Source organism: Mya arenaria, chromosome 13 (genome assembly GCF_026914265.1).
Source record: "Mya arenaria isolate MELC-2E11 chromosome 13, ASM2691426v1".
In the NCBI taxonomy this organism is placed as follows: domain Eukaryota; kingdom Metazoa; phylum Mollusca; class Bivalvia; order Myida; family Myidae; genus Mya; species Mya arenaria.
Window position 1 is genome coordinate 64,420,361 of NC_069134.1, and position 144,179 is coordinate 64,564,539.

General features: G+C 34.8%; 5 protein-coding genes and 1 long non-coding RNA gene across 6 annotated transcripts; 5 read left to right on the forward strand and 1 right to left on the reverse strand.

The window, feature by feature from the left end:
• Window positions 1-20,341: 20,341 nt before the first annotated feature.
• On the reverse strand, window positions 20,342-22,423 carry LOC128215463 (uncharacterized). Its single transcript, XM_052922147.1, has 3 exons — window positions 22,298-22,423; window positions 21,465-21,704; window positions 20,342-20,599 (listed from the first exon to the last, which is right to left on the reverse strand). The coding sequence occupies exons 1-3, from the start codon at window positions 22,421-22,423 to the stop codon at window positions 20,342-20,344; spliced, it is 624 nt and encodes a 207-aa protein (XP_052778107.1).
• A 1,727-nt stretch (window positions 22,424-24,150) lies between these two features.
• Window positions 24,151-111,097, forward strand: LOC128215465 (CUB and sushi domain-containing protein 1-like). Its single transcript, XM_052922148.1, has 3 exons — window positions 24,151-24,247; window positions 29,413-29,628; window positions 110,580-111,097. Exons 1-3 carry the CDS (start codon window positions 24,172-24,174, stop codon window positions 111,095-111,097), a joined length of 810 nt encoding a protein of 269 aa, XP_052778108.1. The 5' UTR covers window positions 24,151-24,171.
• LOC128213296 (sushi, von Willebrand factor type A, EGF and pentraxin domain-containing protein 1-like) lies at window positions 31,278-34,218 on the forward strand. Its single transcript, XM_052918899.1, has 2 exons — window positions 31,278-31,568; window positions 33,142-34,218. Exon 2 carries the CDS (start codon window positions 33,177-33,179, stop codon window positions 34,095-34,097), a length of 921 nt encoding a protein of 306 aa, XP_052774859.1. The 5' UTR covers window positions 31,278-31,568; window positions 33,142-33,176; the 3' UTR covers window positions 34,098-34,218.
• Window positions 48,678-56,949, forward strand: LOC128213297 (E-selectin-like). Its single transcript, XM_052918900.1, has 8 exons — window positions 48,678-48,900; window positions 51,439-51,655; window positions 52,371-52,604; window positions 53,487-54,381; window positions 54,621-54,803; window positions 55,425-55,530; window positions 55,756-55,868; window positions 56,637-56,949. Exons 4-8 carry the CDS (start codon window positions 53,997-53,999, stop codon window positions 56,669-56,671), a joined length of 822 nt encoding a protein of 273 aa, XP_052774860.1. The 5' UTR covers window positions 48,678-48,900; window positions 51,439-51,655; window positions 52,371-52,604; window positions 53,487-53,996; the 3' UTR covers window positions 56,672-56,949.
• LOC128213298 (uncharacterized) lies at window positions 72,942-75,464 on the forward strand. Its single transcript, XR_008257708.1, has 3 exons — window positions 72,942-73,057; window positions 74,603-74,709; window positions 75,336-75,464. It is a non-coding gene; the product is annotated as an uncharacterized LOC128213298 (long non-coding RNA).
• Window positions 111,098-134,376: 23,279 nt separating the features above from the next.
• Window positions 134,377-138,098, forward strand: LOC128215466 (receptor-type tyrosine-protein phosphatase alpha-like). The gene is made up of 7 exons (XM_052922149.1): window positions 134,377-134,499; window positions 134,825-134,924; window positions 135,039-135,109; window positions 135,417-135,548; window positions 136,350-136,420; window positions 137,630-137,765; window positions 138,021-138,098. The coding sequence occupies exons 1-7, from the start codon at window positions 134,377-134,379 to the stop codon at window positions 138,096-138,098; spliced, it is 711 nt and encodes a 236-aa protein (XP_052778109.1).
• The last annotated feature ends 6,081 nt before the right edge of the window (window positions 138,099-144,179 follow it).

Here is a 144,179-nt window from a genome sequence, read left to right on the forward strand (position 1 = left end):
TGGCGCGAATTTGCGCATACTTTGACGCGCTGGAACCCAGTGGCGAAATATCATCCCGCACACCCCGAGCGGTGCATCTTGAAGGGTTTAGCATCCCCTACATGGAAACTTTGGTATCAGCCTGGTCACGTGTAGGGATGCTGAGATATCATCGAGATTGCAACCCTATTTTAGTGGCATTTTATGCTGCATTTTAAGGGTATAAAATAACCTTATAGGCGAATAAAAAATGTGACGTAATGAGTCAGCGATGCGCCGACGTGCGCGTCACATAGGGTATGGAGAGACGTAAATTTTAATACAAAAACCAACCTCGTATCATTATTGGTTCCGAAGATATGTTCGAGATTAGCTCCCCCTTATTAGCTATAAGGAGCACGTTTTGTTTACGAAATGGCGCGAATTTGCGCATAATTTGACGCGATGGAACCCAGTGACGAAATATCATCCCGCACACCCCGAGGGGTGCATCTTAAAGGGTTTAGCGTCCTCTACATGGAAACATTGGTCCCAGCCTGGTCACGTGTAGGGATGCTGAGATATCATCGAGATTGCCAACCCCATTTTAGGGCATTTTTTTGCTGCATTTTAGCGTATAAAATAACTTTAAAGGCGAATAAAAAATGTGACGTAATGAGGTCAGCGATGCACCGACGTGCGCGTCACATAGGGTATGAAGAGATGTAAATTTCAATACCAAAACCAACCTCGTATCATTATTGGTTCCGAAGATATGTTCGAGATTAGCTCCCCCTTATTAGCTATATGGGAGCGCGTTTTGTTTACGAAATGGCGCGAATTTACGCATACTTTGACGCGCTGGAACTCAGTGACGAAATATCATCGTGCACACCCCGAGGGGTGCATCTTGAAGGATTTAGCGTCCCCTACATGGAAACATTGGTCCCAGCCTGGTCACGTGTAGGGATGCTGAGATATCATCGAGATATCCTATCCAATTTTAGGGCATTTTGTGCTGCATTTTAGCGTATAAAATAACTTCAAAGGCGAATAAAAAATGTGACGTAATGCCGTCAGCGATGCGCCGACGTGCGCGTCACATAGGGTATGGAGAGACGAAAATTTCAATACAAGAATCAACCTCGTATCATTATTGGTTCCGAAGATATGTTCGAGATTAGCTCCCCCTTATTAGCTATATGGGAGCGCGTTTTGTTTACGAAATGACGCGAATTTGCGCAAATTTGACGCGCTGGAAGCCAGTGACGAAATATCATCGCGCACAATCCTAGGGGTGCATCTTAAAGGGTTTAGCATCCCCTACATGGAAACATTGGTACCAGCCTGGTCACGTGTAGGGATGCTGAGATATCATCGAGATTGCAACCCCATTTTAGGGCATTGTTTGCTGCATTTTAGGGTATAAAATAAATTTATAGGCGAATAAAAATGTGACGTAATAACGGCAGCGATGCGCCGACCTGCGCGTCACATAGGGTATGGAGAGACGTAAATTTCAATACAAGAACCAACCTCGTATCATTATTGGTTCCGAAGATATGTTCGAGATTAGCTCCCCCTTATTAGCTATATGGGAGCTCGTTTTGTTTACAAAATGGCGCGAATTTACGCATACTTTGACGCGCTGGAACCCAGTGACGAAATATCATCCTACACACCACGAGGGGTGCATCTTGAAGGGTTTAGCATCCCCTACATGGAAACATTGGTCCCAGCCTGGTCACGTGTAGGGATGCTGAGATATCATCAAAATTGCCAACCCCATTTTAGGGCATTTTGTGCTGCATTTTAGGGTATAAAATAACTTTATAGGCGAATAAAAATGTGACGTAATGACATCAGCGATGCGCCGACGTGCCCCTCACATAGGTAATGGAGAAACCTAAATTTCAATACAAGAATCAACCTCGTATCATTATTGGTTCCGGAGATATAATCGAGATTAGCTCCCCCTTATTAGCTATATGGGAGCGCGTTTTGTTTACGAAATGGCGTGAATTTGCGCATACTTTGACGCGCTGGAACCCAGTGACGATATATCATCTCGCACACCCCGAGGGGTGCATCTTGAATGGTTTAGCGCCCCCTACATGGAAACATTGGTCCCAGCCTGGTCACGTGTAGGGATACTGAGAAATCATCGAGATTGTCGACCCCATTTTAGGGCATTTTGTGCTGCATTTTAGCGAATAAAATAACTTTATAGGCTAATACAAAATGTACCCTAATGAGGTCAGCGATGCGCCGACGCGCGCGTCACATAGGGTATGGAGAGACGTAAATTTCAATACAAGAACCAACCTCGTATCATTATTGGTTCCGAAGATATGTTCGAGATTAGCTCCCCCTTATTAGCTATATGGGAGCGCGTTTTGTTTACGAAATGGCGCGAATTGGCGCATATTTTGACGCGCTGGAACCCAGTGACGAAATATCATCCCGCACATTCCGAGGGGTGCATCTTGAAGATTTTAGCAACCCCTACATGGAAACATTGGTCCCAGCCTGGTCAAGTGTAGGGATGCTGAGATATCATCGAGATTGCCAACCCCGTTTTAGGGCATTTTGTGCTGCATTTTAGCGTATAAAATAAATTTATAGGCGAATAAAAATGTGACGTAATGACGTCAGCGATGCGCCGACGTGCGCGTCACATAGGGTATGGAGAGACGTAAATTTCAATACAACAACCAACCTCGTATCATTATTGGTTCCGAAGATATGTTCGAGATTAGCTCCCACTTATTAGCTATATGGGAGCACGTTTTGTTTACGAAATGGCGCGAATTTGCGCATACTTTGACGCGCTGGAACCAAGTGACGAAATATCATTACGCACACCCCGGGGCGCGCATCTTGAAGGGTTTAGCGTCTCCTACATTGAAACATTTGCCCCAGCTTGGTAACGTGTAGGGATGCTGAGATATCATCGAGATTGCCAACCCCATTTTAATGGCATTTTGTGCTGCATTTTAGGGTATAAAATAACCTTATAGGCGAATAAAAAATGTGACGTAATGAGGTCAGCGACGCGCCGATGCGCGCTTGACATAGGCAATGGAGAGACGTAAATTTCAATACAAGAACCAACCTCGTATCATTATTGGTTCCGAAGATATGTTCGAGATTAGCTCCCCCTTATTAGCTATATGGGAGCGCGTTTTGTTTACGAAATGGCGCGAATTTGCGCATACTTTGACGCGTTGGAACCCATTGACAAAATATCATCGCGCACACCACGAGAGGTGCATCATGAAGGATTTAGCGTGTCCTACATGGAAACATTGGTCCCAGCCTGGTCACGTGTAGGGATGCTGAGATATCATCGAAATTGCCAAGCCCACTTTAGGGCATTTTGTGCTGCATTTCAACGTATAAAATAACCTTATAGGCGAATAAAAAATGTGACGTAATGACGTCAGCGATGCGCCGACGTGCGCGTCACATAGGGTATGGAGAGACGTAATTTTCAATGCAAGAACTAACCTCGTATCATTATTGGTTCCGAAGATATGTTCGAGATTAGCTCCCCCTTATTAGCTATATGGGAGCGCGTTTTGTTTACGAAATGGCGGGAATTTGCACATACTTTGACGCGCTGGAACCCAGTGACGAAATATCATCCCGCACACACCGAGGGGTGCATCTTGAAGGATTTAGCGTCCCCTACATGGAAACATTGGTCCCAGCCTGGTCACGTGTAGGGATGCTGTGATATCATCGAGATTGCCAACCCCATTTTAGGGCATTTTGTGCTGCATTTTAGGGTATAAAATAAATTTAAAGGCGAATAAAAAATGTGACGTAATGAGGTCAGCGACGCGCCGATGCGCGAGTCACATAGGCAATGGAGAGACGTAAATTTCAATACAAGAATCAACCTCGTATCATTATTGGTTCCGAAGATATGTTCGAGATTAGCTCCCCCTTATTAGCTATATGGGAGCGCGTTTTGTTTACGAAATGGCGCGAATTTGCGCATACTTTGACGCGCTGGAACCCACTGACAAAATATCATCGCGCACACCACGAGGTGTGCATCTTGAAGGATTTAGCGTCTCCTACATGGAAACATTGGTCCCAGCCTGGTCACGTGTAGGGATGCTGAGATATCATCGAAATTGCCAACCCCACTTTAGGGCATTTTTTGCTGCATTTCAACGTATAAAATTACCTTATAGGCGAATAAAAAATGTGACGTAATGACGTCAGCGATGCGACGACGTGCGCGTCACATAGGGTATGGAGAGACGTAATTTTCAATGCAAGAACCAACCTCGTATCATTATTGGTTCCGAAGATATGTTCGAGATTATCTCCCCCTTATTAGCTTTATGGGAGCGCGTTTTGTTTACGAAATGGCGCGAATTTGCGCATACTTTGACGCGCTGGAACCAAGTGACGAAATATCATTACGCACACCCCGAGGCGCGCATCTTGAAGGGTTTAGCGTCTCCTACATCGAAACATTGGCCCCAGCTTGGTAACGTGTAGGGATGCTGAGATATCATCGAGATTGCCAACCCCATTTTAGGGTATTTTGTGCTGCATTTTAGCGTATCAAATGAATTTATAGGCCAATAAAAATGTGACGTAATGACGTCAGCGATGCGCCGACGTGCGCGTCACATAGGGTATGGAGAGACGTAAATTTCAATACAAGAACCAACCTCGTATCATTATTGGTTCCGAAGATATGTTCGAGATTAGCTCCCCCTTATTAGCTACATGGGAGCGCGTTTTGTTTACGAAATGGTGCGAATTTGCGCATACTTTGACGCGCTGGAACCCAGTAACGAAATATCATCCCGCACACCCGAGGGATGCATCTTGAAGGGTTTAGCGTCCCCTACATGGAAACATTGGTCCCAGCCTGGTCACGTGTAGGGATGCTGAGATATCATCGAGATTGCCAACCCCATTTTTGTGGCATTTTGTGCTGCATTTTAGGGTATAAAATAACCTTATAGGCGAATAAAAAATGTGACGTAATGACGTCAGCGATGCGACGACGTGCGCGTCACATAGGGTATGGAGAGGTGTAAATTTCAATACAAGAACCAACCTCGTATCATTATTGGTTCCGAAGATATGTTCGAGATTAGCTCCCCCTTATTAGCTATATGGGAGCGCGTTTTGTTTACAAAATGGTGCAAATTTGCGCATACTTTGACGCGCTGGAATCCAGTAACGAAATATAATCCCGCACACCCCGAGTTGTGCATCTTCAAGGGTTTAGCGTCCCTACATGAAAACATTGGTCCCAGCCTGGTCACATGTAGGGATGCTGAGATATCATCGAGATTGCCAAACAAATTTTAGGGTATTTTGTGCTGCATTTTAGCGTATCAAATGAATTTATAGGCCAATAAAAATGTGACGTAATGACGTCAGCGATGCGCCGACGTGCGCGTCACATAGGGTATGGAGAGACGTAAATTTCAATACAAGAACCAACCTCGTATCATTATTGGTTCCGAAGATATGTTCGAGATGAACTCCCCCTTATTAGCTATATGGGAGCGCGTTTTGTTTACGAAATGGCGCGAAATTGCGCATACTTTGACGCGCTGGAACCCAGTAACAAAATATCATCGCCCACTCCCCGAGGGGTGCATCTTGAAGGGTTTAGCGTCCCCTACATGGAAACATTGGTCCCAGCCTGGTCACGTGTAGGGATGCTGAGATATCATCGAGATTGCCAATCCCATTTTAGGGCATTTTGTGCTGCATTTTAGGGTATAAAATAACCTTATAGGCGAATAAAAAATGTGACGTAATGACGTCAGCGATGCGCCGACGTTCGCGTCACATAGGGTATGGAGAGACGTAAATTTTAATACAAGAACCAACCTAGTATCATTATTGGTTCCGAAGATATGTTCGAGATTAGCTCCCCCTTATTAGCTATATGGGAGCGCGTTTTGTTTACGAAATGGCGCGAATTGGCGCATATTTTGACGCGCTGGAACCCAGTAACGAAATATCATCCCGCACACCCCAAAGAGTGCATCTTGAAGGGTTTAGCATCCCCTACATGGAAACATTGGTCCCAGCCTGGTCTTGTTTAGGGATGCTGAGATATCATCGAGATTGCCAACCCCATTTTTGGGCATTTTGTGCTGCATTTTAGCGTAAAAAATAAATTTATAGGCGAATAAAAAATGTGACGTAATGACATCAGCGATGCGCCGATGCGCGTCACATAGGGTATGGAGAGACGTAAATTTCAATACAAGAACCAACCTCGTATCATTATTGGTTCCGAAGATATGTTCGAGATTAGCTCCCACTTATTAGCTATATGGGAGCACGTTTTGTTTACGAAATGGCGCGAATTTGCGCATACATTGACGCGCTGGAACCCAGTGACGAAATATCATTACGCACACCCCGAGGCGCGCATCTTGAAGGGTTTAGCGTCTCCTACATTGAAACATTGGCCCCAGCTTGATAACGTGTAGGGATGCTGAGATATCATCGAGATTGCCAACCCCATTTTAGGGTATTTTGTGCTGCATTTTAGGGTATAAAATGAATTTATAGGCGAATAAAAATGTGACGTAATGACGTCAGCGATGCGCCGATGTGCGTGTCACATAGGGTATGGAGAGACGTAAATTCCAATACAAGAACCAACCTCGTATCATTATTGGTTCCGAAGATATGTTCGAGATTAGCTCCCCCTTATTAGCTACATGGGAGCGCGTTTTGTTTACGAAATGGTGCGAATTTGCGCATACTTTGACGCGCTGGAACCCAGTAACGAAATATCATCCCGCACATCCGAGGGATGCATCTTGAAGGGTTTAGCGTCTCCTACATGGAAACATTGGTCCCAGCCTGGTCACGTGTAGGGATGCTGAGATATCATCAAGATTGCCAACCCCATTTTAATGGCATTTTGTGCTGCATTTTAGGGTATAAAATAACCTTATAGGCAAATAAAAAATGTGACGTAATGAGGTCAGCGACGCGCCGATGCGCGCTTGACATAGGCAATGGAGAGACGTAAATTTCAATACAAGAACCAACCTCGTATCATTATTGGTTCCGAAGATATGTTCGAGATTAGCTCCCCCTTATTAGCTATATGGGAGCGCGTTTTGTTTACGAAATGGCGCGAATTTGCGCATACTTTGACGCGTTGGAACCCATTGACAAAATATCATCGCGCACACCACGAGGGGTGCATCATGAAGGATTTAGCGTGTCCTACATGGAAACATTGGTCCCAGCCTGGTCAAGTGTAGGGATGCTGAGATATCATCGAAATTGCCAAGCCCACTTTAGGGCATTTTGTGCTGCATTTCAACGTATAAAATAACCTTATAGGCGAATAAAAAATGTGACGTAATGACGTCAGCGATGCGCCGACGTGCGCGTCACATAGGGTATGGAGAGACGTAATTTTCAATGCAAGAACTAACCTCGTATCATTATTGGTTCCGAAGATATGTTCGAGATTAGCTCCCCCTTATTAGCTATATGGGAGCGCGTTTTGTTTACGAAATGGCGGGAATTTGCACATACTTTGACGCGCTGGAACCCAGTGACGAAATATCATCCCGCACACACCGAGGGGTGCATCTTGAAGGATTTAGCGTCCCCTACATGGAAACATTGGTCCCAGCCTGGTCACGTGTAGGGATACTGTGATATCATCGAGATTGCCAACCCCATTTTAGGGCATTTTGTGCTGCATTTTAGGGTATAAAATAAATTTAAAGGCGAATAAAAAATGTGACGTAATGAGGTCAGCGACGCGCCGATGCGCGCGTCACATAGGCAATGGAGAGACGTAAATTTCAATACAAGAATCAACCTCGTATCATTATTGGTTCCGAAGATATGTTCGAGATTAGCTCCCCCTTATTAGCTATATGGGAGCGCGTTTTGTTTACGAAATGGCGCGAATTTGCGCATACTTTGACGCGCTGGAACCCACTGACAAAATATCATCGCGCACACCACGAGGGGTGCATCTTGAAGGATTTAGCGTCTCCTACATGGAAACATTGGTCCCAGCCTGGTCACGTGTAGGGATGCTGAGATATCATCGAAATTGCCAACCCCACTTTAGGGCATTTTTTGCTGCATTTCAACGTATAAAATTACCTTATAGGCGAATAAAAAATGTGACGTAATGACGTCAGCGATGCAACGACGTGCGCGTCACATAGGGTATGGAGAGACGTAATTTTCAATGCAAGAACCAACCTCGTATCATTATTGGTTCCGAAGATATGTTCGAGATTAGCTCCCCCTTATTAGCTTTATGGGAGCGCGTTTTGTTTACGAAATGGCGCGAATTTGCGCATACTTTGACGCGCTGGAACCAAGTGACGAAATATCATTACGCACACCCCGAGGCGCGCATCTTGAAGGGTTTAGCGTCTCCTACATTGAAACATTTGCCCCAGCTTGGTAACGTGTAGGGATGCTGAGATATCATCGAGATTGCCAACCCCATTTTAGGGTATTTTGTGCTGCATTTTAGCGTATCAAATGAATTTATAGGCCAATAAAAATGTGACGTAATGACGTCAGCGATGCGCCGACGTGCGCGTCACATAGGGTATGGAGAGACGTAAATTTCAATACAAGAACCAACCTCGTATCATTATTGGTTCCGAAGATATGTTCGAGATTAGCTCCCCCTTATTAGCTACATGGGAGCGCGTTTTGTTTACGAAATGGTGCGAATTTGCGCATACTTTGACGCGCTGGAACCCAGTAACGAAATATCATCCCGCACACCCGAGGAATGCATCTTGAAGGGTTTAGCGTCCCCTACATGGAAACATTGGTCCCAGCCTGGTCACGTGTAGGGATGCTGAGATATCATCGAGATTGCCAACCCCATTTTTGTGGCATTTTGTGTTGCATTTTAGGGTATAAAATAACCTTATAGGCGAATAAAAAATGCAACGTAATGAAGTCAGCGATGCGCCGACGTGCGCATCACATAGGGTATGGAGAGGTGTAAATTTCAATACAAGAACCAACCTCGTATCATTATTGGTTCCGAAGATATGTTCGAGATGAACTCCCCCTTATTAGCTATATGGGAGCGCGTTTTGTTTACGAAATGGCGCGAAATTGCGCATACTTTGACGCGCTGGAACCCAGTAACAAAATATCATCGCCCACTCCCCGAGGGGTGCATCTTGAAGGGTTTAGCATCCCCTACATGGAAACATTGGTCCCAGCCTGGTCACGTGTAGGGATGCTTAGATATCATCGAGATTGCCAATCCCATTTTAGGGCATTTTGTGCTGCATTTTAGGGTATAAAATAACCTTATAGGCGAATAAAAAATGTGACGTAATGACGTCAGCGATGCGCCGACGTTCGCGTCACATAGGGTATGGAGAGACGTAAATTTCAATACAAGAACCAACCTAGTATCATTATTGGTTCCGAAGATATGTTCGAGATTAGCTCCCCCTTATTAGCTATATGGGAGCGCGTTTTGTTTACGAAATGGCGCGAATTGGCGCATATTTTGACGCGCTGGAACCCAGTAACGAAATATCATCCCGCACACCCCAAAGAGTGCATCTTGAAGGGTTTAGCATCCCCTACATGGAAACATTGGTCCCAGCCTGGTCTTGTTTAGGGATGCTGAGATATCATCGAGATTGCCAACCCCATTTTTGGGCATTTTGTGCTGCATTTTAGCGTAAAAAATAAATTTATAGGCGAATAAAAAATGTGACGTAATGACATCAGCGATGCGCCGATGCGCGTCACATAGGGTATGGAGAGACGTAAATTTCAATACAAGAACCAACCTCGTATCATTATTGGTTCCGAAGATATGTTCGAGATTAGCTCCCACTTATTAGCTATATGGGAGCACGTTTTGTTTACGAAATGGCGCGAATTTGCGCATACATTGACGCGCTGGAACCCAGTGACGAAATATCATTACGCATCTTGAAGGGTTTAGCGTCTCCTACATTGAAACATTGGCCCCAGCTTGATAACGTGTAGGGATGCTGAGATATCATCGAGATTGCCAACCCCATTTTAGGGTATTTTGTGCTGCATTTTAGGGTATAAAATGAATTTATAGGCGAATAAAAATGTGACGTAATAACGTCAGCGATGCGCCGATGTGCGCGTCACATAGGGTATGGAGAGACGTAAATTCCAATACAAGAACCAACCTCGTATCATTATTGGTTCCGAAGATATGTTCGAGATTAGCTCCCCCTTATTAGCAACATGGGAGCGCGTTTTGTTTACGAAATGGTGCGAATTTGCGCATACTTTGACGCGCTGGAACCCAGTAACGAAATATCATCCCGCACATCCGAGGAATGCATCTTGAAGGGTTTAGCGTCTCCTACATGGAAACATTGGTCCCAGCCTGGTCACGTGTAGGGATGCTGAGATATCATCAAGATTGCCAACCCCATTTTAATGGCATTTTGTGCTGCATTTTAGGGTATAAAATAACCTTATAGGCGAATAAAAACTGTGACGTAATGAGGTCAGCGACGCGCCGATGCGCGCTTGACATAGGCAATGGAGAGACGTAAATTTCAATACAAGAACCAACCTCGTATCATTATTGGTTCCGAAGATATGTTCGAGATTAGCTCCCCCTTATTAGCTATATGGGAGCGCGTTTTGTTTACGAAATGGCGCGAATTTGCGCATACTTTGACGCGTTGGAACCCATTGACAAAATATCATCGCGCACACCACGAGGGGTGCATCATGAAGGATTTAGCGTGTCCTACATGGAAACATTGGTCCCAGCCTGGTCAAGTGTAGGGATGCTGAGATATCATCGAAATTGCCAACCCCACTTTAGGGCATTTTGTGCTGCATTTCAACGTATAAAATAACCTTATAGGCGAATAAAAAATGTGACGTAATGACGTCAGCGATGCGCCGACGTGCGCGTCACATAGGGTATGGAGAGACGTAATTTTCAATGCAAGAACTAACCTCGTATCATTATTGGTTCCGAAGATATGTTCGAGATTAGCTCCCCCTTATTAGCTATATGGGAGCGCGTTTTGTTTACGAAATGGCGCGAATTTGCACATACTTTGACGCGCTGGAACCCAGTGACGAAATATCTTCCCGCACACACCGAGGGGTGCATCTTGAAGGATTTAGCGTCCCCTACATGGAAACATTGGTCCCAGCCTGGTCACGTGTAGGGATGCTGTGATATCATCGAGATTGCCAACCCCATTTTAGGGCATTTTGTGCTGCATTTTAGGGTATAAAATAAATTTAAAGGCGAATAAAAAATGTGACGTAATGAGGTCAGCGACGCGCCGATGCGCGCGTCACATAGGCAATGGAGAGACGTAAATTTCAATACAAGAATCAACCTCGTTTCATTATTGGTTCCGAAGATATGTTCGAGATTAGCTCCCCCTTATTAGCTATATGGGAGCGCGTTTTGTTTACGAAATGGCGCGAATTTGCGCATACTTTGACGCGCTGGAACCCACTGACAAAATATCATCGCGCACACCACGAGGGGTGCATCTTGAAGGATTTAGCATCTCCTACATGGAAACATTAGTCCCAGCCTGGTCACGTGTAGGGATGCTGAGATATCATCGAAATTGCCAACCCCACTTTAGGGCATTTTTTGCTGCATTTCAACGTATAAAATTACCTTATAGGCGAATAAAAAATGTGACGTAATGACGTCAGCGATGCGACGACGTGCGCGTCACATAGGGTATGGAGAGACGTAATTTTCAATGCAAGAACCAACCTCGTATCATTATTGGTTCCGAAGATATGTTCGAGATTAGCTCCCCCTTATTAGCTATATGGGAGCGCGTTTTGTTTACGAAATGGCGCGAATTTGCGCATACTTTGACGCGCTGGAACCCAGTGACAAAATATCATACCGCACAACTCGAGGGTGCATCTTGAAAGGTTATGCGTCTCCTACATAGAATCATTAGTCCCAATTCTGGTCACGTGTAGTGATGCTGAGATATCATCAAAATTGCCAACCCCATTTTAGGGCATTTTGTGCTGCATTTTAGGGTATAAAATAACTTTATAGGCGAATAAAAATGTGACGTAATGACGTCAGCGATGCAGCGGTGCAGGGATGCTGAGATATCTTTGATATTAACTAACCCATTTGATGGGATTTTGGCGCCATTTGGAACGTAAACAAAACGCTTGCGCGCGAATTATACCGGTGACGCAAAATCGTCAGAGATGCACCGACGGACACGCCTTGTCCCTACAAGATAGTGTGACCTAAATCGGGAGACCTAAATTTCAAGACCGGTCCCAACCTGCTAGAGTTCTTGTATTCGGACATATCTTCGAGATAGAATCTCTGTTTGAGTGCGTTGAAAAGTACAAAAAGTCGCGAATATGGTGATACTTTGACGCGTAAGAAACCGGTGAACAAATATCATCCCATGCACCCTGATGAGTGCATCTTGTAGGGTTTAGGATCTCCTTAATGGCAAGACTGGTCCCTTTTTGAGTCGTTTTGCCCTTTAGGTAAGGCTAAGATCTTTAACATTGAAAGAATTGCTTGGCGAAAAAGGACTGAGATGACAGCATTATTGTGTGATTTTTCACAATACCATAGTAGTTTAAAAAAATAAGCATAGTAACTGAATATAATCCTCTCGCTTATAAAACTTTACATCTTTTTGTCACGGTTTCCGTGCGTGATGTTATGTACGTTTTCTTTCTTTGCATACACTATTTTTATTTGACAGAAGAAAACTTTTTGGAATTTTTATATCTGGGAACACTTCCATCACCGATTCCACTGCACTATTTCATGATGACTCAACCACAAGCAAGTGTCCAACAAAGTTCACAAGTGTGTAATGATAATATTAGAGAAACAAGAATGCTGCTGCAAGGTATAAGGATAGCAACACAAAACTATCTCAACCTATGTGAAGTGGAAATTTGTGCACGTAACTGTGCAATATTTACTGGAACACTCACATGCACTTGATTATTTTGTATTAGTTTTATATAAGTATGAATACAAGTACAATCATCAAACTTCAAACCTTCCGGTTCGATAGATGTATAAAATAATCACTTGATCGCTTTCAATTCATATTTACTTCGTTTAATTTCATAATAATTATAATCTTGTGTACGAAACTTTAAAACATAAATTATTTTCCTTCAGTTGTCTGTATGTCTGCCGATATAACAAATAGGGACACAGTTCCGTTGTCACCACCGTCGTCAGTTTTGCGCGTTAACTGTTCTTCGGTTATCAACCACAGCCTAAGTCAGTACAATACCAAGACAACGGAAGCTGGTTCATTTCGCCACAAGGTATTAGTGGTTGTCCGTGGCAAATTAACAATGGCTATCTTAAAGATTGTAAGATGTAAATTCCAAAAATATCAGCAGAACTATTAAAGAAAATGAATACTTAGAATTATATCTAATGATGCGTATGGGCTAAATGTAAACAGCAACATCTATTGTCGGAATGGAAAATGGAACGAAGATGCAAAATGCGAACCGATTGAATGTCCTTGTCTGGCAGAGAGATACAATGCTATTAACATTGAAATTACTACAATGAATCAGTGCACTGGGAGTGAACGTTATAGAACGAGGTTGCAAGTTCAATGCAAACCAGGGTTTATATCATCCACTACAACATGCCAAAGAGACAAACTTTTGAGCTATCATTGATTAAAATGTAAACCAGTTACTTGTAACGAGCCTCCAGAAATTCAATATGGGTTGTATACCATTACTGAACAGAGTCCATATCGTTTAAATACTTTTGTGACACTACAATGTAATATAAGATATCATCTTACAGGAAATGTGAATTCACTGACATGCGCGTCTGTCGGTAACAGAGCCAACCGTTGATGTGCCCGGAATTTTTGAACCAGCGCATATCAGACAAAACCTTTATAACACGAAATTAAATATAAAATTAAGCATTGGCTATACAATTTACACCGGACATTGTTTTCATTTATGCACATCTGAAGGAAACAAGTGTCGTTTTAATCCGTAGTGTGAGAAAGTGACATGTTCTATTAACATTGCCGTGAATAACAATGCATTTTATAGTCCTGTTGTAAACTACATTTATTTTGGCAATTCATTTCTGATTGATTACAATACTACATTATATCCAGTTTGTCATCATGCATTTGCATCTAAATCCGAATTAATTCTGACAAAGTGCAAGCCAGACGGACAGCTAAGTGACCATGAAACAATTTGCACAAAAAAGGCCTGTGTCGCAGTTAATCATTTGGAAGTCAATATAATGGTGTTATACAGTACAAGTCAGTAGACCTTTCCTCTAAGAGGAAACGAATATGGTTGAATATAACCAGTCATTATTTTATCATGTGAACGGTTTAACTTCCGTCAGCTATTCCAGCGATCGGCGATGGTTAATCATTCCCGCATTTCTGAAGATAAAGGAGAACAGGGAACAACTTGTATATGATTGAGATGTCTCACTCAACACCGAACATTCTTGTCAAGTGTCTTCCTTCACACACGTGGAATGCAGATTTGTTTCGTATTAGAACGCGAAAATATTTGATCTTTTATTTTCTACATACAGCCTCGCCCTCCCCTCCGTGAACTGCTGTTTTACTGGCCGTTCTAAGGCGGTTACCTAAACAAATAAGTGCATGGTCGAGATGATGGTAATACTTTTTATACATCTATTTTAACAAATCTTCATTTGAAGGAAATGGAAGGAACGCACAGATGACAAAGGTACACGGCATAAATCTGAACGGCTGAATTCAGTGGGAATTTTGAAATTGGCAACATTTGAAAAGCAGTTGAAACAGAAGGTGACAAAGGATTAATTTTTATTGAAATTATATATGAAATTGCGGGTGTAGTCCTCGACGGATAGATTTGGGTTGATACGTGTCGTCTGTTGATTTCGGTAACAATGTGTCTTGATATGCGACAAGTACAGCCCATTTCGAAAAATCGAACGACGACATGTTACTTTTCAACAAGATTAGTATTATTTAACAAATAAACTTCTATCCAAAAGGGCCGACGCAAGATATACTGGTTGATTTTCGGAGAATGGTTTGGCAACTAAGGAATGGCAAGTTGGTTATATGCTGACTTATCTTGAAGAGAACAAAAAGATTGGTGAACATATTGAAGTTTAATCTAGCCAATGGTAAAATTTAATATACGTGCATGTTTGCTACACATTAATTTAGTCATAATGTTAACAAAAAGAACTTACATATTTTGTCATAACATGCATATCTTCAACGAGAACACATAATGTAATCACTTTGAGGTTATTCATAACAAATTTAGGAAAAGTTATAACATAATGATGAGTACCAATTTGCACAAAAAGGGCCTGTGTCGCAGTTAATCATTTAGAAATCAACATATATGGATATACAGTACAGGTCAGTAGACCGGTCCTCGAAACCGGTCCGAGGAAACGAATATGGTTGAATATAACCAGTCATTATTTTATCATGTGTACGGTTTACCTTCCGTCAGCTATTCCAACGATCGACGATGGTTAATCAATCCTGCATTTCTGAAGATAAATGAGAATAGGGAACAACACCGAACATTTTTATCAAGTGTCTTCATTCACACACGTGAAATGCATTTTTTTCGTATAAGAACGAAAAAATTTGATCATTTATTTTTTATATATAGCCTCAGCAGGTACACGGCATAAACCAACGGCTGAATTGAGTGTGAATTCATAACATGTATATTTTCAACGAGTACACATAATGTAATCACTTCTCGAGGTTATTCATAACAAAATTCGGAAAAGTTATAACATAATGACGAGTATGAAGAATTAAGTTATCCTTCATTTGAAATTAAGTGCGTGCAATATTGGCCAGATGCAGATAGTGATGTCTTTGATGATTACAAATAACCACTCGGGGGGTTGAGTATTAATTAGACTTTATCATAAGAACATAAGCTTTTGAGAAGGTAAATTTGAAATATCATTATTTATATTATTTCAGTATGATGGTTTTTAAATGCTACAAATATAACAGGCATTCGTTTTTTTATATTATATAATGATTTATTTGTACGAAGGAGAATTACGAGTTTAACGAACACTGCAAAATATTGTTTTCCACTATGTCATAAGAGAAAATTTCATGCTAAACGGAATTTTTGGTTGATAAATAATACATTTGGGTTTACTCAATAGGCAGGAGAGGAAAGCTGTTTCATTTTCATATTACTTTGTGGCCGGATAAAATCGTCCCAAAGTATGCTTTGTCGCTTGTTTATTTCCGGCATAAAGTGGAAACCACTATTGTGAAAGAGAATGAGCCCGTTATTGTTCATTGCAGGTTTGTGTGACCGTATTTAAGTTTTTGTTAGAGATTTATGGATCTAATAGTATTTCATTAGTAATAATAGATAAACGTTATTTTATGATAAAATTTATGCCACAATATAAATCATCAATCTAGTTTGTGAAGCTTTACTACCAATACACACATGTTTATGTGGTGAGAGCCCTTTTGTTCCAAATGATCAACTTCATTTCCATTTGGTAACTGGACGAATATATTTACATTTTCATTTCTCATTTTTAATTATTTATATTGAATCAAAATATAGATTTATAGCTTTATTAATAATATCAATTTATATTTGAATTTGCCTCAACTCAAAACAAGATCTTTTTACAAAATACAATTTTTAACGGTAGGAGACAAAGTTACTAAAGCATGTATTATATAGCTTAATAATCCGCTTATGAATTCTTTCCGCACCCAACAGTAAAATACAGCAGGTCGGTCTGATATACTCATACTGTATACTGCCATGACCTTCTGTTAGAATTTTGACTAACTTTATTGAAAATTTGATAAAGAATTTATCTAGAAAAAGTCTGTATTACTTAAAGACAAAAGAAAAAGAAAATAGTTAGAAATAATTTAACCTTCTTTTTGTGTCTATATAAAAGAACAAAAACTGACTGTGACTGTCTTATGACGTCATTTCCGGAGTGATTATTTTGAGAAATGGCATGTGAAACTAAGCATATTTTATTAGGTTTAAACTGTAAACAGTGCATTAAGAAATGGGATAAATACAATGAGGCGTATAATAAAAGTTGAATCACGGAAAAAGGCTTTTCTGATAACCCATATCACGTAAAGTTTGGTGTATAAACATGCATCCAGTTCGATAGCTGCACGGTCTCAAAGGATACGTATTTACACACCGAACTCGACGTGATACAGGATGCTAGAAAGGAGTCCTATCAACTTCCTTAATAAAGTGGTTAAAAGATATAAAAGATCACATGTCAAGTGTAAATGTTAGCCATTTGATACATGCATTCAAAGAAATTAAATACTATTCATTTGATAATTATTAGTGCCGGTGTGGGGCGGACGGGGACATTTATTGCTCTGAATGTCCTGATATAGAGAATATTTGTTAAATTCAGTGTAAGATCATATATTATTTCACGAGTGGTCACAGAAAAAATATTTTCACGAGTGGCGTAGCTTTAATATAACAAAATATTATTTTTCTGTGACCACTTTTTATCTCATGCATATATCGTGTTTTTTTCAATATATTTTCCCGCAAGAGTAAAGAGTGGCCTCTTTGCGAAGGGAAGTAACTGCGGCATAATCGCTATGTCAAATTTACCTCCTCTTCGCGCGAGTAGTCCGTCAACTAAAAAAAGGTCCACACTTTATGGAAATGGTTGTTGGAATTGAAATTATTTTCAGATAAAACCCTCTTTCCATCAACAAAACCTGAGTTTTAACATTTATTGAGACAGAAAACAAGTATTTAAACAAAAGCATTTTGGAAATAAAAAATTTATCGCGTAAAAATACAATTCAATGGAACTTGAGCCTGTGACATTTTTGTACATTCAAAAACAATTTCAACATATTTTAATCAACAATGATCGACTTATACTAGTGTGTATTCTTAAAAGCAACGGAAGTCTGTGTTTAGTGTTTTTCGTAGTGTATATTTAGTCACTGTCGCTCTCAGACTCTGGATCTTACGGTATTTTTTCGGTGTGAATTCATGATCAGTGCAGCCAAAGATGTTTTGTTGTTGAGAGCAAATTAGTTTCATATCTATTAAAGTTAAATGTCACATTCCCGTGTGTTTACGAAGATCCCAGGGGAAATGTCGAGGATGTGCTCGAAGATGCTTCTGAGAGGGATGGAGAGCAGACTTTGAAAGTTGTTTAAAAGAAAAATGAATTGTTGAACTGATGAATGAAAACTGGAAATTGGTCAAATTCAAAATGCTTGTACATACATGTACGCGGTTAGAGTTTGTAGGAAGAAATAATCTATCAACTCTATCACTAGCTGGTAAGCTTGTTCTTTTTTAATAGTTATAATAAATCGCAAAAAATGTTTGTTTTACTAAAACTATTGCATAATTTGATTTTGACAATTCAATACGATTCGGTCAATGTGTAAATTACTGCACTACAGACGACAACAAACATGTACTTGTGACATACATGTATTTTTTTAAAGTCAAGGGAAGCAAATCTTATAAAAGATGGAAAAATAGTCCCGAGTTGTCTGTACAAAGTGGAATGGGGGATGGGTTATCATTTCACTCGAGACAGAGTGAAATGATCAAGTTATAAATCACTAATATTTTCCACTTTTTCACCACTATGCATGAAATAAAGAGCAAGCTTCCACGGTGGGTTATGTGAATCCTGTGGGCTGTATGAATACACTGAGAAGCAGAGGGTCGACATGGAGCAAACACCGGTGCTAATATAACAAAGATAGTTGCAAAGAGGATATTCAATCTATACAATCTGGGATTGATTCTTATCGAAGACGTAAAACATGAGAGTTTCATGGGCTGATTGTTTGAATTTATAATATCATAGAGGTCTGATTAAGGATAACGATTATCTGACATTAAATTATGAAATGGTAAAGCTATATAATAAGTGCTAGAACGATAATATACTTTGTTCATCATTCCATTATACTTTAATTGATCTACCAAAGAACTTGTTTATTCGAAATTCAACTTCAATGTGGTTTCGTTCAGGATCAGTATATATTTCTGCACATGGCGCTTCTGGAGACGTTGATGCTTTCCACATTGGTTCTTTCTTCGTCGCGCTTTCTAGAATCTTATGAAGAATTTATGTAGTTTGATAAAATGGATAATTGAACGGTTGGATTCCGTATACGCAAGGGGAATTTTAAGTGTTATTTTAGTTTACCCTTCTTATATAACTGCCTGAACACTATGTTGTTGCCGAAAGAACATTTAAGTGCTCTTATAAAGTGGGTTTCCTCCGGGAACACAATACCGAATTTTCGCGTAGCATCATGCCAACGAGAGTGTTAATATAATGTTTAACAATCGTTGTAATTAAATTTTCAAACTAAAAGCTGAGATTTTCTAGCAACAAAAATGGACTGTTATTTCAGAAAAGAGTGAAATAATAATGCCTTGTCGGAAGTTCATAGCCTCGGCTGTAATATAAACATTGTGTGTGTTAACAGCACACTACCAATAACATGGAAACTACAGGGACAAGCCAAGTAGTAAAACATCAAATATAAACCCTGGTTTGAGGCACAATGTAATGGCCTAAGGTACAACGAACAACAGACACAAACGTACTAGCATCGCACTAACTAACACGTATAAACAGACCACACACGCATCAACATAGCTCTTCATGAAGACTCGCGTTCAATGGTGCAAGAGTCTATAGGGGGTTTACAACGACTTAACAAAGACATCACCTGCAAAATAATGAATTATGCCGGAGGAAAAATTACAGAAAAGCCGAGCTTTTCAGCAGAAATAATAATATATGCCGCTAATACCAAGCTTCATCGACATTTGTATTCTTTGAGCTGAATTCAGATATAATTGCGCGGAAACCGATTTATCTTGTTAAGTAACAGCGATCTTTACCTTGATCAAACTACACCAAATGCAATTCCAACGTACGTTTTAATAAAACCTTAAAATTATACTACATTCAAGTTAGTTATCAAAAACGAAGATTTGACACATTTAAGGTATTTATGATAAATAATAGATATAATTAGGGATTAAATGACGATCGAGCATTGCCGAATATCGCACAGTCTTGTACACCGCCCCTGGTGGAACTAGTGCCTCGCGCACCACCGTTGGTGTAACTAGTGTCTCCTAAAACGCCCCTGATGTATGGTGTAACTAGTGCCTCACGCACCGCCGTTGTTGTAACAAGTGTCTCGTAAAACGCCCCTGGTGTAACTAGTGCCTCGCGCACCGCCGTTGGTGTAACTAGTGTCTGTCTCGTACAACGCTTTTGGTGTAGCTGGTGCAGCATACACAACCCTTAGTGTTTTAGTGTATTGTACACCGCCCTTGGTGCGTCTGGTGTCTCGTTTAACGCCCTTGGCGTATTAGGTGTCTCCTTCTGCGCCCTTGGTGTATCTGGTGTCTCGTACTCCGCCTTTTGTGTGTCTTGTGTCCCATACTGGGCCCTCGATGTATCTGGTTTCTCGTACCGCGCACTAGGTGTATCTGATGTCTCGTCGTACTGCGCCCTTGGTGTATCTGTTATCCCGTACCGCACCCTTTGTGTATCTGGTGTCTTGTACACAGGTTTTTGAGTATCTGGCGTGTCGTACTGCGCCCTTGGTGTATCTGGTGTTTCTTACACCGCCTTTTATGTATCTGGTATACCGTTTTGTGCCCTTTGTGTATCTGATGTCTTGTGCACCGCGTTTTCTGTATCTGGTATCTCGTATAGCGCCGTCGGTTTATATTGTGTCTTGTACACCGCCTTTTTTCTGTATCTGGTGTTTCCTACTGCGCCATTTGTGAATTTTGTGTCCAATACCGCGCCTTTTGTGTACCTCGTGTCTCGAACAACGCCTTTTGTGAATCTGGTATCCCATAAACTGCCATTGGTGTATCTGGCGTCTTGAACACCGCCTATATGTGTATTTGGTATCTCGTGCACGGCCCGTGGTGTATATTTTATATTGTTCAACGCTATTGGTGTATGCAGTGTCACGTTCTATGCCATTGGTGTATCTGGAGCCTCGTATACCGTCGTTGGTGTATCCGTTGTCTCATACGCCGCCATTAGTTTATAGCGTGTCTCGTACCGCGCCCTTTGTTGATCTGGTGTCCCGTACTATGCCCTTGGTGTATCTAGGGTCTCGTACCGCGCTATTTGTGTAGCTGCTGTCCCGTACCGCCACCTTGGTGTATATTCTGTCTTCTACTGCGCCCCTGGTGTATCTAAGGTCTCGTACAGTCATTAGTGTAACCGGTTGTCTCATACACCGCCATTAGTGATGTGTCTGGTGTCTCGAACCGCAGCCTTGATGTATCTGTTGCAGCGAACACATCTTTTCGTTTATTTGGTATCTCGTACGCTATTTGTGTATCTCTTGTGTATCTGATGCCGCTTAACCACCCTTTGGTGTATCGTGTGTCTCTTAATTTACCAATGGTGTATCTAGTGTCCCGTTCACCGCCATTGGTGTATCTGATGTCTCGTACTGCGCTTTTGGTGTATAAGGTGCCTCGTAGACCACCATTGGTGTGTCTCGTGTTTCGTACACCGCCATTAGTGTATCCTGTATCTCGTACACCGCCATCGATGTATCCGTTGTCTCGAAAATCGCCATTGGTGTATCTGGTGTCTCGTTCGTCCACCTTCTTGTATATGGTGCTTTGTACTTCGCCTGTTTTGTATCAGGTGTCCCCTTTTGCACCCCTTGTGTATCTGGTGTCTTGTACTGCGCTATTTGTGTATCTGGTGTGTTGTTCCGCGCCGTTTGTGTATCTGGTGTCCCTTACTACGCCCTTGGTGTATCTGTAGTCTCGTACAGCGCCAGTGGTGTATCTGGTTTCCTGTTCCGTCAACTTGACGTATTTTGTGTCTCGTACTGCGCCGTGTGTGTACCTGGTGTCCCTTACCGCAATCTCGGTGTACCTGGTGTCTCGTTCACCGCCATTTGTGTACCTGGTGTCCCTTACCGCCACCTTGGTGTATCTGGTGTCTCGTTATGCGCTTTTTGTGTATCTGGTGTCTCGTAAACCGCCATTTGTGTACATGGTGTCCCTTACTGCCACCTTGGTGTATCTGGTGTCTCGTAATGCCCTTCTTGTGCATCTGGTGTCCTGTACTGCACCATTGGTGTATTTGGTTCAGTACTGCGCCCTTTGTGTATCTGGTGTTTCGTACACTGCCAGTGGTGTGTCCGGTGTCTCATACACCTCCATTTGAGTATCTGGTGTCTCGTACTCTGCCTTATGTTTATTTTGTGTCCCGTACACCGCCACTGATGTATCTGATGTCCCGTACTGCGCCCTTTGTATCTGGTATTTCGTACACCGCCATTGGTGTATCTGGTGTCTCGTACACCGCACTTTGTTTATCTGGCGGCTCGTACATCGCCATTATTATAAAAATATAAAGCTAACAGTGATTTTCAAATGCACAATTTTTATTAATGTATTGCTTGATATCTAAAACGTACATACACAGTACATTTAAATGAACGAGTTTCTTTAATAAATACTTTTAAATATTTTAAAATTCAACAATTCTTCGGTAGAGTATTTCGATACAAATTTGGTAACACGATACCAACTTATTTGTCCCGGTAGTTTTTATTGCATTACACTATTATAAAGTCATGCTTTATTAAACATTTGTAGTAGAATTGTTTTTCAACGATTAAGATCTTTAGGAGCCATACATTTAAGTGGGTGGCATTTTTTCGTCCAGTCAAATCATTTTACTTCAGGTGTTTACGTTGCATCGGGGAAACCGGAAAGCCAAATTCCTGGTACACATGGGGATATAAAAACATCATCTGCAGTTAATGAAGACATAACGAGCCGCAAGCATAGTGTTCTATGCGTTAACTTAAACTTGGCGACATGGTGGATTTTTCTTTTTTGGGGGTCGCGAATTTCCGAGACTCTTACTTTATATCAGGAATTATAATATAACATTAAGATAATGGAGGTACGTTTACATTGGTATTAAGTGTATACTGTCTTTCATTTAGATATTACTTTGAGGTTTCATTACAAACCTTATACACCAATTGGTGTGTGACCCTCCAGCACACTTATTTTATATCATAAATTAGAATACATCACAAATACAACGCCAATACATAAACATTTCTATTGGTATAGGCTACACCATCATAAAAAAGATACCATTTTGATTTTATATAACATAGCAAGTACGCTTGTTGGGATAAGGACCTCCAGTTTTGGATATCAGGAATTACGAATATAACGCAGATACACGGTAACTACTTATACTAATAATATATGTAACGTGTTTCCGTTCCGGATAGAACAATCCGACCCAGGGAACCTGCGTTGTAACGTACCGGCTACTCAGCGTGCGCGATGGTCGGATTTTTCTATCCGGAACGGACACACATGATAGATACTATTTCTAGCATACCTTAAATTTCATTTGTTTTGTGAAGAAAATACATAAAATGCCCATTTTTCTACATTTCACCAAAAAGCGCTCCCGATGATTTTTACTGACGTCATGACGTTCAGTAATTTGTATTCACTGCATACGTCAATAAGTTCCTTCAATATTGCGACTTTGAATGTTTGTTTTGATTTTTTTTGAAGGTATGCTAGGTATTCCGGTGTGCTAAAAATTGCCATTGCTGTACATTGTCATTCATTAAGATACCATTTTGTAGTTACATTACATTACTAATGCACTTATTGGGTTGTCTTGATATCGGGAATTACAATATAACACAGAAATTGTGTCAGGGACACAGGTAAGTCTCGTAGCTATTTAAGAATAAAATGACCTGGTACTATATTGTTTAAAGAACAGTGCGGGTAGTCACCATAATGATGAAAACATCACTAAAATTAAGATGAATGTCCACAAATATTCTTTGTCCACAATATCACAGTCCAAACAATATTCAAATTTTAAAATTAAATGTTCGAATAATATACCTGCTTTTTGTGGCACCCTCCAAAGTTTGAAATATTTTAACATATTTTGATAATTAATTTCCTATCACTATCTACCAAACACTACTCTTCGGGGTTTACCAATAAGGAAGTTTATAACATAAGAGGGTTCGAATGTCTGAAGTGTCTTCTCCATTTGCGGGGCGCGTTTAGATCGGCTTCTGCAAAGGAAGAATGAAGCTAAAAAGAGGATATCTCCTGTCGTTCATTTCGTTGTTTGGAAATTGTTTTTGTGCCGGGAATTTCGAAGGTACACATGTTTACGTTAATCAAAATAATGTCCAGTTTACTTGTCTTGTTTCGTCAGTTTACGTTTATCTTATGCTCAAATTAGTTATGTATTTTTAACCGTAGTTTATAGTTAACTATTGTAATAAAAGTTTAAATATGTTGTCATTCCTCGTATGTCGAAAAATTAATAGTGCAGTCGCTTAAACCAATTTCAACCAAATGTCCATACAATCATTGCTTGTTGGGAAATCGGATGTGATTTATTCCCGTAGACAATTTATACTAATGACACAAGGATTTAAAAACAGAAAATTGGGGAAACTCTATATAAGTTCTTCATTAAACATTACGTTATACTTTATTATTACAATTACAGTCTTGTACTCATGCTAATTATATGACGATATACTCGAAAGGCTACATAAAGTAAAATTGCGTCCTACAATAAGACTTACTTAGCGACTGTTTATTTATATTTATTTTTTTACGATATTACAATATTGTTCTTAACACCGTTTTCGATTGAGGTGATCGTTGGAGTCCGAGAAAGGTTGCCTTGAAGATTGAAAGTAATGTTTGAAACCATTTTCGATTGCCGATGCTGCCTTTTATATAACAGACTGTTTTCGATAGTTTTTGTATATGTCGAAAGATATTCGACAGCATAAATTATATACATATTTTGTATTTATTTATTCTTTATTGTATTCCAAGTGTATTTCCTCCTTTTTTGTACAACGATACTTTCATTATTCAGATGGCTGTTTTGAATGATTGATGTTACCCTTTAAGAGCTATCGCTGTTGTTCCTGCTTGATAATTTGTTTTGAGGTGAATTCAGTCGTGAGTACTTGAAAACACTTTGTCAGCTTATATGTTATGTTTTGACTCTATTCTTCCTTGTTTTCAAGTTGATGCTTGCTCTGAAGAGGATCATGTTGTAATTGTTTTTAATTTAATAATCATTAATAATGTTTAGACCAGCGTGCAGTTATCCCATGGTTATCCATGAAGGCGTTTTCTATGATTGTGTGTCCTGTTTGTTGTGTTTGAATATTTATGTGTATGTGGTGTTAACACATTTGAATTTTTGTCTACTGGGCGTGTTCCTGTAGTATTCATTGTGTTATTTATTTTTTTCGAAAAACAGTTCAACTGAACCAACGATTAAGACTATCGTAGGATCTTCCTAGATAGATGTTAAAAAGGTTGCTCTTTAGGGTGATTTTTGTGTTGTTATTCTACGATTGAATTTTACATTCGATCGTTGTTAAATGTTTAATCACATTAAAATTAGAAGGTGTAATTAATAACCCTCCGATCGCTTAGCTTCCAACAGCTCAAGGTGCGGAATTTTTCCTACATTTATATCGAGGGATGAGAGCGAAAAGGTTCTTCTTCTTTATTTAATGTCACTTAGAACCTTTTCGCATTCACCCCTCGATATGCACTTATTAAAAATTACTTTGGTCCTGTTTGAAATTTATGTAAATATCGGTGCATCTGGAATGTTCAATTCCGGTGCATTAGGAATGTAGTGAGATTCGGATTATAAGGGCCCCTCCAGTCTTTGTGGGTTGAGATATATACGATCGGTAAGTAAAATCACATAATTATGACCGCCCAAGGGAAGTTGGCTTTTTCTTGGAATATACTATTTTTTGATATTTTTATTTTGTGTCAAATTTTAGAGATTATGTAATTTATAGTATGTAATTGTTTATAATTGTGCGCAGGAACTGTAATCTATAATTTGCTTAAAGGCCTTGTTGAATCATACTTTGACCCCCCCCCCCCAATAAAATCTGTGTATTGTACACGACATCTGTGTATTGATCTAAATCTAATTGCCTAATTGTATTATCAGATCTCTGATCTGAGTATCTTGCTGCTGTTGCTGTTGAGTTCAAAAAGGTCTGCCAGCGCCCTATAGTGGCTATATTATAGCTTGACCCCGTCAAATCCCCAAGTGTGACTTAAACATAGTTTTGATGCCAGCGAAAGTTTTATTCCCATCGTTTTGTGAGATATATAAAATATCCACAGCTTTGACCATTGGATATGGTTTTATTTCTTTGGATAGCACGCGTGTCTGAAAAATCTTAAACTATTGTAAGTCTGGTATTTTTTAAGGATGAGCAAGACTCGCGGACAGTTCATTGGCAATTAAGTTTTTTGAGAACAGGACTCTTCGTCCAGGATGCATATATATATAGTTATGTGAACTGACTTTTTTAGTGTCGATTTCCTCACTATTTGAATTCTAACTTTTTCAAGACCAAAGAATGCGATGTCATTTTATTATATTTTAAATTGACTTAATTGTCTGATTGTTTTCTCAAATGTTCATGTACATATATATGTTGATGTCTTTTTGTTGTTTAGTTGTTGTTTTCAACCGGCCCGCCCTCGATTTTTTTCCATTTTAATATACATGTGCGGGATAATTATCATCCATACTGTACTATCTTGACATAAACATGTAGCCCCTGGCCCAGTATATGCTCTTTTTTACGTATATATAATGTATTATCCCAATTTGAATATCATTTATTGAATGAATTAGGATTTGGTCAAAATGCGTTTTTCCTACAATGTACCTAGGCCAGAAGCTTTATAAAAGCAACACTATCACCTGGCGTAGCATACAACATATATAATCATGGACTTCTACTGGTACAATGGTTGTGTACAAGCTTTAATTTCGAGGAATTGATAAATCGTTCAGCCTTAAAAAAAATTCCGATACTGCTTTCTTTCGTGAAGTATTCTGCTGTGCAGTTTTGTGGAGTTTATTATAGAAATGGATCCTAAACGGCCCTAAGCCAATAAAGAAATACACAGGCAATTGACCCATACTGTGACATCAGTGCAATCAGCAGGAGATGCACAGCAGGAGGTTTCATGCCAAACATTCTTTAAACTAGGCCTTTAAAGGCCTAATGTTAGCCTTCTATAAGTGACCCCCCCCCCCCCCATAATATACAACCTCTATGTATTGATCTTAATCTAATTGCCTGGTGCCATTTTATCAGATTTGAGTATCCTGCTTTGCAGTGTTTGAGGTTTAATAACAGAAATGGACCCGTAATGACTATGAGCCAATAAACAAATACACAGGAAATTGGCCCCTACGTTGACACCAGTGCAATATACAGGAGATGCACAGCAGGGGATTGTCATGCCAAACATTCCTTTAACTAGGCCTTTAAGAAGGGAAAATCATTTCAGAATATTTAGAAATTGTGATTTATTTTAATTATAGTATGTGAACAAATCAATATTAGCTAAATTTTGAAAATAAAGAAAGAAAAGGTCAAAGATGATTTCAGCTACTACAAACAAAAAAAATGCACTCAATCAAATTTGAAACCCGTTCCAATTTCTCAAATAATGTAAAGTCGTTTTTTTTCAAAATCAAACTTAGCTCACTATTTATGAGATGGTATAGATTTTTTTATATTTATATGTATGTATTTCATCCTTTAAAGAGCCTGTAGACATGGGAAACTATGTTTTGGTTAACCTATTGAGCTTAAGATATTTCGATAAAATGAGGCTCGGCGATAGTTCTAATTTGTTGATTTTCCATGTTTGCACAGCAAAGAAACTGATTACACATGCCTATATATATATAAGTGCCTAATTGGCAAAAGACACGTTCGGTGTACATTCGGAACACCATTTTTTATCGAAAACAAACTTTGATGTTTATTGGCCGTTTACCGTTGTTCAGATATTTTTACATTTAACTACGCTGCAAGTAGATCGAGTAGTAATTTGAATTTAGCAATTAAACTTCATGACTTTACTCTTGTTAATCTGAAATATTTATGAATTAATACACTTCACTGGCAATCAATTTAAACTAAGTAATACAAAATACACGTAAAACGCTATAATTAATTAATACTTCTATTTAAAAAACGACTATTTCAACTGATGTACTGGCATACAATAGAGGTTGTTTACGATCGAAAATGCCAAAGGTTTTTCGAATAGTTCGATGTTAACTCTTTTCCCCCACTCAGGAAATGAATAGTTAAATTAAAGTGTATGTGTCTTACGTTGTATTTAATAAAACTTAACTATGTAAATACAGGCAATTTTGTTTCATTGTCATTCGTTAATGCATCATTTCATCAAAATGGTGAGCACAACTTAACAATTGTATTTTAAACGAAGTATGTGATTGAATCTTAAATAATTTAAACTTTAGATAACCTTATTTCGAGATTAATGAAAAAGAAACTGAAGATTTTTATTTAACGCGGCATTAATATTCTTTGTTTTGTGGCACAAATATTTACAAAGGGCATAAAGATCAATATTTACATTTTACGGTAAGTAAAAGAAATATGCAATTAGCTCATGAATACGTCACACGTTTAAGTTGTTGACAGTTCAGTGGATACAAAAGTACTAACCAACTTTAGCAAAAGCTCGAACATAAACAAACTTCTAAATGATCTGTCTCCTTTAAATTGAGCAAGGTTAGGTTGCTTATATACAAATAACAATCACAAGTTATTTTGTTTTCAACCTTATTGCAATGAACTATATCTCTTAACAAGCCTATATATACGCCAGTATTGCACGGGGCCAACAAATCGATAGACACTTTCGATACCCGATACGCCCAAAAGTTGGCAATGTCTCAATATGTTTTATTCCATGCTAAAATTGCGTTTACTATTTTCCCAATTAACATTATGGGGCTCCTTTCATGACTGCATGTGATATTTTAATCTTTTAGACCAAAATAAGATGCTACATTTTAAATTAACTTAATTTTAGGTATTTATCAGAGCATTATACATTAAATCGTGAAATGGAAGGCAGTTAGATATTGTAAGCACTCTTCCAAAAAATTTATAATACACAAATATATCGTTTGCACCTCTGTATAAACCATGACCTTTAAAAGCGTAGTGTTTATATATTCTAAACTGACGAATGTCACAACTAAGCAATATCACTCTTGGAATCGATTATCCACATTTTGATTCTTTGTCTCTGGGACTAATGAGGACAGAATCTATAAGTATTTTGATATTGTGATGATGGTTACACATTTAGTGGATAATTCATTGTCTTTTATGATGTTTGAACATTAATGCAAAAGGATTAAAATGGATCATTATGGGGAAAGGTTTTAATTTCTGTATCTTACTTTATTTTCAGGACGAAATGTTGCATTGGGAAAAAAGCCAGGTCAAGGTCCACGTTCCAGTGCCAATGGAGAAGCTCAATTGACTGTAGATGGTAACATCAGTACCGCAGCTGGAGCGTGTGCACACACCCAGGCAAACACACCTTACAGACGACCTTGGTGGCGGTTAAACTTTGACCAGTCTCGATGGATCTCTGGAATTAAAATTTTCAACATAAAACCAAAATGTTAGTACTTAAACTTATATTCTCACTCTTACCCAACATTTACTTTAAAGGCCTTGTTTAAGCCTACTTTCAGCGACCCCCCCCCCCCTGCAAAAAAATGCGTGTATAGTAAACAACCTCAGTGTATTGAACTTTATCTTAATAAAATTGTGCAGCTAATCAGATCTCCGATCTGAGTCTCAAGCTGTGCAGTTGTAGAAGTTTTATGATAGAAATGGTCAATACATCTCGTCTTTTAGTTGCTGTTGTTTTCAAGTGATAATAATATTACTATTACAAGTCTTTTAATAAAAATTGATGTTATATACAATAACCCATTTAAATGAATTAACCAGGTTTGCTTCACAATTTTGATATAGCAATGGTGATCATGCATTTTAAATGCATTTAGATAAATATGTAATAAAACTTTTTAAAAAACTGATCCCCCTTATGTGTTTATTATTCATTTCCAATCGGTTTAATTTATAAATACATTCGCTATGAATATTGGTTATATGTGTATGTGAGAAATTGAGATTTTCTACTCGAAGGGTATCAACCCTAAATGACCCTGAGCCAATAAACTAAAACAACATGAAAGCTATTACAACTTTTACCATTGCGCTTGAAATGTACAACTCGCGCTTCGGACTTGTTGTGTTTTTATTTAAAAATCGGGGAAATATCAGTTACGCATATGATCTTAGGGCATGCTCACACAATACCGCGGGCAACGCTTCACATAATGCATGGTGCCAGCTAGACCCTGGCCAGTCTTATTGCATCTCTGGATTTAAAATCTTCAACATATAACATACATGTCAGGGTAAAATGTAGCTGAGCGACGTTTAGTTTGGTCGTCGTTTAACATCATTGCGTGTAAGGATGCAAAGCTCACCAGACAGGCATTTTCCTATGTTCCATACAATTGTGTAACGGATGGATAGTAAATAAGTTTTGTTATAATTAATTAACGAGTCATACAAACTTTCTACAGCCAATGTCACATGGTCACCGATGAAAAAAACAACAAGAGAACGGAAAATATGTTATAATAGTAATATAATTATATTGTTTCTCTGCTTGATTACACGAAGTTTTATGGTATGATTCCTTCCTAGAAATAAAATTTATAGTTCACTGTTTCAAACAGCGAAAAAATCACACGTCCAGACCAAACATGGCACAAGGCTTGGACACAATTTCAACGACGTCATTTATGAAATGACGTTAGGTTTGCATCAATTTAACGCGCCTTTCTTACACCTACCATACAATTATTTCTCTTTAATCCTGTTAAGGCTTTTAATGAAAATAATGTGTTTTTTTCACTATACGGTCGCAAAATAGTTCATCTCGTGAACACAAAATGTAAGAATAGCTTTTCGTGCTCGCATGGTGAAGTATATTGCTATCTTACTCTGAATTAAACAGTTTTCCTCTTTATGCTGTTAATATTTACCTTGATTTTTGCAAGTAAAGTTGTTGTTCTTTTGGGGGGGGGGTATTCTTAAATTTAAATCCTTTAAAATGTTTCTAAGTTTATATTGAATTACCAGTTTATTTTCGCAGCAAGTTTTATTCCGGAGAAATATGCTACGAGAGAAACAATCAAACTTAAAGTCAAGGTGAAGAAGTTGCATTGTGTATTTCTAATTCGAGCTTAATTGTCTATTTTGGAGGCAAACCATAAAAAATGCAATCTTTGTTTACAGTGCGGGAGCGAATTTTAGGTATGTATGTAAGGGGAATGACTCCACATGGACAATGGCCAATATTGTTCATAGATGACCTTAAAGCAAATGAGTTAAGAACGAACTCTTGCTCATACCCAGAACGAGGAGAGGACGTATGTGCAGATGTTATTGAAATTGAAATCAATCCAGCAAAAGAATTGAGTCAGATTGAGATAACAAGGCCGGATTATTTGACGCTTTGAGAGATTGAAATTTTTGAAGGTAGGTTTCGCTTTATCAGATAGATTAAAATGAGATTTCTGTCGGAAGTAAACGAAGTACTTTAAGTAATTCAATATCTCTAAAATAAGTTTTAATCTTTCCCCGATATCCGATTTTCATACACGCTATTATAATGAAACACAATTGACATGACTTGCAGGTCAAACTTTGAAACAAGTTTCATTACATTTTAGCTCTTCGAAATTATAAACAAGGTTACTTTTTCTTCTTATATTTGAGATTTATCATTACTAGAGACGATTTTACTTCTATATAATTTGATGCATGCGTAATCATCTTTGTTGTTGTTTTGTACATTGAATGTTTCTCGTGTGATGTATGTTTTGCCTTAATATAGGATATTTGTTTAAATTTAGGCTATTGGACTTATTGTAGTATAATGAACTACTGTTTAGCAGTAGCATTACGATTTTCCTCTTTTTTCATGCTTATCAGTGAAATAACAATCAATTTGATATTTTCAATGCAAAAAAATGAGAGAAAATATCAACTTTTAGACTTTTTTAAAATCCATTGTAGTCCCCTTGATCAAAACAAAACACTCTTTGAACCAGAAAATGTTGCCAATTTTTTTTAAACTTATGAACTAGTTTACATTAATTAAAATAAAGACGTTTTTGGAAATAAACAACTTACCGTTCATAAGGAAAATTGTAATCCCGTATTTCTTAAAAGTTGAAACTGAATGTTTAAACAATTGCTTTCATACAAAACAGAGTACAGTACAGACAAAAACAACTGCTCGAACATAAATGGAGTTTTATATCATAGTTCAAATATATTTTGAACTGTTTGTTTTAGTAAGACGAACTTCCCGGAAAGTTCACACAACAATTAACAGATTAACTGATAAGTTATTCACTCCACCCACACTTCAAAATGTGTCAACAATTTAGATTGGTTTCATCTCTTTACCTGGAAATCGATCTGTTCAACACATCGGACCTTCATATGTTCAATAAATTGCGGCATAGTAATTTGGTTATGTATTCATGCCCAGTTTAACATAAAAATGCTTTTGTTATTTAGGGTACATGTATGCACTAATAAAACTTATTGATTAAAGTTCATAAAATGTTTGCACTAAATATTGAGCAAATCATAAACAATAAAAAAGAATATCAGATAACTTTTTGTCAACAAACCGGAAATAGAAATATTACAGCTACGTCATCAGCTATACTTTTGCATTAGGTGCGTCCCACGGGTAGCGGCGTTAATAACACTCTTTTCAAAAAGGGGGTAATTCAGAAAATAAATAAATTACTAATGAAACTCCGAAAATAAGTATAAAAGAAACAGACAAATGTTTTTTTAGTGTTATATCATATTTTATTTCATTCATGATCATAAAAAAACTATATTTTCACTCGTGGTTTCGCCACTTGTAAAATGAAATACGATCTGAAACTGAATAAACAAATATCCTCTTTTTCTTAACTTTATTTTTATTTCCTAAAATTGATAAATTTCTGTAGTTTTGTCGATCTGAATGTAAAATGTTTAAAATACAGCAATTCCAAAAAATAGTACCTTTCTTTTACTATTACAGTCGCTTGTCGGGTTCCAGACGCCCCAGTACACGGCATGTATCTTTATCCTAATACAACTTCTCCAAGAGAATATGTGCCATTCAATTCTGAAATAGTCCTTTCCTGTGACACTGGGATTTCCATTTCCAAGTCAAATTCTGATAAAAGGAAATGCTTGAAAACCGGTAACTTTGACAAAACTGATTTGATATGTACTGGAAACTGCCAGATACCAATTGTTCAGAATGGCTTCTATTCTACGAATAGCCAACGTTTTGTAAATGGCACGGTATCGTCTGGTATGTACATTTATCTCCATTGTAACGACGGATATGAATTAAAAGACCAAAGACAGAGTTTAAAGTGTGATGCAGACAGCCTTTTTGTGTCTACACATCCTTCTTGTGAAGAAATAAAGTGTAACAACCTACCAAGTAGGTTTTCGAATGGTTTTTACACACCTCCAATTAAGAAAGACACATTCAGTTACAATTTCACATTTGTTCCTGTTTGTAAAACAGGTTTCACACTCGTAAGTGAACAAAACAGAACATGCATATCTAAGAACAAATGGAGTGGTTCAACACCTTCATGTACACAAGTCACATGTCAGGTACCTATTCTCAGTAACGGCTACTACCTGTCCAAAAAGAAACTGGCTGTCAGTTTGCCTACTTTTGAGACAATTCAGCCTTATTGCCATACTGGATATTTGTTAACGAGAAGTGAAAACCTGACATGTCAGGAAGATGGACAATTTAGTAGGGGAAATTTCGAATGCAGGAGTGTCACTTGTTCATCGTTTGGGAAACTTGAAAATGGAATTTTGCATTACAGCGACGGATTTATTACGCACCAGGATGCTGACATTGGCAAGAACTACAGATTTGGGGTGAAAGTAAGGGCATCATGTATTCCTGGTTTTCACCTTACGCGTGGCTCTACAGAGCAAACTTGTACTGAAAATGGGACTTAGGATGGAGTCAAACCAGCATGTAGTAAAATAAGATGCAACGACACAGGCATTCTTAGTTCACGATTTGAACAAAGTTCTTCAGTGTTTTCGTTTTTGGAACGAGGAACTGCTTCGTACAACAGTAGTATTTTTTACCTCGTGAATGGTAATTTGTCATTCATCTGCCTTGCTAACGGAAGCCTTTCATGGGAAGTTCAGCCACCAGAACTTGGTAATTAATATTGATAATCAATAAATATCAGATTACTTTCAAATACCATGTTAATCAGTAGAAATGTACCTACTTAAGTATATGAGAGATAAAAACAAATCAACTTGTTTCTCGTTTTGTTGAAGACATGCATTGATTTCTCTTGTACCATGTCGGAGAGTGTTTTTGTTTGTAAATTAATTCCCAATCGGGATGGTAACAAAGATGTGTTGTAATAACTACTTATTGAACGTTGACAATGACAAAACAGTAAATAACTCACCAACTAACCTCGAGATTGAAATTGTACAATTTGCATGAAACCCTCGTTTTCATATCTCTGACAGTGAGTGCAGGAACTATTAAAATTGCAACAGTCCTTTTAAGGACAATTTCTCCATTAACATCTGTTAAAACATGCTTAATGCGTAAATCAAGTTTGTATTTATGCTTGATTTCCATGCTAGCATGAATCTTTTCATTTTCTGACTGGCATCAATCACATGATACATTCAGAATCGCTGAGTACAATAAGCTGCATTCTACACACGAATAATGGTACAATCTATTTCCAGCTTCTATTTGTAAAGTACAATATAGAGATAATTTAATTGTTAACACGAATGGCTGTCTACGAGAAGACACTTGCGAAATCGGCAAACGTGTTTCGTATGATTGTGTTGGGGACTACGAAGTAAGTGTTAGAAATGCATCCTGCAAAGCTGATCATACATGGAGTGCCGAACCTTTTTGCACATGTAAGTCGTCAGATATCTTGTACATCTTTTTGAAGATAATATGTGCAGTAAATTTTGAATATCGATCTTTATTTAAAATAAGAATTCAAAAATTTATATCTAACGTTTTACTGAATTTCATGCACACGTGAAAATTGAATGAAGTGTTGTTAATATTGTTTTAATTAGTAATAAAAGTATCGCACATCCTTCCATAAAATGTGACATTATACTGACACTGATACAGCGTAATAGAACAATCTATCATTACTGTAATCTAGTCAATTTATAAAAAAAACTTACTTTTTCAAATTGTAGATAACACACAAACTGGTAAAGCTTATGTTGCCACAATCGGTGCAGCAGTTGGAGGAATTGCTGTTGTTATTACAGCAATTTTAGTAATATTGTTTATTTGCCGACAAAGAAGGTAGGCAAACGTACTTCACTTATTACATACTAGCATATCATTAGTCTAATTATGCACATTAACTCAAACGTACTTAACTTATTGCATATTAGCATATCATTAGTCTAATTATGCACATTAACTCAAACGTAGTACTTCAAAGAAGGTACTTTAAATTATTTATTCTGAATGAAACTTGGTAACATTTGCATTGAGCAGATGATAATGCTTTTACAACACTGCCTGATAAAATACTCTAATTTCATAATTAGACTTTAATATAGACAAAAATGTTTATTAAAATTACTCCTTCCGGACATGATCTTACATAAGTAAAAGAACATATTCAATAAAATATATAGCTTCTTTTCCACAAATCATAGCAAAGCAGCCAAATCGCCAACACGAGGTCATTATGAAATGACGGTTAAAAAGGATGCCGACCACTCGGATTGTTATAACGAAATCAACGTATCACAAATAACCAACCGTAAGTATAGGCACCATTGATGATTTCCAATTGAGTGTTTTAAGCTTTTACATATTTGGATACAAAATAGTATGTATAATCAATCGACGAGTAATCATTTGGTAAATATAATAAGAAATAAAAACAAAACTAAAAAAGAACAAAACATGAAGAATTATCACGGAGTCAGGAAATCGAGTTTGGCAGAGACGATCGCGCATCAAGCTAAAGGAACCCACAACAATATTCGTATTGTAATAAGACCGCAGACGTCATTTTATCTACACATTTCACCTTTTTCAATTGATGCCTATCTTTGCAGGAATGTATTCTATTTTACAATTTGAATACATTTTCTTGACGTATGGTATATTAACTTGTTGTAATAAAATAACTAAATGTAATTTAATGTTGTTTTTTGTTACACTCGGAATTTATATTTTAGATTCAAGATGAATAAAATGACGTATATTACACTCTGATTCCATGTATACAAGAATATTCGTATTGTTATAATGATTCATAATAGGTATTAAATCGATATTGTTTGTAGCAGAAAATTAAGATCCACGCTATATAAGATATCATATATGCTACTTATCGTATAGAAAATCAGCTATGTATGCTGATATGCTTTTTTCAGGTGACGACGCCGCGCTGTCCAGATCCAACAGCTACCTTTCGCCTGTGGTCACTGATGGCAATTATTATGAGAGTGTCGATTGAAAATGCTTTAAAGAGGGATTGACCTTCGAAGTAGTGCAAATAACACTTTTTAATGTGAAAAGTAAACGAATTAACCATTCGCGATGCTTCTAAATTGTGTGTTACTATATATACTTACTTATTTCGGGAAAAAATGTGATTTTAAAGTAGGTTTCTGTACATTAGACTTGGTAGATGCATTTTTCTAGACCCGTTCACTTCCCTTGGTGCTGATAATTCTTCCAACGACCGTGTCATTACCGCTTCAATTGCAGCAGGATTGAATTAGTTTCGTTTCGAATGTGGTGGTTTTCTTGAATTTCTTTTCCTATATCGACAAACAATGTACGCCACAGTATGAGTCAAACTGGCATGATCAGTTTCGGGCAAACTGACTGAAATATCAAAACTGTATATTAGTTCACTTGTGACTTTTTGTTGTTGTCTTTCCTTCTTGTGTCTTGATTCTGGAAAACAAAAAAGTCCAAAGATTTGTTCAAGAAATGTTTTCTCTGTAATTTATATAACTTCGTATAATAGAGTAGTATCAGCTGACTACGCACTAACAGCCATTTAACTCATTGCGGGTGCAAGGGATTCCATAACAGTAAACCACATTGTGAGCACATTCATTTTGTTGACCCTTCATATATTTTTACCCTTCCGTGCCCGTCACTCCAGCCGTTTTGCTTAGCTTATGGTTGTAACATACGCGGGACTTACATCCCGTTGTATGGAAACGGACATTCCAGTTTGTCACATACTGACTCATCTCCTAACTATTGTACATCTCATAACAAGGAACAAGTGCTACTGTTTATTAGGTTGTGCATCCATTGTTCGTCATTGCAATCCCACACCATTGCTGAGGTTAGATGTAGTAACCGTTCAATATGCTTCCCGATGTTGCCAATAATACAATAAAAACTACAGGGAAAAGCCAAAGCTTCATTAAAAGAATAAACCCTGTTACGGGACACAAGGCAAGGGCTTAAACGAAAAATAAACACCACAAACAGACCACTCACGCATTAATATAGTTTTACCGATGGGATAACCGCTTTGAAACGATCAGGGAAACAAGAGTTAACTGGAAAAAGAGTCATATGGGGTCTTAAACTGGATTGTACAGCCATAAACGCATACTTATCCTTACATTTATCAATACCTACCTAACTAATATGAAAACTAAGGCTCTGTCTATCACGGGCTTGAAGTATTTATTTTCGGACACTTACTAGTTTAAGTATACTTAATGACTATGTGAAACACACTAGGAGTGATCGGGAAACGTTAGTCATATATGTTAATGGAACTAGGAAGTCTTTCCATCCCCCCACCCTAATTTTAAATAACAAGCAGTTTTGATGCAGTTGACTATTTAATTAATATATACATAAACATCTACCATAAAATTGTAAATATTGTATATGCTACATTATACCAATATTTATGTATAAAATATGAGTTGTCCTACTCATTTTAACTTAAATAGAGCAATTGCATTTGATTAAGAGCACTCAGCCATAAGGATAATATGTAACGAAATCCATTTAAATATGATGGTACATCATGGCCAAACATATACTCAATTACTAATCATAATGAAACAAATGAACCCCTATCTCTAAATATTGAAGAAATTATTGATATTTTAAGTTAATAAATATATGTTGCCAAGCAACTCGGACACTACAACAGCAAAAACATATCTCAGTGAAAATAAACATTTCCAAAAACCGGTTAAAAACTGTTACAATATGTATGAAAACAAAAAACGCTTTGTTTAGATTTCAATGGAAAATACAAATACTGCTTTCATCAGCACCAAAGTAGCAGAAAAAGCTAAACAAAGATTGCTTATACTTTTAAAATGTATTTCATTATTGCAAATGATAAACGAATTTAGCAAACATCATGTTATCAGTTTATTATTAAAATCAAGTAAATTTCAATTATTAGTTTCCATAGCCTTGCCAAGTTCATGTATATACAAACAGAGTTCTGTGCCAGGCTACCCGGGCTCGAACATTCTTCGCATTCGTTTTGTAATAAATAAGGTTTAAACTAACCATCATTATGCATCATATATGTGGCGAGTTTTGTTTGACTTATTATGTAATTTGCATTTGATTACATGCTCGCATATGACTTTAAACGAGCCAGAAAAATATTTGATTATATTCACAACACAGATCAACGAACGATATCAGAAGAAAAAAGATCGTTTCTCAAAGCCGCGGCCACAACCGGCATGAAATAAACTCATTTATGAATAATACTTACAGACTAAATTTACTTAAAGAACCAAACATACTCACTTAATGCTACAGTTTTGATTCATTTTCATAATGCGATTGTGAAATACTAAAACCAATACCCAATAAGACGTACATATTAACTCAAACTATGCCACCATACAAACATGGTTCTCATTAAGGTTCGGTTGATCAATCTCAAACAGTAAAATAACCGGCAAGCTACTACTTATTTAATTTGACCTGTCAATTTTAGCGGAAACCAGTTCTTAGTGAGAACATTGTATTATAGTTTATTAAAGGGACAAGACACCAGATTGTTCCAAAATTGGAGAAAACAGTATTTCCTCAAAACATTATCAATGCAAACTATAATGTGGAAGATAAAACGTCATTTTGCATAATATATCTGTCAGGCGACTATAAATTATTTGCTAAATTTCCATCCCCACCGGCCCGTTCTTTTACCGACGCCCCTTAAATCTTAAATGACTCAAATAAATGTGTTGAAGTGGGGTCCGTTTTTACGTGTTATGTTCGGGAACGGTGTGGTCATGCTTCATGTCATACCAAAGGATAAACACCTCCTTTCATATTTCCCGAGAAGGCGCGAAATTCAGAGACGCTACTCAAAACATAACAATAGTAACATATATTAGAACATTTAAATATGTACATTGTGTAAATTCCAAAATAACTGTCACTATGGTTACGGTCAGGTTCAGTATATATTTCTTCATATGGCGCTTCCTGAGACCCTGATGCTATCAACATCGGCTCTACCTGCATCAGAGTTCATGACAGCGTATGAAGAACTTTTGTCCTTCGTCAAGGACCGATGGAAACTTGATGATGAGTTCTCTGTATGCCAAAGTTATCGATTTGATATAAACGACAGACATTTCTTGATTTAAAAAAAGAGATTTGCTAGATAAAACGAATTAATTATTTCCTTTTCTGCGATGATATTACATGAATAATATTGTAAAAACACTATTTTGCATATGCTTTATCAAAAATACATTTACAGCTGCAGATGCAAGCTCAACAGGCAAACATTTCACGATGACTCTGATCCAATATATATGCAAAAGGCTACAGAAACATGCTCAGTAGCATAAAGTTTAAACATAAACCCGGTTTAGTGGCAATGGGCAAATGCCAAAGACATAGAACACAAATAAGTGCAAACAAGTCCAACAGACCTTTTACGAGAAACACTCAAAGACATATTACATACAGACACACTACATATGCATTAAACTATATTTATTAGGATATAAAAGGTTTCAAAATTGGAATGCTTTATCAATGTATATCATGTGGCTTTTTTATAGAGGGCGAAGAAAATGTCTCCAGTTGCTGTCGAATACGTCAGTGCAAAAGAAGTGAGGAACAGGAATAAGAATCGGTATTCAAGCATTCTCTCAGGTAATTTGTTTGTATGTGAATATTTATTTGACGGAAATAAATCCCTAAAATGTATTATAAAAAAATCTTAATGCCAAAGCTGATCACGTATAATTCGAGTGTTTTACAGTCGCAGATTATATGCCTCACTTGACTCCTTCTGGAAATAGCTCTGAACCTGATTACATCAACGCTGAACGCTTACCGGTATGTTGCATGAACATTTACATATGCCTCACTTGACTCCTTCTGGAAAGAGATCTGAACCTGATTACATACACGCTGACCGCTTACCGGTATGTTGCAAGGAAATTGACAAGAAGCAACGAATATTTCTTTAGATCATTTAAGGCAATCATCATGTTGTTGTATAAGGATATGCGTCATCAATGACAAACATATGTTGATGTGTGGTGTGTCAAAATAGGTTGTTTGTACAATAAAAAGTTTTGTATTTGAATACCGTGCTTTCAAATGTGTTGATTGTTTCCAACATTTTAGGGTGATATAAATAATATGGAATTATTACATCCAATCCCTAATCAGAAGATTTCCACATATGTTAAATCCTTGAGATATATATTTGAGAACTACAAGAAGAAGGGAGCGTTCATCGTAACCTGGACACCTCTAGCTGCAATCAAGACTGACTGCTGGAGGTTGACGGTTGAACACGATGTCCGTACAGTCGTAATGATAAACCACCAGAGTGAGATGAAGGTGAGTTCCATTTGATTAACTTAAAAGATATCCATTTACCTAGTATCACTATGTACACAGATAAGGATTGGAGATGAAGCCAGATGTGGCTTACATGAATATGTTACTTCTCTTACGAAACATTATGTTCTTAAAAATAAGTATTTTATAAAAGTGTTCAGATCCTATCGGAAAGACGATAAAAGAAACGAAAACACTGTAAACGTGAGGACGATTTTATATAGTAAAAAAACATATTCAGTTTATCCTATATTCAGTTACAAGAATTTAACAAATATACAATTAACATTAATTTAATGATTTGGGAGAAAGCCTTTGGCTTATATATTTATCTCACATCTCTAAATAAAATTTACTTTCACGTCTTTGCCCGTTTGGCTTGTGATTTTTGTCCCTGTAAACAAGATGAAAGTATTGACAACGGGGCGTGTTCGCATTATTACGTAGAACCTCTAACTTCTTTCAAGTTATATTATATACTGTCGGCTCTAGGAAGACGAGATATACTGGCCAGAAAAATGAGGATCATCATCATTATCATCATTGTCATCATCATCATCAGAAGCAGCAGCAGCAGCAGCAGCAGCATCAACATCATCTTCATAAGCAGCAGCAGCAGCAGCAGAAGCAGCAGCAGCAGCAATAGAAGCAGGAGCAGCAGCAGTAGCGGCAGCAGCATTATCGTCATCTAATGAGACTGCTACTCCTACTACTACTACTACTGCTACTGCCAGGAAACTTATATTCCTACAGTTAGCACTCTATAGCGACGTTTATAAACGTTATAAACCACCAGTTAGATATAAGGTCAATATCACATTCGTGGTCATTCAATACGAAATTTATTAAACCTCCAGAACATCGAAGTAATCATTTCACGCCACTCGTGAAATTTTGTGTCGTGAAAAGAAATGTTCTTGAGGGAAATCATTTAACTTTAAGACCTTTTATTACAAACGCAAATAAAGCAGTCGGTATAGAGTTTTCAAGGGTTTTCTTATGCCCGGAACGACTTGGACAATTTCGTCAAACGTCAGTTTAACGCGCGAAATGACATCGTTTTCATCAAGTATCAAAAGTGAAATAAATATAGATTATATCCTTTAAACGTTATATTCACGAGAGGGACCGTAAAAAGAAATATCGCTTTATTTGAAGTATCACGTTTACATGTCACCTTATCTTTCTAGAAATATGCAAAAGTAGATGCAATCATGTTCTGACGATGGGCGATATAATCGCGCTCCAGAATTCGATCATATATTTTCATAGAATCCAATGATCTCTTCGTTTTACATCTGCGACGTCCTGAACGTACTACAAAGATAATCAAACGCATTGACATTCAATGAATATATGCAATGAAGCTGTGGCATAATATTCAGGGACGAAACCACAGACGTTTTAAATATACCTTACTTAAGGGGATAACAACGGAGCAATCTTGAAGGACAATTTTTATTTAGCATATTTTAACAAACGATTATAGACATATAATACAGATCTACATCAATTATGTCCTTTACATTGTTTTATATAATGTGTGACCTTATTAGCAAAATATGTCCTGCGGCGGAAGTCTTGTAATCTCAAAAAGTGAAATTTATCTATAAGTAAGTGAAGGTTATGAGACTAAACTAACGATTGCCTGCTTGTTACGAACACTTAAAACACAAGGTTTCCACAGACTGATTCATATCCGTTCACGCAAACATTAACTAAGAGACACTCTATAAAGAATCCTATACATATTTAAAAGGAACCACCAATATTGTTCGAATTGTATAATTGATCTCAGTATATATTGGCTGAATATGGACAATTCGGCATTAAATAGAATTTAAAAAAAATGTATAATGTACACGTCTGGTTTAATTCTTAAACTGATCGGCATTTCCGAACCGCTTTCCAATCGGTACCTATCGTTAACAGATACTGCTCGTGATATTCTGTTATCCTATACCATACACCTGTACGTTAAAAATAATTATCCTACTTTCGGATTTTTATTTTGCAAGTAACGAATTTTACTTAACAAACCAAATAGGGTTAAGTTTATATCAAGGAATACTTAACACGGATAAATAACTATTGTTTAATATTAAACTTACTTCCGATTCAAACATTCAACCATAATAACCATTCAATGACTCTCTTAGCCATTAATTGTAACAACAGTCAACGCTGTTCCGGTACTTAAAAGATGCTTAGTTTGAACAATTGTATTTTCTGCTTTGCAACACGGGACTCTTTTTTGTAAATATACTTGGAAAAAATCGCATTTTTATGACAACGACAATCAAAAGATACGGTTTGACGAAGGAACACGCTTTATGTTTTAGCTTTAGTCGTCTCTGTTTAAGAATATTATATATATGTTCACCAACTTGACATGTTCATAAATCAATCGAGTATGTAATACTTATATAAAAGCTTATATACAAATGATACGTAATGTATGTTACATGAAGATTACCAATATACACGTATAAAAAAGCCCGTTGTTGCAATATAAATGTCAAATTGCTTGACAGTTCGTCGACATCAGTCGGTGAAATTGGAATATGTTTCATTTTGCAGAATGCATTCCTTGATTAGCACAAACTGAAACTGGTCCTGAAAAAATTGGTGTCATATTAATATTTTGTCTTACTGACTTTAAAGCCTATGACACACACTTTTTTGAACAGACGTGTTTGATCTGCTATGTTTCAGTCAGAGTAAACCTCACGAACACAGAATGAAACAAACATTGTTATTATAAAATAGCTTAAGGCTGAATGTTAGTCATAAAATCAATACATTGCAATGTTTGATGTGAAATGCAACGTTACACGTATTGTAAAAGAGTAAACACGCACCACAGAGGGAATAATTTGTTCCCTGTAGTTCCTCATCTCTCTGATGAACTGGGCAATAGCAACGTCTTGTTCAATCTCCATCCTCTCCAAGACCGCTGACGCATCACAGAACAAGCCACGTCTGTCTGCTCCGTTCCTGAAGGTGTGACAAAGTATACTATACACTTTAAGTATGTGAGCTTGTTTCTGTAGTTTTTCACATAAGTATTGTCGCTACTTCATCCAATACCGCTAATATAACATAGAACTTGTCACTTCTATCTGCTCTATTTGTGATGTGTAAAAACGAAAAATCATCGATTATGCATATATACCAATAATAATAATAAGGTGTGTGCCCGTTTATTTGTGTTTACTGCGCGAAAAAAACTTAAGTTGAGTGGTGAAGGAGGAAAACGGTATAAGAGACCTTGATTATCCTTTTCGATACTACCAGCTTTGACTGAATCCGGCACAGTATATACTGTGTTAAATGTTGGTATTAATCTTAATATACAATCTTTTATAGTAGAAGGCCAGAGTTTATTTCGTCAAGGCATCATCGAGAACAATTTTGTTTTCAGAACGCTTTAAACCTATAATAAGGATTTTTTATGATAAATTCAAACCAAAGTAATCGAAAGAAGATTTTCCTTTCAAGAGTTGACACAATATGTACTTTTATAACCTTTATAAGTACATGCGTTTATAAAACGTTAATATTTGAAAGGGAAGTTTGTGATGGCACTTGTGACATAACGAACGTAAATTAGAGAATTTTAATGTATAAATAACCGTAATAAATTCGTATTTCAACATTATAGAAAATTATAGATGATGATAGTGATGATGATGATGATGATGATGATGATGATGATGATGATGATGATGATGATGATGATGAGGAGGAGGAGGAGGAGGAGGAGGAGGAGGAGGAGGACGATGATGATGATGATGATGAGGACGACGACGATGATGATGATGATGATGATGATGATGATGCTTGGAAGACTTGAAGAAACAAAGAGAGATCCAAGAGATCCGGATGCGATTACCTAGCTCTTTTCGAATAGAACTGTTCATTTTCCATGTGCTCGGTGTAAAGCAATAATAGACGGGTATCAACTGTACTCTGCTGAACCAGAACCTAATACTAAAAAGTATATGTAGCTTTATATATTAATCATGTCCATGTTTTAAGTTTTTGTCTTAAGTATTTTATTAGTCAAAATAATCATGCTGTTATTTACATGAAATATTTCAAGTGGAAGCGAAATTATACTAAACTGATAAAAAACCGAGGTAATAAGACACTTTTGGCGATATTTCACTATATAACATTGATAATCTTTCATTCTAAAACGCTTTCATCGTATTTATTATAGAAACAGAAGGTTAATTATTTTTATGACTTTTGAAATTTCTTTTAAAAATGTTCAGTATCTCCAGTTCTTTATAAAAAAAGCACTGAGGTTCCTCTTTTGGACGATACAGGCAACTGCCTTGTACTGCTTACAAGGCGCTATGATCCGGCCACGTATCTACCTCATTAAGAAAAAGTGAGTCAGCGGTCTAGTTAGGAATTTACTTGGTATTTCCCAAACATTTCTGTTTAATAAAGCATCTTGTGGCTCTCGGGATTTAATCAGACATGATTTGAGACTCTATGATCGTAATATACGCACTTTATTTATTTTTCTCTTATCAGTTAGTGGGCCTGGTCCTTCTTATAATCAAATAATTATTTTTGACATTTTTTGTTGTTTCAAAATGAATTATTCAGTTTTGAAGGGAAGTAACTGCAACGGAATTAAGAAAAATTTCTTAAAGTTGTTACTTTCCCTTTAACGTTTGGAGTAAAAAAAAAAAAATACTATTAAAACTCCTTTTTAAAAACAGCATTTAAAAAGCAACGTCATTTATAATTTAAAACGTGTTTTTTCGTGTCGCGATATTGATGCAATAATAGCCATATTTTATGTCATGTTGCGCAACAGTAAAGTAAAAAAATGTCGAGTGTTCTTGATGTTAACGTCGCGACCTAAATACAAAGTTGCAATGGCGTTTGTTGTTTTCCGTATGTATACGTTGGACGTCCACACAGTCATTCTTGATTGTATAATTTGTATACATGATGAGTTGTGCGGTCAAAAATTAGTAGATCCAAACGATTAAAAAGATTAAAGCAAACATGACAGATAGTGGGTCCTTTGGTCTAACAAGCAGCAATGCCAGGGAGGTTTAGAGTTCCTATTCAAATAAACCAATTAAATTATTGGGAATATACCCAATCAGAAGCATCAGCTATACATACTTAAAGTCGCTGGTAACGAATTACCAACTTGGAAAGAAGCTCTTCTAGTAGTAGGACGTTTCAGAAAGTTGGCGTTTGTAGATGAAAGGAGGAAATTGTTGACCATATTAATAAAGAATGAAATATGTACCATTCCAATAAAGGATTTAAGTTGGTTACTGGTGACGACATAGGGTAAAAAAGCATTTCGAAATCTGTTGACCATATTGATAAAGAAGGAAATGTTTAATTAATGGTTAACTGCTGACGACATATGTGTAGAAGCGTTTCGAAAACTCTTGACCATATTAACAAAGAAGGAAGTAAATAATATGTTGAAAGGTTATTTATGTTTTAACACTTATTACAAGGGATATTCACAGGGTTCTAAAATGTTGTCGCCACTTTTTGGGGGGTGGGGTTAAAGGGTTTAAGCATTTTAAGAGCCTTAGATTTAAAATAACTATATTACTGCTTTCCAATTTTCCCTTTAGAGTAGTAAGCGTCTACTACAAGTTATCAACCACATACCGGGGACAAACCACCCCAAAGGAGTGAACCGCATTGTCTGCACATACATTTTCGTAGACCCCTTGTTATATTTAACCCCTTCTTGCACGTCTTTCCACCGGAGAGGGTAACGCCGAAGATGTTATAAGGAAACGGATAGTCCAATTTGTCACAGATTGGTTGTTCTTCGCTCCTTTGTCCATGTTCATTAACGGTTTCCATGTCTCTTTATAAACAAACGCACTTGCAATTCAAAACTTCATTTATTGAATTGAGTGCATAGAAGCACTCGGAAGTTGACTACATTTAAAATTTTATGTAAGTATTAATGTAAATAAAAAAAGCAATTTTAACTTTATATGTCTCTTGTGTCCAAAGATCTGGGCACAATAATACCAACAGTTTTATGCGTTTATAATACAAGGTCTTAAAATGAAATTATTTCTCTAAACAGCTTTATTTTTCACGACTCAAAGTTTCACGAGTGGCGCGAAATGATTACTTTGATGTTTAAGAGGTTTAATAAATTTCGTATTGAATGACCACGAAAGTGATATTCAACTTATATCAAATTGGTTATTCATAGCACTAAATACAAAAACCTCGCTATTAACCTAGTTCTATAAGATTCCCAGATAATATTCCTGACAGTCTTCATCTGTGACGTATGTGATTGAGCAAAAATGGGTAATCAACAGAATAACATTTTTCACTTTGATTTCTATTTTAAATGGTGAAGATGGTGATGATGATGATGATGATAATTATGATGATTGATGATGACGATGATGATGATGATGATGACGATGACGACGACGACGATGGTGATGATGATGATGATGATTATGATGATGATGATGATGATGATGATGATTATGATTATGATGAAGAAGAAGAAGAAGAAGAAGAAGAAGAAGAAGAAGAAGAAGAAGAAGAAGAAGAAGAAGAAGAAGAAGAAGAAGAATTAATAATAATAATAATAATAATAATAATAATAATAATAATAATAATAATAATAATTAAAATAATACAAAATTAACTGTGAATTTCAAATGTACAGAAGAAGTTTATGATTTCCTTGATCAAAAACTTGCATACACAGTACATTTAAATCAGCGTGTGCTCCTTAAAAAAGGACTTTGTAATTTCAAAACAAATAAAATTCAACATTTTCGGTACGTATTTGATAACACTTCTTAAAGAAATAAGACAAGAGCACTTGATTAGTATTAAAGGCAGACTCAACCATTATATTTAAGGCCAATACTTAAGTTTTGCACAACGACAGGAACAATAAAAGAGTTCTACTTCACAGAAAAAATAATGATTTGACATTATTTGAATCGAAAAAATAACTACATGTATAATTAAAGATTGATGTAAATGTAATACTTAAAAACGTCTCGGGTACCAACCTACAGTTTAAATCTTAAAAAAGTAATAAGTCGCATTACAAACTAAGGACCAAGTTTTCTTCTTGGAGTGTTCGTAAAAATTAAGGTGTTTGAGTTCTCTCCTTTTTGACTCAAATGTGCATTTGTTTTCCAGTTATCAATACACAAGCCAGATTCCAGCCAGTGACATTTAATTATCAATTAAAAGTGCCAACACTGTATTATATGAAATATGTAATGGCAGACTAAACTGTATCCGGGCTGAACTCGTTTACAATAATGTTAATTTGTACTAGGGTTGTAGATGCATTCAATACAGCATTATTATAGTATGTTGACAAAATATTTAGTTTTGGATTTCAAATTGAGAATAATTTTTGATATCTTGGACTGGAATGACAATGTAGATTCTAAACATTTGAGAGGGAAGTCCCATACAGAAAAAAGTTCTAGTCGAAATTACAAAATGCCAGTCAGAAAAGGAAAACAATCATTTCAAAGAAAACATCTGTAAAAGTTGGCTTTGTCATCTTTATTTCATAACGTAGATAGTAGTGTGGGGAAATACATCGTCTGCTCAGAACATGCCTGTTATTTTACCTTTTCTCTGGTGCGTGCTAAATATAAAACAGTGAGGTACATAGCTGAGGGAATTGACAATAAGCCATTCCCCATTTATCATTAATCATGATTTTTTTAAATAAAAAATGCTTTAAACTAGTTGATCTCGTCAGTTTAGATATTGGAACTGAGGAATGATACTTATAGTTTTAATTGATAAAAATGGCAACAATCATGGAATTCATTTTATCTGTTTTGCTGTTATCTGCGACTGTGCGTTCGGAAGAACCAGCTTGGTATACTTCAGGTAAGCATTATCAATGTATATTTTGCAATACTGATAAGTTTTAGACTGTAGAAACACGTTTGATATATACGTTGGAATTCAAAAGTATTATCTTCGCGCTTCTTGTATTACAAAAAATATAATTACAAATACGAATTGTTTGACATCACATTGAAATATTGAGCTACTTTATTTAAATTTTGGGTCTTATCTAGATTTGTTTTCAATACCAATCTATAACGTACAGTTGGTGGGTAAATATGTGTATTGTGTCACTAACAATTCATAGAGTTTTGAATTTACTGGCCTAAACTCCGATGCTTCAATCGCTTTATTAAGAAAGGAGGTTTTCTGAAGGTCTAGCCTCACAGAAGGCTTTGCGCCATAATCAATTCCTACTCATAAATACGAAAGCGTTGTGGCCCTAAAAGATACAAAATGCACGAGGGAAGTAAATCAATAATAATGGCAACACTCTTACAATACGTAGCTTTTTCCGTTTCACCTGTTTTTTTCCAAATACGGGTGTGATTTCCCCTTCTCTTTTGGTACGTGGGAATCAGGTCCTATTCATGCAGTATTCGGTATTCTGTGTCGAAACGAAATACTTAGAAAATCACCACTTTGGTATAAGGAACGCACCTGCTTTTGCAAACAGTAGAACAATGCAAACTATAGGGTAAAGCCCAGTAGTTGGAAACTCAAATATAAACCTTGTTTAGCGGCACAATGCAATGGCCAAAACATCCTAGTATAAGATTAAAGACTACTCTCTATGACTGGTAATTTAAACAACATAAAATTCGAGGAACGGGCAACATTTTATTGCCGCCACACGGCAACCACTAAACTGCTGCCAGTGTCAATACTACAATGACTACAATAACAAATACAGGGACAAGCCCAGTAGTCCAAAATATTGACCTACAATGTGCGCATTTAAAAAAAGATGTACATGTATAACCTTCTGAAATACATCAAAGATGAAATATATAAGATTTCCCACGGGATATGGTGTCAGACCACATCACAGTTTGTTCGAATCACATTTCTTAGCCCTGGGATGACAATGCGTTTGAGGTCAATGATACTACTGCTAGCTACGACCACCAAACGTAACAGAGACAGAGAAGCATTTAAAATATACATACATGTAACACTATAACATCTTGCCGAGTTATATGAAAGCAAGTTTAGCAATTTTTGTAGGGTCAAGAACGATTCGTTTTTGAATAATTTCGTTTTTGAATTTTAAATTTTAAAGAATTGTAATCCTGCTGGTGAGAGTCTTCGTATTTTATATCGATGAATTAATTTGACCGATGGAAGTTTTACAGGAATTCAGGTAATGTGTATTTGTAATAATAGGACTTAGTACTTTAAGAGCTAGCACTGTTGTCCCGTCTTGATTCAATCGGTTAAAGGTATATTTTGTATCAAGTCGTTGGGTACTCGAAATTACTTCATCAGTAAATATGTTTTTATTATATTCATCATTTTTGTTCTAAGTTGATGCGTGCTCTGATGAGACTTATATTTTGAATATAGTAATTATATTTTATTTTATATATTATAGATGTTGGGACAAGTTTGAGGTTATGATCATGCAAACTAGTTTAAGCCCATAGAAGATTCGGGTTCCAGTGAACTATTGTTTCACTGACCGTACCATGGCTGTAATCCGATCAATTATCGGTTATGCTATTTTGAGGAGTGTATGGTCTGTGTGTGGTGTTCATATTTGTGAATGTGGTGTTTATATTTGTGAGTGTGGTGTTCATATTTGTGAATGTGGTGTTCATATTTGTGAATGTGGTGTTCATATTTGTGAATGTGGTGTTCATATTTGTGAATGTGGTGTTTATATTTGTGAATGTGGTGTTATATTTTGTGAATGTGGTGTTTAAATTTGTGAATGTGGAGTTTATATTTGTGAATGTGGTGTTCATATTTGTGAATGTGGTGTTTATATTTGTGAATGTGGTGTTTATATTTGTGAATGTGGTGTTCATATTTGTGAACGCGGTGTTCATATTTGTGAATGTGGTGTTCATATTTGTGAATGTGGTGTTTATATTTGTGAGTGTGGTGTTCATATTTGTGAATGTGGTGTTTATATTTGTGAGTGTGGTGTTTATATTTGTGAATGTGGTGTTCATATTTGTGAATGTGGTGTTCATATTTGTGAATGTGGTGTTCATATTTGTGAGTGTGGTGTTCATATTTGTGAATGTGGTGTTTATATTCGTGAGTGTGGTGTTCATATTTGTGAATGTGGTGTTCATATTTGTGAATGTGGTGTTTATATTCGTGAATGTGGTGTTCATATTTGTGTGTCTCTCGTCTATTGTCATTTGGGCCCTTGCTATGTGCCTCTAAACAGGGTTTATATGTTAATGTCAACTTACTTGTCCCTGTAGTTTTCATTGTATTACACTATTATAAAGTCATGGGCTATTAAACATCTGTAGTGAAAATTGATTCAACGATTAAGATCTTTAGGAGCTATACAGTAAAGTGTGTGGTATTTGTTTGTCCAGTCGAATTCCTATTCTTTAGGTGATAACGTTGCACCGGGAAAACCTGCAAGCCAAATTCCGGGTACACATGGGGATAAAAAAAGTATCATCTGCGGATAATGAAAACCTCCAGCATAGTGTTCCATGCGCTAACTTAAACTTTCAGCAACATGGTGGATATGGGGTTTTTTGGGACACAATACTCCGGAGCTCTTACTTTATATCAGGAATTAGAATATATCCCAAAGACAACGCAGGTACGTATACATTGGTTTTAAGTGTACACTGTCATTCATGTAGATATTACTTTGAGGTTACATTACATACCTAATACACCCATTGGTGTGTGACCTTTCAGCACACTTATTCTATATCAGGACTTAGAATACATGTATATCACAAAGACAACGCCAGCACATAATACATTGCTATTGGTATTGAGGCTACACTGTCATAAATGAAGATATCATTTTGAGGTTATATAACATAGCAAATACGCTTGTTGGGATGAGGACCTCCAGTACTGGATATCAGGAATTAGAATACATCACGAACATAACGAACAAACACGGTTACTAACAATACATTGCCATTTGTGTTTAGAGTGAACACTGTCATTTACCATTTTGTGGTTACATAACATAACCACTGCACTTATTGGGTTGTGGACCTCCACTACGTCTTGTTATTAGGAATTACAATATAACACAGAAACCATATTCATGTTAGTTGGGAAACTGGGTTCTAGTAGTAGAAGTACCTAAACGAACAATGTTATTTCTCGAAAAAAATATTACCTTTCCATTAAAAGCATTTACTCTTTAGGTATATGTGCTGTATATGGCGTTATAAGTAAAACAAATCCAATGATGTTAGTTATTCTGTCTGGCTCTTTGCTATGATAAAAGAGTATATGTCCATATCGCTACTTCTGATATTGCTACACAAATCTCATTTCAAATCTCATTTCAGCTCGTGAAAGGCTATACGGATTGACGATTTTTACGTATTTTCAAGATTGGACAATTGTGTTTGCAGACAATGAAACGCACCTTTCGCGGTGCACAGACTATCATGAACGAAAGGACAAACCGCTGGTATGTCAAAATATAATAGATGTCGCATTGGAACCTCCTGTTCAAGCTGACGTTGTCAGACTGAGGTCGAAACATAACGTGACCCTCTGTGAGGTAGAAATCATAGCAGGTATAATTAGTGTTTAACTATAACCATGTATTCAATTAATCGCGCATTAATTAACAATTACTTCTTCTTCTTCTTCTTCTTCTTCTTCTTCTTCTTCTTCTTCTTCTTCTTCTTCTTCTTCTTCTTCATCTTCTTATGTTGTTTATTATTATTTTATTATTATTATTATTATTATTATTATTATTATTATTATTATTATTATTATTATTATTATTATTATTATTGTTGTTGTTGTTGTTGTTATTATTATCATAAATAATAATATTATCTTCTTCTTCTTCTTCTTCTTCTTCTTCTTCTTCTTCTTCTTTTTATTATTATTATTATTATTATTATTATTATTATTATTATTATTATTATTATTATTATTATCATTTTTATTATTATTATTATTATTATTATTATTATTATTATTATTATTATTATTATTATTATAGTCGCCTGCACACAGCCACATGTTCCAAATGGTAGCACGAATGCCACGAATAAATCCTTTACTGGAACAATCATACCCCTGCACTGTGTTTCGGGTTATATTGCAAGCACACCGACCTCAGTATGCACTTCTCAGGGTACATGGCATCCTAAACCAGTATGTGCTAAAGGATGCATAGTACCAGATCCATCCCCTTACGGGAAATACATAAATTCTTCCAGCTCCGAAGCCTTAGTTACTGGGTCCGTTGTGCCCGTACGTTTTGAAATCGTAGGAACGTGTTTGCAAGGTTATACGTTTTTTAACAACAACGGTAATACTAAGAGGATATGCGCTTATCATCATGAATGGAATGGACCAGAATTAATATGCATTCAAAGGCAATGTCGTTATCCTAGTTTACCTCATGGTTTCTATTACAATCTAAATGTCCCTTTTCGTTCCAGTTCAAAACCATTCGGAAGTGCAATCATTCCACATTGTGACGATGGTTATTATCTTCGCGCAAATGGATCAAGACATTGTTTGGTGAACGAGACATGGTCAGGTAACGACCCAGAGTGTAAACCTATCATATGTCATCAACGTCCGCAAAGCCCTTTCAATGGATATTTCATCCCAATACAACAACAACTCATCCAACATCCATTCCAGTATGGTTTTACATTTGTCCCTCAGTGTGAAACAGGTTTCAAGCTTGTGTATGGGAGTAATATAACGTGTTCTGAATTAACTTCTGGACTGGGGGTACAGCCAGATGTGAAAGAGTATTTTGCGCCGTGACGGCACACGAAAATGGATTCTATACAGATGGTCAGCAGATATATTTAAGAAAAACAATAAACTACGCTTTATTCCTCAGCCCAATATGCAATAAAGGATACCATCTAAGCAACAGTGATGATCGCGCGTGCCAAGAAAATGGCGAACTAACTGGAGTTAGCCCTTTGTGTGAAATGGTTCGATGCAACTCGTTCGCACCTCTTTCAAACGGAACACTGAGGTACCAAAATAACACATTGATATCAAATAAAGCATTTGACTATAAAACAAGTGTATTATCAGTTTGTGATAAAGGTTTCGAACTTCGTGGTTTTGCTGAATGCAAGTGCCTTGTGAATGGATCTTGGTCAGGCATTTCACCAATTTGTGAAAACATCCGTTTCAAAAATCTAACTATTATTAAAGATTTATATCAACAAAACAGAAAAGAAATCATTTTTGGAGACGAAATTGTTGCTGTATACAACAGCGAACATTTCCATCTGGTGAATGGTTCTTTACACATGATTTGTGCAGCCGACGGCAGCCTTAGATGGGCTACACAACCACCATTCCTCGGTAAATACAAATAAAGTTTCACTTTAACATGTTTTAGTATCGATTTCGTTAAGAAATGTTCACCCTTTTTGCAATATTGCAATTTGCAATAATAACTTATTGGTATTTGACTTTGGTATTCAATGGAATGCGAACAGAACAAACATTCATATTTCATTTTCCATGAATTTGCCGTGTTAATTTTCACAGTTATTCTTCTGGGAAATGTTCATGTACGAGTCTTTTCATTTCAAATTCAGCTTCTATATGTAAAGTGCAAAAGAACGGGAAGTTTCGGGCAAACACGAGAGATTGCCTCGTCGACGATAAGTGTGAAGTAGGAGAAACGATAACGTTTGAATGTAGAGAAGACTTTCAAATGATGCAAATAAATGCAACCTGCCTTTCTAATCACAGATGGAGTTCTGCGCCCATTTGCACACGTAATACCACTGTATGTTAAATACATTTATTATTGATGAAGTCAGACGTAACGACAAACTTGTTTATGATAGAAAATGTTATTAGGTTATAATATGATTGTAGATCGATGGTGAAGTCAATTCCTAAATTGCATATCCAAATGTGGCATTATCTTACGAGCTTGTTTGTTAGTGTTTTCAGATGAATCGAGTTTCCTCCTTGCTTATCTCCCTTATAACATTACATGTGATTTCGAAGTAGTTTTTATACTAACTGCTGCCTTCTATGTTTAAGTTAAACTCATGAAATGGTCCAACTATTAATATAGCAATCTTTATGTTAAAACTCCAATCCTTTTTGGTCAGTGTATTTTTTCCATATAGGAATTAAGAAATACATCTTGGTTGTATTTGGCCTCTTGTACATTTTAAGTTACATTTTGCATAATTGCAAAAAGTGCCGTCAAAGGATATAATTTTGTTGGAAAGTATTATTTCCATAAAAGTATTTCTAATTAACTCATAAAACATCAACAGGAACATTTCAATGTAAGCAATTTTAGCTGCAATGTTGACATTAAGCAATTGGTATAAATTGTGCTTATATCGATATCTATATGCTTTTCTGTTTACCACTTTAAGCACTGTCTCAATTCAAATCAACTGGAGCTTTAATAGGCGGATCGGCAGCAGTTGGTGTGGTTGTAATCGCGAGTGTGATAGCTCTTCTGTTTTTCCTGTACAAAAGGTACACTATACAGTGTTTCTTACAAATATAATTGTGTCTATTGATAATTAAAGTGCTTATCAGTTTCAATATGCTGTATATACAATGATACGAGCGTTTTGCTGACAAATACGTATGTTAACATTTTTAATTGTTTGCCATGAAAATTTAGTCCAATTTTAAACAAAAAATGTATATCTTTTAACTTTAAAAAAAAGAAAATCCGGTGTTCGTCTATTTTGCTAGGAGGTTGCATAAAAGCAAATCGAAAACCCTATACGAAAAACCAGACGAACCAAAGGAAGACTTGCATGTTTATTCAGAAATCAATGAAACACACAAGACTGATCGAAAAAAAGGTAAATCTAATAATTGATCAGTCATATTAAAAAACAAATGATCATCTTACTTTGAATGCGTACTAAGAATTTAAATGAAAACTCCCCCCCCCCCCAGCTGCTACAGTAGATCAATACGGAGAGTAGACATACACGTCGTACACAAGTGTTGTTCTTCAATATCTGTCCTTATAAACTTTAGGGGAGCTAATCATTTAATAATCTAAAATGTTAAGATAAAAAGCAATTGCAAATTATGTTGATATGCTCAGCTTTCCATTGTACAATGCTTTAAATATGTTTTATTTGCCAGAAAGGTTATATTGGTGTAATTTTTATTCAGTTATTACAATTATTGGCTTAGATAGTCATTGAATGGTATTGAAGTGTCCATATGCAATGCTTTAAAGTGAGAATTAGACTCGGAAATATTTCCAATTAACATGTTTCCTTTATCATTATTTTAGGCAGAAACGTATAGGTTTTTTTGCTTTATATGAAGACACATGCGCGAATAAAATGATGTATTTTACTTATATACAAATTTCACGCATCCAAACATATGATTGTTGTTTGAATACTGCCATATCTATAGTGGTACCGTTTGGAGCAGTTTAAGACCAAATGCTATAAAGATGTTAAATTTTTAACGTTTCATATTATATAATTGTGACAGTATCATTTCTGTAACTTAAATTTCTTGCGCCTACCACTTTATACATACATGTACCATCAAAGGTTCATACATAGTAAGTAATATACGCTAATACGCTACTATGCTTTTTTCAGGTGAAGTCCCTGAGCTGTCCAGATCAGACAGCTAGCTAACACCTGTGGCCACTGATGACAACTTTTATGAGAGTGTGTTTGCATACGAGTCAATCGAATGACTAAAAAACATAAATTGGATCTACCTTCTACTTAGTGCAAAACATTCTCATATATATATCACTTACGACTTTTTTCAGCTAGGCTTAGCATGAGCGGTCCTAGCATCATTTTCAGTCAGTTACACATTCAGCTATATATTTGACTTGTGTTTTATCTAACTTATAAAGCATTCAATGCCTTAGACAACAAACCAATTAAAATCAAATTAAAGGAAACTTCGGACAATAATGATTTCATTATTTTTCCTTTTTCGTTGAAAATACAATATGATACAGGTACTCTTGTCTTTTAACTGATTCCCTCCATTACCGTTGGAGGAAAAGGCCAGAATGAAAGTAAAACTAAAGTACATAAAGTAATTAAAAATTAATATGATTAAACTAAAATGTGTGATTAAAAGAACCATGACATAATCCAGAGCTTAAGCTTAAAAAGAGACTTAATTTAAATAAAAAGTTAAGAATAAGATTTTATAATTATGTTCGTGTATGCCTTTAAAACTATTCTGTTCATTTCGATGTGATGAAAATGGTATCATTAATTCAAGTTAACTATGCGTGATTGGCTAGTCGATGTTATCACGTGATATTACCAAGTTAGGTATATATCTTAAATATTCCAACGTTTAAGGGGAAGCCTTCATGGCACTGTTGATACAACACTGACCTGCAATTTTGGCGATACCGGTTCGAACCCGGCCTCAGACTAGATTATTTTTACATTTTGGTATTTTTTTAATAATTGTGATATGAAATAGTAAAACATTCTATTAACAAACAACAGTCTATCATGTAATACAATGAAAACTACAGCGACAAGCTAGGTAGTCGAACATTCAGATATAAACTTTATTTAGGAGCGCACAGCGAGCGTCCAAATTACAATGGACTAGAGACCCAAACAATTTAAAACCATTTATACAAATCAAACACCACAAACAGACTACTTGTTCCAGGATCCAGTTGATGTGAAGGAATTCATTGAGCAAACTCAGTATACAGTTTAACAAGACGATAAAACTTGCTACTCGTACACTTGTATGACTGTGAAAGGCTTCTTATCAATAGCTTGATTGATTCCATAGCTGTGGTTATCATTAGGCATTTATTATAGTTAGAGTTTTCTTCAAAGAATGTACACTTTTACAACAGTTTGAGTTCAAAACCCAATAAGAACAACCCTTTATGTAAACTATTGAAACGCACCAGAAAACTGTTATTATTATGTACCGGTATGAACTAATATCGTTATAAAAACAGTAATCGGTTATGAATATGAGGAGAAGTTGGGGTAGTGGTTTTTTTTACCAAAATGTAAATGTTTTACTGTTATTGTTTCTTTAAAAAGTTACAGCTTCTTGTATCATTGTTTATACAAACAAAATGTTAAGATACGTGTTGTGTTAAGTTTTAGCCCTAGTAACTGATTTAAATGATTTATTTTCTGGATTATCAGTTTGAGAGAACTGTAATCCTGTTGGTGAGAAAAAACGTATAATTATTGACGGATATACTTGAACGATTGATAGTGTGTAAAAGATATTAAGGCAATTTGTCATAAAGGAACTCATTTCTTAAACTATCAACCTATTAGACTATTAGATTGCACAGTAAACTCGTGTTTCAATGATCGTTCAACGATAGTGTCTCAAGTTCATTGCCGTTTTTGCCCTTTGCCTTTTGCCTCTCAAAAAGTTTATTTTGAAATTTGACACCTGGGCTTGTCCCTGTAATTTTCATAGTATGTTTAGTATATAACATAGTTTTTAAGAGCTATGCTTGATTAAACACATGCAGTGTAAATGGATATACAATGATTATGCAAATTAAAAGCTATTCACCAAGTAGGCGGCAATATTTCGTTAAATCGAATCGGCTGTACGAGAATGAATAAAAGATTGTTCAAATTTTAATGTCGCTTAATGTTTGAATGTTGCACTTGGAAAACCTCTTCAATATCCGGTTACGTATGGGGATAAACTAGCAACCCTTGCTGCAGACATAATCATTGCGAATCTCCCGAAAGTGTTCTTCGCACTTAAACAACCCTGCCGGCATATAAACATTACGCACGTTACGGCATGCACATGTTTTTATTACCGAAAGGATACACCACAGGGTTGTAAGGATATAATAGGTGTGGCATTACAACCCAGTTTAAGCTTAACTTGTTAGACTACAAACGATGAATTGTCTGACCATTTGTGGGGTAGAAATTATAGCACTACTACTACTACTACTACTACTACTACTACTAATAATAATAATAATAATAATAATATAATAATAATAATAATAATAATAATAATAATAATAATAATAATAATAATAATAATAATAATACTTCTATTATTATTATTATAATTATTATTATTATTATTATTATTATTATAATTATTATTATTATTATTATTATTATTATTATTATTATTATTAGCTAGTACAAACATTAACCTTATGCCTAATGACTATTTAAGGAGCGCACAGTCCTGAATATGCACTGTACATGGCACATGGCGTCATCAGCCACTATGTGCTAACGGATGAAAGGTAGTGCCATTTAGAGACGGGAACTACACTTCCAGCTATGAACTTTTAGTTACTGGGTTGGTGTCTTGTTGCAAATGAAACCATAGGAATGTGTTTGCAAACATATACTTTTGTAAATAGCAAGGCAAATGTTACGAGAGTATAGGTTGATAATCAATCATGGACTGGATCAGAAATGACATGCATTGTAAAGCAATGTCGTTTTCCTAGTTTACCTCATGTTTTTTATTTATATAAAAACCCATATCTTTACGATAAAAAACCCTTCCGAAGCACAAGTATTCCACATTAAGATGATGGTAATTATCTTCAAAAAAATGAATTATGAAATGGTTTGACAATCGAGAAATTGTCAGGCAACGATCCAGAGTGTATATATATTAAATTTCAGCCCTTGCTCAAAACCTTACCGATGGACATTTCATCCCACGACCACAACAGGTCATCTAACATCCATTTCAGTATGGCTTTATATTTGTGTCTCAGTGTGACACAGGTTTCAAGCTTTATTGGGGAATAGGACGTGATCTGAAGTTGACCTATGAAGTGGTGCTTTTTATGTGACATAGAATCTAGCAACGAAACGGCACTTGGAAATGGATTCTATCCATATGCTTTTCTAAGACATTTATCAAATACAGTTAACTACGATTAATGTATCAGCCTAAGATGCAACAAAGGGTAATATTTAATCAATAGTGTTTATCTGACATACCAAGAACATGGAAAGTTTTGTGGTGTTAGCCCTTTTGTGATATAGTTCGTTGCAACTCGTTCGGACCTCTACCAAACGGAAGATTAAGGAATAAAAATAACACATTGACAATAAGTTAATTATTTGCTATGAAATACGTAAATAGAAGACTAGCTGTCATTTTCGGGCAGACACGAGATATTATCTCGTTGACGAAAAGCGTGAAGTAGAATAAACGATAAATATTGAATGAAAAAATGACTACAAAATGTTGCCAAAAAATGCAAAATGCCTTCCTAATCTCGCATGTGGCTTTGACCCCATTTGCACACGTAAAACCTCCTTATATTATTGACACGTTTTTCTCCATGTATTTGTTGTGACAACCTTGCTAATAAAACATGTTATCACACTATTCTATATGACTTGATAAATTTATAGTACCTCTATGGTGAAGTCAATTGCTTAATTTTATATACAATCATTTTATCATCTAACGAGTGTTTTTATCGGACAAATCGAGTATTCCTGATTGCTTATAAGACTGATAACATGACATGTGATTTCGAAGTATTTTAAATACTTACCGCGGCGTTCTGTGTTTAAGGTAAACGTAAAAAAGGACCGAATATTTCTAGGCCAATGTTGATACTTGATATGTTTATTTTTGTCAGAATGATTGTTTTACTTTCTTTGTTCACATCAAAACTATACCAAATGGAGCTAAGGAAAAATACTTACGGTAGTCAGCATGCATCATATTAATATATTTACTTTCAAAAATGGTATGTGTGAAAATGATCCTTTGAAGCTAAATAATCTGAGCAACCCTTAACTGTAATAACTTGATTTTTCACTAATTATTACATCTACAAAATGTTTGTCCATATAAATAGTTCTATCTGTTAATGTCCTCACACTATTGAACCTACTAAGTACTACATTTCTAACAATACAGCCTGGTTAATATATATTATTATTTTTACATGTTTATATACAACACAACATTTTGTATTATTCATGTTGATGACCTCAAAACACATATTTGTATTACGTGATGAGAGTAAATAACAAACTGTAAAGCTGTCTTTTACCTTGTTCCTACCATTCACAATTACTTTTTACTACATCACTACACATCATTGTTACAGTGATTAAGACTGTTTTCTGTAAATTAATCTACATTCAACCTGCGTTTATATTGTTTTCATATTACCCTCCTTTTGACTAAGTATCATAATTTAATTATGTTATCGAATAAATCATTTTTCTTTACTTATTATTTAAAAACTTAAATACGAATAGACGAAAAAATATGAAGTTTCTTTGCTTAAATATGACTTGCAGACTTAAGTCATTGAGCTTAAAAACTAGTTTCGCGTTTCGGTAACAATGACCATGACCTTCACCCTTTAGACTCAAAATACAATCACAAGATTCACATAATGCTTCAACACAACACAACACAATTCATCATTATACATCAGTTATATATAAAATTAAAGAGGTGAAATTATATTTATAATCTTTAGTAAATTTCAACCTACTGATCCCTAATATTTCTCCGGTGTACTTTTTACCATTAACCTTGCTATGTACAAAATTTCACCACTCTAAGTATTTCACAACACAAATGACAGCTGTGTTATAAAATTGTATTAAATCATGTAAAGCAATGGTGATAAAAATTATAATGTTGCCAACTTTCGCGTCAATGTTGACAAAGTCCGAAAGTAACTGGGTCTAGTTGTGTAAACCCTCAAAATAAATTGTCCCAGGGGCACAAATAAGTTTCGTAGCTATATAAGAATAAAATGACCTGGTACTAAATTATTTAAAGAACAGTGCGGGTAGTCACCATAATGAAGTTAACATCACTAATATTAAGATAAATGTCCACAAATATTAATTTGTCCACAATATCACAGTCCAAACAATATTCAGATTTTAAAATTAATTGTTCGAATAATATACCTGCCTTTTGTGGCACCTTCGAAGATTTGATTTTTTAATGAAATACAATCAGCATATTTTGATAATAAATCTCCTTTCAGTACCAACTTTTAGCTGAACAATGCCATGTTGACAAAGGGACACCATCTACAAAATTAAAAAACTACTCTGCGGAGTTTACAATGAGGAAGTTTATAACATAAGAGGGTTTGAATGTTTGAAGTTTGTCTTCTCCATTTAGCGGGGCGCTCAGATCGGTTTCTATAAAGGAAGAATGAAGCTAAAAAGAGGATTTCTCCTTTTGTTCATAACGGGAATTTCGAAGGTACACATGTTTTACTTTAATCAATAATATGTCCAGTTTACTTTACTTGTTTCGTCAGTTTACGTTTATCTTTCGTTCAAATCAGTTATGTATTTTAACCGTAGTTTATAACTAACTATTGTAATAAAGGTTAGAATATGTTGTCATTCCTCGTATGTCGAAAAATTAATAGTGCAGTCGCTTAAACCAATTTCAACCAAATGTCCATACAATCATTGCTTGTTGGGAAATCGGATGTGATTTATTCCCGTAGACAATTAATACTACTGACACAAGGATTTAAAAACAGAAAATTGGGGAAACTCTATTATAAGTTCTTCATTAAACATTACGTTATACAATTACAGTCGTGTACTCATGCTAATTATATGACGATATACTCAAAAGGCATAAAGTGAAAATGCTTCCTACAATAACACTTACTGATCGACCGTTAATATTTATTTTTCCGGTATTACAATATTGTTCTTAACACCGTTTTCGATTGAGGTGATCGTTGGAGTCCGAGAAAGGTTGCCTTGAAGATTGAAAGTAATGTTTGAAACCAATTTCGATTGCCGATGCTGCCTTTTATATAACAGACTGTTTTCGATAAATTTCGTTTTTGTATATGTCGAAAGATATTCGACAGCATAAAGCATATACATATTTTGTATTGTTTTATTCTATATTGTATTCCAAGTGTATTTCCTCCTTTTTTGTACAACGATGCATCCATTATTATGATGGCAGTTTTGAATGATTTATATTACCCTTTAAGAGCTATCGCTGTTGTTCCTGCTTGATAATTTGTTTTGAGGTGAAGTCAGTCGTGAGTACTTAAAAACACTTTGTCAGCTTATATGTTATGTTTTACTCTGTTCTTCCTTGTTTTCAAGTTGATGATTGCTCTGAAGAGGCTCATGTTGTAGTGTTTCTTTTTAATTTTGTAATCATTGGTAATGTATGGACAAGCGTGCAGTTCCAAGGAGGTTATCCCATCGTTATCCGTAAAGGCAATTCTATGATTGTATGGCCTGTTTGTTGTGTTTGACTAACTATGTGTATGTGGTGTTAACACGTTTGAATTTTTGACTTCTTGGCTTCTTCCTGTAGTATTCATTGTGTTATTTATTTTGCGAAAAAAGTGCAACTGCACCAACGAATAAGACCAACGAAGGATCTTCTTAGATACATGTTAAAAAGGTTGCTCTTTAGGGTGATTTTTGGTGTTATTATTTTACAATTGAATTTTACATTTGATCATTGTTTAGTGTTTAATCACATTAAAATTAGAAGGTGTTATTAATAACCCTCCGATCGCTTAGCTTCAGCTCAAGCTGCGGAATATATTTTACACTTATTGAAATAATGACTTTGGCGCCTTTAAAGGCCTAGTGTAAGCCTTCTATAAGTGACCCCCATAGTACACAACCTCTATGTATTGATCTTAATCTAATTGCCTGGTGCCATCTTATCAGACATCCGATCTGAGTATCCTGCTGTGCATTTTTGGAGGTTTTATAATAGAAATGGACCCTAAATGACCCTGAGCCAATAAACAAATACACAGGAAATTGGCCCCTACTTTGACACCAGTGCAATATACAGGAGATGCACAGCAGGGGATTGTCATGCCAAATATTCCTTAAACTAGGCCTTTAAGAAGGGGATATCATTTCAGACTATATAGAAATTGTGATTTATTTTAATAATTTTATGTGAACAAATCAATATAAGCTGAATTTTGAAAATAAAGAAAGAAAAGGTCAATTTGAAAGATGATTTCAGCTAGTACAAACAATTAAAATGCACTCAATCAAATTTGAAACCCGTTCCATAATCTCAAACAATGTTAAGTGTTTTTTGCAAAATCAAGCTAAGCTCACTATTTATGGGATGGTATAGATTGTTTATATTTATATGTATATATTCCCTCCTTTATATATATATAACGTGCCAATTTACTTACTTAAGACATTAGCACGGGAAAGTCCCTAATTGGCAATAGACACGTTCGGTGTACATTCAGAACACCTCGGAACACCGTTTTTCATCGAAAACAAACTTTGATGTGTATTGGTCGTTTACCGTTTGTCAGATATTTTTACATTTAACCACGCTGTAAGTAGATCCAGTAGTAATTTGAATTTAGCAATTAAACTTCATGACTTTACTCTTATTATTGCTCTGCTTTATTGCATCATAGGATAAAATCATGACAAGTGAAAAGGGTCATGCCTGCTGTGGTGGTGGGGTATATTAAAATTAGACCGGCATTTAATCTTATGTTTGAGAAAACTTATACTATTATCCAGAGATATTTTGTTCCATTGTATATACCTTACTCTGAAGAACGAAAAGTTGGAGAATTACAGCTACTCTTCATACGTACGGGTCCATGCGGGCCGGTTTTTTTTTTTATCTGAGATTGACATGTCAACATCCATGGCCCCTTGTCGGATGTTGACATGACAATCTCGGATATAGACCTTGGCTCGCACAAAAACATTATTTCTACATCTTCGAATCTCATCTTCGGTGTTATGAGCTTAAACTCTCGACGTTCTGAAATGTTATGGAGACCACACGCCATTTTTAAGATTAACACGGCGTAATTGGTCGCCATGTTATTGTTGTGTATCGATTCGCACAACTTATTTTTTTTAAGTAGCGATTTGCACAACTAAATTATTTTGCGACACGCCAAGCATAACGCCCGTACAGTTCCGTACCTGGCACAAAATGGCGATTTTTTTTTTCGAAAGTCGCCCCAAAATAACAGTAGGGTCGGCGGTATTTTCCAGGTAGGGTCGGGTGACCCGAACCACACAGTTATTTTTTAGGCCTAATCTGAAATGTTTATGAATAAATACACTTCACTGGTAATCAAAATACACGTAAAACGCTAAAATAAATGAATACTTCTATTTAGAAATACGACTATTTCAACTATGTACAGGCATACAACAGAGGTTGTTTTCGACCGAAAATGCCCGAGGTTTTCCGAATAGTTCGATGTTAACACTTCTCCCTGACTCAGGAAATGAATAGCTTAATTGAAGTGTATGTGTCTTACGTTGTATTTAATAAAACTTAACTATGTAAATACAGGCAATTTTGTTTCATTGCAATTCGTTAATGCATCAATACATCAAAATGGTGAGCACAACTTAACAATTGTATTTTAAACGAAGTATGTGATTGAATCTTAAATAATTTAAACTTTAGATAACCTTATTACGAGATTAATGAAAATGAAACTGAAGATTTTTATTAAACGCGGCATTAATATTCTTTCTTTTGTGGCACAAATATTTACAATGGGCATAAAGATCAATATTTACATTTTACAGAAAGTACAACAATTATGCAATTAGCTCATGAATACGTCACATGTTTAAGTTGTTGACAGTTCAGTGGATAAAAAAGCAATAAATTTTAGCTAAAGCTCGAACATAAACAAACTTCGAAATGATCTGTCTTCTTTAAATTGAGCAAGGCTAGGATGCTTATATGCAAATAACAATCACAAGTTATTTGTTTCTAACCTTATTGCAATGAACTATGTCTCTTGAACAAGCCTTTATATACGCCCGTATTGCACGGGGCCAACAAATCGATAGACACTTTCGATACCCGATACGCCCAAAAGTTGGCAATGTCTTAATATGTTTTATTCCATTCTAAAATTGCGTTAACTATTTTCCCAATTAACATAACGGGGCTCCTCTAATGACTGCATGTGATATTTTAATCTTTTAGACCACAATTTACATTTTAAACCACCTTAATTTTAAGTTTTTTATCAGAGCATTATATATTAAATTGTGAAATGGAAGGCAGTTTAATATTGTAAGCACTCTTCTTAAAGTTTTATAATACACAAATATATCGTTTGCACCTCTATATAAACCATGACCTTTAAAAGCGCAGTGTTTATATATTTTAAACTGACGAATGTCACAACTAAGCAATATCACTCTTGGAATCGATTATCCACATTTTGATTCTTTGTCTCTGGGACTAATGAGGACAGAATCTATAAGTATTTTGATATTGTGATGATGGTTACACATTTAGTGGATAATTCATTGTCTTTTATGATGTTTGAACATTAATGCAAAAGGATTAAAATGGATCATTATGGGGAAAGGTTTTAATTTCTGTATCTTACTTTATTTTCAGGACGAAATGTTGCATTGGGAGGAGCGCCAATTCAAGGTCCTCGTTCCAGTGCCAATGGAGAAGCTCTTTTAACTGTAGATGGTAACACCAGTATGGCAGCTGGGGCATGTGCACACACCCAGGCAAACAAATTTTACAGACCTTGGTGGCGGTTAAACTTTGACCAGTCTCGATGGATCTCTGGAATTAAAATTTTCAACATAAAACCAAAATGTTTGTACTATAACTTATATTCTTACTTTTAACCAACATTTTCCTTAAATGCCTTGATTAAGCCTACTTTAAGTGACCCCCCCCCCCGAAAAATATCTGTATAGTAAACAACTTCTGTGTATTGAACTTTATCTTAATTAACTTGTGCTGCTTATCTGATCTCCGATCTCAGTCTCAGGCTGTGCAGTTATAGAGGTTTTTTAGTTGTTGTTGTTTTCAAATGATTATAATATTGTCTTTAAATAAAAATTAAGATTGATGTTACTTTCCAATAGCCCATTTAAATGAATTAACCAGGGTGTTTCACAATTTGGATGTAGCAATGGTGACCATGCATTTTAAATGCATTTAAATATATTTGTTATAAAACTGATTTCTCTAATGTGTGTATGATTCATTTCCAATCGGTTTAATTTAGAAATACATTTGCAATGAATATTGGTTATATGTGTTAGTGAGACATTGAGATTTTCTATTCGAAAAGTGTCAACCCTAAGTGGCCCTCAGCCAATGAACAAAACAACATGAGAGTTATTACAACCTTTACCTTTGCGCTTGAAATGTACAACTCGCGCTTCGGACTTGTTGTATTTATATTTAAAAATCGGGGAAATACCAGAAACGCATATGATCACAATACCGAGGGCAACGATTCACACAATGCAAGGTGACATCTAGACCCTGGTCAGTCTTTTTACATATCTGGATTAAAATCTTCAACATTTACCATGTATGTCAGGGTATAATGTAGCTGAGCGAATGTGGTGGTCGTTTAACATCATTGCGTGTACGGATGCAAAGCTCACCAGACAGGCACTTTCTTATGTTTCATACAATTGCGTAACTGATTGATTGTAAATAAGTTTAGTTATAATTGATAACTAATTAATGAGTCATACGATCGTAATCCCATGTCACATGGTCACCGATGAAAAGACAACAAGAGCACGAAAAATAATGTTATAATAGTAATACAATTATATTGTTTCTCAATTGATTAAACGACGTTTAATGATATGATTAAGTACATCCTTTCTCGCAGTGTTTCGAGATTTATTAGTGAAATATAATTTATAGTTCACTGTTTCAAACAGGGAAAAAATCAATTCGATATGTTTAAATTTTTAGCCCTCTCTCATGTCTAGACCAAGCATCCGCTGGCACAGGGCTAGGACACAATCTCAACGACGTTTAATCCTGTTAAGGCAAATAATGAAAATATGATGTTGTTTTTTTCAGTATATGGTATAATATTTTACCTCGTGAACACAAAATGTAAAAATAGCTTTTCGTGCTCACAAGGTGAAGTATATTGCAATCTTACATTATTAAACAGTTATCCTCCATATATTGTTTAGTTCCACTATGCACCTTGATAATGATGTTAAATAAACAGATTGGTAATTCTTTTTGCAAGTAAAGTTGTTGTCTTTTTTTAATTTAGATCCGTTGAAATATTTTTAAGTTCATATTGAATTACCAGTTTATTTTCGCAGCAAGTTTTATTCCGGAAAAATCTGCTACTATATCAACTTGCATTGTGTATTTCTAATCCGAGCTTCATTGTCTAATTTAGAGACAAACCATGAATAATGCAATCTTTGTTTACAGTACGGGAGCGATTTGGTATAAGTGTAAGAGGAGGGACTCCTGATGGACAGTGGCCAACATTGTTCAAAGATGACTTTAAAGTAAATGGGTTACGAACGAACTCTTGCTCATACCCAGAAAGAGGAAAGGAAGTATGTGCAGATGTTATTGAAATTGATATCAATCCAGCTAAAGAATTGAGTCAGATTGAGATAACAAGGCCGGATTATTTGACGCTTTGTGAGATTGAAATATTTGAAGGTAGGTTTCGCTTTATCAGATAGATTAAAATGAGATTTCTGTCGAAAGTAAACGAAGTACTTTAATAATTCAATATCGCTGAAATAATTTTATGTAATATTTCCCCATGATATCCGATTTGTATACACGCTATTATAATGATAAACAATTGAAATGACATGCAAGTCAAACTTTGAAACAAGTTTCATTTCATTTTAGCTCTGCGAAATGATAAACAATGTTACTTATTAGTCTTATATTCCGGATTTATCATAACTAGAAACGATTCCACATCTATATGACGTTCATGTGTAATATATCTGTGTTGTTGTTTTGAACATTGTATATCCCTATTGTAATGTAATTTTGGCCTTAAACAGGATATTTGTGTAAAATTAGGCGATTGGGCTTGACCGTATAGTTTGTATTGTATTACTATGAAGTATTGCTAAGCAGTAGCATAACGATTTTCCTGTTTTTTCATGCTTATCGATGAAATATTGAGTTTTATCAGTGAAATACCAATCAATTTGATATTTTCATTGCAAAATAAGGAGTGAAAATATAAACTTTTCGACTTTTTAAAATCCATGTAGTTACTTCCCCTTGATAAAAATACACTTCCCTTGAACTTGAAATTGTTGCCAAAAAAAAAATTAAAATTTATTAAGTAGGTTACATAAGTTTAAATAAAGATTTATTTCGAAATAAACAACTTACCGTTTATAAGGAAAATATTAATCCCGTTTTTCAAACGTTTTCTTAAGAGTTGAAACTGAATGTTTGAACAATTGCTTTCATACAAAACAGATCACATACAAAAACAACTGCTCGAACATAAAACGAATTTTATATCATAGCTCGAATATATTTTGAACTGTTCGTCGTAGAAATACGAACTTCCCGAAAAGTTGATTGATTAAAAGGTTATTTACCCCACCCACACTTTAAAATGCGTCAACAATTAAGATTGGTTTCCACTCTTTACCTGAAAATCGATCTGTCTTCAAGCGAAACAGACTCGTCTCTGACACAGTGAGATGACTGAATACCCATGTTGCATTTAACACACTATTCAACTAAATATATGTTTCATATCCAATGATTATCCGCAATTGTTTTGCTAACAAGTCCGAACTTTAAAATGGTCATTCAATAAATGGCGGCGTAGTAATTTGTTTATGTATTCATGCCCTGTTTAACATAAAAATGATTTTGTTATTTAGGGTACATGTATGCACTAATAAAACTTCATTGATTAATGTTCATAAAATGTTTGCACTAAATAACGAGCGAATCATAAACAATAAAAAAAATATCTTGAAACTTTTTGTCAACAAGCCAGAAATAGAAATATTACAGCTACGTCATCAGCCGAAATTTTGCATGAAGTGCCCCCCCCCCCCACGGGTAGCGGCTTTAATGACACTCTTTTCAAAAAGGGGGGTGATTCAGAAAATAAATAAAATACAAATGACACTCCGACAATAACCATAAAAAAGAAAACAATGATTACTTTAGTGTTATGTCATATTTTATATCACCCTTAATCATAGAAAAATTATATTTTCAAAATGAAATACGATCTGACACTTAAATAAACAAATATCCTCTATTTGTTTACTTTATTTATTTCCTAAAATTGATAAATTTCTGTAGTTTCGCCGATCTGAATGCAAAATGTTTACAATACAGCACATCCAAAAATATAGTACATTTAACTATTACAGTCGCTTGTCGGGTACCAGACGCCCCAGTACACGGCATGTATCTTTATCCTAATAAATCTTCTCCAAGAGAATATGTACCATTCAATTCTGAAATAGTCCTTTCCTGTGACCCTGGGTATTCCATTTCCAAGTCAAATTTTGCTAAAAGAAAATGCTTGAAAACCGGTAACTTCGACAAAACTGATTTGGTATGTACTAGAAACTGCCAGATACCAATTGTTGAGAATGGCTTCTATTCTACGAATAGCCAACGTTTTTTAAATGGCACGGTGTCGTCTGGTATGTACATTTATCTTCATTGTAACGACGGATATGAATTGAAAGACCAAAGAAGGAGGGTGAGGTGTGATACATACGGACTTTTTGTGTCTACTCATCCATCGTGTGAACAAATAGAGTGTAACAACCTACCCAGTAGTTTTTCGAACGGTTTTTATACACCACCTATTAAGAAAGACACATTCAGTTACACTTTCACATTTGTTCCTGTTTGTAAAACAGGTTTCACACTCGTAAGTGAACAAAACAGAACATGCATATCTAAGAACAAATGGAGTGGTTCAACACCTTCATGTTCACAAGTTACATGTCAGGTACCCATTCTTAGTAACTTATTCTTATTTTGCTTATGTACGACAATAAAGCAACATTTAAATAACAGAAAAGAGAAAGTTCAGGAAAGAAATCATCAAATTATATGTCCCTTTTCTTTATTGTATTTTCTTTCTTAATTCTATAGTCGATGGAGCGATAGATTGGCTGTCAACCGTTGAAGGATGATATGAGGAAAGAAAGAAAAACAACTAAAGAGGGAAGCAACTCGGAATTTTCTGGAGGGGAAATACTCTCTTCATAATAGTAAAAAAACTAAAGTGGGGATACAACTATCACTTTATGATGCGTGGAAAGAGGGGAAATACCCTTATGTTTATAGGCAATGTACTTAAGGTGGTAAGAAACGTTTTAATGATGCGAGGAAAGAGAGAAAAAAGACTCTCGTCACGAATAGGAAACAACTAAAGAGGGGATGAAACTGTGAGCGTATGATCGGAGGAACGTGGGCAGCCGATTTCCATTTTGTTAGGAGCAAACTAAAGAGGGGAAAATACCTTACTTTATGATGAGTGGGAAGAGGGAACAATAATGTCATCGTGATAGTTTTATGTCTAAACGATTATGTTCGTATGTTCGTAACGGTTACTACCTGTCCGAAAATAAACCAGTTCGTGCTGACACTTTGCTATATTTCAAGACGATAATTCAGCCTTATTGCCATACTGGATATTTGTTAACGAGAAGGGAAAACCTGACATGTCAAATGGATGGACAATTCAGTAGGAGAAATTCAGAATGCAGGAGTGTCACTTGCTCATCGTTTGGGGAACTTGAAAATGGAATTTTGCATTATAGCGATGTATCTTATAAGTATGTTGACAGGTATACTTATTACTCAGTTGGAGTGAAAGTAAGAGCATCATGTGACTCTGGTTTCCAACTATTGCATGGATCGAAAGAACAAACTTGTTTGGAAAATGGGACTTGGGATGGAGTCAAACCAGTTTGTAGTAAAATAAGATGCAACGACACAAGCATTCTTAGTGTACGATTTGAACAAAGTTCTTCAGTGTTTTCGTTTTTGGAACGAGGAACTGCTTCGTACAACAGTAGTATTTTTTACCTCGTGAATGGTAATTTGTCATTCATCTGCCTTGCTAACGGAAGCCTTTCATGGGAAGTTCAGCCACCAGAACTTGGTAATTAATATTGATAATCAATAAATATCAGATTACTTTCAAATACCATGTTAATCAGTAGAAATGTACCTACTTAAGTATATGAGAGATAAAAACAAATCAACTTGTTTCTCGTTTTGTTGAAGACATGCATTGATTTCTCTTGTACCATGTCGGAGAGTGTTTTTGTTTGTAAATTAATTCCCAATCGGGATGGTAACAAAGATGTGTTGTAATAACTACTTATTGAACGTTGACAATAACAAAACAGTACATAACTCACCAACTAACATCGAGATTGAAATTGAAGCGCTCGTTTTAATATCTCTGACAGTGGGTGCAGGAACTATTAAAATTGCAACAGTCCTTTTAAGGACAATTTCTCCATTAACATCTGTTAAAACATGCTTAATGCGTAAATCAAGTTTGTATTTATGCTTGATTTCCATGCTAGCATGAATCTTTTCATTTTCTGACTGGCATCAATCACATGATACATTCAGAATCGCTGAGTACAATAAGCTGCATTATACACACGAATAATGGTACAATCTATTTCCAGTCCCTGTTTGTAAAGTACAATTAAGAGATAATTTAATTGTAAACACGAATGGTTGTTTACGGGAAGACACTTGCGAAATCGGCAAACGTGTTTCGTATGATTGTGTTGGAGACTACGAAGTGAGTGTTAGAAATGCATCCTGCAAAGCTGATCATACATGGAGTGCCGAATCTTTTTGCACATGTAAGTCGTCAGACACCTTGTTTTTGAGGGTAATACGTGCATTAAATTTTGAATATCGATCTTTATTTAAAATTAGAATTTTACTGAATTTCATGAACACGTGAAAATTAAATGAAGTGTTGTTATTATTGTTTTAATTAGTAATAAAAATATCGCACATCCTGCCATTAAATTTAACTTTATACTGACACTGATACAGCATAATAGAACAATCTATCACTACTGTAATCTTGTCAATTTATAAAAATCTTACTTTTTCAAATTGTAGATAACGCACAAACTGGTAAAGCTTCTGTTGCCACAATCTGTGCAGCACTTGGAGGAATTGCTGTTGTTATTGCAGCAATTTTAGTAATTTTGTTTATTTGCCGACAAAGAAGGTAGGCAAACGTATTGCATCTTATTGCATATTAGCATATCATCAGTCTTATTATCCACATTAACTCAAACGTACTTAACTTATTGCATACTAGCATATCATAAGTCTTATTGTGCGCATTAACTCAAACGTACTTAACTTATTGCATACTTGCCTATCATTAGTCTTATTGTGCGCATTAACTCAAACGTACTTAACTTATTGCATACTAGCATATCATAAGTCTTATTATGCACATCAACTCAAACGTACTTAACTTATTGCATACTAGCATATCATCAGTCTTATTGTGCGCATTAACTCAAACGTACTTAACTTATTGCATACTAGCCTATCATTAGTCTTATTGTGCGCATTAACTCAAACGTACTTAACTTATTGCATACTAGCATATCATCAGTCTTATTGTGCGCATTAACTCAAACGTACTTAACTTATTGCATACTAGCCTATCATTAGTCTTATTGTGCACATTAACTCAAACGTACTTAACTTATTGCATACTAGCATATCATCAGTCTTATTATGCACATCAACTCAAACGTACTTAACTTATTGCATACTAGCATATCATCAGTCTTATTGTGCACATTAACTCAAAAGTACTTAACTTATTGCATACTAGCATATCATCAGTCTTATTATGCACATCAACTCAAACGTACTTAACTTATTGCATACTAGCATATCATCAGTCTTATTATGCACATCAACTCAAACGTACTTAACTTATTGCATACTAGCATATCATCAGTCTTATTGTGCGCATTAACTCAAAAGTACTTAACTTATTGCATACTAGCATATCATCAGTCTTATTGTGCACATTAACTCAAAAGTACTTAACTTATTGCATACTAGCATATCATCAGTCTTATTGTGCACATTAACTCAAACGTACTTAACTTATTGCATACTAGCATATCATCAGTCTTATTGTGCACATTAACTCAAACGTACTTAACTTATTGCATACTAGCATATCATCAGTCTTATTGTGAACATTAACTCAAACGTACTTAACTTATTGCATACTAGCATATCATCAGTCTTATTGTGCACATTAACTCAAACGTACTTAACTTATTGCATACTAGCATATCATCAGTCTTATTGTGCACATTATCTCAAACGTACTTAACTTATTGCATACTAGCATATCATCAGTCTTATTGTGTACATTAACTCAAACGTACTTAACTTATTGCATATTAGCATATCATCAGTCTTATTGTGCACATTAACTCAAACGTACTTAACTTATTGCATATTAGCATATCATTAGTCTTATTGTGCGCATTAACTCAAACGTAGTACTTCAAAGAAGGTACTTTAAATTATTTATTCTGAATGAAACTTGGTAACATTTGCATTGAGCAGATGATAATGCTTTTTTTAAACACTGCCTGATAAAATACTCTAATTTCATAATTAGACTTTAATATAGACAAAAATGTTTATTAAAATTACTCCTTCCGGACATGATCTTACATAAGTAAAAGAACATATTCAATAAAATATATAACTTCTTCTCCACAAATCATAGCAAAGCAGCCAAATCGCCATCACGAAGTCATTATGAAATGACAGTTAAAACGGATGCCGACTAGTCAAATTGTTATAGCGAAATCAACGTATCACAAATAACCAACGGTACGTATAGACACCATTGATGATTTCCAATTGAGTGTTTTAAGCTTTTACATATTTGGATACAAAATAGTATGTATAATCAATCGACGAGTAATCATTTGGTAAATATAATAAGAAATAAAAACAAAGCTAAAAAAAGAACAAAACATGAAGAATTATCACGGAGTCAGGAAATCGAGTTTGGCAGAGACGATCGCGCATCAAGCTAAAGGAAACCCACAACAATATTTGTATTGTAGTTAGACCGCAGACGTCATTTTATCTACACATTTGACCTTTTTCAATTGATGCCTTTCTTTGCAGGAATGTATTCTACTTTTACAATTTGAATACATTTTTGTTGACGAATGGTATATTCACTTGTTGTAATAAAATAACTAATTGTAATTTAATGTTGTTTTTTGTAACACTCGGAATTTATATTTTAGATTCAAGATGAATAAAATGACGTATATTACACTCTGATTCCATGTATACAAGAATATTCGTATTGTTATAATAATTCATAATAGTTATTAAATCGATATTGTTTGTGGCAGAAAATTAAGAACCACGCAATATAAGATATCATATATGCTACTTATCGTATATAAAATCAACTGTGTATGCTGATATGCTTTTTTCAGGCGACGACGCCGCGCTGTCCAGATCCAACAGCTGCATTACGACTGTGGTCACTGATGGCAATTATTATGAGAGTGTGTCTCCTTATGAGTTTGTCGAGTGAAAATGCTTTAAAGAGGGATTGACCTTCGAAGTAGTGCAAATAACACAATCGTAGTTATACGACTTATACATTTATTTAGCTAGGTTAGCGACCAAAGTATCGTTGTGATTCAGGAACACAATTGTGTTGATCTCATAGTGTATTCTTATTTTGCTTATGTACGACAATAAAGCAACATTTAAATAACAGAAAAGAGAAAGTTCAGGAAAGAAATCATCAAATTATATGTCCCTTTTCTTTATTGTATTTTCTTTCTTAATTCTATAGTCGATGGAGCGATAGATTGGCTGTCAACCGTTGAAGGATGATATGAGGAAAGAAAGAAAAAACAACTAAAGAGGGAAGCAACTCGGAATTTTCTGGAGGGGAAATACTCTCTTCATAATAGTAAAAAAACTAAAGTGGGGATACAACTATCACTTTATGATGCGTGGAAAGAGGGGAAATACCCTTATGTTTATAGGCAATGTACTTAAGGTGGTAAGAAACGTTTTAATGATGCGAGGAAAGAGAGAAAAAAGACTCTCGTCACGAATAGGAAACAACTAAAGAGGGGATGAAACTGTGAGCGTATGATCGGAGGAACGTGGGCAGCCGATTTCCATTTTGTTAGGAGCAAACTAAAGAGGGGAAAATACCTTACTTTATGATGAGTGGGAAGAGGGAACAATAATGTCATCGTGATAGTTTTATGTCTAAACGATTATGTTCGTATGTTTTCATATGTTATCATACGGCAAGCACATGTTGTCAATTCACAATCCCGCATGAAATAAAACACGTTAACGTATATCTGGTAAAGATGACCGCTTAACTTGATTTCCCTTGACGAGCGTTGTGGTTTCTATAATGTAAAGGGAAGTAAGCTCTTTCCTGTGTTATAGTCGATTAATTTCTGCATTTATGATCAAGCCTATTGTTTATGTAAAAATAACATGCATGTTTGGATTTCAATGTGCCAGTAGACATTTATTAATGCCGTTATACACAATTCATCAAAATAACCAGGACAAGCCTCCAGGAATTTTAATTGAATATTATTGCTTCAATTTTCTTTTCACTGTGTTTTCGAAGCCATTTCAACTTGGAAGCAACGAAATGAAACGAAAACTTTCCGAACAGTCTCTTATTTATAATGCAGCTTCGTTAGCCGAAAACGGAAAACTAAAACACTTGCGGACTCCAGCTCTCACCTCAATCGAAAACGGTGTTGATAAATACTTTTATATCAAAAATAGTAATTAAAGGAAAAGTAAAATCATAAATTTGCTTTAGAGTAAGAGAATAAGAAGTCAAACTAAGTGTCATAATTGTTCGTCAAATAATGTCTTCGCTGAGAGTTGAAATCAAAGTAAATGTTATCTGCAAGAAATTCCTTTTCCGAAACCTAAAAAAAAACAGTTATCTTTTAGAATAATACCATTATAAAATAAGTAATCGAAAGGTCATTATGTCGATCGGGAACTGAGGAAGCTTTCAATTTTACGTAGCCTTTTATATAATCACCATAAAAATCTGGATAAGTAATACCGTAATACCATTAACAATTATAGATTTAAGACTGTAATTTTATTAAAAGAGTTTGGCGTAATGATTAAAAAATATTTCAGACAATGTTTTCCCCAATTTACCATATAAACATAGCAATTTAGAAGTGATTAATTTACTGCGGGAAAAAGCTCCACGTCCAAACCATTCTTTAGCGAATTTTACCAATTGCTAAATGAATGCACCATAATACATGTCCATTGGAGCAATGCCGTCCAATGAAGAATAATTATCAATCTAAAATCATCACCTCCTCATAAAGTTTGATGGTCAATTTGCCATCTGTAACTACCGGCTAAAAACGAAGCATTTTTATTACACGTGTTTGATTTATTACGAATACATTTTGAACGGTATATTTATTTGACATTATCAGTAAATGAAGCTTATCTACAATTAAAATGCCGTCAATGTCAACAAAAATAGTGTTAAATCTTTCAAAAAGCGCCATATATCCAGACTTCAAGACGTTGATCATGTCTTCATTCTCGTAATAATATGAAAACATGTCTAAAAGCTTAGAAAGATATTTAGCGCCCATAAGAACACCTACTCTTTGCCGATACAACTCATGTACACATGTAATGAAATAATTATTAAGTATAGTATAAATAACAGCACAAACTTCAGAGCATATCTAGTTAATACATTTATAAAAATGTGCATTAGTAAAAACAATCCTGTGTTATTATGACTCACAATAATGTTTTTTGGGATGTTTTAAGATCTTCATTCGACACTACTTGGAATTTAGCATTGGATTCATCATAACTTTTTATTATAAGTACGGGTTTTGTGAAGCTGGTTAGAAATGTAAATACGAGTGGGTTGTTATTCATAGATAAGATACTTTACCTAATATTATGGTCAGATGATTACAATATTATTAGCAGCTTTATCAGCTGGAATAAAAATGACAGCGCTGAAAAATGCTTGACACGCGTGATTTTATTTTACTGTAAGCAGGCAATAGCAATCGAATTAAAAAAAAATTCCTTCCTCGCTTAAATGTTTTATGCAATTTAAAGTCTCCAATAATTTCATGACCAACATTATTGTTGCAGTATTGAAAGCCGAGACAGTCGCTGGAGGAAGATGTACTAACAGATATGTCTTAATCTGTAACGACTTTATTATTATTTATATGTGGTACGGCACACATGAGATTCTGCAGCGCTCCAGCTTTCGTTTGAAAAGCAGTTACGTTTATCCCTGGCGTTTAGCCTTGTCAAAACATCTTGAATGTGTGCATTTTTACATTAACCTAAGCAAATAAACTTTAAGTATGCAGTATCTGCAATTGCAGATAAAGATACGAAAAAGGAGAAGTGTTGTTTTTTTCCAAATATTCATATAAAACCTTAAACAATGCTTATGTGAAAAACTTTAGAAAACCTTACATAAGAATAACGTGTTATGATTAATGTGACAGAAAACAGTTAAAACGATTTAAAGTGCGTGATATAAATATGAAACCTTTAAAACTTAATATATATATTATACAGAACATAAATTGCCACGTGACAGTATTGTTACATTTGCACATTTCTCACAACCCTTGTCTCATCTTAAATCTGTTCATCATCCTGGGTTTCTAAGCTTATTTAATTCATTTATATTATTAATGCTCTTTGTATCAAAACTTTCGAACCCATCATGGTGAATAAACTATGCAAGGGTTTAGGTTGAAGAAATATCACAACAACTCTCCTTAAACGTTGCTATCAAAAAGGGATTTTCAAGTGCCGTAAATTATGTTTTCTTTCGGTATGCACCTTGTTTACGCAACTATTCGGATGTAGATTTAAATTCCAAAGGCCGACGAAAGTATGTAGGTTTTCTGATAAAGTAAACCTATTCGGCGTCAATTAATCACTGACAACACGATTTTAAAAAGGAAAATTTCACTGCACGAAACTTCAAAGTTTTGCATGTGAATCCAAACTTTTTGTAGATTGTTAACAACCCAATGTCAAGCTCTGTGTAAATTTTTACCATTTAAACATTCCCGTGTATAGTTTTTGCGTCCGTTTGAGAAAATCCGTATCGGCGGCGAAATCAGGCGGTTTCAAAAAAATAATGTAATTAAACTATAAAGTATACTAAATACTGCACAATTAAATACGTCTGTAATAAGTGACAAGGGCGGATCCAGATATTGACGTTAGAGTGGGCGTATCTTAGATCTGCAACCCTTTCACATTAAACCCTCTCTTATAAACCAAATTTAAATAGTTTAAAATGCTGGCACGGAGTTTCAAAGAGTTCACTTCATTTCTCAATTTTAAATTATTATCACAGAGCATTTGAAAGATAATAAAATAGTTAATCAAATGAAGTCCTATGCGTATAAATATATATGATACAGAAACGGATACCATTCCTACCTATACGCATTACGGACTTCATTTCAATGAGTATACAACAAAGACCATTGATGCATCAAAGGGCGCTATGTATTAGATTAATCTGTTTTTATTTTCAACGATTGTGAAATAAGTTATAACGACATTATATAAATCACTTTAGTTGGCAATATATTAGGCGAAACAGCGGACTTGTATTTTGGGGGAAACCGGAGTACCAGGAGAAAACCAACCTTTCCGACCTTGGTAACCACAAAAAAACTCGCGTCTAGCCCGGGACTCGAGCCCGATCCGGATCGCCTAGGTGAGAAGCGAGTGCGCTAATATGGACAACTATCTAAAATGTTATTTGGTGAAACGTGTTTTATATCAATTTTTTGCAAATTCATTCAACGGGAATAATTTCATAAGTTTGCCAGACATATTGTTTATTGCATGTTTTATATGCAATAATCGATATTAAGTCACTTGAAGTATCATCTACATCAAAATGCAACTCACATGACAAACCCGTGACGCTACTTTTAAATTTGGAAATTATACTTTCATTTTCGCAATGTGTACATATACGTCTATAACATTTATTGGACGAAAATGAAAATGATAGTCCCCAACAATATTTTTATAAGAAGATGTTTTTATATAATAACAGTATCTTTAATCCAAAGTAGGCTTAAAATGATGTAAAAACTTAACACATTTTTAATCTGACAATTTCAAAAAGTCACAGTATTTATGTGCAATATCACCAAGGTTTGGTATTTAAACACACAGTAAAAGGTACTACTTAATTAGTTATTTGTATACCACAAAGTATCATTCTATGCTACATAGATTTTGCTGCATATTTGTGTAATTTGAACTTAAGCCAGTATTTCAATTGAAGACAACATTGGGGAAATAAAACAATAAATTCGTTGACATTTGTGACGTTTATACAATTGTAAGATAATTGAAGTAACGACAAAATATTATATTGAAACGGCTTTAGGCTTATAAGTGTATCGTCTAAAATAACGTTAATTTGTCATTTTGTTATTATAACATCAGGATTATTCATTTGTTACAGTTGTTAAAGCGATAAAAACTGAAAACTGAAACTGAAACTGATTTATTTCATTAAACGCCTATTTCTATATAAATATTCAATGGCGTTGTACACACAATACCAAATATAAGAATCACAAATTATAGAACAAAATCAAACACTGAGACATATACCATATAAAACATGTCAAACGTAGGTAGCAAAACTATAAAACAATAAGAGAATTATTAAAATATTAACAATTCACGATACATACTACTTCTAAAAATTTAAATAACCTGCTTTAAAAAATGGATCGTTGTGACTAAAATAAATTTATACATCGATGCCACGAATAACAGAGGCTCGAATCAGCTGAATTATATTAATAAAAATAAAAATAAATTATACATGAGCTTGATTAAGATGATAAAAGTACACTCAACTTAAGACTTTAAACACTTTAAATTACAATATATTACAATAAAAAATAAATCAGGATTCTAATAATTCATATAAATATCACAGAACACAAATAACAGAAACACGGTTAAGTCCAATCAGTCTATCTTCTATTAAAACCACAGTATGAACAATGACTAGAAAAATGCATAAAAATAAGAAAAGATACGCATCATAAACAAACAGGCAATACAAATCGCAAAATACAGTAGTCCGTATTCCACTGCAGTGCAATGAATAAAACTAATAACCCAATTTAAATGATATTAAACAAGTCCCGTATGAATGTTCAACACGTGCGAACAATGCTAACAGTCTGTCGAACTACGTAATAGTTTGATGCCATGAAGTAAGATTTTAATTGGTAGTAGTGGGTGGATTGAGCGTAGCGAACGAGCCCTTCTTAATCATTAAACGATTACTTCAGGTCATCTTACTATATAAGAAAACAACCTTATTGGCTCTTTACAATATCACGCACCATACGACGCATGGATTGTGTATCAGATGAGTGGCAGTGTGCAGACCTTTAAACACCCGCGAAAGTTGGATTTCTTAATAATTACACCTAAAACTACATGATTGCCTTTTGGCAATTTCAATTGCTGAAAATGTAGGATGTATTTTAAACACAGCATTACAGATAAAACTGATTTTTGAACTACTCGCAAAACTGTTAGTTCTGGTAAAACTTACTCGAAGTTGGCTTTTAGTTGTCAAAGGTATTGGCAAATATAAACTGCCAACTACTACTACTGTCCTCTTAAAATAAAGTAACTGGCCCAGACACATTGCACAGATGCGATGTTACTGAGCGGGATCTGCCTCCATCGGCTTGTCTGAAAGTCTCACCTTCAAGATGTTAAAGCATTTCATATGGTACACGATTTATTTGAAATCTGATATGAATGTCTAATAAACAATTTTAAGTTATCTCTATTTCTCTCATTATATTTTCAAATATTATTTCAAAAGAAAACACAGTATATCTTCCCATATATATGATAATGACGATGACGATGATGATGATGATGATGATGATGATGATGATGATGATGATGATGATGATGATGATACTGTGTCACTTAACGAATGGGAGATATTCCTTTTGTTGTTTGCAGATGAAACTGTTTTGTTTTCATACTCTGCTACTGGCCTAAAAATACACATAAACAAGCTTCATGATTATTGCAATAAATGGAATATCACTGTTAATTCCAAGAAAACAGCAGCAATGGTTTGTAAATTGGGAACTCGAGTTGAAAACATTGATATATTTTACGATAATATAAGGTTTACTTGTGTACAGATTTACATATCTAGGAGTCAAATGGCAAATTTATCAGTCGCAAAAGGCTTTAGCCGTTTGACATTAAAGGCTATTTATTCACTGAACTCACTGAAGTTGTGTCACTGGGGATAAATGAAAAAGTTAAACTATTTGACAGCATGATTATGCTTTTATCTAATTATGTAGTAGAAATATGGGGTTCTCATAAAGCCCCTAATATGGAAAGAATATATTTCAAATTCCTTAAACATGTATTAAAGGTGAGAATTTAAACTACAAACGCTTCTGTATATGGTAAGCTTTAGAGGGTTCCCTTAGATATTGCACGTAAAGAGCGAATTCTTAAGTATTGGTACAAACTTATAACTAAACACCACGGTTATTTTTTGCGTGAGGTGTATTGGGATCAAGTGAATGATAATATTCGTGGGTCATGGGTATTAGAGGTAAAGCAATTGCTTAATAGTTTGGGTTTTAGTTATTTATGGAACAAAAATGACATTCCATTGCTTCAATTAAACAGTGTCATACAAAGATTACATGATCAGCATTTCAAACACTGGTTTTCTCTTAGACACGTCAGCCAATTTAAAAACTTATTGTAGTATTAAGCGTAGGTTTAGTTACGAGAATTATCTAAAATGTGTTAAAAACGACAAGCATCGTATTTCGCTAACCTGATTAAGATGATCAGCTCACAAACTTGCAATCGAAGAAGGCCATTTTAGAAATATAGAACAATCTGAACGTAAATATATATTTTGTCAAATGAATGTTATTGAAATTGAAATTGAAATTGTTATGTGTCGACAGTACCGGAAATGCTTCATGCACGTGATGTTCACTGTCTTGTTAAACCCTTTTTAGCCCGGTTGTCTACCATAACTACTATATCAACTGGAAACTTTGGACACAGACAGAGCCAACTTGGGATCCATAGGTAAACTGACTGTCCATTGTTTCATTGTCATGTCCTTGCTTCATTAGTATGTCAGACCCGTTGGTAATGTTTTCAAGGGTTCTTAATAGAAGCAATTCATAGCACACTTATTTAAAATGTAACAAGAGACTAATCCCTGATAAGAGTTTAGTAGCATTACAGTTATTGAAGTTAAAATTGAACAGGCATTTAAAGCAGATAATTTCGGAGGAATAAAATTTATTTATGTTTATTTCAAGTGAGCAAAATCCATTTCCATTGTTCTCACGAAAACCTTTCCCACAAAAGCTTGGATAACACCAATAAATTTAATTTTAATGTACTACTTTGGATTTCCACCTTAGATGGGCCAATGGAAATGAACGCTCTAGGAGAGCTAAACCTCACGACTTTTTGCACTACTCATTGGTCTTATATGCCTTGTCAAAGTCAAATAAAGAACAATGCTAGCAAATCAGCTCAGACATTTACAATAGACAAAGCGAATAATTAGTTAATTGGTTGAACAAACGAAGCTGGAATTTACCTTGTCTGATTGAATATTATTGTTTCGATTAACTTTTCTCTGTGTGGCAGACGCCATATCAGTCGGAAATGTTTTTACTAAGATATTTTCTTTTTGTGCTGACGCTGTCGTATAATTATCATCTTGTGATTAGAAAGCCTACACAGATCTCAATCTTACAAATTAGGCGGCACTCATCAAACATTCTTTCATCACTTTGACAATGGTTTGTTATTTACAAAATTCACATAGAGAAGCTGTTAGGGAATTTTGAGTCCTGGTGGTAGTCCTTTCTTATTTTCCTGTAGCTTTTTACATACGCCTATCGTTTAAGGAAAATATCCTCATAGTTGCGTTACTTGGTCTAAACCGCATCGGCAGGAATTGCAAACTAATGTCCTTATTCGAACATCGGAGATAAAAGATAAAGTCATAAAATATTAAACTTTGAACAATGTTGGAATACAACACAATTCTCAATTTGAATGAATTTATTTCATCAATTTGCTAAAGAAGTTTTTGGTTATTTTAAAGATTTACATACACAACATTTGTTTGTTACAAACACGCATATCAATAAAACAAAACTGTTCAATTTAGTGCACAGTCTCGCAAGAAAGTGCACTTCCATATGTTCTGTTCACGGTGACCGGTACCAGGTAGCTCTCAGACCGCGATAGAATCTATGCCTCTCCTACAACAACATTTTAGTACATAGAGAGTTCCTTTGAAAGCACATACAACTATTAGTAACAATATGGTTCTTTAGTTTTCAGTTCTTCGGATCACTGAAGCTTATTCCTACTTGGAAATAGAATATCGCTTTAAAGAGACTAGACACCAAATGGTCCAAAACTCGGCGAATACTGTATTTCCTTGAAACAAGCCCTGAATTGTCAATGTGAGCTAGTAGGAGACTGGTAATACATCATTTCTCATAATTGAAAGAATAAACGCAAAAATCATGTTGCTGTCTCATCTGAGCTACCTCGGTTAGATAGAGCGCATAATGGTTTCCCAGTTTAAACGATATATGTTTAAGAGTACAGATAAATATACCGACGCTAATTTTTAACTTACTGGAATTTTCATGGTGGACAACCAGAGTTAATTTAGATTGGAGAAATGTGCAAAAACTGCGAAAGATGACTGTGTCGTAAGCGATATGATAAATTACTACACCTACCTGTGTTGGAAAATAAAAGTTCTTGCTTTAAGGTAGATTGCTGCACATCAGATTTTGAAGATGCATTGGTTCTAGTCTCGTTTCCCGCTCTTGAAGTACCTGGTGTTTTTATCAATGGCTGTGTCGTTATCGCTCCATCTTCACCAAATAATGACTAAATATTTACCAATCAAATTTCTTGCATTAACCAAAAGACAACCTTTTTGATTTGGTCAAGGTTATCCGAACTTTGTATTGATTGGTCGATATTTTCCCAAGAATATGTTTTAACTAAAGCAATCATTAAAATATAGGCACGTGCTCAACGATAATCTGTTGGCTGTATAAAGAAGTTTTATACAATGTGCTGCAGATGAATACTAGTTATACTTGATCATTGTGTGCAAAATATTATCAAACTTTTTGACTGGCTTTATCTATTTTAAAACTCTTGACAGGTTTAAATATAATCGCGGAGCTTTTAAAATCAAAGTGTTTTATTAAATAAAATTGCTAGTAGGTATAACTTCCACATTCACTCAAGAAAACAGACGGTAGGCTTTTGTGCAAATCACACATGCACAGCAGACGATTATCAACACAAAACCAGAAGCAACGCACGCACCAATGACACCCAGTAAATTTCCTTTTCTGTGGGAAATAAAATAATCAAAGACTCGTAAATATTATTCATTTGATGGTCTATTGGTTACACACGAACCAAAAACAATGCCTTTGCTTTGGTAATTTGATGTTGCCGTAAGTGAAAAAAAACTTTAATGAAAACAAAATATAAATAAGGATCGTCCAGGAGAACGCATTGATAGATATTATCAAAACACGAAATCTGCTACAGCTATTATAATGCTCCGTATAGAGTATACTCTTCTTATTACACATTATAAAACACTTACCGCATACAGGGGGCAAGCCTCCCCAAAAGAGTAAACAACATTGTGTGCACATGCTTGTATAGACCCCTTGATATATTTATACCCCTCTGTGTACGTCACTTCAGCCGTTTCGTTAAATTTGATGGCCAAAACACCAACGGAGTTTGTACCGACGACGTAGTATGGAAACGGACAGTCCAGTGTGTCACAGATTGGCTCATCTCCGCTCCATTGTCCATCTTCAAGGCAAGTTCTTATTGTTGGTCTAGATTTCACCCCAACTCCAAGGACACACTGCGGGGTACTTTAGATCCGTATGTGTATTCATTTTCCTTCATTGCAATATCGTACCCTTGCTGTAGTAACCATTAGATACGTTCTCTGAATGTTGGCAGGTAACAATATCGCACTCAGGAGTGTTTACGTTGTCCAAACTTCCGTTTGAGAGGCAGGTTATGTTCATCGATGGCTTTTTATGTGTGAAGCCATCGTTGCACACAGGTATGATTTGGGCACCACTAGGAAGGAACGTATATCCTTGTGTGGAATTCAAGTAAAAGAAAAAAATCAATCAACTATATCATAAAATACAATAGACGAATATTCATGAAATGAAACATTTAAAAGTTATTTTTTATGCAGAACAAAAGTCGGCACGTGAGTATTGTTACATTTCTCTCATTTCTTTCATCCCCAGTCTCATCCTAACTCTGTCCATCATTTTTTATGGTTGAGTTAGCCTTATTTACCGTGATTGATAATATTATTGTTCTTCGTATCAGAACTTTCGATTTCGTTATGGTGTATTGTAAGAATTTGAGGATGAAGAAATGTAATAACAGCTCTCTCTTGAAACTTTGATATCAGTTTTCAAATAAAGGGTTATTTTTACCACGGAAGAATGTAAGACTATAATATTGGGTATGCACCTTATACCATTATTTACATACAAATGACTTTGCCAAGGAATTCTTAAGGCCGATAAAGTATGAAAAGCGATTTAATAGCCAACGGGTTAAAAGACAGCGAACTACGACATAAAATGATAAGAATGGATGAAACAACGTTTAACATTTTTTTCTTTCTGAAGTTTAAACATCAAGAACAAACTTATCCTCTTTATTACACCACTGCCTATAAATATTCATGTGACGTAGGTCATTTGGTTTGGGCTTGTCTATGTCGTTTCATTTGAAGAAAAGTTTTATAATAAATAAGATATTTCGGGAGTTGATATATCGACTTGACACTACATTTTAAAAAGCCATATCTTTATCTGTTTTCATTCATTTATAAATGGTATTACTTTTGTATCTTTAGGAGATGAAATATAGGTCACATATATTATTGGTTGTAAAACGAGTGTCTTTCTCGCTTATGTTCTTAACACATATACATGCACATGTATGCACACATTCCATTATGCTAATAACAGCTATATTCTTAAAAAGAAAGCGGTATTTCTATTCAAACTACAGGGATAAGCCCATAAGACTGAAGTCAAACATTTAAGTAGAACCCAGTGTAGAAGCACAGGGCAAGGGCCCAAAGCCCTGAACAAGAAACGCATAACGCACAGACGCTTTACTCTGAATTGCATTTAAATGATGGAATTACCGCCTTGGACCGGTCAAAGAAACATGAGTTATGGAACGTGATGTTACAGAGGCTTTAAACCAGTGTAAATGTACACAACATCACACTTGTCCCAACTTTCACAAAGTGTTTAAGGGCCGAGAAAAATGACTGCGCAAGTTCATTAACAGCAATAATAGGGGCAACAGTGTCCAGCCTCCCTGACACCGGTTTAATGGATATCTATTGTCAATGCATCCTTGAACCATATATTGTAGTTTTAAAGGAATGCTTATTATTTTCCTTATTTTGTATTTCTGTTAAATCATGCCCCTTGCAAGTTTCGTAATAAATTAAATCTTATCCTTCCTGATATCAAAATGTGTAAACAAAAATGACAGTTTTATTTGAAATATGGTAACAGCTTACTACATAAATATTTGACATCGACAACGGTCGCATCCATGATGACAAAAATCAGATCTAAAATGGGGTTCGTTATATAACACGATTCAATCTTATAGGTTCGGTTGCTGACGGGAAATGACTTTCTTTATCTATTTCTATCCTACTCTGTTATTTTCATATTTGTAGTAAACATCTAGCCAGTTCAAAATGATATAAATTGTTGTATAACTACTAAACAGCAGCTAAATTAAATAAAAGCAACAGACTGTTCTTTGGCAGCAATAGCAGATGCAACCTATCGCTTGACTGTACATAAGCAGTAATGGTAGGTGCAACACTGGCAACACCCCCTATCGCTTGACTGTACATTGGCAGCAATGACAGGTGCAACACTGTTAACGCCCCCCCCCCCCATCGCTTGACTGTACAAAGTTGGCAGCAGTGACAAGTGCAACACTGTCAACGCCCCCTATTGCGCCCCCTATCGCTTGCCTGTAGATTGGCAGCAATGGTAGCTACAACACTGTCAACGCCCAAATCGCTTGATTGTACATTGGCAGCAATGGTAGCTACAACACTGTCAACGCCCCTATTGCTGGACTGTACATTGGCAGCAATGTCATATGCAATACTGTCAACGCCCCCTATTGCTTGACTGTAGATTGGCAACAATGGTAGCTACAACACTGTCAACATTCCCTTTTGCTTGACTGTACATTGACAGCAATGTCAGATGCAATTGTTAACGCCCCCTATCGCTTGACTGTACAACGCCCCAAATCGCTTGATTGTACATTGGCAGCAATGGTAGCTACAACATTGTCAATGTCCCCTATCGCTTGACCGTACATTGGCAGTAATCGTAGGTACAACACTGTCAACGCCCCCTATTGCTTGACTGTACATTGGCAGCAATAGTAGCTACAACACTGTCAACGCCCACAATCGCTTGACCGTACATTTGCAGCAATGGTAGCTACAACACTGTCAATGCCCCCTATTGCTTGACTGTACATTGGCAGCAATGGTAGCTAAAACACTGTCAACGCCCCCATTCGCTGGACTGTACATTGGCAACAATGGTAGGTACAACACTGTCAACGCCTCCTATCGTTGGACTGTACATTGGCAACAATGGTAGGTACTAAACCGTCAACGCCCCTGTCGCTAGACTGTACAATGGAAGCACTGGTAGCTACAACACTGTCAACGCCTCCTATCGTTGAACTGTACATTTGCAGCAATGGTAGGTACAACACTGTCAACGCCCCTTTCGCTAGACTGTACAATGGAAGCAATGGTAGGTACAACACTGTCGACGCCGCATATCGCTTGACTGTACATTTGCAGCAATAGTAGGAACAACACTGTCAACGCCCCGTATCGCTTGACTGTACATTGGCAGCAATAGTAGGTGAAACACTGTCAACGCCCCCTATCGTTAGACTGTTCATTGGCAGCAATGGTAGGTACAACACTGTCAACGCCTCCCATCGCTTGACTGTATATTGGCAGCAATGGCATGTGCAACACTGGCAACGCCCTCTATCGCTTGACTGTTAATTGGCAGCAGTGGTAGGTGCAACACTGTCAACGCCCCCTATAGTTGGACTGTTAATTGGCCTTACGCCATGGCTTGATAGGCCATTATCGGAGGATATTCAGGGAAAGTTACTCTGCTTATGTCCGACATTGACCAAAGATGGCGGATAAACAAAGGCGTCTCGGTCTCCGGGATTTTCCTGACAATATCAGCTAAGAATACATAAAAGAACAAATATCGCTGAAGAAAAAACAGAAAGCTTCTGCTTTTTTATCAGGCAGCCACATTTAAGAAATACAAATATTTGCGGGGATTGAGAAATCGGTCCTGATTCGAGGTAAAGTTCACCCAAGTCAACGGAAATCTGATCCTTGCCATGTAGTTTATCTGGAAGTTGACACTTTTTAAAAAAGCCTACTAAACGCCCACTGCAAGTGTCAGCAAGGGTATGTATTTTTTTTTTTCATTAATCGTAAGTCTAATAAACATTTAAAACTAATAGAATCATCCCTCTTGAAACAAAGGACGCTGTACATTATGTAAAGATTAATGTTAATTCTGTAAGTTCTATATCTGTTATTTACAGATACAATTGTGTTATTACTTAAAAATAACATGTTAACATTTCAGGAATGATGGAACATGTTCACATGTACTTACTGTGATTTTGGCCTTAGAACAGATGAAGGTTCAGGGTTACAAAGAAATTCCATCAATGCTGACATGTACCAGCCTACCGTAGCAGTGGGACAAACCGCGTGGGGAAAAAATAACCGCAGAGCCCGTTTCCCAAATGGTCATGTCCCGACCAACTAATGTAAAAAGAAAGCGACGCCCTGTCATGACCCAATATGTAGACAACAGATACAATAACAATTTGACAAAGTTATCGAAATTTAAACAACTTTTTTTAAAAATATTTTATTTGCATTTAGAATATTTTAAATCTATACAATAGCATGTATAAGAACAAAATTGCATTCTTTACATTTCGTAAAATCACAGTTGAGAAGGATGATATCTCTGTTTTGAAGAGGTTGAAGTCAAGTTCGATATCATATCTTATAGAGGAACACACTTAGCCATCTAATACACTTTACCAGGTTCCTGCCCGGTTTTGGAAATGGATATAACTTTATATTGTTCTTAAGTCTTTCGAGGTATCTGCTGTCTGTGTTGCAGGTACCATAACTGCATCTTTTCAGCATTTTTACAGGGGAAAAAATGACGACTATTGACGGATATAACTTGTTTGTCGAACAAAATGTCGGATAGTAACAAAGCCGATGCGGGCTTATCAGCGGGGATATCTGATTGGTCAATTGACCCGTCAATCAAATTCCTGGCGTAAGGTCAATTGGTAGCAATAGCAGATGCAACACGGTCAACGCCTCTTATCGCTGGATGGTAGTTATTGATACCACTGGAACGCAAAATAGATTCTCGGAATTTGAATCAACTTCCATTGTGTGTTAACTAACGTCGTTTATATATTTAAGTGTATGGCGAAAGTAATGATTTAATTAGCAATTTCAAATACTAGAATAGTTGTCGCTTATGGCTAGGGTTACATCTTTTCAATCATTTTCCTGGTTTCACGCAAACAATAAAACTTGCCCGTAACCCTGTTATCATAGGTACTATTTACGGTATATGGACAAACATGTTTTCTCTAGTTCTTATGCGGAGTAGAAATAACTACCTAGTATTGTATATATATATTGTTGTTTACTTATTATGAAAAATGCAAAGCAATACTATTGATGTATGTTAACGATACTATGGTGTAAGAATTGATATTCATTAGTGTAAAATGTTTTGATGGTGCATGATTAAGCCAATTAAAGATCCCATAAGAGTTGACATAGAATACATTTTTAAAACAATATTTCCATCATGAAATTAAGGTTGAATATCTAAATTCATAGACATGTCTATAATATGACGGTCCTAACAGTATTCAGATTTTAAAATTTAATATACGAATGATTTAGTTACTTTGTGTTGCACCTTCGATATTTCATAATAAAACCCCTTTCAGAACCCCCTAGTAAGTATTTAATTTATTATTCGGGAGGACATCAGGGTAACTATCCTCGTACTATTTACTTACTTGAAAACACTACTCTTAGGGTATTATCAATAAGGAAGTTTTTAACTTGAGATTGTTTGAGTGTTTATGTGTAGCTCACGATTTCGGGGCGCGTTCAAAACGACTCTTGTACAGAGAAGATGAAAATGAAAAGGGAATTTGTGTTCTCGTTCATATTTTTGTTTGGAAAAGTTGTATGTGACGGGAATTTTGAAGGTACACACGTTTACGTTATTAATCAATGTTATGTTCAGTTCAGTACCGTTGTTTACGATGTTTTATTATCAAACTAGTAATTTATTTATTAAGCTTAGCTTAAGGTGAACTACTGTAATTAAGGTAAATGTATGATGTCAGTCCGCGCATATTGAAGCATAAAATGTGTAGTCGCTTAAACCAATCTTAATCAGATGTCCGTATAATTATTGTTAAATTTTTGAGAACCCGGTGACTCGAAAGCTTCTTTAAAAGCATAAGGGGAAAGTAAATTCATAAATAAGTCAATCATAGGATCTTTAGAATTCTTGAATATATGTTAAAGACGCACAATATAGGTTATGATTTTTTAATTCAGTTGACTTAAATGATAAAAAAATATTGATACAATTGCGGTACAGATTAAAAGAGCCACAATTTCCCTACCTTAAAAAAAGACAAAATATACCTTATGTTTTTTAACTTTATCTTAATCATTTGTTTTTTTGTTTTGTTCATTTAACTCACATGAGTTAATGGATTCAAAGAAAAAAAATGCTTTATTGTGCGCCATTTATAACACTTTTGATTTTTAAGACTATAGTTTTGTTAATGTTCTATAAACTATTTCCCTTTGGTCACTTTTTAAATGTTTGGTGGTAACATTTTACTATAAGAAGGAGTTAAATTTTCTTCTATCATAAAAAGTTATTTCAAAACATCCGATCTCACAGCTTCTAACGGCTCGGGAGGCAGAATTTCAATTTCTTACATTTACACTAATCAACATTATGATTTCTAAAATATATTTTTGTCCTTTTAGAAATTTACCTTAAATGTTAAAATTCCCGTGAATTGGAATACGCGATATGGAAGGATGGACTCTCCCGCTTTTTGCGGTAAACCTTTCGATGTTTTGCTTATGTGTTCAAGTTTGAGGTCTCATTTTTTATTGTTTATAATTGTGTGCACGTAATTTACTCTATATTTTGCTTAAGAAAGGGAATTCCATTGGTTTTTAGTGTCTATATGAGTTATGATTTCTTTTTGAAATACTAAATAAACATGACGTTAAAAACTACAAATAATAGAATAGGCGCTAAATCAAGTTTAAAACCCGGCCCCATTACTAAAACTTGTTATTGGTATACTTATGATCGGAAGTAGAGCAGCAACTAGGTCAAGCCCGTAGTGGATATCCTATTACCCATCATTTCAATCAAGGAAAACATAGCCTTTTCAATATTTATTTCATTTTCATTGTCTTTATCTTATGTTTGGAAAATAATGGGCAAGGCTCGGACGAAGAGTAGATAAAATGTCAACGGTTCTGTCATGGTATATCTATGATCAGATCCGATCAATCTATTTAAATACCACAAATTGTCCATAAACAGTTCTTCGAGAGTTGCCAATCGCCGAGCAAAAGAATATGCTGAGGAAGCGGTATATTACTCCCTCTGAATACTCAGCTGCTAGGTATGATTGAAATTTAAATCGTCAGAGCCTTATCATTCATTACATGTATGCATGTACGTAGGCGAAGCTTGGGGTTTGGGAGGGTGGGAAAAATAAATCAGAATTTAATATAAGAACTGCCAAAGACTGACCTTTCTCTTACGATAGTCAGAGCAAAAGAGGCTTGAATAACCATGTGCTTTGTAGGGGGCGCTCACTGCGGCCAATCAGAACAGTGTACTAAGTTACGTCATGCGATTTCTGGCGATATGGTTGTAGACCACTATTAGTTAGATGTATTACCAAGATACCATGAGGGATAACTTGAATAATGCTTATCGGTTTATGTATTTTATGAGTGTGTGGTCTGTCTGTTGTGTTTGTATATGTGTATGTGGTGTTTATATCAGTTTGTCTCTTGTAAAATGTCATTGCCGTGTAAACTGTGTTTATCTTTGAATTTTTGACTAATGTGCTTGTCCCTGTAGTTTTCATTGCATTATTAAGATATCTTGAGAATTGTTTCCATGTTTGTACAGCAAAGAGACTGATTACACACATGGTAAAATATGTCAACGCGATGTCTCAATTAATTGACCAGGAAATAAACACGGAGTCGTCCCTAATTGGTAGTGTAGATACGCCAACCCCGCCCCATCGCCACCCAACCCATCACCTAACCCCCGCAACCCACCCCATTACCTACCCATGAAATAAAAAGCATAGCTCAACTTGATATTAAATAACACTTAACTATATAGATACGTGCACACTAAATTCCTTTGTTTGTTCTTAGTAATTTATCTCTTGAATGCTATGAAATTTCGTAAATACACCAATATTTCTAAATGATGAGCAAATTAAACAATTGCAATTTAAACAAAGGTTATGCTAAAATATTAAAGACATTGAACCTATTGTGTAACGTAACGAGAACGTTATCGTTACTTTTATGAAATGATTAGTTTTTTTTATTAAGTGTATATTTGTCATACATGTTTTGATGTACTGGAGTGAGTTTTTGGGGCGAGCTGGATTTAGCCAGATCGCGTCTGTTAAGTTTAACATAAAAACATGAAACTGGGAAAACAGTGTCTTTGTGTTCAAAGTTGAGTTGAAGTGTTGAGAGTCTGTGGCGTTACGTCTCAATCGTTAAAAACTAATATATTTGGAAATGAATTATTGCGTGAAACTGAAGATTCTTTTTGAATCTGGCATTGATTGACATTATTTAGTAAGCATTTACGTAAAACACGAACAGGCGTATTTATTCAAACTAAAGCTAGCTCAAGAATATGGTACACGTTCGTTTAATTAAAAGATGCAATCTTAATCTGTTAATTCTTCCTTCGCATTGTCTCCTTATATACAACAAAATTAACTGACTTATCAAAGGACTTACAAGTATTAATTTCTTCAAAAGAGTTAACATAAAGCGTATCATAATGATCCGTCTTTTTGAGATTAAACAAGCTCAAAGAACAAATCACCCTCATATTGTTTTGCTTTTATCGGCTCGATCTTGCTACGCATACAATGGAAGACAAGAAAGACCATTGATGCAAAGCATCAAAGGGCGCCGTTTAATAGTTTATGCATTTGTTATATGTTGAAAAACAAAAAATGTCAAGGCCAACAGGCATATTACAATGCATCGAACCGCATCCATGAAATTCTCAAAATATTTGTAGTATTCTGCTTAACAACATAGGCTAAAACATTGAAATTGAAGATTTTCAAGTTGAACATTTCATTAGGGGTGTGGTACATTAATGGACACGACAGAATTAGGGTGCTTGTGCACTGTACTATTTGTCATTGCCACCTATCCATATACCAAGTTTTATTTCAATACCATGAGTATTTAAAAAGTAATGCTCTGGTCAAGAAAAAGAGGCAAAGTGCAATAATTCTGTAATTAGCTGAAATACAGCTATAGTCATTGTGCACTGCACTTCCTCTTGTTGTGTTTTACCATTGAAAGATGTTTAATGAAATTCCAAAAAGTAGTTTTCTTGTTATGCTACGGACAGGAAAAGGAACAAAGGGAATAACTCTTGCAATTCGCTGAAATAGAGTTATTGTTCTTGTACACTGCAGTTCTAATCATATAGGGGGAGGGGGCAAAGTCACCATGATGGAATGATAACTTGAAGGGAAGAATAAGTTTCCTGATTATATGGGGAATTCATCATGAAGAAGTGACATGAAATAACATTTTTTGTAGTACTTTAATAAACATTATCATTTCGTCTGAAAGTAACAAACATAAATAGAACATAATTATTGAACTGTTATATAAAAAGGGAACATTGTTTACTAGATGAAATGCATTTATAACATAACATGCCTTGTTTTTAGCTGTTTAATTATACTAAAATGTATGAAATTGGACACATCGCATAAAAAACTGGTCAATGGAGTTATAATGTTAACTTCTCCATTTACATGGTAAAGAAGAGTTGAAAATGGATGTTTTTAGTTGTTAGTGATATTAACACAAAAATAGCATGTGTCTTATAGGACAATGGCAAATTTTTCAAATATGATAAAAATAATGCATACAAACTGAATTTGTATCAGACTATGTATGAAAGAAATAATACTGTTTCTATGTTTCACAAAGGTTTTGAAATACAACAATGCACATATAAGCATAAATAGGCCAAATATGCACAAAATAATAGTAAACAATGTGTGAAAGTGATACTGAACACTTATAATAATTTCTTTGTGCATTAAATGAATATATACCAGAAAAGCAATACTAAATCAAGTCCAAAATGTAAATAAGTTTGAAGAACACCCCTTTATGAATATCTTCATAACAAATCAGAGTACATGTAAACAACAATCATTTATATAATTAGTATCAAATGTGTCTACTTTAAAGTGTGTTTTCATTTGCATTAAAGTAATATATACCTGAAAAGCAATTATAAAAATCCTTAAATGTATAAGAAACTGAAGACAACAAAGAATAACACCCATTTATGAATATCTCCAAAACAAATCAGAGGTCACCTTAACAATAATCATTCATACAATTAGTATCAAATGTGTCTAGTTTTTGTGTGTCTGTTCATTATCTTTAAATGAGCATCTTTAAAGTGAAACTCTTATTTGAAATCAATACATATATGATATAATTGTATTTATAACACACATCAAATTGACTGATAAAACAATAACTACTTACTAAATTATGCATTTACTGAAATATTGTTTACTGATTTATAACAAGCTTGTGACCCTGTTTATAATGGCAGAAAGCATGACAAATATTAAATGATTGGTGATTGCTAAAAGATTTACTGTGGTCTACTATAGTATCACAAGGCAGAAATACCATGTTTTATGTTCATTCTTATTAGCAAATTGAACTCAAAATCCTTCATTAGAAACATTGTTGTTGACATTTATCAACCCATTTTGAAAAATCAAAACATTAATATTAATTGTGATAAGTCTTGTTTGGAAGTAAGAGTGCATCTTTAAAAATAGTGTGAGTTTTTTTCACTTTATATGAAATATGTACCAATTCAATTTGACAAATGAGACAATTTTTTTAAGTTCGGAAATAGAAGTAGTAATTGTACATAATACAAAACAACAAAAAAATTGACAAAGCTCAATATAACAGGAAATCTATATGAATACAAAAATCATTAAAGGCCATAATTATTTAAACTGAATTAAGGTATTAGTAATACACACTTTAACAAAAGCTTTCACAGACAACATAGTTATTATCATGGTACGCTATGGGACTTTTATCCAAATTTTGAAGATATTTTACTGTGAATTAAAAAAGTAATTTAAGTTTCATTACACCCAACCCCAAACTCCAAGGGCTACAAAGAGCGACAAGGAAATATTTTGTCTATATTTGATTTTTGTTCACATTATCAGAGCTTATGAAATAAACACAACAGTTTCTGGTGAAATAAACTTCAGTTAACAGAAAACATAAGTTCAACCGAACAGCATTATTGATACACATGCAAAAAAATTATTTTGATTGATCTTTTGAGTCTTCTGAACAGAGCAGTATTTCGATGTTTGAAAATATAAAGCAGTTTAATAAATTCACAAAAAATGATTAATAATAAGACAACCTGCTGAAATCATTTTAAATATTTTCTATGATGTCTAAGGAACAATTTAAAAGACAATTTATGATAGTTTACCATTCAATTTTGAAGAAAATATACATAATGTCATGTAACCATACATTTTTATAGCTAATAAAATGCTTAAAAATCAACCCTTTTCTTGTAAAAATTGATAAAGCTTTATTGGACTTATTCATAAAATGTAATCATTCAAATAAATGAATTTTACGTATGATACTTACTCAGAATTCAGATTTAAAAACAATGAATGTACTTTCAAATTAAAATATGTAAAGAAACAAGAACACTATATAGATGTACATGTAGGCGGTAATGCCCCTCCAAAAATGTCAGAGTGAAAGTTCTCAACTAATTTGTCTTTTTAATATTATAACATGTAAACAGTCTCTGTAGGTAATCGATGTCTATTTGTTTTATTTTGTCAATGGTATTCTTACATTTAGAATTTTTCACAATAAGTCTTCACTCTTCAACATTTGAAGCTTGGTCTGTTCCCATGCGTTTGTACTTGTAGTGTGTGCACAATGCTGATTTGGTTTTCATGCCCCTTCAGGTTCTTTACCCATCTAGAATGTTTAGTGCTGTAAAGGAAAAAAAATGTACTTTAAAGCCTTTCTAACTTATAAGTATAGATAATAATACTGCCATACATATACAAAATAAAATACGAGTATAAACAGTTTAATATTTCTCGACATTATTTAAAAAACAAGCTGATACATACATGTAAATAATATATAAAGAAAATTACTAAATTTATCAATAAAATTCATCATCATCATCATCATCATCATCATCATCATCATCATCATCATCATCATCATCATCATCATCATCATCATCATCACCACCACCACCACCACCACCACCACCACCACCACCACTTGATTATTGAATACAGTGAGTTTATAAAACAACAACTCAAATATGTTTTATATGAAATACTCACATCATCTCTATCAGATGTGACTGCCTTGTGGATGACATGGATGTCAAATCTGTCTCAATGATCCAACATAGTATTTAATGCAGGCTGGAATTCTTCATAACCCCAATTTGTTGACTTAGTAATATTCAGTCATTTTCCTACCTGAAATAAATTAGACTTCTGATTATCAACCGGCAGAAACTACAACTGTGAAAGACAAATGCACATGTATCAATTATACATTCTGGACTAATATCCGTGTTAGCCAAGAGTAAGTTGGTAGACACAAATCATTTAATGTGTAGTTGTTGTGCATATGGTTGATAATGATTCACAACAGTACGGGGTTTTAACGAGACCTACACCAAGCAAATGAATGTCGCTAGTGTCAAAGCTGTCGTGGCTTCCAGCCCGAAACCATGTACGTCTTTTCTTACAGGTTTTATTTTAGAAAATATGCAGTTTGTAATCACATAATGGGTATGTTCATGTATAATGGTATGTTAAAAATAGGTCACATACCAAAACACATCATTTTTAAACAAAATTTTAAGTCTAATATTATTCTAAGAAAAAACAATCAAATAAAAGATTACATACTCATATCATATACATAAATGATGTGCATAAGTACATTTAAAAATATGAAACATGTACATAATGCACCAGTCAATTGTAACCATGGCCCCCCAGGTCCGGGGTTATGCCGGGGATAGCCGGGGAAACGGGCCGTGTTTTTACCTTTCAGGTGGCCCTGCAGTGCCGGGTGAATGCGGTGGTTTTGTCTTCGAGCAAAATATAGCGGGGAATATGCCTCACATAGGCTCCCTGGGGTGCGGGGGCATATGGCAGGGATTTGACCATCAGTCCGTCGGGGGGGGGGGCGTGGTTACAATTGACTGGTGCATAAGTAGATGTAACATGTATATTTATAATAATATATAATTACAGTATAGTACATGTATGTAAAAATATTAACACGCTGTCTTAATATTAAGCAAATAAAAATGATTTAAGAATTCCAAAGATAAATAAAACAAACATTTTTGAACACATCAACGTACAAAACTACTCAAAGATACTTACATTCATAGCCCTTTCATACGAATATCCCAGTTCCATGCCGATTGTTGACATTCGTTTTTTCGACAGAAAATCTTCTCCTACGCGTATAATTCACTTATAATCCATGTTTTACTGTAATGACTCAAATTGTTAAGTGTATCGTAATCAAATGTCAGTGTGCACTTTTAGTGTTTACTTATTTTAAACGTATATTCATGATAAAAACATCACCCGAGTTTCCAACTACTTCGATGTAGAAATTCCATTATTGACCTATGAATAGCGGGGAAATACCTTCTGGTTCTAAAAATAGCAACATCCGGTATGTGTTACAACTCGGGGACAATCGTAATAAAATTTTACTAATGTCACCTTCAACACATTAACAAATAAAGTTAGGTGAACATTTAATTCCAATATCGATTAGATTAAAGAAAAAAGATTACCTCATGGTTTATCAATGCAGTAAACATAACAAAACAACATAAAACATAATTATTCCCATTCACATAATTACCGGTCCACACATTTTACATTTCCGGCACATGATATTTCAGATATTTCAGGTAACCAATCGGAAAACGTAAACGAATCGGGAACAGTTATTAAACTTATTTGTCGTTCTTCCGAAATAATGTTTTAAAGATAAATTGAAGACTATCTATTCAACCATAAATAGCATTTTTAACACCCATGCAATCGCCACCCATTTGCATTTTTTAATCATAATAAAATAACAGTAAAACCCAACTGTCAACCAACTTAAAAACCGCTCCTACCACTAACTAAAATAAATTCCCATTCCATAATAGACGCGCACTTCAGTGCGGCGCCAATAATAAGTTTACGCCAGTACTGCACGGAAGCAATGATAAGATAGAGATCATCAATACCCGATCAGCCAAAAGATAGCAAAGTATTCATTATTGTTCTAAGATTTATATCTCATCTTAACTTGCATTTTCCCTATTTACATCGTTGGTAAGTGTAATGTTTAAGGAAGATATATTTCAAAATAAGCGCATAACTATCCAAAATTATTATATGTGTAAAGAGCGTAAAATTGAATGTTGTGTATGGTAGGCACCCCCGAAAATGCTTGTTAATTCACAAATGTGTCGTTTGCAGCTCTACTCGTATTGCGATAATGAAGAAAAGTTTTAATACATGTGGAGCTCATGATGTCACGATTAAACAATACTATTCTAGGAATCGATTATCCACCTTTTCCTTTGTTTTTTTTCTAGGACTTAATAGTGATAACTTTTAAGTTCACATCATTGTGATGTGTAACACATTTCGTGGTTAAGTCATTTTATTTTATGCTTTTCGATGGATTTTTTTCAGTGAAATAACAAACAACTGATATGTTCATTGCATTGCTTGCAGTGAAAATATCAACTGTTTGGACTCCTTTTTTATAAATTGTAGTTACATCCCTTGGATCCTAAAATTTGAATTACCTCCCTTGTAAATTTGCATATACACTAATTTGCGTCTGCAACATTTTGGGCAACAGAAAAAAAATAAAAAAATAATTGTGATTTCAAGTATAACTAACACAGATAAATGGTAAAAATGGATGACTTTCACGAAAATGACTTTGATCTAATGTTTGGTAACCTTTTTGATGCATATGCTTTTCTACATAGTGTGTTTGAAATAAAACAAGTTGATGAAATCATAGCAAGAGGATTAACAGAACAAGATAATTTACACAATGCTGATAAAGACAAGACAAAAGAACCATCACAGTTTTCAGGAAATGTAAGTAAAACAGAATTTAGGAATATGAATGTTGATCAGTTTCTTGTAGAAAATGTAAACATTAATACTGTAAATAAAACAGAAAACGAAAGCTTTCCGCCAATTTAAATTTCACTTAGGAGAACACGGGGACATACAATTCATTCCGCATGATAAACTTAATGACTTGATCTGTATTGTTTTGCAATTTGTAACCAGAAGAAAATGGGGAACTGTATTTGTTAGTTAAAATGACATACCCTTAAAGGTATCAGAATCAAAAGTATGCATCGTAAACGACACAAGAGTTTGCAAAATGCCGAAATGTTATAAAACAAATAAAAAGCATAGAAGGGTTTTGAAACAAACCCAAGGCTGCAGAATCCCTATGTGTCACTGTCTTTAGAATGTGCACTGGCTCGGACATCTATAATCACAAAACTGCACTCTTTCACCCAAGTAAGATCTACCACAATTAATATATTAATTGTTTTAATTTACCGAAAATGATGAATAAATACCGAAAACAATGGTTCTTATGAAGGATACCGTGCTTAATTTAAAAATAAATCATAAAATATCGCATTTTCTATCTAATGAGACGAAAGTTTATAACTCCAAATATTTTAGGACTCACCAATCATTTAATATTTGTGCGTCTTCAGCCATTAAATGCACGGTTACAATCTTGTTATAAGTGGTGTATATTTTCCATAAATGTATTTTTTAGTAAATAGATAAAAAGTTTATAACTCGAACGTTATGCTTGCTAATTGGAAGAATGTAATACTATGGGCTTTGCACCTTATACCATTATTTACATTCAAATGACTTCACCTAGGATACCTTAAGGCCGATATGATAAAATGATAAGAATAGATGAAACAACGTATAACCTTTTTTTCTTTCTGAAGTTCAAACATCAAGACCAAACTTATCCTCTTTATTACACCACTGCCTATAAATATTCATTTGACGTCGGTCATTTGGTTTGGGCTTGTCGTTTCATTTGAAAAAAAGTTTTAAAATAAATAAGGTATTTCACGAGTTGATATATCGACTTGACACTAATTACTTAAGCCATATCTTTATCTGTTTTCATTCAATTATGGCGCTCCTTTTGTATATTTAGAAGTAAATATAGGTCACACATGTTATTGGTCGTTTAAACGTGTGACTCTTTTACTTTTGTTCTTTACACATATACATGTATGCACAATTTCCATTATGCCAATAACAGGTACATTCTGGAATAGTAATGGGTAATCCAATGAAAACTACAAGGACAAGCCTATACGTAAAACATTTAAGTAGAACCATGTGTAGAAGCACAAGGAAAGGGTAAAAACACACTAGAAAAGAGACGCAAAACGCATAGACGCAACACACAGAATTACATTAAAATGATTGAATTACCTACCTTGAATGTGAAATACGAATTGGGGGTTTAAACCCGTCTAAATGAAAACAACATCACACTTGTCCCGTTCACAAAGTGTTACAGGGCAGAGAAAGCAGTATGAGGTGAAACAATGTCCAGCCGCCCTGACACCGGTTTAATGGATATTTATTTTGCAACTTTGAGCCGTTTTTGCTAGTTTTAAAAGTTTTAAAGGAAAGGCTTAATATTTTCCTTATTAATAATTTCCGTCGAATAAGCCCCCGTGCACGCTTCTTAATAAATTATTGTTTATACTTCCTATAAAGTGTAAACACAATTGACAGTTTTGTTCTAATATATGATGACAGCAATATACATAATCATTTGAATGTCGACAACAGTCGCATCGATAATTATAAAATGTGTCTCGTTATATAACGCGCTTTAAACTTTAATACCTTTGTGACACAGGTCCGATTACTGCTGTTGAAGTGAAATGTGTTTATTTTTCTTCTTCTTCTATCTTTCTCTGTTATTTTTATATTTGTAGAAACCAGCACAAAATGATAAAAATAGTTTTATAACTTCAAAACAGAAGCTTATTGAGCTATTAAAAAAAACTGTGAACACTGTCAACGTCCCCTATCGCTGACTATTGGCAGCAATAGTAGGTGCAACACTGTCAACGCCCCCTATCGCTTAACTGGATAATGGCAGCAATAGTAGGTGCAACACTGTCAACGCCCCCTATCGCTGGACTGTATAATGACAGCAATAATAGTGGCAACACTGTCAACGCCCCTATCGCTGAATGTACATTGGCAGCAATGACAGGTGCAACACTGTCAACGCCCCCTATCGCTTTACTGTATAATGGCAGCAATAGTAGGTGCAACACTGTCAACACCCCATATCGCTGGACTGAATAATGACAGCAAAAGTAGTGAAAACACTGTCAACGCCCCTTATCGCTCGACTGTATAATGACAGCAATAGTAGTGGCAACACTGTCAACGCCCCCTATCGCTGGACTGTATAATGACAGCAATAGTAGGTGCAACACTGTCACCGCCCTCAATCGCTGGACTAAAATTGTCAGCAATAGTTGATGCAACACTGTCACCGCCCCCAATCGCTGGACTGTATAATGGCAGCAATAGTAGGTTCAACACTGTCAACGCCCCATATCGCTTGACTGTATAATGGCAGCAATAGTAGGTGCAACACTGTCAACGCCCCCTATCGCTTGACTGTAAAATGACAGCAATATTAGGTGCAACACTGTCAACGCCCCCTCTCGCTTGGCATTGGTCGCAGAAGTAGGTGTAAAACAGTCAACGACACATATCGCTGGACTGTACATTGGAAGCAATAATAGGTACAACATTATCAACGCCCCCTATCGCTTGGCATTGGTTGCAATAGTAGGTACAATACTGTCAACGCCCCCTATCGGTGGACTGTATACTGGCAGCAATAGTAGGTACAACACTGTCAACACACCCTATCGCTGGACTGTATAATGACAACAATAGTAGGTAAAACACTGTCAACACACCCTATCGCTGACTGTATATTTGTAGCATTAGTAGGGGCAACAATGTCACCGCCCCCTATCGCTGGACTGTAAATTTGCAGCAATAGTAGGTGCAATACTGTCAACGTCACCTATCTCTGACTGTATATTTGCAGCAAAAGTAAGTGCAACACTGTCAAAGCCCCCTATCGCTGGACAGTATAATGGAATCAATAGTAGGTGCAACACTGACATCACCACCTATCGCTGGACTGATAATGGCAGCAATAGTAGATGCAACACTGTCAACGACCCCTATCGCTGGACAGTATAATGGAATCAATAGTAGGTGCAACACTGACATCACCACCTATCGCTGGACTGATAATGGCAGCAATAGTAGGAGCAACACTGTCGACGACCCTTATCGCTGGACTGTATACTGGCAGCAATAGTAGGTACAATACTGTCAACACACCCTATCGGTGGACTGTATACTGGCAGCAATAGTAGGTACATCACTGTCAACACACCCTATTGCTGGACTGTATACTGGCAGCAATAGTAGGTACAATACTGTCAACACACCCTATCACTGGACTGTATACTGGCAGCAATAGTAGGTGCAACACTGTCAACGACCCCTGTCGCTCGACGGTATAATGGGAGCAATAGTAGGTTCAACACTGTCAACGCCCCTTATCGCTGGACTGTACAATGGAAACAATAGTAGGTTCAACACTGTCAAAGCCACGTATCGCTGACTGTAGCAATTTTCACCACTAGAACGCAAAATAGATTTTTTGAATTTGAAACAACTTTCATTTTGTGTAAATACATGCAATTGTATGGCGATTTAATTAGCAAAGTCGACTTGTTTCCCTGGAGCTACATTTATTCAAGAATTTTCCTGGTTACACGCTAACAATAACAATGACCCCTTACCCCGTTTATATAGGTTTAATTGATATGGACATATCATTACCCTCTAGTTCTTAAGCGGAGTAAAATTTACAACGATATTCTATTGTATAAACAGCGAAGTTAACATATTATGCATACTGCCAAGCAATAATAACCGATATAAGTTAACTATACTATTGTGTAAAAAAATAAATATATGGATATTTCCGTCACTATTTAAGAGTAAAATGTTCTGATGGTACATTATTTAGTCAACTAAAGGTCCTATAAAAGTTAATCTAGAGAACGCTTTTTACGATCTGACCTTAAAGGCCTTATCAATAAGGAAGTTTTTAAGTTGAGATTGTTTGAATGTTTTAGTGTCATCCACGTTTGCGGGGCGCGTTCTTCTTTGAAGAAAAGATGAAGTTGAAAAGAAAATTAATCTTTTCGTTTATATTGTTGATTGGAAAGGGCTTTTGTGACGGGAATTTTGAAGGTAGACATGTTTACATTATTTGTTATTATTACGTTGATTCTCATTTCACTTCCGTAGTTTTATCAGTTTACGGTGTTTATGATTAAACTGGTTATCTCTTTATTGTACTTAGATTTAAAGCTATTGTTATAATATAAATATTTTGTCATTATCGTATGTCGAACGAATGAAAATTGAAATCACTTAAACCAATCTCTTTTGTTATGATTTCTACATTAAGCCAGTTTTCTTTTTGTTGGTCACATTGAAATAAAAAGGAGCTAAATTTTCATCAATCTTTTAAGTTATTTAAAACATCCTATCGCTTAGCTTCATGGTGAAGACTTTTTTCTTCTTTTGCACTCATTAGCATTAGGAATGTTATATTTTGGTGCTTTTTGAAATTCATGTAAATATCGATGCTTTTGGAAGGTAAACGTCTTCTGTATTGGAATGTGCGATTTGGATTTCATGGCCCCTACTGTTAAGTCATCTAAGTGGGTGTAAGAAATTCCCCACCGGCAAATAGCTTTCCATCGTTTATGATCGCCTACAACTTGATTAATAGTGATTATATCATAAATGTATGGTGTTCTTCTGCTTTTGTGTACAATTTTGGAGATTCCATTATAAAAGTATTTGATTGTTTACATTTTTATTTACGTACAATCTATATTTGTGGCTAAGAAAGGCTACGAGATTGTTTAACAGACCATGTATGATTAACGATTAGTTTTAATTTCTTGAAAATATAAAAGAATTAATGATGTTAAAGTTAATGTATGAATCGCATATTAAATAAGACTTAGCTATCTAATACATTCAAACTGTATAACATTGTTTATTTTTAGTATTTTATCTCTTAAATGCTATTAAAATTTTGTAAATACATTTTAATTCTAAATACTGAGCAAAGTTAAATAAATATAACTACAACAAAGTTAACACTTAATATTAAATAATTTTAACTTATTTTCAACTGTACAAAACTGAAGGTTCTCATTGAACCTGGCATTAATGGACATTATATAGTGGCACAAAAAATATATCGTCATTCAGCATCACTGACGGTAGTATAAACCGGCGCATTTATTCCAATTATGATTATGATATAATTTTCTTTCATGCTTTTGAATGAAATATGGAGTTTTATAAATTTTAGTTACTTCCCCTTGATTAAAACTAAACACATCTCAATTGAACCTGAAAATGTTGCCAACAATAATAATTGTATATAAAAAGGTCGCATTATTTTTTGAAGATTTTAATTGAAATAATCAACGTTTATTAGAAAAATGGTAATCCTGTTTTTCAAACGTTTTATTAAAGCTAAATGTTCGAACATTTGCTTTCGTACAAAGCAAATCACGGACGAAAAGAACTGCTCGAACATAAATTCAATGTTTTATCCTCTATTTTTTAATGTTTGCTTTTGTAATACGAACTTCCCGAACAATTCACACAATAATTAACTGATGATTTGTTTTACACCACCCGCCTTTAACAACCTAGCGTGGTCTTCACTCTTTAAACTTGTTTTAATCTACCCGCCTTGTGCGGTCCTCACTCTTTATCTGGAAAACGACCCGTCTTCAAGCGAATCAGGCAGATCTCTGGCATTGAGAAGTGTTTGAAAATTAATCAAATGTAAATCCACCTTTTTTGCTGCAACATTCGACCATTTAAATGGTTATTCAGTAATTTTGTCATGTATTCATGCCAAGATAAATTAAAAAGGTGCAAGCATATTAACTATTATGTTTTAGAACATAGATGCATTAGTTGAAATGCATTGATGCTAATAAAATGATTGCACTGAAGCACGAGATGAGTATACACTATAAAACGATCTCCTGGATAACTATTTATCTTCACGAGCCGGGAGGGCAATAACAGGTACGTCATCAAAACTTGCGTTAGGGGCGTTCCACGGGTAGCAGCATAGCAAGCACTTTTGTAAAGGTCTCCATAAACTCTTCCTATAAACCAAGTTTGGTCACAATATGTCGACCATAAATAAAGCTATTTAGTACCACATTTTTTCTACTTTTAGAAACAGTAACCTTGACATTGACCATGCCTCTCGGAGTCCAAAACACAATCGAATTTAAATCCTCTATAAACCCTTCATACTAAGTTTTTTTTCACTATGTCAACCCTAACTTAAATGATTAAATACATTTTTAGTAACAGTAACCTTGACTAAAGGGGCTCCAGATGCAGTCCCATGAAAGGTCTCTATAAACTCTATATACCAAGTTTGGTTTAAATATGTCAATCCGACATAGTTATGTAGTTATTCAGTTCCATCCATGTTTCTATATTTAGTACCAGTGACCCTTAGCTTGACCCTACGTCCTAAACGCAATCCCATTAAAGGTCTCCATAAACTGTTTCTATATAACAAGTTAGGTCCCCATGTGTCAATCCTAACTAAAACTATTCGATATCATAAATATGTTTGACGCCGCCTTCATGCCGGCCCGCCCTAACAACCGCACACGACATTGTATAAACAGGTAAAAAATACCTGTCGAAAGCAATAACAAAGAAATGAAAAAGAAAAAAGTCAATCAAGTGCCAACATTTGTAATTAGGGGTAAAATGGAGTCATGTCGCCTAATTGCGTGATGGCTGTAAACTATTGCGCGAAGCATTAAGTCAATTGAATGAAGGGTAAGGAAGTTAGTAGTGAAATTCCCAAACTGAACTTAAACCTTAACCAGACACAATGTGCCCTTAAACTGTAGCCTATGTTCCTAATTCAATCAGGGACTATGATTTGCATTAAGGAAGAAATTCTGTTATGTAACCTAATTGTTAGACCGTCGTCAATAATTGTTTGAAGTATTCAGTCATTTGAATGAAGGCTAAAGAAGTTATTATTAAACATTCCAACTTGCCCTTAAACTTTAACCTGACCCAATGAGTCGTAAAACTTGAACCCAAGTTCCTAAGTCAATCACGGGCCATAATTTGTATTAAGATAATATAGATTTATGTAACCTAAACTGCTGGTATCAAGTGAACTGCAGGAAGGGTATTGGTTTTTTAAGTGAAAATGCCTAAATGTCGTGCTTTAAAGGAACTACTTAAATAAAATTAATCTGTATCAAAACAAATTGAGAATAAGCGTATAAACTGCCGGTATATCACCAATTTTGAAACTATTAGTTTAATTGTATAGTTTACAAACATGCGGAGTGATATTGTTATATTAATATTTGTGATACAGAAATATACGTGAAACAAGTCTTAGGTTACGATTAAAAAACAAATATCAAAATGATCTGTCTAATTGAAAATAAATTTGTGAATATTGTATTCCTATTTCAGGTCAAAATGTTGCATTGGTGAAACCTCGACAAACTAAGCAAGGTCCTGGAACGTTAGAAGGATGTGAAGCAAATCTAGCTGCTGACGGAAATGAAAGTCATTTTGCTGATTCTGGAGCATGCGCACACACTACCATGGGTAACAATTCATACAAAGCATGGTGGCAGTTAGACCTTGGACAGCTTTACTGGATCTCTGGAATTAAAATATTCAACAGAGAACGCAAACGTATGGAACGTTAGTACTGTCGTTAATGTGGTTTATTTTAGTCGCATAATTGTGTGTACGGAAACGAAGTAAAAATATTATATCTGGCCACTCATCATTGAATCATATAAATATTTTAAACCCCTTCTTAGAAGGTATCCGATGAAGCGACAGTTGTAACTATATACTACATTTCAAATATATGTCATAATAGTAATATACTTATAGTTGTTTTAAAATTGGTAACACGGCCTTCGTTTACATACCTTTTTGCATGCCTGAATTATTCAACTTATCAATGATATACATTCGGTTAAATTTTATTTTGATGGGAAATTCTCTTTGGTAGTTTTTTGGGTAATTATATTTTGCAAATTGAAATTTTCTTAAGAATAAACTCCTCTTTAAAACTGTTTCTAGTATTTGAGGTATTAATTTCGCAGGCAATTTTATTCAGCCGAGATCCGCTTGTACAGAACTGTGATTAAATTACATGGTATTTTACTTATCCGAGCACCATTCTCTTATTTAGAGGCGTACCAAGAATAATACACTCTATGTTTACAGTGCGGGAACGACTTTTTGGTATGCTTGTAAATGGAATTGGAAGGTATTTAGATGGTAAATGGGCACCAGGGTTCACTTTATTCGAAGATTATCACGTAGCTAGTTCCTGCTCCAATTCATACTACGAGCGAGGAGCGGACGTATGTGCAGATGTTATTGAAATTGAAATCAACCCAGCTAAACAGTTGAGGCTTATTAATATAACAACGCCGAATTTTTTGACGCTTTGCGAGGTTGAACTTTTTGAAGGTAAGTTTCCCTTTAGATATATCAAATTATTTGATTTTTTTAAGGTCTTCCCCTGTTACCTGCATTCCATACACATTATTGAAAAAACAAACATTGACAGGACTTGCAACTAAACCTTTGCAACAAATTTGTTAAATGTTAACAATAAAATATATGCACAAATACATAATTATTTGTCTTATACTACCATCAGAATATATCTCATCTCTTGTTGGTGTATATACATTAATGCATTTGGACTGTATTTGTTGTTTTGTACGTTGTATGCATCTCGTTTAGTGTCTGTTAGGACTGTAAAAATCAGGGTGTTTGTTAAATTTGAGCCTATTGGGCTTGTTTCTGTAGATTCGGTATTTTATAATTATGAAATACTTCTTAGTAGTAGCATTTCAATTTATTTTCTTAACGTTATTAAAACTGTATTTTCAATGATCTGAACATAAACTGTTTGTCATACATTACATATAAAAATAATCGTTCTTTTCTTTTTGTAATTACAGTCGCTTGTCGAGTTCCAGACGCCCCACAACACGGCATGTATCTTTATCCTAATGATACTGTCCCAAGACGCTATATACCGTTTAATTCTGTAATAGTCTGCTCTTGTGACACTGGATATTCCATTTCCAATTCAAGTTCTGCCTTAAGAACATGCTTGCAGTCCGGTTTCTTTGATGGAGGGGATTTAAGTTGTACAACAAACTGCCAGATACCACCTGCTAAGAATGGCTTCTATTTTACGAATAGCCAACATAATGTATATGGCACAGTGCCGTATGGTATGCACATTTATCTTCATTATGATGATGGATATGAACCGAGAGACCATGGAAAGAGTTAAAAGAGTAATGCAAATGGCCTAAAGGGTTTATGCATCAAGTTTGCGAAGCAATTATGTGTAACAAACCTCCTGATGGTTTAAGGAATGGTTCATACAACCCCCTGAATAGCTTTGGTCCATTCGATTAAACTCAAATTTATTCCCGTTTGTGAAAGAGGTTAATACTTTCAAGTGAACACAACAGAACATGCATATCTTCGTAGATATGGAGTGGTTCTACTCCTTCATGTACACAAGTCACATGTCAGGTACCAAGTCTTAGTAACGGTTACTACCTGTCCGAAAATAAACCTTTACCTGCTAACATTTCGCTTATTTTCAGGGACGATAATTCGACCTAATTGCATAAAAGGATTTTCGTTAGCGAGAGGTGTAAATCGTACATGCCAAAAAGATGGACAATTCAGTGGGGGGAATCCCCAGTGCACGGTTGTCACTTGTTCGCCGTTTGGGAAACTTGAAAATGGAACTCTGCATTACACCGACGAACAAAATATGAACCAGTATGTTGACGAAAACAAGCACCACACATTCGGAGTGAAAGTGAGAGCATCATGTGATTCTGGTTTTCAACTAGTGAATGGATCGAAAGAGCAAATATGTTTGGAAGATGGGACCTGGGATGGAGTAAAACCAGTATGTGGTAAAATAAGATGCAACGACACAAGCCTTCTCAGTTTACGATTTCAACAAAGTTCTTCAGTGTTTTCCTTTTTGGAGCAAGGAACTGCTTCGTACAACAGTAGTAAATTTTATCACATGAATGGCAGCTTGTCATTCATTTGCCGTGCGAATGGAAGCCTTTCATGGGAATCTCAGCCACAAGAACTTGGTAATTAATTGATATCAGATTACATTCGGTTACCATCATAATAGAAGATGTGTACATACTTCAGAATATGAATGATAGAGAAACAAATTAATTTCTGTCCTAATTTGTTAAATCCATGCATTACAATCTCTTGTACCAGGTTGTAGATTGTCTTCGTTGTTTTCGTCTGTATATTGAATCCAATTCGGAACTGTTACAACTTAAAAGTATAAGATACATTAACGACACCAACTAACTTTAATATTGAAATTGTACAATTTGCACAAAGCGCTTGTGCATAATTTCAATATTTCTGATTGAAGGAACAGTAACAATTATAAAATAGTATTCCGTTTAGGACATTTGCTTATTAACATTTACTCAGTTATGAACATGAATAGTTAGTTAATTTAATTAGTATGTTGACTAGATTTCTATGTTAATATGAATCTTAATATTTCTTAACTGGCTAAATTGGCTAAATCAAGCATACATTAAATAGTGCTGAGAACAATCAGCTGCAAGCCACAGACGAGTAATGAACCGATCTATTTCCAGCGTCCGTTTGTAAAGTGCAACATAAGGAACATCTATTAGTTAACACGAATGACTGTTTATCGGAAGACACTTGCGAAATCGGTACAAGTATTTCGTATGAATGTGTTGGGGACTACGAAGTAAGTGTTATAAATGCATCCTGCAAAGCTGATCATACATGGAGTGCCGAACCTTTTTGCAAATGTAAGTCTTTAGATACCGTGTGCATCGTTTTACGGGTAAAATGTGCACTATATTTTAAATTTCGATCTTTATTGAAAATAAGAATTTCAAATGTTGTATCTAAGTTATTACTGAATTTCGTGCAGACGTTAAAATTAAAAAAACGTGTTGTAAATATTGTTTTACTTAATATTTAATGTATCGCTCATCCCTCCATACAATCTAAACTTATACTTAAAAAGATACAGCAAAATAGAACAATCTATCATTAGTGTAATCTAGTCAATTAATCAAAAACTTACTTTTTCCAATTTAAGATGACGTACAATCTGCTAAAGCATCTGCTGCCACGATCGGTGCAGCAGTTGGAGGAATTGCTGTTGTTACTGCTGCAATTTTATTAGTATTTTTTATTTGCCGACAAAGAAGGTAGGCAAACGTACTTTTCTTATTGCACACCAGGATATCATTAGTTTAATCATGCACACTAGCTCAAACGTACAACTTCAAGTAATGAACTTATGTATTCTAAATGCAACTTGGTAATATTTCCATTGGTCAAATGGTAATTAAATTTCGAAACACTGCCTGATAAAATGCTGTTATTTCATAATTCAACTTAAATATAAAAAAAACAACGTTGACTTTCTTAAAGTTAGTCCTTCCAAACATGATCTTATATAAGTAAAAGAACATATACTATAAAATACTTAACCTCTTTTCCACAAATAATAGCAAAGCAGCCAAATCGCCAACACGAAGTCATTATGAAATACCGGTTAAAAAGGATGCCGACCAGTCGGATTGTTATAGCGAAATCAACGTATCAGAAATAATCAACGGTACGTATAGGCCAATTGAGTGATTCAAGCTTTACTTATTTGGATACAAAATAGTATTTATCGTCAATCAACGAGTAATCATTTGGTAAATATAATAAGAATTGAAAAACAATGAAAAAGAACAAAACATGCTCAATTTCCAAATTGAGACAAAGTTGGACTAATGTATATAAAATTTCATATTTTGGTGAGGTAGTGAACATAGTCATACTAAATAGACAACTGCCATCCTGAGGCATTATTTCGAAGTCAACAAACGAGTGTCTCGCATCAAGCTAAAGGCAACCCACAACAATATTTGAACATGTTTTTTTTGTATTGTAGTAAGACCGCAAACGTCATTCCATCTACACTTTTAACCTTTATTTTGTTTAAATTGATGCCTTCTCTGCAGGAATGGATACTATTTTATAGTTTTCATACATTTTCTTGACGAATGGTATATTCACCTGTTGTAATAAAATAACTAATTGTAATTTAATTTTGTTTTTTGTTACACTCTGAATTTATATTTAAGATTCAATTTAAATGAAATAACGTATTATACACTCAGATGCCATGTATACAAGCATATTCGCATTGTTATAAAAATCATAATAATTATTACAACGACAGTGTTTGTAGCAGAAAATTAAGTACCACGCTATATAAGACATCATTTATGCTACTTTCAATCAGCTATGTATGCTGATATGTTGTATTTTAGGTGAAGACCCCGGGCTGTCAAGATCCAACAGCTACCTTACGCCTGTGGTCACTGATAGCAATTATTATGAGACTGTGTCTCCGTAAGAGTTTGTCGAGTGAAAACACTTGACTTTCGATGTATTGCAATAACACAATCGTAATTAAACGACTTATACCAATATTCAGCTAGGGTAAAGGTAAGCGAACACAGTATCATTGTGATTCAGTTACAGAATCAAGTTTATCTCATATGTGGCATGTGCAATGTATACTTACTTTGCTTGTCTACGACAAAAATAACATTGTAAAAATAAATAAACAGTGGAAAGATAGTTTGACTGTCTTCCATTAATGCAGTGTGTTGAACGATTATATGAGGAAATACATGATTTTACTCTTATCTCTAAAGAGAAAACATCTAAAGTGCGAAAGCAAGTCTGAGTGTACGATGCGGGAAAAGAGCTCATTATCTTTTCATAATAGGGAAAAAGAATAGTGGGTATACAATTTTCACTTAATTTTGCGGGAAAAGAGGGGAAATACCCGCATAGGTAATATAGGGAATATACTTAAGATGGTAAGAAATGTTTTTTTGATGGCATAAAAGAGGAGAAAAGACTCTCGTCACGAATGGGAAACAACTAAAGAGCGGATGCAACTGTAAGTGTATGATCGGAGAAAGATGGTGATGTGATTTTCATTTTGGTAACTCTCTAAAGTACTAAGAGAACTTTAAGTTGAGAAATAAAGAGTGGAGAATACTATCATGATGACAGGGATTATATCCAGACTGACAAATAACGTATTTAAAAATAATGTGTTAATTTATGAAGATAGAACAATATTTGATCATTCAGTTCCTTTTTTCTAAAATTAGATTTAAACGTTGGCTTGTTGTCGTAGATATACTATGATTTAGCAATAAGTGTGCACTTGTGCATTAAATCGGGTTATTCCAAGACATACATGCTTGTGCAACGGACTCGTGCTGATGTTATGAAAAAAGGTCTTTCTATTTATCTCTTGACTTATTTTTGAAGATGTAAGTTCTTCTATTGTGAGGGTCATGTTGTCAGTGTTAAGAGCTTCTTCGGCCTGTAAAATGTAGCTTAAACTACAGCTTATTTCAAGATATTTCAACGTGAATATGTGTATGTCTGCCTATTGCAAGAGCAAAAATGCAATGCCAACAACACTTGCTGACAATACCACTTTCGATCGCGCCTTTTGTGTTGCTCTAAATTTACACATTGTTTTATGTTTACACAATTATGTTCGTTTGTTTTGTTTTCATACGGCACATGTTGTCAATTCACAGTCCCGCATGAAATAAAACACGTTAATGGTATATCTGGTAAAGATGACCGCTAAATTGGTGTAGAATCATTTCAATTCCTACGCAATAATTTCCCTTTACGAGCGTTGTGCTTTCTATAATGTAAAGGGAAGTAAGCTCTTTCCTGTGTTATAGTCGATTAATTTCTGCGTTTATAATCAAACCTTTTGCTTATGCAAAATCAGCATGCATGTTTGTATTTTAATTTGCAATTATACTTTTATTAATGCCGTAATACACATTGAAAAAAGTGTGCATCTTAGTGAGCGGACGTATATTTGTGCTGTAGTATGATTTTAGATTTTAATGGAAGTTATTTACAAGTGAGAATTCTTATATTTGGTGGATATATGGATATATCAAAGGATTTTCAAATGGCGTAAGAATTTATGTGACATTTATAAGAGAAATGTGTTTAATTATGAAAACATTCATAAATAATGGGAACAATAGAGCAGAGGTAATATTGTTGTTTTTTCAACATGGTCAATTACATGTAGATATATAGCTCTGGGCACTAAAGTGATATCAGTGATAGCTAATTGAAAGCAGATTAGTTTTCAGCACCTGCCTTAAGCCAATACCAATCAAGTTGTATGATTGTATGGTGGACAATTGGGGATACACTTTATGTAAGCTCAGTGACGTTTCAGTAACATCCAAGCTATTGCACATATTTCGGTGTTTGATCATGGGTATTGAACTCGCTACATACAGAGCGCGGATAGGGGTATTCAGCATGCCTGCTATGAAGATTAAATCAGCAAGAGAGGAGTATTGCCCGTTTGTGACTGGTACTGATATACATCTGAAAGCAATGACTATATTACTTATGCTAACAGTTTCCCTGATTACAGTTAAAACTGTGTACATTTGTCGTCAAACTTTACATGGCTATGCATCATCTGACGTACAGTCACACTGTGATATACAAGGGACAGTACTCCACCTCACAAGTACATCATCAAACGGCGTCTATTCCATGTGGTACCCGAAGTTGATTGTTATGCTATCCGGCGATGTAGAACTCAACCCAGGCCCTATTAACGACAGATCCCCGTCAGCAGGAGCAGCAACACCACCAGGATATTTTCAGCCACCAAGCCCTTATGTGAACCCTGACACGCAGTATATCCTTACCTCAATGGCGGAATATAATAAACAAACGTTCGATGCAATAACGCAAGAAAAAAATGAAATAATTGCTGTTAGATCAGATGTAACAAGTATGAAACACGAGCTCCGCGAAATCAATAGCAAAGTTATTAATATTGAATCCAAGCAATCTAAAATTGAACACAATGTTAGGGAGGTGCAATCCCATGTCAGATTACATAGACATGAAGGTGTCGAAAGAGTGCACAATTATGCATGTAAAAGGTTTTTTTCTGTACCTCTATTTACATGTAATGCTCCAATTTTAGGAGACTGTGGTCTATCCCGTTGTATATTTTTTCTTGTAAGCGTGTTATATGCTATTGGTTAAAAATTTTAAGTATGCCAAAACATAGATATGTGTCCACATGTTATGCGATGTTGAAATCTTTGGATACTGTTGGTTATATGAATTGGGTAACCCACTTAAGAAAACATTTATTTTTAAATGGCTTTGGTTATGTTTGGGAAGCCCAGTGTATTGCCAATAAAAAATGCTTTATGGCAACATACTTACAACGCCTTAAAGATCAATATGTTCAGTCATGGCGTAGCAGGTGTATTAATAGTGCCAAATTGCAAGCTTATATCGGCTTTAAAACCAATTTTGAGACTGAAGCGTATGTAAATTGTCTTTGTGTTAGGAAATTTCGGAACGTATATGCTCGTTTTCGAGCTTCAGCTCATACGCTAGCAATTGAATTATACAAATGTTAAAAGACAGTTAAGGTTTGTCCTCATTGTAAAAATGTTGTAGAGACAGAATATCATTTTCTTTTGGTGTGTCCTTTATAGGATACTATTAGACAAGAATATATAGAAAGAAAATATTATGAGAACCCAAATATAATTAAGTTTAATATATTGATGTCTTGTAATATTGAAAATGTTGTGAAAAAAAACTGCTCACTATTTATACTCAGCTTTTGAAAAGAGAAATTAACTTTTCCAGGAATATACATTACATACTTGTTAAAAGTTTTGACTGTTAGTATATCGTATTGTATATATAAGTTATCAATGTCATTGTATCAAAATGTACTTTTTCTATGTTTTGACAGATACTATTATTCTATCCATGCTCACTAATTAGCACAAGTAATTTTCATGTATGTATTGTGTGATGTTTGCATGGGCTGGTGGCCTTCTAGCAAATAAACTGTTTGTTTGTTTGTTTGTTTGTTTACACACTTCAACAAAATAACCATGACAAGCCTCCAGGAAATGATTGAATATTATTGCCTCAATTATTTACTTTTCACTGTGTTTTTGATGCCATTTCATCCTCGAAGCAACGAAATGAAACGAAAACTTTCCAAACAGTCTCTTATATAGGATGCAGCTACGTCGGCCGAAAACGAAAACCGAAAAACACTTTCGGAATTCAGCTCTCACCTCAATCAAAAACGGTGTTGATAAATAATTTTATATCGAAAATAGTAATTAATTAAGGAAAAGTAAAACCATATAATTATTTGCTTTAGAGTAAGAAAATAACAAGTCAAACTAAGTGTTCCTCAAATAATGTCTTCCCTGAGAGTTATATCAACGTAAATGTTATCTGCAAGAAATTCATTTTCAAAAACCAGAAAACATGTATCATTTAAAATAATACCGTTATGAAATAAGCAATTAAAAGGTCATTATGTTGATCAGAAACTCAGGAAGCATTTTAATTTTACGTAGCTTTTTGACATTATCACCGTAAAACAGCATGAGTAATAAAATTATCAATAGCAAACTTAAGACTTTTATCTTATTAAGAGAGTATGTCGTAATGCTAAAAAAAGAGCTAAGACAACGTTTTCCTAAATTGATCATAAATCAATCCTTGTTTTAGCAATTTAGCAGTCATTTATTTACCACGGAGAAAATCTAATACACATCCAAATATTTTCTAGCGAATATAACCAATTGCGAAATGAATACACCATGAGGCATGGACATTGGAGCATGGCCGTCCAATAAAGGATCATAAACAATTAAAAATCATTCCCCACTTCTCATAAAGCTTGATGATCAATTTGCCATCTTTAACTACCAGCTGTTGATCTAGAAACGAAACATCTTTATCAGACGTGTTTGATTTGTTAAGAATTAACTTTAAATGGTATATTTATTTGACATTATCAGTGTATGAGGGATTATCTATACTTTATGGCCCGGTTGTTCAAAACTCTTGTTAAAGATTCAACGTTAACTATCATCGTTAAATGTTACGCTGTCAACGTAAGAATAACGTTTATTTTACCGTTGACGAAAATGAGTTGTTTTCACTTAACACTTACACTGACGGTGATAAAGTAGGCGTTAACTTAACGACTCTTCTAACTTTGGTCTGGACCAACGTTAAAGTCAACGTTAAATAGTCAGTCGACCTTAAAATGGCCGACAAAAATGATGATTTTCTCAACAACAAAAGAAAAGAGAGGATTGCATTATTTCTTTCGATCCACATGAAATACGATGCCGCTACTGTTTAGATAGCAATGGGATTGAATCAATTGTACAGCTGCTTACCCACGACCTTCAACGTAAGACTTAATGGTCAGAAAGCGGTGTCAGTCCGGGAGCAAGTGTGTTTGGCTCTAAGGTGGTGAATTCATAAGATATGACCACCATACTGTCTCTGACATTTGATACTATCCTCTGACTGGTTACTGCACGTTGAATCACCAACACCCTGTCGAAACATTTGATATGTTTCTATGTTACCTACACATTTATTTACAGTTAACAGGCTATGAAATGAATATGGTTACCAAATAATTGCAGAATATTTACCTGCATAAATTACCCTCAGGCGAAATATCTCCATGATGACAGATTGGGCTTCCACAAATGCACTGTCAATGTGACAAGTGTGATAGACACACTCACTTTCCTATTTCCCATTTCCTATATGGATAGTTTACCATAAGCAGAGGAATCCACTACAATTACAGTTTTAAATACAATTTATCTAATTAGATAATATTTTCTTCCACTGTTTACATAATCCGATCGCTTGAAATTACGACACAGATAAGTCGGTAAATTAGAAACGGTCGGACACTTCACCCTACTGATAAATTGCCCATTTTATGGAAGAACCTGTTTCACTTCTATTAACAGGTTAATTGTTAATATAAAAATACAAATAAGCATTCAATATAACATTAGAATCACCAGTTTTAAACAATATAATTGTGAAAATGCAACACTATAGTATTACAAAATTATATTTGGGGAGGTTCCAGTTAAAACTCTCCATACCTGTTCATAGCCAAATACTTTCAATTTCTAATGATCTGTTTATAAAAGTTAAGCATGTTTTGCTCCAATGCTGACATATTTTACCAAGTCAGTTTTTTAAGCTGCACTTTTTTGCATAAATATTGCACAAGTTTGGTCTTAAATCAGTATATATATCCCCTGTTTGGTCTATATAATCGAACACCATTTAAGTGTTTATACCCGGTACTTATCACACAGATTAAATTAAAGCATCAATCCACTTTACATTTATAAGTGAATATTTAATTATTATTTTTCCAATAATAGGACAGTATTGAAAAAGCTCAAATGATATCCTAGTTAAGGGCAAGTAATTCAGTTAACATGACTATTTACTATTTAGTGTAATGTTACCTTAAATTCATTTTTTCCCATTTATTTCGTTGTGGTTAAATATGGCCTTAACATTCATGAAAAAACAACAACGGAATTTTAGAAGCATTGTAGAATTTTGTTATATATAGATATACGTATAACGGTTGGTTTACAAAAAAACACGCATCCTTATTTCTTATATCATTATTTATGCGAAAAGCTACAGAAACAAACTCAGTAGCAAAAAGTTTAAACATAAACCCGGTTTAGTGGCACTGGGTAAACGCCAAAGAAATAGAACATAAAATCACAAACAGGAAACATGGAAGAACAGCACAAAACTCCACAAGCAGCACAGTGCATACATTCTATATATATTAAACTAGGTATGTTTCTCAAGGATTCTTAGGTACCGCCTTGGAACGGTCAGTAAAATGTAAATTTACTGGGGGCTTAAACCAGTTTACGTGCACAAACCTCACTCTTATCCCAATAATCCTAAATTAAGTTAAAACGCAAAAGGTAAATCTTTTCAAATTATGCATTAACTTGAGGAAACTTAACAAATAATAATAAGCTTATATGTTTACCCCCTAGTACGTCTATGATTAGGGATCCCAACTCTAACTGCCGACGGAGGAATACAATTCAGAGCACCTAATGCACAAACTTTTCAAAGATACGATGCAGTCATTGTTTGAAACTATGAACATCACACACAGTCTGCCTTATAAAATAAAAGGTTTAAAACTATGTAATCATACAGTTTCATAATAAAAAGCATCATTGTACTGAAAATGGGAACAAATAAAGAAAACATTTTAAAAAATAAAAGCGACATGTATTAGCTAATCTTTCCTTCCAAATGATTTGAAAATGTAAAATATTTGAACGAAATGAAGTCACATGCCAAAACACTCCGAGTCAGCCGAAAAAGCTTTAGCCAAAAAAGATTTTAAAAATAACATGAATAAGCAAAATCTCATATAATCAAAGGACTTAGTTATGTAAAGATGTTATATTCAACCCTATAATTTGTTTCAGGAATTCATCTTCAAAAACTAGAAGGCAAGTGCTCTTCAAAATATTGCCTTTATATCCACGGTTTAAATAAAATCCAAGTAATTCATTGAGTCTATCTGCCCTAGTTAATCTTTACTAAACTTTAGCAAAGTCATGAAATGAATAAAGAAATACACCACCGTCTGTGACTAAGTTATGAAAGTTTAACATTTAGTGGATCAACCTTTGAAAAGGACGGGGTAAGTTTAATTGTATTTTCGCCACATCAGATCACAGAAATGAAAAAGATTATGGGAATACGAACAGGAAGTGAGATTAACGCTGATGCTAAAACCCACGTTAGCGTTACATCAGTGCTAGAAAATGATTACGCCGTCATATATTTGAACAACAGGATAACGCTGATGTCGTTTGTTAACGTTAACGCTTACGTATCAGGGTAAACGCACGTAATTTAACGAGAGTTTTGATAAAATGTCATCAATGTAACAAAAAGTATTGTTATATTTTTCAAAAAGCGCAATATTTCCAGACTTAAAAACATTGCGTATGTCCTTACTCTTGTAAAATAGGGAAACATATCTGCAAGTTAAGAAGCATAGTAAGCGCTCATAGGAATACCTACTCCTTGCCGATACAACTTATGCCTAAATGTAATGAAACAATTATTAAGTACAAAACAAAGTACAGCACAAACTTTAGAGCATGTCTAGTTTATATATTTATAAAATTGTGCATTGTTCAAAATTATCCTGTGTTCTCAATTATTGCTATGAATATAGCTTTCCGCGCGCATATGCTTTTTTTCTTATATATGCGTTATTTTCTTGATGAGGTAAATGCTGTGGAACAGAGGTATAAAATGTTTAAAAGTCATAAAAGTATATTGTAGACTTTCACTCTTTACTTTCAATACTACTAACAGGTTCCCAAGCATTATTGATACTCAAGAATATGTTTTCCCTTAGTTTACATATACGTTATTACAAGAGTTGTTTACGTGCGTTTGTATCGCAGTCAAGCAAAATGTTAGCAAGGCAGATACCTATATAGTATAACAAGAAATAGAATGCACTATTAAAAGAGATTTATAGGCACTTAGTGAAGTTTAGGGATCGAGTGTTTTGTTGCGATTTTTTAAGATCTTCATTCAACACTACTTTGAATTGAGCATTACACTCACTATTACTTTTCATTACTGGTTTGTAAAGTTGGCTACGTACGAGTAGGTTGTTATTCATAGATAAGATACTTTACGTAACAAGTTTAAACTTATTTATTTCACAACGATTGATTGTGAAACAAGTTATTACAACATTATTGTAATCACTCTCGTTGGCACGATTTTACGCGAGAGTGTGGTCTTGTGTTGTAGGGGGAACCGGACTACCCGGAGTACCAGGAGGAAAGCCACTTTTCCGGCTTTGTATATATACAAATTTATTTTAGCTCGATTGTGACGAAAGCTACGCTTATAGAATGATTCTCGAGTCCGTTTCCTGGGCAGAAACCAGTACTGTGTCCTTTTTGAGAGGCCATGGGAAAGCACCCTTGATCGAACCTACAACCTCTTAGGTGAGAGGTGGACACCTATACCACTAGACCACTCTCACCCGCCGGCTTGGTGACCACAAACCAAACTCGCATGCGCCCAGGCAAGGAATCAAACCCGGGTCGCCTTGATGAACAGCGAGTTCGCTTACCACTGCGCGAATCAGACAATTACTTTACGTAATATAATAGCTAGATGATAAAAAACATGATTAGCAGCGTTGTCTGCTGGAATAAAAATGAAAGCGCTAAAATATGCGCGACAAGCGAATTGATAAAAATCCTTCCTCGCTGAAATATTTTCTACAATTTAAAGTATCCAGTGATAACATGACCAACATTATTGTAGCAGTTTGGAGAGCCGTGACAGTCGCTGGAGTAAGATGTACTAACAGAGATGCCGTGATCTGAATCGACTTTATTATGATTTATATGTGATTACGCACACATGAGATTGAAGCCTTCGTATGAAAGGTAGATAACGTGTATCCCTGGCATGTCGAAACGTCTTGGACGTGTGCATTTTGACATTTACGTAAAGCAGATAAACTTTAAGTCAGAAGTATCTGCAACTGCAAATGCTGATGTAAAAGAGGAGAAGTGCATTTTTTTGAACGGGAAAAAAATAATATTTTATATCAGATATTCATTGATTACCTTAAATAAACCTGACATAAGAATAATACATATGTCATGGTAAATGTGTCAGAAAACGATTAACAACAATTAAGTATTCGTGACATCAATATGAAACCGTTAAAACTAAAAAATATACAGAACATAGATCGCAACATATTGTTACATTTGCTTATTTCTCACATCCCTTGTCTCATCTTTAATCAGTTAATCATTTTGAGCTTTTAAGCTTCTTTAATTCATTAATATTATTAATGATTTTTGAATGAAAACTTTCGAACACATCATAGTGAATAAGATATGCAAGCGTTTTGGTTGAGGAAAAATCACAACACCTCTCACGTTACTATCAGAAAGGGTATTTTCAAGTGACGTAGATAATGTCTACTCTTGGTATGAACCTTGGTTACACAAATATACGGATGTAGGCTTAAATTCCCATAGCCAATGAAAGTAAGTATGTTTTCTGATAAAGTAAACCTATTCGGCGTCAATTAATCACTGACGACACAATTTTAACAAGGAAACATACGACAGATATAGTGTAACGAAAATATCATTGCACGAAACTTCAAAGTTTTGCAAGTGAAAGCAATTTTTTTGTAGATTGTTAACAAGCTCAATGTCAAACTCTGTTTACAATTTTACCATGTAAACATTCCTGTGTATAGTTTTTGCGTCCGTATGAGGGAACTCCGTATCAGCGGCGAAACCAGGCGGTTTCAAAAATGTAAATAAACTTTATACGTATATTACATTCACTGCAAATCTGTGATCAATACCCACTACGTTATGATAGGTTTAGTACAGTATAAGAGATAACGTTTGTAAAGCCACATGCGTTTATAAACTGCGTATTAACACTGACCACTGCCGTTCTAAATTAATATGTTTTATTTCTGCCATTCATTTTACATGAATTTCAAATTATACCGAAATAGGATATGGTCAGCAGGCATCACGATTTTACAATGTTTTCAATTTCCCGATAAAATGATAAATCTTATTTTTACATCTTATACCGTATATCATCTTGTTATTAAATAAAGTATTTGAATTAAGTTATGACAACTAAATACATTTTATATATTCCAACATACTCGAAAATCAAATATCTTCAACAAAACAAAACAATCTCAGTTGTGTTGTATTGAATTCGGGTAGAGAGTATTTACATTGGCCTTCATTTCAAACATCATTCATCTTCTTTTGACAGGAAACATGTTTAGCTGAGAGTATCTGCGCTTACAGTATTCCATTTGACATAGAAACGGGAAGTGTGGTTTCAATTTAACCATTTATAAACATTTTTATGATTCATTCAAAGGTGTAATGTTTAAGACATATCATTTTAAATACCATGTTGTTACCTAATGAACAAATTAATAGGTCTTTACCAAATTTACCGAGTTAATAATCCTACTACAACAATAGTTTTGTGAATTTCCTGCAATATAGGAGCTTCAATCTTAACAATTGTTTCTGCTCTTCATAATCAAGACGTATGTATTGATCAATCAATTGATCTAATATTTCTCTCAAACACTAAACAATGACATATTGACAAAATGCAGTTTAAACAAAATTGGTTCCAAATTTTCAAATACTTTTTTTATGATTTATTTCTCTTCAAATTTGATAATTATCGAAAATACTCAAAAATAAGTTTTTTCAGTGAACGTCAGTTCAATGAAACTTCCCCCATTACTATTATTACACAAACAAATTAATTTACTATTGCCATAACGATGCTATTTGTGGAATACAAGTTTTAGATTAACTCAGGTTAAGATATGTTAGTTAAATTAGTTACTGAGGCATTTGTATATTAACAAAAACAGAAACGTCGTTTGCTTTATAAATATATTTTCATTGCTCAATTGTAATGAGTTGCCATGTAGTTTAAGTTAGTATCGCTTGCTCTAACAGGATCAAATTTTGAAAAAAAATCGTTAAAAAAGAACGATATTTTAGTTCGACCCCATCGGTTTGGTGAGTGAAAGCGTTAAGAAAATAACATGGAAAGAGATAACTTTAAACCGTTTTTACACCCTTCACATATACCATTATTTTGTCATAATTGTTTCGCAGCACTTAATTCATAAACCGTATTAATTGAATAGATCCCCCATCAAAAGCTGCATGTTTCCGAAAAAGACGTAAATGTATTTAAAGATATCTGGTCAAATAGATGTCGCTGTATGATAACCGTACAAACTTCAAACTTTAAAGCATTTGCTGTATATGTACTAAGGGCGTATCTATAAATAAGTTTTGACTCGAGGCGGAAAGTTATTTAGACAGGACCTTTGACCCAAGCATCTGCATCGCTGGTATATCTTATGGAAATGAATGAACATGGAATTGATCGTGCTGCTGCTTTTGCTCTCTGACACAGCTCTCGGTAATTGGACAGACTGGCATTTTACAGGTACGTGCATCTGTTGATTAAAGCATTTGAATATAATAAAGTAATATGAAATAGTTTGACTATTTTGTTTAAGTTATCGTTCCTTTTTCTTTAAAATACTGTGAAACAAGTCTTTCTTGAACGAAATTTCTTATAAGTAGTTCTAGTGCCCTGTAGACCACATTCCGCGTTTGCGCAGAGTGATGATGGCACGACTTGGCAGAAAAAAAACTCGGCAAAACTCTGCAGCCATTTTTGATGTCGTCTGTATCAGTTGCGTGAAATATGGACAACACATGCGTAAGACAGTAACGAGACCAATGTGTTGTTTCCAGGGTCTTGTCTTTCTGAGATTAAAAGGAAGTGACCCCCTATTTACACGTGTAAATCTCAAAGCGTAAGTCACCAATGCGTTCTCACAATGACTCTTACATCAAGAAACGTTGTACAATACTCTTACTTGTTACACGTAGGGTAAAACTCGTTACTGTCCAATATGGCCGCCAAGGTTTTGGAATATTCCCGTCGTAACGTCATCTCTCTGCGCATGCTTAGAATATGGCACTAAATGGGCCTGTACTATTCTTCCAAAACGTGTCTTTTGTAAAAACGATAGAAGTTTTTCATTTTGAAGTCGTCATTGAACGCGATGATTACCTCTCCAAATTATTCAATTTGACCCAATTCGTTCCTTCATTATAAAGTTCATTATAAATTTGAGAGGCATTACATTCACATCAAATTATGCATTATTGGACATTTGTTTGTATAATTTCAATAACTTGCAATAACTTTGGTTGTAGGTGCAGTCTATATTACTCATAAAGCATTTGAACAATAAACACAAATAGTTTTAGCAATATATATCCACTTTTCATGTTCAAGTTTTCGGACCATACAGAATGCACACTCGCGCTTCAAATTTCAATGGTAATGTATAGGAGAAAGTTATACAAATGGGAGTAGATTAGCTATTAATATAAGTATATGTCCCGCTCCCGGAAGTGTTTTAGGAAAAGATATATCTTTTTTTTTCATTTGGCGCTTTTGTGTTTATGTGATATTTAGATGTTGGTCCTTTTTAAGAGTCAATGTGGTGCCTCATAGACACTTTGAAATAAGTAGGAACTTTCTTATGGGTATTTTTCTTATCGTTAAAATTTAACATATTTCTTGTTATTAGAATGCTTCTGCTTCTGGTTATTTTCAAAAACATAAAATGTATTTGCAAATGCATTTTTTTATGAATTGGCTAAGTACATGTTGGTCCTTTTTCGTAAAAAAACTCCTAAATTATAATACTTTTAAAGAAAACTTTGTTTAATCAGATAAATACGATATTGGTCTATTGATCTCCCGCAGTGTTTGTAACACCGATTCCAGGGGGTCGATTTATGGCCTGACAAAATTCCTTTGTAACAGAAAATGAAATTTCACGCTGAATGATTGGCAGAAGCAAACTTCATAAAATGACCAATTCAAAAATGCGTTTATGTGTTTAAAAATCATTTAAAATGATTAAGGTTTTTTAGGAGTAAGTTGAACTAAAACAAACTTAATTGCATGACTTTTGACTTTCACGCGAACGAAATATATAAACATTAGATTTTAATATCCTCAATTTAGATTTCGAAACAGAACTTTTGTGTTATGCCTGTAAACAATGCCCCTTAATCGTCACACTTAAGTATTGTTCATCGGTCAGTAACGAGTTCTTTTCATAAATGCATCCATTTCCGTTTTTACTTTATTACGTTCTTTATACAGTTAAGTGAACTTGAAGGCTGTTTATGTTGTTCTTTCTTGGACCGGTATTCATAGCATATATTTAGCCATTTAACTGATTAAAGTTCCTTACTTGTCATGTGGCAATGATGTTCTCTTTGAAAAGATACATTCACTTTATTTTAACAAACGTTAATCAAATAGTGCTTTCTAAAATATAAAAATCACTTTATTGAACGATTTCAAATTTACTTTTATTCGGAAATGAATTATTATTTGTGTAAATACCAGTCTTGTTTGGTCTTATCATTTTTGAAAAATAAATCGATTACTTTTATGAATGACCTGTAGAGAACAAGGTAATAGACAAGCGTATTTCCCTCATCAGATCCTTCAAATCAATAATTAATACAAAACCAATAACTGACTGCATATTTTATTAGTGGTCGTGATTTATGACCACGAATTCGCAATGCACAGCGCCACTATGGTGTCTCAGCAGATAATGCTTAGTACAAGAAAGTGCAAAAACAACTGATCAGTGTAAAAATATTTGACTCGATGGTCTCAAAAGTTGGATATGGTACCTTTGTGGTTTAAAGGCCTTGTTTAAAGATGCACTATTACTCCCAAAAACGATTTACCACAATTAAAACTATTGTTATATAAACAATATGCAAACTAATATATTAATTTTGTGTATATTAATCAAATCGATTGAAAATAAATGATAAACAAATATGAGTGATAAGTTTTTAAATAGTTATATAATATATATCTTTAAATCCATTTTAAATGCATGGTCATCATTTTTTTATCCAAATTGTGAAGCTTTCTGGTTAAATTATATTAATGGGTTGATATATATAACATAACTCTTATTCTAACGCATTGTAATAATGATTTTATTATTATTTGAGAAAACAACAACAACAACAACAACTAAAATACAAGTTGTAATGTCCATTTCTAAAACAAAACCTCCAGAACTGCACAGCAGGGTACTCAGATCGGAGATCTGACACACAGCACAAGGCAATAAAGATTAAGATCACTACACAGAAGTTGTGTGATATACACAGATTATTACTATTATTCTTTTATTATTATTTTGTAGGGGGGGGTGGGGAGGAGGTCACTTACAGAAGGCTTTAACTGGCCTTTGGGCACTACAGTTTTAGTGCTCCGTTCTAAGTCAAGATATATAAATGTATGTGCATTGTGGTTGAGCCAATCTACGCTAGTTTGGATCATCCCGCGTATTTTGGCATTTTCCGCTCATTCGAAGTTTAAATCGACTTTACTTGATGAATTAAAATACGGTGCTTGCAAACATTCCTCAAAATAGGATTGCTATGTCCGTTGACTGTGTTATATTTCATACCGCATAGATAACACCCCTTTAAGATGTATTACAACAAAAAAACTTTGAGATTGAAATTGATCTTAAATTAGATTGTATGTTATTGGATGGCCCTGTAAATTTAAATGTTTTATCAATTAAAATAATGCACTTTTTACAAATACACGTGACTTTAATGTCATACATATAAGAGGAGTCAAAGTAGCATTTTCAAATGTTGTTGAAGTTTGTTTGTAAGTTGGACTAACAGAAAGTGCTTGACTATACGTCTTAATGTAAATGTGTAATATATGGATGAAATAGACCACCTTTCGGGGATAGTGAAAAAAGAACAATACTGCTTATAAACGAATGAAAATGTAGGGAATTGTCTTCGTAACCTGTTACACGTTTACTATTTTCCAAACTTCTTTTGTTCACAGGACAGAACGTTGCACTATTTAAGCATGCTTCACAATATCCTGGAAGTTTTGAAAGCGGATATGCTAATCTTTCTGTGGACGGCAACAACAGCTCAGATGTCAAATACTGTTCCCATACAGATGTGTCGCACAATGAAGCATACTGGAATGTACCTTTTGACAAAGACTATCATTTAAAAGGGGAAGTGATTGTAAAAAGAAATTCAGAAGGTATGTATTTTAAGTGCATCCTGAAAAAAATTAAAAATAAATTATACATTACTCAATTTATTTGGTATTTTAGACAAATGACATATACATTAGTATTACCAATTATTTACCAACATATTTGACTTCTTTCATACCGCACCACCTGTTTCAGGCAGGGTTTATATTTTCATTGTACTGATTGTTTCGGTTCTTTTTTAAATCCGAGTTATGAAAAGCAAACCGCAGATGAATATATAGTATAACATAGAATACTTTTTGTCTAAATTAATCAGTTTTTCTAGTGCATCGACTTCGGCTTAGGAAGTTTAGTATGCATGGCTACAACGACATGTTTCTGTACCAGAAAAAGGACGAAACTACAACTTGCAATACAGTGTTAAATCCGTGTGCAAAAAAAGAACTGTGTACTCCTGTTCTGTTCATACTTCTTTCTCCAAGAACTGATTTGGAAACAAGCAAAAATAAAGCAAGTCGAAGCAAGTGATAACCCTATTCCAGACGAACACAATATGGCATATCTTACGCTTTGTGAGGTGTTTGTATTTGCAAGTAGCCCATATGTACTTGACTTCGTTTTAAAATGTTCCTTTAAAAATGAAACTATTTCCATTGCATAACATTGTTTATTGATAATTTCTAATTCAACTTATCAGATAAGAAGAAAATCATTTTACCATATCAATATCAAACATATTAACTTAAAAGTAATTATTTTTTAAACCATTTGAATAAGACAAAATCATTTGTATGATTACACATAACGCAGGTACTCTTTCAGCCATTCCCTGTCCATCGATGCCGATTTTAAACGGTCAACCATTACCGAAATCATTTGCTACCACCAGGGTTGAATGTGATACTGGATACCGAGCAAGTACTAAAAATGCGACCTGTTTAAATACCGGTGATTGGCATGTCGACAATGGATAGATCGTCAACTATTCAACACCAGCGAACGTATAAACGCACCATCAAAGTAAGAATCGATGTGGGATATCGGTTAGGTAGCATGGTCACGGCTGAAAATAAATGTTCTTTTAGTCGAGGATGGAATACACCGATACAATCATGTGTACCTGTTACATGCCAATGTCCGTCTCTAAAGTTCGGTTTTATGAGGTCAAAACAAATCATACGGTATGCACTGGTAATGAAAATTATGAAGCCGTAATTGTTCCAAAATGGTCATCAATGGCTATTACATGCTTGAAGATCAAATACAGCCATTTTCTAAGGAAGAATATGACTTCAATACAACAGTGGTACCTCATTGTGATTTAGGTTATTACCTTCGAAACTCTTACATTCTTTCATGTGATTCAACCGGAAACTTGAAAGGCATTGAACCAAACTGTGAAGGAATACAATGTCCTGTGACGTATGCTTCTGACCATTTTTATAAATTTTCGGCAAACCATACAAGGGTCAGTACAAACTTTATTTATGTAAACACATGTGTGTATCTAAAATGTAGAACCGGCTTTCATTCGACAACTTCACAAAATATGCAAACGTGCTTATCAAACGGCAGTTTCAGCGGAAGAAAACCACGTTGTAGCAAAATGGCATGTATTTCATCTGCTGGACAAGTTGAAAGAGTGGTAACAGGAATACAGCTTACTGTCGTAGGTCCAATTAAGTACAATAAAAACCGAAACATCAGTGTTAACAATTTCTTGTTCCTTCACGAAGGCGGTGACCTCTTTGCAACTTGTGCTGCCAATGGGTCGTTGGTTTGGAACAGCACTGGTCCTCCTTCTTTACGTAAGTATGATTTTAATTACAAAATAAGTACACATATACAAATCACAGTTTTCTGAACAATTAGCCCATTGGGCGACAATCCTCCTGAGTAAATCCGTTTAACACCATTAAAATAATTTCCTTTTAATAAGGCGTTAAAATCGTATGAGAAAATCAAGCAGCCGTGGCAATATCATTTAATAAAAGTTAATCCCGTGCTAGATAAGCGATATCCTGGAGCACTATTACGTTGTTATACATCACATTATGGTGAGTTACATTTCATAATGACGATAGGTTATACATATTAGGATATTCCAGTTTAATTTATATGAAGTATTATATTGTACTTGATAGTGTTATAGTACCAGTAATTCGCTTATAACGCCTACCAATGGTTGGACGAACCATACCTGTGTTACTGAAAACAGATGTGAGTTTGGGAAATCGGTCAAGATCACCTGCAAAAGCGGATATACAGCTGCTCAGGGCACTGTAACATGTATGCCGGACCACACATGGCATATTGGAGCATATTGTCATGGTAACCTTATACCCACTTTAGAAATGGTGAATTTATTATGAGCAAAATTATGACTTGGTCTACAAAGGTATAACTTGTATTGCTTACATATCATTATAAAATATTTGTGAACTGGGTTTTTACCAGTTTTGTTTATTCTTTTGTTTGGAATTGAGATGCCCTGCTTATTTTATTTAGTGTACATGACTAACGCGTATATTTATGAATGTTATTTCTGTAGAAGAAGGCAGTGTTTCTGGCAGTCAAGTGGCGGTAATTGGTGGGGCAACCGGGGGAGCTGTGGCAATTTTGTTGGTTTTGCTGGCCGTTGCTGGATTTATTATTTATCAAAGGTGCCATATAACAACGTATATGTTCTTATCGTGGCTAAAATAAAATCTGAGGGTCAAATATCTTGAATCATACGATGAAAATGCATTTTTTGAAACCAAAGTACGAATCGTGTTTCCAAAACTTAAGAAACATATGTTTAGATATTAAGTAAAAATTAAATTCAAATGCAGTTTATAGTATTTTAATTAATGTATTTGTATTGTATTTCGCAGAAGATATAAAGATAGCGACACGAACAAGACCAAACGTTACACAGAGAGCTCATCTATAAATCGGGATCAACAAAATGTTTATTCGGAAAAAGGAACTACCGAGTCAACATTTGTATCGGAAGGTAAATCTCTATTCTGTCTTTTTGTTAATTCTCCGGTTTGTTGAAATTTTAGGTTACCATAGTTCTACAGGTAGTTCAGATTATGTTTATGCCCAATCAACAAAAGCTAAGTGCTGGAACAATGATATCGAGGAAACAGATGGAAGTCAAGTTTACAAATCCTATTATAGTTTTAAAATGCAGGATAGGATGCCCAAAACTGCTATCAAAATTGAAAATCTTTATGATACCGTTCTTGCGACTCCATATTCAGAGGAAATGAAAATCCAATTTAAGGTATATTTATTATACTTCATCGTCATACCCTTTTACTACAAAACGAATTGTAAACGTTATTGTTTAAATACTCCAAAGGCTTATGAGTGTACTGCTTTTAACCTTAAGTCAAACTCACACCTTATGATAACAAAACTAAACGATCGTTATATTCGTAAAATAATAACTTCTTAGTTTTACCAAAGTATTACTAGTAAATTGAGTATACCCAATCTATGCTATTCGCAATTCAAACCAAAAAAAAATAATATTCGATATTTGCAATAGCCAACCAGTATGTAAATGACATATATTCTACACGAATGAATACAAAATTACAACATTCATGTAAACTGAAACTTGGTTGGGAAGTAATCGAACATTTTCATTTAATATTGCACTTGCATATACAGTGTGTAGTTGTTAGGCACCATGCTGAACTTTAAAAGACCTGCAAAAGTGCAGACAGATAGACAATTGGTATAATCGGCGTTTAATTCTTGTATTTAATACTTTTTCATTTCAGGGTTTTCCGAAAGGATTAACGGACGACTACAATGAGGCTCTGAAAATTCAGAGCAGACCGAAAAATAGATACAAAAACATATATCCATGTACGTGTTCGGGGGCACAAGTCTTGAAAACAAAATGAAAACGATTATCTAATATCATACTATAATGCAATGAGAAATTATATAATGATGAGTTGAAAGTGACAAATACATAATTAATGTATTTGCTTATCATTTAATAATACGTATGTTTTCCTTTTTCAGATGACGCTACGAGAGTTATTCTTCAGAAGGACGAACACCACTCTACAGATTACATAAATGCCAACTTTATTTACGCAACATTTAAGTTTATGATTTCATCTCGATAGCTTGTATTCATTTCTTGTTGGTATGACGTATAATTGATTTCTATTTGTATTGTTATTTTAGTTATTTAAAAAAGTGAATGCCAAAAACATTCATCTTTTTTATTCAGGGTTCCAATCAAACAGGACTTTTGTATTTTAAAGCCCAACTAAGGAGATACTGGTTGACTTCTGGCATATGGTTTGGCAACTACGGATTGGGAAAATTGTTATGTTGACCAACCTTGAGGAGGATAAAAAGGTTTTTTGGCCTTGTGCATCTAAAGGAGGATTTTGCTTAAATCTTTGACTGCTAGGCTCCTCTCTTTAGTTTCATTTTGTTATTGATTTCTAGGTAGTGCTACTTGTGTCTCTCTTGTATTAATATGTTTATACTAATATACATTGTGTGTGTTTTCTTCTAGATGAAGTGCGTTCAGTATTGGCCATATAAAGAAAGTATAGAATACGAGAAAATCAGAATAACACATTTAAGCACAGAACTATTTAAAGACTTTGTGATACGAAAAATACTGCTGCAAAAGGTAAAGCTTGTACAATCAATAACTTATCTATATCACAATCTGTTATGAATGGCCATAGAAACGTATAATGCAGGAATAGATTTACTGTTTACTATGGAAATCAACCTTAGTTGCGTTAAATTAAGTCGTTATAAACGCTGCTTTTTCTAATGCAAATTCAACCTTCATTCACCAGGATGGAGAGGAAGAGAGAATGGTTTATCATTTTCATTTTACTGCCTGGCCAGATAAAAGTGTGCCAAAATATGCATTATCACTTGTCCATTTTCGCCAAAAGATTGTCACCACCGTAATAAACGATAAAGACCCTGATATTGTGCACTGCAGAACTTGTGTAGTCTATGCACTGTTCAAAATAATTTACTACTAATATTATATTAAATGATAAAACGCAGCTTTCTGAAGATTTAAATAAACGTTTTCTTATTAATGACAATTCTTAGCGCCGGTGTGGGGCGGACAGGAACATTTATTGCAGTGAATTTACTGACAGAACAAACCACCACGGTGGGATATGTGGATCCAGTGGGCTGTGTGAATACACTCAGGAGACAGAGAGTCGATATGGTTCTACATCGTAAAGAGATGGCCATATACTTGGTTAATGAACAGCAGAATGATATTGATGCGGCCTGATAAAGGAATATGACTTAATTTACATTGAATACGGTTTTGATTACAAAGAAAATGTAACGCTATATAATAAATGGGAAAATGGCAATTCTTTTCATCATTCCGCTTTATTGAATTTTTAATGTTCTTTGATTACAAAAATGGTAACTCTGTATAATTAGTGGGAAAATGGCAATTCTTTTTATAACTCCGCTTTACTAATTTCTTATTAATGCTTTACCAAAGGATGAACACCTCCTTTCATATTTCCTAAGAAGGCGCGAAATTCAGAGACGCTACTCAAAACCTACCAAAACGTAACAAATATTAGAACATTTAAATGTGTAAATTTTGTTTATTCCAATATATATTTCAATATGGTTTCGTTCAGGATCATTATACATTTCTGCACATGGCGCTTCTTGAGACGCTGATGCTATCAACATCAGCCCTACATGCATCAAAGTTCCTGGGATCGTATGAAGATCTTCTGTCCTTCGACAAGGACCGACGGAAACTTGATGTTCAGTTCTCTGTAAGTCAAAGTTATCGTTTTGATATAACGACAGACATTTGTTGAATTAAAAAAAATAGATTTGATAGATAATACGATTCAATTGTTTCCTTTGCTGCGATTATATAACATGAATTATATTGCAAAAACACCATTTTACATATGCTTTATCAAAAATACATTGATAGCTACAGATGCAAGCTCTACAGCTAAACATTTCTAGATGACTCTAATCAAAGTCGAACGGACTCTTAATGAGAAAAACTCACATATATATTACATACAGACACACCACATATATGCATTTAACGCTTTATTAATGTATATCATGTGGTATTATTTATAGAGAATGGAGAAAGTGTCTTCCGTTGCTGACGAATGTCAATACGTCAGTGCAAAAGAAATGAGGAACAGGAATAAGAATCGGTATTCAAACATTCTCCCAGGTATTTTTGTTTATATGTATTTTTTTTCATTGAAATAATTCCCTAAAATGAATTCTGAAATATTCTTAATGCGAAAGCTGATTTAAGTATAAATTATTTTTTTTACTGTCGCAGATCACATGCCTCACTTGACTTCTTCTGGAAAGAGGTCTGAACCTGATTACATCAACGCTGTTTTCCTACCGGTATGTTGCATTGACATTAACAAGAAACAACGAACTTTTCTTTAGATCATTTAAGGCAATCATCCTGTTGTTTGTAAAAAGATATGCGCCAACATTGACAATAATATGTGGATGTGTTGTGTGACACATTGGCTTGTTTGCACAATAGGAAGTTTTGTATTTGAATATAGTGCCTTCAAATGTGTTGATTGTTTTCGAAATAATAGGGCGATATACATAATATGGAATAATTATGTCTTAAATAACATTTAATCCTTTATAAGAACATTTCCACATTTATGTTAAATCCTTGAGCTATATATTTAAGAACTACAAGAAAAAGGGTGCGTTTATCGTCACTCAGACACCTCTACCAGCAACCAAGACTGACTTCCGGAGGTTGGTTGTTGAACACGATGTCCATACAGTCGTAATGATGAACAACAAGAGTGAGATGAAGGTGAGTTCCATTTGATTAACTTAAACAATAAACATTTACCCACTATTACTATGTACATATATAATGATTGAAGATGAATGTAACTTCTCTTACGAAACTTTATTTTCTTAAAAATAAGTATGTTACAAAAGTGTTCAGATCCTATTGGTAAGACGGTAAAAGAAACGAAAACTATGTAAAATTGAGGACGACTTTATACATGTAAAAAGCCTGTATTCAATTACAACAATTTAACAAATATACAATATACATCAATTTTATGATTTGAGAGATAACCTTTGGCTTATATATTTATCTCACATCTCTTAATAAAATTTAGTTTGTCGTCGTTTCCCGTTTGGCTTTTGATATTTGTCCCTGTAAACAAGATGACAGTATTGACAACGGGGCATGTTCGCATTATTACGTAGGAACATCTAACTTCTTTCAAGTTATATTATACACTGTCGGCTCTAGGAAGACGAGATATATATTGGCAAGAAAATGAGGACTCGGAAACCTATGGAAACATGATTTTTTCCAAGACGGGCGAAGAATGCGAGGGTTTTTTTTTAGGAAAATAACTCTTGATTTGAATCGGTTTCAAAGGTGATGTGTTATCATCATCATCATCATCATCATCATCATCATCATCATCGGATTGGCAATTGGCAATTATCATCGGAAACAAAATCATTTACACTACTGACATAAACAATAAAATACTCTTATTTAAACACAAATGAAAACTAGTTATGTGTAGAACGCGACGGGAAATGTGGTTATTAAGAAAATAATAAGTAAATGTATCACTTCTTCCAGACACGTAAACTTCAACAAATACATTTTGAGGGTTGGCCGGGTGTTCAGCGTTGCCTTCTTCTCCTAAGGATGTAATAAACCTCCTTGATGCGGTACAGTACTGTCAACATCAATCAGGAAACAACCCTGTCCTCGTTCATTATAAAGTGAAGCATTTCTTAACTCTTAAGTCTAACATCCAACAAGTAGAAATTCACTGTAAGTAGGGATAAAAAAACATTAACATGTTTTCTAAAAGCAGATAGGATATAACACGGTTACTAATTCAGTAAAATTCTCTTTACGTTAGTTATGGCGCAAGTGTCATTGCAAACTTCCCTTTCAAATGTGTATTATTCATGTTTTATAAACGCATGTACTTATAAAAGTTATAAAAGTACATATTGTGCCGCGCTGCACTCGCAGTCAACTCTTTCAACAAATGAAAAGCTTCTTATCTATTAAGTTGGTTTAATTTGTATAATAAAACTCCTTATTATTGGTTTAAAGCGTTCTGAAAACAAATTTGTTCTCGATGATGCCTTAACGAAATAGTCTTTATTTTGTCATCGATAAAATTATATAGGGTTGTTATGACAATTAATAAGAACAATTTACACAGTATCTGTTTGATGGATCCAGTCAAAGCTGGCAGTAATCAAGGTCTCTAATACCATTTTCCCTCCTTCACCACTAAACCTGAGTTTTTTCGTGTAGTACGAACAAATAAATAAGCACAAACCTGCCATTTAAATTGGAAACATTCTTGCGAAAAGTGTTTAAAAATCTTTTTCGAAAATTTCAACTTTATCTGCTTTTATCGCGCTATTTATTACAAGTTGCTTATCGGTTCCGAAGATAAAATAATAAATATCATGTTTATTAGTAGTAGTAGTAGTAGTAGTAGTAGTAGTAGTAGTAGTAGTAGTAGTAGTAGTAGTAGTAGTAGTAGTAGTAGTAGTAGTAGTAGTAGTAGTAGTAGTAGTAGTAGTAGTAGTAGTAGAAGTAGTAGTAGTATAAGTATTATACATGTTTTTTATTATTATTATTATTATTATTATTATTATTATTATTATTATTATTATTTTAAATCATAAAAAATTATTAAAAATGTAAATATGAGGATTATTCTAATTGTTTTTGGTATTTATGAATGACCGATGATTAATTATTTTTACACATCACAAATGAAACAGATAGAATTGGCAAGTTTTATGTTGTATCAGTGGTATTGGATGAAGAAGAGACAATACATACTAATATTGTATAGACTATTAATCCTTACTTTGTCACACCTTCAGGAATGGAGCAGACAGAAGCGGCTTGTTCTGTGTTGTGTCAGCAGTCTTGGAGAGGATGAAGATTGAACAAGACGTTGCTATTACCCAGGTCATCAATGATATGAGGAACTACAGGGAACAGATTATTCCCTCTGTGGTGCGTATATACCCTTTTCAGTACATATAACGATGCTATTAAACATCAAGCATTGCAATGTAATAATTTCATGACTAACATTCAGCAAAAGGCTATTTTATAAAAAATAAAAATGTGTGTTTCATGCTGTGCTTTGGGGGTAAACTCTGACTGAAACAAAGAAATAAAAACGATCAAACACGTCTGTTTAAAAACGTCAGTGTCATAGACTTTAAAGACAATTTGACCAAATAATACTATGACTCTATATTTCAGGACCAGTTACAGTTTGTGCATGAAGTAGTCAAGGAATATATTCTACAAAATGAAACATACTCCAACTTCACAGGATGATGTAGAAGGACTGTCAAGCAATGTGACATTAATATGGCATCCACGGGCCTTTTTAATACGTGTATATTGGTAATCTTCATGTAACATACATTACGTACCATTTGTATATAAGCTTTATATAAATATAACATACTCGATTGCAACTAGATCATGTTAAGTTTGTGTAAATATGTATAATATTCTTAAACAGAGGTGACTAAAGCATAAAGCTAAAACAGTGTTCCTTTGCGCTTTTTCCAAGTATATTTACAAGAAAGAGTCCCGTTTTGCAAAGCAGGAAAAACAATTGTTCACACTTAGTCTTTTATTAAGTACCGGAACATCGGTGACTGTTGTTACAATTAATTGCTACAAGAGTTGTTCTATGGATTTTATGGTTGAAGTGTCTGGATCTGAAGTAAGTTTAATATTTAACAATTGTTATTTATCAGTGTTTAGTACTATTTGATATAAACTTAACCCTATTTGGTTTGTTAAGTAAAGTTCGTTACTTCAAAATGAAGATCCGAATGTAGGATAAGTGTTTCTTAACGTTCATTACGTACTTATAGAAATATCACGAGCAAAATCTGTTAACGATAGGTATCGATTCGGAAATATCGATCTGTTTAAAATGAAACAGAAAGTATTCTATATAATGCCGAACTGTCCATATTAAGCCAATCTCTACTGAGATCAATTATACTCTTTGAACAATATTGGTGGTTACTTTTAATTGTATATAGAATTATGTATAGAGTGTATCTTAATGAATGTTTGTTTGGGCGAATATGCATCATGTGGAGGAAACTCTTTTTTTGTAAAGTGATTCTCCTCATGAGCAGGCAATCGTGGCTATTTATAAACGTAAGATTATCTGATCGTTAGTTTAGGACGTCGCAGATGTAAAACGTAGAGGTTAATGGATATTTATGAAAATATATGAACACATTCTAAAGCGGAGTTATATTGCCCAGGGTCATGAGATGATTGCATCTATTTTTGAAAATTTAAAGAAAGAATTAGTGACATTTAAAATGATATTTCAAATAAAGCGACAGCTTTTTTCCTATAAGGTAAGTCTCTTGAATGGAATGGTTGAAGGATCTAATCTATATTAATTTCATTTTGGATACTTGATGAAAACGAGGTCATTTCGCGCGTTTTACTAACGTTCGACGGAATCGTCCAATTCGCTGGACACAGGCAAACCCTTATTATAAAAAGGGTCTTAAAATGAAATTATTTTTTCTAAAAAAAATATTTTTCACGACTCAAAGTTTCACGAGTGGCGTGAAATGATAACTTTGATATTTACGCGGTTAATGTGATATTACATTTATATCTAATTTGGTGATTTAAAGCGCTAAATACAAGATTCAAGATTCCATGCATACAAAATACAAAACTAAACAACCAAAATTAAAAATAATATCAAATTAGCAAATACATCAACTTCATAAATTCAGTAAATCAAAATATGTTGTGATGCTATCTGTTGATTTAATTAACATGTCAATACCTGTATAATCACAGATAAATGGAAATAAATGGTACACATACACAACAGTTGTTCTATGATGAGAGTTATGTTTGCAAATATATGTCACTGCCAATATTGGACAACCTATACAAAAAAAACTATATGGAGACTAGGGGGTAAAACTCTAAAACTTTACTTTTGTAATAATAGTTTTATCTGAATCAGATAAGATTAATTTAAAACTGTAAAGGTAACATACTACAGAGAATCATTGTACGTGAAAACTTCGTGTAAATATTCAGTCTAGTAACAATACAGACAGAAAGAATGTGTCGAAGTGAAAATATATTTTTAATAATTTTAATAAATATAGATTTAAGCAATCATGCGTACTTTTAATTAAACAAAACAGCACATGCATGAATATGACCAATATACACTTGTAGTCAATTCGTGAATGAAATATTTCAAAACACTTTTATAATAAAACAAATGCTAATTAACAGTGGATTCATAACATTTTTCGAGTTTGCTCCATGGTATTCAATCCCTTCTACCGTCAGAGATCAATCTAATTCGATTATAACCGGTTGAAGCTGAAGAAGTGGGACATCAATGCATCACTGTAGACGTTTGATGTGTTGCAGACATTTAAGGTGGGTTGTTTTAGTTAATTAATCAATAACACGTAGTAGTGATTTTTCCGGGGAGTTCGTATTACATCGAATTTATGTTCGAACATTTGTGTTCTTATGTTATGATTTTGAACGAAAACAACTGTTTGAGCATTCAGCTTCAAGAAAACATTTAAAGAAAAATAGGATAACGACTTCTCTTAAGCTAATAAACAGAAAGCCATGTTTATTTTTTTTTAAATCAAATCCTTATTTAACTTTTTTATAATCAAATTCTTATTGTTTCCATAAGCTGCTGCTTCAAAAGTGAGGTAGTCAGTTTTGAAGGGCAGTAACTACGATTGATTTTAAAAGTAGTTAAAAGCTGTGGTTATTTTACTTCTAAAATTTTAAGATTTCAACAAAAAGCATGAAAAAAAGCGACGTAATTGTTCATAAAAGTCATATTTCCCAGACGCGAAGAAATTTAACCCCTTCTAATCCTCATCGGTTTAACATCAGATTTTGACGTTCTAAAACGCCACGATGACAACCATAATTTAACGTCTGCAAAAGGGTTCAGTTTTGTTGATAATGTCGCGACCTTATCACAACGTAGTCATGACGGCGATTGTTTGCCAAGTATATACGTGTATGTCCTCACAATCATTTTTGGATGTATAATGAAGTACATATAGTTGACGAGTTGTACGGTTAAGCTTAAAGTAGATTGAAATGAATAGAGCAAACTTGACAGAAGGAAGCAATTAGGGAGAAATGTTTAACTGCTATATCTTTATCGAATGACTTGGTCTAACAAGCAGCAATGCAGGGCAGGTTTTAGGGATCCTGTTTGATTAATACCCATTAAATCACGAGTTCGACCCCAAGCGGTACGTACATGCAGTTGTTTGGTAACTTCTTCATGATAATCCAACACGGACATCAGCTTTTATGGCAGTAAGATGTTTAAGAATTGTTTGGCGTATGTAGAATGGATTTCCACAATGACTGGCTCATAATGAAGCGTGCAAATTTCATCTGTATGTCTCGTGATGAATATTAGCAAATTAAACCGTAATATAACGATTGGACTGTGCATTGATTCTTTCTGAAACTTGAACGAAGATACTTCCGGCTATGATCCCCTAAAAATCAAGTTTATATATCTATTGCTGGGTACATATATAGAAAATTGTAGCATTTGACCTACAAACATGTATAGTACGCATCGTCAAAGGTTTTAGAGACTCCATCACGTTTAGACATTACAGTATATGTTAAAATAATAAAATAATTAAACAGTTCGATTCCGTGTACGATCAGGAAATAATATTGGTATTTAGGTAACTTTGCCTGTATATTTAAAGCAATACTCTGCGGATGCCAAAAGAACTGTTGGGATCTTCGTTTATTGCAGAATTACAAAATAAGTATTGAATACTGCAAAAATGACACAGATCTGTTGAACGAAATTCACCCCTAGGTGATGAAATATCGTGCTGTGATGAAATATATCACCCAGCTTTATGAAATTACAGTTTAATGTCCACGAATTCTAGGGAACAGGTTTTCAGAGGGTTTGTAATATTTAACGAGAACATTTTGATGAAAATGGTCTTTTGTTGCAATACCATAATGTTTGTCTAGCAAAGACAGACGGGATAAAGAATGTAAACATAACCATATGCATACTATATTCATTTTAAAAGCCATTTTGCATTGTATTTAAAAGTTTGAATCGGCACAGAAATATCTTGGAGACGGTAACAGTAAGCGTCTTTGATTGCCGGAAATGGCTAATTGGAGAATTTATATTGATTCAAACATTTGCATCACCATGACACCAAACAAGTATGGCTCCAAACCATCATGTCACAAGCCATCATGACCTCGAACCAACTAGCGCTCTTTTAATCTGAAAAACAAATGGTACAATCGATAAAGCCAAACAATCTGATTATATTTAAAACTTTCAAGAGACTTGCCGCGGTCTGCAACAAGATAAATTAAGCTGCTTTGTGTAGCATTGTCGAATATCTGAATCCATCTCAAATTAAAAACATTCAACATATTTTGTAATAAATGTCGTTCCAGAACTCCGTTGCAGATCACCTTTGTTTTAAAACAAAAACATTATTCATGAAGACATTTGGTCAGGGTGACACTATCTACAGCTTTAGCGGCTGATCAAAGTATGTAAATGTAATAAAACTAAAATTATTACTAATACTGGAATTAGCTGGGAATTTTAATCGCATTTTAGCATGGCCAAGATTAGCTGCTTCTGATGAACATCACTTTACAAAAATAACATTAACGTTTTCCTCCGCATGATGCATATTGGCTTATGCAAGAAAACGTTAAGCTACACTATATACACAATTCAATAATAAATTAAAAGTAACCACCAATATTTTGATTATATAATTATATATTGTTATTCATTGTTAATATAGATAGTGGCTAAATGTGGACAATTCGGCATTATAAAGAATGCAAAAATGTATACTTTGGGTTTCATTCTTAAACGAATCGATATTTCCGAACCGCTGTCCAATCGGTACCTTATGTTAAAGCGGCACTCTTATTCAAAACCAATACATGCACATGTATAACAAACATCATTTTTGACTGATAAACCTTTAACTACTTACTAAATAATGAATTTATAGAAAATGTTAATTACTGATAACAAGATTGTAACCTTGTATTTAATAGCAGAAAGCGCAAAAATATCAAATGCTTTGTGATTGCTAAGAGATTCACTGCGAGCTACTATCGTCTCATAAGGTAGAAATACTGTGTTTCATGCATACTTCTTTCAAATTAAACACAGTATCCTTCATAAGAACCATTGTTTTTTTTACATTTATTCATCCTTTTTGGAATATTTAAACAATATTATTGATTGAGGTAACTCTTATTTGGGAGATATAGTGCATCTTTAACAGATACTGCTCGTGATATTCCGAGTGTTATCCGTAAACCATATACCTGTACGTTAAGAAATAAAAACCCTACGTTCGGAATTTTATTTTGCAAGTAACGAAGTTACTTAACAAATCAAAAAGGGTTAAGTTAAGATGAAGAAGTACTTAACGCTGATAAATGACTGTTGTTAAAATGAAAATGAATTGCGATACAATGACTCTCTTAGCAAATAATTGTAACAACAGTCACCGATGTTCCGGTACTTAAGAGATGCTAAGTGTGAACAATTGAATTTCCTACTTTGCAACAGGGGACTCCTTTTTTTTGTAAATATTTTTAGAAAAAGCGCATTTTATGACAACAACAATCAAAAGATACGGTTTGGCGAAGGAACACTCTTTTGATTTTAGCTTTAGTAGTCTTTGTTTAAGAATATTATATATATATGTACACCAACTTGACATGTTCAGAAAGCAATCGAGTATGTAATAATTATATAAAAGCACATATACAAATGGTACGTAGTTTTAATATGTAGCATGAAGATTACCAATTTACACGTATTAAAAAGCCCGTGGTTGCCATATCAATGTCCCATTTATCGACAGTCCGTCGACATCAGTCAGTGAAATTGGAGTTGTTTCATGTTGTGGAATATATTCATTGACTACTTCATGCACAAACTAATACTGGTCCTGAAAATAGTTTGTGTTATTTAAAATAATGTATTTAACTGTTTTTGAAGTCTATGACAATGGCTTTATATACCGACATGTTTGATCTTTTTAATTGCCGTGTGTCGTTCACAAAACATACACTATTATATAAATATCATATGGCAGCATTGATATTGTCAACCCGATAGCAGAATGTCACCTGAGGCGTGAACCGAACAAAATTAAATCATTAAACGTTTTGAAATGTTCATTTAATTAAACAAGTTTAACAGGGTAAACAACATATAACATATAACATAATTATACCTAGAACAAAATTCCACCGTTAATTATGGCAAAACTACTTCAAAAACTAACAGTTCTTGTCGTCTGATGTTTGTGTGTACACATTGAA

Excerpts from the sequence above, each read along its gene's own strand:
- LOC128215463 (XM_052922147.1), bottom strand. The coding sequence starts at position 22,423 with ATGGCGATGTACGAGCCGCCAGATAAACAAAGTGCGGTGTACGAGACA. Across the intron at positions 21,705-22,297 it reads TCAGATACATCAGTGGCGGT|GCGAAGTACAAAGCACCATA; the intron begins GTACGGGACACA and ends GATACAAAACAG. Across the intron at positions 20,600-21,464 it reads GGACACTAGATACACCATTG|ACACCAGATACACAAAGGGT; the intron begins GTAAATTAAGAG and ends CCTGTGTACAAG.
- LOC128215465 (XM_052922148.1), top strand. The coding sequence starts at position 24,172 with ATGAAGCTAAAAAGAGGATATCTCCTGTCGTTCATTTCGTTGTTTGGA. Across the intron at positions 24,248-29,412 it reads TTGTGCCGGGAATTTCGAAG|GACGAAATGTTGCATTGGGA; the intron begins GTACACATGTTT and ends CTTTATTTTCAG. Across the intron at positions 29,629-110,579 it reads TTTCAACATAAAACCAAAAT|GGACGATAATTCGACCTAAT; the intron begins GTTAGTACTTAA and ends GCTTATTTTCAG.
- LOC128213296 (XM_052918899.1), top strand. The coding sequence starts at position 33,177 with ATGTATCTTTATCCTAATACAACTTCTCCAAGAGAATATGTGCCATTC.
- LOC128213297 (XM_052918900.1), top strand. The coding sequence starts at position 53,997 with ATGGTTCGATGCAACTCGTTCGCACCTCTTTCAAACGGAACACTGAGG. Across the intron at positions 54,382-54,620 it reads TACACAACCACCATTCCTCG|CTTCTATATGTAAAGTGCAA; the intron begins GTAAATACAAAT and ends TTTCAAATTCAG. Across the intron at positions 55,531-55,755 it reads CTGTTTTTCCTGTACAAAAG|GAGGTTGCATAAAAGCAAAT; the intron begins GTACACTATACA and ends CTATTTTGCTAG.
- LOC128215466 (XM_052922149.1), top strand. The coding sequence starts at position 134,377 with ATGGCGCTTCTTGAGACGCTGATGCTATCAACATCAGCCCTACATGCA. Across the intron at positions 134,925-135,038 it reads GTATTCAAACATTCTCCCAG|ATCACATGCCTCACTTGACT; the intron begins GTATTTTTGTTT and ends TTACTGTCGCAG. Across the intron at positions 136,421-137,629 it reads TGCCTTCTTCTCCTAAGGAT|GAATGGAGCAGACAGAAGCG; the intron begins GTAATAAACCTC and ends TCACACCTTCAG.